The following is a 121,896-nucleotide window of genomic DNA, read 5'->3' as shown; positions in this document are numbered from 1 at the left end:
TTCTCAACCAGTTGTATGCTATTCTGCCTGAATTTCATGTGGCTTCTTGGAGGGGAGGGCTAGAGATGTAGATGGAGAACGAGCAGGAAAGAGAGTGCCACCTAAGCTGGGAAGGCCATCATTCCTGCCGCACTAAGGCTTTCCAGTGCGCCCTTTTTCAGAGGGGAATGTCTACATTCCTGTAACTAACCACTCACCCAAGTTCGGGAAGTCAGTCAGTAAACTTACTGTTTCCCCAGGGTGAACTTTGGAATCATACCTCAGTTTGTCATTGGGACTTTAGGAGAAAGGGTAGACATTATGTCTCCCCCAGAAAGGAATCTTAGCAACACAAGCATCTTACATAGTGTTTCCTCTGTGTGTGTGTGTGTGTGTGTGTGTGTGTGTGTGTGTGTGTGTGTGTGTGTGTACACGTACCAGGGAGCCTAGGTTCCCTGTTGGTGGAAGTTTCTGTCCTGCAAGCCACTCCCAAGTAATCACACAGAGGCTTAATATTAATCATGGATGTTCAGCCGATAGCTCAGACTTGTTACTAGCTAACTCTTATATTTTAAATTAACCTGTTGTTTTTTGTTTTGTTTTGTTTTAGTTTTTCGAGACAGGTTTTCTCTGTGTAGCTTTGCGCCTTTCCTGGAACTCACTCTGTAGACCAGGCTGGCCTCGAACTCACAAAGATGTATTTTTAATCCATGCTCTGCCACGTTGCTTGGCACCTTTTCTCAGTACAGCTGGCGACTCCCGACTCCATCCTTCTTCTGCCCAGCATTCTCAGATTGGCTCTCCTGCCCAGCTATAGGCCAGTCGGCTCTTTACTAACCAATGAGAGGAGTACATTTTCACAGTGTGCAGAAGGATTATTCCACAGCAGTTCCCCTTAAACTTGATGTGCTTATAGCTGCGGTTATATACACAGAACCTTGAACTTCTGCTCCTCCTTCCTCTACCCCAAGAGTGCGGGGGGGGGGGGGGGTGGGGGGGGGCCCGGGATTACAGGCATCAACCACCATGTCTGTTTATGCAGTGCTCAGGATTAAACTCAGTACTTTGTGCATTTTACTTAATCTTTCTGGAGGGTCAGAGTTATTATTATTGCCATTTTACAAACAAGAGAATTCAGTGAGGAGAAGATTTGCCTGTCACACTGCTGCTGTCATGGAACTGAGTTTTTATGGGACCCAACCACTGTACTGCCAACCCTCAACTAACTGGAAGTTGTGGTGGTTTTCTTTCTAGTCCACCGGGCTGTGACTGGCTCTGGGAGTGAGGAATGCGTTTATATTTACTTAATCCTTTCCAAGTATAAAAGGGTTGTAAAGGAGGAGCTCTGGCAGCTGCCTCCTCAGTGCCTTTTCTTCCCTCCCCCATCCTGGGGCTGTCTCTAAAACAGCGCACCATGTGTCATGGCGGAAGGCAGGTGGTGGCATCCTTTCATTTGGCTCTTCTGCTCACTTTCCTTAGATTGTACTGCAGACTGTGATGTTTCTTCCCAACCTTCCTTTTGCTCACTGGCTCGGAGCCACACTTGCCTTGTCATCTCAAGGCTGAGATTCTAGAGTTGGGGGGATAATGAACCTTATCCTCATGACAAGCAATTCTCTTGATTAAGTCCGATGCTCCCAGATGAGTATATCTCAAATGTCAGAGGCTGCCTCTAGTGATGTAGCGGAGGGTCAGTCGATGATACCTTCTCACAGAAGCTGGGTTAGCAGAAGGGGCTGCCCAGTCAGAGCTTCTGGGTATCAGGAACCACTGGATACTGGAGACACAGAAATAAAGGCAAGAGAACCCTTACTCTAAATAAGCAATGGGCAGTCGGATATGAATAGCCGAGAATAGCCGATTTTTTGAGCCTCTAGATGCTAACCTTAATTGCTTTAGGACACTAGAACTCATGCCAAAGTCTCAAAATCACCCACTATATATAATAGGAGTGGCTGTGAAATTAGCATAATTCACAGAGCCTTTAGGGGATGAGGTAGAGACAATCAAAGGAAAAGATGAGGATAATTCACAATGAAAAAATTTTTTTAGCTAGTGATGGTAGTGTACACCTTTAATCATGGCACTTTGGAGGCAGAGGCAGATGGATCTCTGTGGAAAGAATGAAAGATGTCTCAATCTACTACCGTGGCTCCTGTCTTAGGATGTTTTACATGGTTGGAAAGGGCTAGGGAAAAGAAAGAGTATTTCCTGTAGTCAGGCCTGATGGCACACGTCTCAAATGCTAGCATTCAAGAGGCTGAGGTAGGAAGAGAGCCACAACTTCAGGGCAGCCCGTGATTTAGAGTGAGACTTTTTTCTTTTTTAACAGTCTTATATCATGCTACATTTTAGCTTAAATGTAAAACAAAATCTGTATCCAAAAATGGAGAGAATTACTAAGCTAAAACATTTTGGTTGAGATGAGGAAGACCATCTTCAGGAGTGTTAGGATTGGTATACTAACAGGCAAGGCAAGCTGGAATTGTTTGTGAGTCAAGGGCTCCTGGAATCCATACCCCTGTCTATATATCTGCCATTCCCGCTAGGTATACCTAGTATACCACAATTGTGAAAATACAAACACCGAACACCATTCCCAGGTAGAAATTCAAGCAGCAATGGACCAGAGAGGAAAAGGTCGGGTCATTACTGAAACCAAAGCAGTCATTTTACTGGAAGCCATTGAGTGGGTAGAGACACAGAGACAGGCGAAAAACTACAGGAAGCCAAAAGAAAGGTACAGTCATTTTGTGGGATGAAGGTGTGTCTGGTGTTGGAAGGAAGGGAACTAAAGCCACGAGGAAAAGCAAGTTGAAAGGCGTGTTCTTCATGAAGGCTAAGGGTACCTAGCGGGTCTGAATGACATCTGTAGGAGATGCCTCAAGCAAAGGACTGAACTGGCAAACAGAATAGGCAGGCACCCGGTAACCCGAGGGGCTAGTGCACACAGGGCAGAATTGTGCTACGGGGCAGAATTGTGCTACATGGCCACGGAGCTGGGTGGGAAGTGGCAGGAGGTAGGGCTGAGCAGGAGACTGGGGAAGGAGAAGCTAAGTGGTAGGAAGACAGGAAGTGGTTGGGGAAGGAAAGAGCAGGCTAGACGCTTAGTGGGAGGGGTCAGGGCTGCAAGCTCATTGGCACCAGGAGGACGAGAACCTCCTACCAGGCAACCAGACAAAGCCTAAAATTCTCTACATGGAAGCACTGTGAAAGAGAACTAAAATCTATTAAAGAGGAACAAAAAGCAGAAGGAAGTTCTGAGGGAGAGGAGACGCGTTAACCAGGAAGTCATGGGCAAGCTTTGTGATCGCGTTTGGAACCGGGTGCCTGGAAGTGGACTAAGAGAACCCTAGGAGGAGCAGGAACCTGCTAGAGTGGGTTGAGTCTCAGGTTCTCCAGTGCCTGTGAATGTGGCCTCATTAGGAAAGAAGATGTAAGTAATTAGTGTAAAGACCCTCATTTTTGTGTTGTTTTTGAGATGGGTCCTCATACTGAAGTCTAGGCAAGTATGGAACTCTCTATAGCCCAAGCTGGTCTTGAAGTCATGGCAATCACCCTATCTCAGCCTCGAGAGTGCTGGGACACAGGTGTGTCCCACCATAACCTGCAGATAAAAGGGAGGGTGACATGGTTCATTGGGTAAAGGAGCTTGTTGTCAAGCCAGATGACCTGAGTTCCCACATGGTAGAAGGAGAGAACACATACACACACACACACACACACACACACACACACACACACACACACACACACAGAGGTTTTTGTTTTGTTTTGTTTTGTTTTAAGGATATTTAGATGAGGTCATCCTGGGTTCAGGATGGGTCCTAAATTCAATAATTGGTATCCAAGAAAAAGGGGAGAGAAATCATGGATACTGAAACACAGGAAGAAGTCTGTTAAGATGGAGGTGGAGATTGGTGTTGTGTTACCAAAAACAAGTGGCATTCGAGCTGTCAGACGCTAGAAGCAGCAAGCAAGAGTCCCCTGGACCTTTGGCAGGAGCTCCTCTCGAAGACACCTTGATTTCCAACTTCCACCCTCCAGCACTGCCTTGGGGCGCATTTCTGTTCCCTCACACTGGTTTTCTGCTGGTCTGTTTTGGCAGCCCTAAGAAACTCCAACACCTGCTGTGATTTAAGTGACTACCACCAATTGTGAGCAAAGGTGAGACAGTCGGAGGGAGCAATCCCAAAGAAGGGTGGGGCCTCTCCATGCTGGTCTAGATGGAAAGCCATGGGACTTAGAGGAGCCAGAATGCTAGGGTTAGAAGAGTGTAACCCACCCCACCCCCTTTCTTAGTGTGTGTGGGTGCCAGCGGAGGCCAGAAGAGGCTGTTGGGTGCCCCTGGATCAGAGTCTCAGGTCGTTTATGAGTTAACTGCCTGAGATGGGTCCTCTGGAAGATCAGCAAGTGCTCTTAACTGCTGAGCCATCTCTCCAGTCTGGAGTTTAAACACTTTTACTGAGAGGGCTAAAGAGCGACTGTGAGTGGATTGACCCGAGTCAGCATGAGGGGTGAAGAAAGGGATCAGGAAAGGGTGGTGGAGGGAACCCCCAGGGGCCAGGGCCTGGGCATGGTGTCCTGAGTGGCTAGGGTGTGGGTGCAGACCTGGAGCAGAGTTGAAAGCCCTTCACATTAAGCCTGGGAAATTCGCAGGCCAGGGAGGCAGAGGCTCAGAGTGTCTGAAAACTGGTGGGAGATCCAGAAGGAAAAGCCAGCCTGATGAGGGGGATCTCAGAGAGGAGGGTGTGCCATGGAGGTCAGAGGAATGCTGAAAGGGTGTTATCAACACGTGACAAAAACTCTGGATAGCAGATTGACAAGAATGGAAGAATGTTCTAGACTTGACTTTGGGAAAGGGGGGAAGACCAGTTCTCATTTTCCCTGGGAGCCCAAAAAGCCAGAAAAGGTGAGGTTTTTCTCAGGATAGCTCGGAAAATGTATGTGGTCTGTATAAAGCCAGGCTCTGGGTTTTAGTAATAATTTAGGGGAATTTAAGCCAGAGCTTTGTTGTTGTTGTTTGTTTGTTTGTTTTGTTTTTGGTTTTTCAAGACAAGGTTTTTCTGTGTAGCCCTGACTGTCCTGGAACTCATATTGTAGACCAGGGATGGCCTTGAACTCAGAGCTCTACCTGCCTCTGCCTCCCCAGTGTTGGGATTAAAGACGTGCACCACCACGGGTAAACCAGAGCTTCTGAGGCCCAATCTCCGCAGTCAAGAAAACACAGCTCAGCAAGAATTCAAAATACTTCTCTTTCTCTTCACTTAAAAAACAAACACCGCCACCCCAACACCCAGGAGAGAGGTGCATTATTAATACACGACAAAAATCTTAAAAATGTTCTCTCTGTGCGAGGACAGCCGCTCTCTATAATTAACCCTCTCACACACACCCTTGCTCCTAGGCGCCAGAGGCTCTGCTGGTGAGAACACCTGGACCCCTTCGAGCACCACCGACAGGAGTCCAGCTGCTGCGCTGGAATGTACTGGGAATTTCTGTGAAGCCACACCTTCCTCCCGCTGCTCCCAGCTGAACCCCGGCAGGAATGCTCAGGCTCCCAAACTCCCCCACAACCTTGCTAGACTCCCCTTAAAACTGCGAGGGACTGGAGCGGGTGGGTGCCATTGTTTTCCCCTCGTAGCCTGCAGTTCTAGCTGGCACTGCAACCCCAGGGCAGCTCTCCTCTCTTACTGCCTCTGTGTCCTCTCGGCCTTAGTTGCCCTACTTGACTGCCCCGCGTGTGTGTGTGTGTGTGTGTGTGTGTGTGTGTGTGTGTGTGTGTGTGTGCGCGCGTGCCTAATTCTCCTCTTGACACCGGTCTCTCCGAAGAAAAGAAACCTGGACATGCATCTTCCACTTAACTGCTTCTTGCCATTGTACTCGGCCTTGCTCAAAGTAGCCGCCAACACAAGCAGGAAAGGCCAGACAATGTTGATAGATCATCCTTTATTATTCCAGAAGTTGGGGCAGAAACAAAATATGAAGGTTCTGATGCAGGGTAGATTGGGGTTCCCTTTTGGGGTTCTCAGCCTCTTTCATAAACTAATTTAGGAATGGGCTCAAATGGCAGCTCCAGGACAGTTTTACTAGTGCAAAAGACCCCACCCACCCCAGAGAGACCAGCTGTAAGTCTCAGCAGCTGCCTAAAGGCGGGGAAGGAAGAAAGGAAAGAGCCGGCGGCAGGGAGGTCAGGAACTCGGTGGAGAAGCAGCCATGTGGCGGAGAGGTGCTTCAGAGAAAGACCGGGGAGCTCCAAATTGCCAGGGAAGCCCAAAGAGTAAGGGGAAACACAGTTAGAGAAAAGACAGCAGGAAGAACGGAGAAAGCTATGCTTTCCTGAACACGACTTGCAAAGCTACAATGGCTTCTTCAGTCTGGTAAGCCACTGTGGTAGTGGTGGGACTAACTGTCCTGCCTATCTTTTTTTTTTTTTTTAACGGAACCCACCTCCCTTAGGGTGGTTGACTCCACCAACTGGAATGTCAGGACCCCACCCTGGCCAGAAGGAGTTCTCTCCTAATGGGCCTTCACTGTTGCTATGACAGTTCCTGTTCACCCCTTGTGGTAGGGAGTCAGCAAATGCCACTGGGTTACTCTCCTTCCTCCCTGAGGAGTTCTCAGGAAAATTCTGACTAGATAAGACGGAGCCACATCATTCTGTGACACAAAACTAGCCCCACTATGTCTTTACCAGGAAATCAGAGCAGGAGCCAGGTCTACAGCTGGACATCCTCTGGGTTTTTATCTGTCTCAAAAAAAAAAAAAAAACAAAACAAACAAACAAAAAAAAAAACCAAGAAACTAACCACAGAGCTGGGTGACCCCTGCCTTTTGATGGAGAAATCACTCAATCCCATGAAGGAGACTAAAGACAGAAAAGCCTAGAGCATGCTGGTGTTCACAAGGAAAACCTTTGCTAGTTCAACCCTCTTCCCGGTCCCACCCCCTGCAAGATGGGACTTGCAGCAAGATGGGTATCAGAATAGTACAGATTTGTAGGACAGAGAGGAAGAGGAGGAGCTTATGGGGCTGAGACTAGACAATCTGTCTCTCCCAAGCTCATGTTTAGTCCCCAGAGTCCCATGTTAAAAGTATCAAGAGGGTAGAAACACGATCTGACCACAGCAGTAGGGACAGAGTCTTTTGAAAGTCGTTAAGTTATTGAGGTGGAGCCCCATGATTGGATTTTGGTGGCTTTCTAGAGAGGAGACCATACTCATACCGATCCAGGGCATAGTGAGTAGACAGGAGTTAGGCTGGCTTGAGGAACACTGGACCCTGGTAGCTGTGTTTCCTCTCAGTTAGAGTGTCCCTTTGTGGTTTAACCACTGAAGCCACACTTGTGTTCTGGCTGTATCAGAAATCAAGGCTCCAGGGCAATAACGCACAGATGTTGCGTTGGTGGAGACATGGAGCCACTAGTTCATCACTTGATTTGGGGTTTGATTTCCAGCACTGCCACAGGGTAGGGGTGTGTGGGGGGACACATGACACCAATCTCCCCTGTCCCCGCTCCCCCCACCCCCACACCAAACCAGACTACTAAAACCACGTGGAGAAGGGCAGGGAGAAAGGACTAGCTGGAAGGATCGACAGTAAGACCCCTGTGTTTGACTTTCAACTAAGCACTGATGATTTGAAGTTAAGAAAAACTTTCCCGGGCAGTGGTGGTGCACACCTGTGATCCCAGCCCTTGGGAGGCAGGTGGATCTCTGTGAGTTCGAGGCAGGCCTGGTCTACAGAGTGAGTTCTAGGACAGCCAGGGCTGTTACACAGAAAAACCCTGTCTCAAAGACAAACAAACAAACAAAAACCCAAAGCAAAACAAGAAAAGAAAGAAAGAAAAGAAAAGAAAAACATTCCTTGCTTCCCTGACTACCCAGGCCAGTCAGAAGGAGGAACTAAGTAGACTGCCTGGAAGAGCCCAGGCTGGAGCAGAGCTGGGAGCAGGTACAGGAATTGAAAAGCGTGACTCCTGCTGTTGTTGCCTGTTTGTTAGATCAACTCAGCTTCACAAATTCACTCTGAAAGCTTCCTAGCTGTTAGGGATAGTTCCAGGTTTAGGGCAGAGTGTGAGCCAGCCAGCTGTAGTCCTGGTTTCTAAGAGCAGAGAGAGTTAAAGAATCATAACATAGTGTGGCATGTGCTTCAGGAGTCAAACCTCCAAGAAACTCTAAACCGCCACTGCCCTCACCTCCGGATGGGAAAGTGAAATAAGGGGAGGGGGACACGGCTACTCCTAAAGTAGGGAGATTTGTGCTGTAGATACGAGGGAGAAAGCAGGCAGAGGGGAGAGTCCGGGCTGAACACGGCCAGCGGACTAAACCAGACCATGAGAGAGAGAGGGGGAGGTAGAGCAAGAGAGGAGCCAAAGACCAAGAGGGAGCCTAGGCCAAGAGGCCAAGAGACTAGTGTAGCCAAAATGGTTGAGTTCTATAGGATCAGGCTGGGGAAGGGAGGCAGAAGCCCAGACCCTAGGAGAGGAAGGTTTAGGGTAAGAGGCGGGGTGAGAAGTGCTGGGAGGAGCCACAGGTACTGAGTGATGCTGGGAGAGCTGGGGGAGCCACCAGAGTGATGCTGGGAGGAGAGCTGGCCATCGTCCACTTGGATATGTTAATAGGCACCTTAGTCAGCCATTTGTTCTGGCTTTCTGAGACCTAACAACCTCCAAAGTCCCAACTGTGGACATGCTCAGTCTTCATAATCGTATTCAATTATTGGTTTCCAGTCTCATTTGCCACCATTTCTCCAAAGTTGGAGACTTAGCCAAGTTTAAGTGCATATGTGTGAATATAAATATAAATAAGCCAGGAGATTATATCTGTATCTATATCTAGGCAGGGTGTCTTAGTGTTTCTATTGCTGTGAAGAGACACCATGGCTACAGCAAATTATAATTGAGGTGGCTCACTTACAGTTTCAGAGGTTCAGTCTATTATCATCATCTTGGGGAACATGGTGGCTTGCAGGCAAACAATAGCATAGAATCCTACATCTTGCAGGCAACAGGAAGTTGACTGAGACCCTGGTCTGTATCCTGAGCATAGGAAACCTTAAAGCCCGCCCCCACAGTGACACACTTCCCTTCTTCCAACAAAGCCATACCCACTCCAACAAAACCACACCTCCTAATAGTGCCATTCCCTATGAGATTATGGGGGCCAATTGCATTCACACTACCCCTGGCTGGTCTAGAACTTGCTATGTAGACAGGCTGGCTTCGAACACATATATATCCTCCTGCCTCTGCCTCCTGGGTGCTGGGATTAAAGGTGTGTACTATCATGCCAGGCCTCTCTTCTTACGATACTGCTTGTTACCTCCTCATGTATACTTAAACACAAAGCAAATCCTCCCAAAGCTTTAGCCCCTTGTCTACCTCTCTAGGTTGTCAAGGTCCTTAAAACAGAGTTCTAAGTGCAGGGTTAAGAGCTCTCTCCCCTGGTGCCAGACAGATGTAGGTGATCTTTGCTCCGTCAGGAGACTTCAGGCCTTGGACATTTCAGCTTCTGTGCATGTTAAGGAAAACAATCCTTGATCTGAGAAACACAACTTGTGCTCATAGTTCAATTCTTGGCACACAGAGGGCTCAAAAATGATTATTCAGCCATGTGGGGTGGTGCATACCTTTAATCCCAGTAGTTGAAAGGCTGAGTAAGGTGGCTCTCTGTGAGTTTCAGGCCAACCTGGACAACATCATGGGTTCCAAGTCAGCCAAGGAGGGCTACATGAAGTCAGACCATGCCTCAAAAAGTAAATGAAAAAAAAAAAATGACATTAACATTAAAGTGTCAGGCCAGAATTTCAACTTTATGAAAGTCCTGGCTGTGAGGTGGATCTAGGAAGGGTTAATAATCAACTTTAGCAGGTTTTTTTTGTGTGTGTGGCTAAGAATGAGAAATATGCACCTTGTACTTTGCCTTAAAGACCTGCCAGTTACCTGGGTAAACAAATGGAAAAGCATTAATAGTTCAGGTTCAAAAGCACTGGAGCAGTGAGTCTTGGATTTTAGCATCTGAACTAACCGAAGGTCATTTTCTAAGGAAGGCAGCTGCCCTGCCCCCATTTTCTGATTCAGTAGGTCTGGGGCAGAGTCTGAGCATTTGCAGTTTACTTTCCTACTAGCTCCGAAGCCATAGTTGCTGTGTTGACAAGGTTCTCTCCCTGACCAAGCTTTGGTCAGGCTCTACTGAGCTCCCCTTGAATAGAACTGACCTCTGTCTCAGGTCCTATCTTACAGAGTGTAGCTTTACCAAGAATCCTAAGTCGGCCAAGCCAGAATCCTCCACCCTTGATAAGTGATCACCCTCAGTATTTGAAGGTTCCTCCTCCACTGTCGCCCAAGTGACATCTGAGCACCCTGGCTTGCCTTTAGCAAAGCACACCTTAAGTGTGTCCGATTGTCCCTTACCCTTGCTGTTTCCTCTTAATTTTCCATCCATTGAACCCCCAACTCAATAAATCTTGTTCTTGTCGTATTGAGAGTCGAGGCCAACCTCTCTCCCCTATTGACCAGTGGTCCTCACACCTAAAGCAATGGTCCCTGAAAAGGTTTACATCTCCATCCTGTGTCAAGTGTCATGAACTTAAAAGATACCAAAAAACTTTGTGTGTGTGTGTGTGTGTGTGTGTGTGTGTGTCAGAGTTTGGGTGTGCATATGTGGAGGTCACAGGACAACCTGGGGCGTAGAGGGTCACTTTCTTTGTGTGAGGATTGGGTTTCGTTTGCTGCTGCATACGCCAGGCTGGCTGGTCTGTGAGCTTTCTGTGATTCTCTTATCTCTATCTCTGTCTCTCATCTCACCTAAGCAACCTCTTACAGACACTCATTTCTCTGGCTGTACAGAGTTTGGGGACCCCATCTCTGGTCCTCATACTCGTATTGGCAAGGACTTTAACCGCTGAGCTGAACAGCTCTCCAGCTCCCCTCCCTTTTAAGAGATTCTCATAAGACTCTGGAGCCCAATATCTAGTTCACAAAACATTTCAGTCTTGGCTCCATATCAAACCTACTTCTGTGCGTGTGAAATCTGGATATAAATTATTGCATGAGTAAGTTGTAAAAGCAAAATCTGGCACAGCATTTGGTAAAAGTTGGTTAAAGCTTATTACGTATTCATTCTAGGGGGGAGTGGGTCGACAAAGCCTGGAGTCTGGATGGCTAATGCAGAGCAAGGGATTAAGTCCTTGTCCTGTGCAGCCACACGGGCACAGATCTGAGAGGCAGGTATTTCCTGGTACAGCCCGGCCAGACCTCCTTGGGCCCGGAAGACAACGCCAGAGGCTGCCAGGAGCATTGGTCTCAGCGACAACGCGCAGGCGCAGACCCGCTTTGGCCACGGTTTCCGCGCATGCGCCCTCGGGTGCGCTGGGCCGTGTGGCACGCTGGCAGAGTAAAAATGGCGGCGGCGATTCGGGCGGTGGCGGTTGGAGCGAGGCTCAGGGGTCTCCATTGCGGCCTCCGCCCCAGGATCCGCGGCCTCTGCAGCCAGCCTGTTTCAGTAAACGAGCGCATCGACAACAAGCGCCGTACCGCGTTGCTGGGCGGAGGCCAGCGCCGCATAGACGCGCAGCACAAGAAAGTGAGTCCAGGACGCCAGCGCGTCCCGCCCCTCCGCCCGCGACCTATCACGGTGCGCCGGGCTCGCGGCGCCCATGGCCTCCCAGCCAATAGGTGCGGCGCCTGGGAGGGGCGCGGCGAGAACTTTCACCTGGAGAACCCAGGGCTCCCGCGGGCGTCAGTGGAGGAGGAGGAGCATCTGTGTGCTTAGCAACGTCCCCAAGTGGTGGTGGGCATGGATTGGCTGGCTGGCTGGATCTGACTGGTCTCCAGGAGCGCTCCACCCGAGCAGCTATGAACTTTTGGGAAAGTTAGTCTCTAGAAATCATCTTAAACAGAATAATGCCTTGTTAGAATAAAATTGCTTCATGAATCGGCAATAGGCTCTCAATTTTAGACCCGATTATTCTCGTGCTGTCGATAGAGTTGTGGCTTTTTTTTCCTTCAACGATGGAAAGAAATAAAACCGAGGCGCGTAGTATTAGAAATAGCTTGGTTACATTCACATTAACCTGGAGTGGTGGTGGTGGTGGTCGTGTTGGTGGTCATGATCTCCGTGCGTGCAAGGACCTGGTGACACCTGTGCCTGAGGAAGTCAGGTCGGCCTCTTAAGAGTTTCGGCTTGTGTTGATCTACTGGGTAGGAGGCAGATGGACTTTTATAAACTCACAAACTGCTCTGCAGTTTGGCTAGAGTGGGCAGCCGAGGCACTGACACACTGCCTGGATTTTCAGGCGAGAATCACAGCTTCAGAGATAAACTGGGGAGGGCGTTTAGCAGCAGAAGAATCAAGCTGGGAGAGGTGACTCTCGACTTGAAGCCAGACTTGCTCACTCAGTGTGGCCTTGACTCATGCGTGATTCTAGACCTGAGAGCCCCATGTGAAGAGCACACAAGTCCTACTCAAGTGTGGCAAAAGATTTTTTTTTTTTTTTAGGGGCACAGGGGATTGGTTTTGGTTTTTCAAGACAGGGTTTCGCTGTGTAACAACAGCTCTGGCTGTCCTGGAACTTGCTTTGTAAACCAGGCTGGCCTCCATAGATCCACCTGCCTCTGCCTCCTGAGTCAACGGGGGTCGTAAATCTTGGTCAAATGTTGATTCAGATGTCCTGAGTTACCATTTGAAAAAGGCCTAAGGATTTGACACTTAGGAATGTAAATGTAGTTGAAAGGTTCCTGGTGAGCAATACTCTCCCTCACTCCCTTGGGGTCCTGGTGAAGGACCAGTAAGTTTCCTGGGAAAGCCTGTGACCTCTCTCAGGGCTTGTTGCTCAATCCCTCCCAAGAGCATTGGCCCAGCCCCTCCCTCCTGATTCTCTTAGAGAGAGGTCTGGAGAGCCGTTTTTTGGCTGTCAGAGCTAATTTAGTTGGGAGGCCAATTTGTGCTCTTAATTAAGCAAGTTTTTCATTAGTTCCATAAGACAGATTTCCTAGAAGTGGACCAGGAAGTATGAATATTTTAAAATCGATCACTATATGTATCCACAGTTTTAAGTTGCTTTCCCCCAAAGTAAATTTGTTTTCCACAAACTTACTGGCTTTCACTGCTTTCCTAAAATAACTAATTTTAAGGGTTTTGTTTGTTTGTTTACTGTGTATATGTGTATACACAGTAAATGTATACATTCTTGGCACAATGGGCTAAGGACTTTATCGAGAGTTGAGGTTTTGGGTGCCTAAGGAGTGGAGCCTCTTGGTAGATTGAGGGCTTCAACTTCATCTGTAAGAAGTATTAAATTCCGAGATAGGATCTCATACAGCCCCAGTTGGCCTTGAATTTTCTATGCAGCCAACAATGACCTTGAACTTCTGATCCTTCTGCTACCTCCCCAAGCTCTGGGATTATAGGCATTCAGTACTGTATGCAGTCTGTGTGGTACTGGGAATCGAACCTAGGACTTTTGCACATGCTAAGCAAGCTCTCTAATAGCTGAACGGTCTCTCCAGCCATTTTATTTTCTTTCTGTCTTTAAAACAAATGCCCTTCAACCCGAGAAACTCTCCCTTCAAACAAACTCCCCAGCACTCTTTGCCCCCTCCCCCTTTACTCAGCCGCTCCCTGCTATGGCGTCTTTAAGCTGGGATTCCCATTTAGGCTAGAGGAAGAGAAAGCCCTTGTGAAGGTAGAGGAGAACCCAATGGTGCCTTGGTGCAGAGGCTGAGAGCTGGAGGGAGGGGTTGTGTCTGGTTGAAGTGTGCCTGTTTCCTCCCTCCTCCTCCTCCTCCTCCTCCTCCTCCTCCTCCTCCTCCTCCTCCTCCTCCTCCTCCTCCAGATTCCACTGCAATCCAGGGGCAGGCTTTCTTTACCCCCACTTATCCCCACCTGTCCCCCTCCTTTTGATTTACCTTCCACAGGCAGGCAACTCCCGAGTACCCTGTCTACCTTGCTTTCCTGGCCGGAACAAAGTCTATTACTCTCACCCGTCCACTTCGGGCAGGACGGACAGAATGGAGCCTTTCACATTGGGGTAAAGAGGCATTGTGACCCCGGCCTTCCTGCTAACACACCTGCCTTAACTTGGTCTGTGATGACATCACCAACTGCTCTTTTGTTGTAGGGAAAGCTAACTGCCAGGGAGCGGATCAGTCTCCTGCTGGACCCTGGCAGCTTCTTGGAGAGTGACATGTTTGTGGAACACAGATGTGCCGACTTTGGAATGGATGCTGATAAGAATAAGGTATCTTTATTTGTTCCAGTGGTGGTGTGAACACTTTCTGTGGCTTGCTGGCCTTTCCACCAGAGCAAAGAGTCCATATAGCTTTTTTCTCCAGGCATGTGCCACTCTGTCCAACTCTGCTATGTTTCCTTATGTGTTCCTCTCAGAGGAAGTGGCAGTGGTGGCCCTGGGAACCTCATAGTTATATTACCTTTCTTTTAAAATTTTTGTTTATTCATTTTGGTGTGCTGGGGATTAAATCCTGCTTTGGTTTTTAGTTTGAACTTTCCTCAATCCAAACCTTAGAAAATTTGGTGTTTTGTTTGTTTTCCATTAAGGCATGATGCCAACTTCACTATAAAGAAGCACTCAGGCTGGGTGGCGATGGCGTTCACCTTTTAATCCCAGCACTTGAGAGGCAGACGCAGGCAGATCTCTGTGAGGCCAGCCTGGTCTACAGAGCAAGTTCCTGGACAGCCAGAGCTACACAGAGAAACCCTGTCTCAAAAAAATAAACAAAACAACAACAAAGAAGTATTTGGGTTTTTTGACCTTTATTTTTTCATTTCCCTGGTAGTTTCCTGGAGATAGTGTGGTCACTGGACGGGGCCGAATCAATGGAAGATTGGTTTATGTCTTCAGTCAGGTATGTCCTAACTCCAGTACATGAGGCTTTCCTGAAGGTAGAACCAGGAACAAAATATGCGATAGAAAACAATTTGGGGGAATGAAATCTTGCTTATAGTTTGGGGCTGTATGGAGGATCCAGGTGCAACCTGAATGGAAAAAATTGATTCTTAAAAGCACAAGTTGGGGCTGGAGAGATGGTTCAGTGGTTAAGAGCAGTGGCTGCTCTTCAGAGGATCTGAGTTCAATTCCCAGCACCCACATGGTGGCTCACAACCATCTGTAATGAGATCTGGTGCCCTCTTCTGGCCTGCAGGCATACATGTAGGCAGAACACTGTATACATAATAAATCTTAAAAAAAAAAAAAAAGCAGGAGTCCCTGAGCTCTGGGATTTTTTTTTTAAAGTATCCAAATTTGTGAAGTTCCATCAAGAGAGATGTAGTTGGTGTACACTGAGACCCAAGGTGGACCTTGTGGGCAGAATAAACCTATGTTATATCCAAATTGCTTGTTAAAAGATTGCTATTTTATGTGTATGGTTGTTTTGCCTGCAAATATGTCTCTGCACCATGTGTATCCCTGGTGTCTAAGGAGGCCAGAAGAGGGCATCAGAACTCCATGGAACTGGAGTTACAGATGGTTATAAGTACCAGGTTGGTGCTAGGAATCAAACCTGGGTCCTCTGGAAGAGTAGCCAGTTTTCTTAACTGCTGTGCCATCTTTCCAGCCCTGAATGTCCAAATCTTAATCTCCAGAAGCTATGTATTACCTGATAAGGTAGAGAAGAATCAAGGTTCTGATCAAGTGACCTTAGGATAGTATGGCCTGGGTTACCCAGGTGGCCTAATGTAATCACAAGGGTCCTTAGAAAGTGGAATGGAAAAGCTGGGTGGTGGTGGCACACACCTTTAATCCCAGCACTTGGGAGGCAGATACTGAAGGATCTCTGTGAGTTCAAGACCAGCCTGGTCTACAAAATGAGTTCTAGGACAGCCAGAGCTGTTATACAGAGAAACCCTGTCTCAAAAACAGACAAACAAAAAATAAAACAAAACAAAAACCAGAAGAAAGGTGAGAATAATGCAGTGTGAGGAGGACTCCACCTGCTGTGCCAGGCTTTGAAAACAGAGATGAATTCTATGAGAAGAGGAATGGGAGCCATCTCTAGAAGCTTAGGGAAGGCAAACAGGCTGCCCTTGAAGCCTGAGAGGTCACAGACCTGTTGACCTTGGCTGTAGTCCAGTGAGGCCCCTGAGAGGGAACTTCTGCACCACAGAATGTGAGATAATAAAAGTGTGCTGTCTTAAGCCCATGATTTGAGTTAGTGTGTTAGAGCAGCAATAGACACAGGACATTTTGTGTGCTATTTCATAACAGATTTTTCTACTATTGGGTCTGCCAAATGTGGAAGATCACTTTTTCCCCCAATTTTTATGAACTAGCAGGACAAAAATTAATAAAGAAGGTAACATAGAAATGATAGAACAAAGAATGCTACTGTGTTTTCTGGCCATGATGTCTGACTACTTAAAGCCAGTGCAGAAATTCTAATTCGTCGTATTTTTGAGTACCTTCTCTGCTCATGGAGTAAGTGGGGGTGAGGAAGAGATGGCGATGATGAAGACTGGGCTCTCATTCTGAAGATGCCAATTTATAGGTAGCATGGGGCAGAACAGGTGGCCACAGCCAGGTAAGAAAGGCTCCAGGTAATGCTCTGGACTCACAAAGAGGAGTCTTTCCAGTTTGTGGAAATGAGCAGGGAAGATGAGCGTTTGAAAGAGGCTGACGCTGGACTTTGGGTGTAGTGAGCCAGGGTTTTCTTTCTGCTCTCCAGGATCCTAACACAGGCAGTTTTTCTGGGGTGTTTCAGTTTTTCCAGAAAAGTATCCTTCCCTTGGTCATTTGCTGACAGCAAGCTCCATGGAGAGGGGAGGAGCTGGCAGGGCTCGTTCAGTACTCAGGCTTCTAATCTCTGGGTTTCATCCTCACCTTTGCCTTCTTTCAGGCCAGTGGCCTGAGTCTGGATATTCCAGTTTCTTTAGGGGAATAGCCTTTCTCCTCTAAAGGTGCAGACGGCGCTGTTTGCGTTCCTGTAATGCAAGCTTACTCCTGTTTTAATGCCCCCACTTTTTCCTTGGTTCCTCCTTGGTTGCTCCCTCTGCAGGTGTGTGTTTCCAGTTCCTTCCTCCCCTCATGTGGTACCTTGCACTTCCAGTTCCCCTCAGCTAGCCGGCTGCTGTTGTCTTCGTGCTTACAGGATACCCCTAGTGTGACGCTCTCAGACACAGGGATGGGGTGGGCAGGGACTCGGACTGCAGTGTCTGACTGGGGGAATCTGATAACAGGGTTAATCCTGCTTGAGTTATTGCCTCAGAGCTGGGAGTCATTTTTGTAGAGCAAAGACTAAGTCTTTTGCCCCTGATCTTACATAAACTCTAAGATATTAGCTATCCTAGGGAATAATCTATGAATTAGAGTTTTTTTCTGTTTTTCTCAATGCCTGAAATGCCTTTAACAATGGTGAGTTTCCCATTTCTTCCTCCTGGGTCTTCAGCTCTGCCTAGTCATTATATTTTACTTGCTGATTTAATTGTTTTTCTTTTCAGGATTTTACGGTTTTTGGAGGCAGTTTGTCAGGAGCACATGCTCGAAAGATCTGCAAAGTAAGTGTTTGATATTGAAAATACAGCCAGTGCTTCTGTCAGTTTATGTGGCACACACTGAGTGTTCTAGGGGTACAATGAATTGGGCTGGGTTTGAGGAATTGTACATTTGTACAAGGTGCGGTACTGACTAGACAGGAGTCTTAGTTCATTTCTTAAATACTTCTGTACTATCTCCTTGGCCCTGGTCAAGTCTCTACCCACACTTGTTCTGTTTTCTTCTTCTCTCCTTGCCCATCTTTCCTTAGCTCCTGGTCCCCCACCTTCCCCGACCAAGTGCTGGGATTATATGTGTGAACCCATCCTATTGGCAACCCTCACATTTCTCCATGAGAAAATAGCATCTGCAATTACAAGGCTTGAGGGCTGGAGAGATGGCTCAGTGGGTATAAGTACCTGGTGAGAAAACAAAAGGACCTCAGTTCAAATCCCCAGCACTCGCATAAAAGCCGAGCATGATCACATATGCCTGTAATCCCAGCTTTGGGGGAATAGGCAGATTCTTGGCAGCTTGCTGACCAGTGGGCCTAATCAGAACAGCAAGCTTTGGGTTCATGGAGAGATCCTGTCTCAAAAAATAAGATTGAGGGTGATAGGGAAGGACACTTGACATTCTCCTCTGGTCTCTGACTGTGAGGATTGAAAGCATTCAAAAGAATATTGTAATATATGTACTTACTACTATTATTATTTTTTGAGACAGGGTTTCTCTATGAAGTCATGGCTGTCCTGGAACTCGTTCTGTAGACCAGGCTGGCCTCAAACTCAGAGATCCACCTGCCACTCAGAAATTCACCTGCCTCTGCATCCCAAGTTCTGGGATTAGAGGTGTGTGCCACTATGCCTGGCTCATTAATATATGTTCTTATTAATGCATTAAATAATAAGATTTATTAGTGAGTCTCATAACTGGTGTAATTTAAAGGAGGCTTGAGTAAACATATTCCTGGATCTCAGCAACTTTAATGTGACAGAAGCTTCTGGTTTCTATTAACGGCAGAGGCACATGTGTGTGTTCATAAGTGAAGAAAAGTTGGACATTGTCTAGAGCTAATACAAGTGAAAATGTAAACTTTTTCCAACTCAAGTTCAGAGACCACTGTCTTAGGGTTTTTATTGCTGTGAAGAGACACCATGACCACAGCAACTTTTATAAAGGAATGGCAGCTTACCATTTCAGAGGTTCAGTCCACTGTCATCGTGGCAGGGAGCATGGTGGTGTGCAGGCAGACATGGCGCTGGAGGAGTAGCTGAGAGTCCTACATCTTGCAGGCAACAGGAAGTTGACTGACTTAGTGGGCAGTATTCCAAGCATAGGAAACCTCAAAGCCCACCCCCAAAAGTGGCATACTTCCTCCAACAAGGCCATACCCACTCCAACAATGACACACCTCCTAATAGTGTGTCTATAAGATTCCCCTTCCTATAAGATTATGGGGGCCAGTTACATTCAAACTGCCACAACCACCTATCTGTTCACAGCCACCTTGAGATTCTGTGAATCCCAAGAATAGAATTTCAGATCTAGGCAGAGTCCAGGTGTTAAAATGTAAAGAGTAGGACAAAGCTTGTATGATAGTATCTTTTTAAAAAATATTAATTTTAGCCGGGTGGTGGTGGCGCACGCCTTTAATCCCAGCACTCGGGAGGCAGAGCCAGGAGGATCTCTGTGAGTTCGAGGACAGCCTGGGCTACCAAGTGAGTCCCAGGAAAGGCACAAAGCTACGCAGAGAAACCCTGTCTCGAAAAACAAACAAACAAACAAAAAATATATATATATTAATTTTATTTCATGTGCATAAATGTTTGCCTGTATGTGTGCCTGTGTACTGTATGTGCCTGGTTCCTGCAGAGGCCAGAAGAAGGTGTTTCATCCTTTAGAACTGGAGTTAGAGATGGTTGTGAGCCACCATGTGGATGCTAGGAACTGAATCAGGGTCTTTTGCAAGCGTGAATGCTCTTAAGCACTGAGCTATCTTTTAAGCCCCTGCATGAAGGTATTTTAAAAACACTCTAGGGGACTGAGTTTAGAGGTCTGTGATAGATTGCTTGCCTCATGTGAGCAGGCTTTGGAGTCAATTCCTAGTTCTGCTGATGAAGAAACATGGACACAAACAGAACCCCAAATGCCAATCAAATGAGAAAAGCTCACCTGACACAACCTTGATAGATTGAGATGATCTGAGGAGTAATACCAGTGTAGTTGGTGTTTGGAAAATTCTAGATGGTGGAAGCAAACGTGCTATGAAGCTGTCAGGCCCAGGAGGAAAATCTGCCGCAGCGTACTGGCCTCAGGTTATGATGGGGCCAATGTGCACTTGCATAAACAAACCTCCTTCCATTCTGTCTGCCACCGTTGTTTCGGAGGAATCACTGAGAATAAAAGTGAAGAGAGTCGTAGCCCAGGCATGGTGCTCTGAGCCCTAACAATGCACAGTCTGTGGCTTTTGTTAGGTGCCTGGTCCTTCGTCTCCCACAAGGTATCCACAGGTTTTCCAGAAGACACACACAGACACACGCACACACACAGAATGAGTGTGAGGTGTGTTGGCCTGTGTGTGTGGGTACAGCACAACTTTTAGGAGCTGGTTCTTGGGGATCTAACATGGGTCTCACCATATTACTTTGTGTGCTAAGTGATTTTGTGACTGGCCTGCCTGACTGGGGTGAATGTTCTAAAACAGCAGTTCTCAACCTGTGGGTCACGACTCCTTTGGGGGTCACATATCAGATATCCTGCATATCAGATATTTACATTATGATTCATAACAGTAGCAAAATGAAGTAGCAAGAAATGATTTTATGGTTAGGAGTCAGCACAACCTGAAGAACCATATTAAAGGGTCACAGCATTTGGAAGGTTGAGAACCACTGCTCTAAAGAGACACCTATGCTTCCCTCTTCAGCTATGGGACTCCAAGAAGTGAAAACTTCTCCAGGGATCTCCTGCCCTAGACATCCAGAAGAGCAACTTGTCCCCTGGAGAAAGAGTCACAACCTGTCAGATGACCTTGTAGGAGGGACCAGGAGCTAAATTGGGTCAGGGACCTCACCTTATGGGGCTGTTGAGTTATGTATACCTTTAAGTATTTAAACCCTCCTCATACCAGGACCCCTGAAGATGGCCTTGGTGGGGCATGGATTCTGGATCCCTTTGTCCCTTTTCCTGTGTGGTCACATTGATAAACCCCCTTTTCTGCTTTTCACTATTCATTTGGTCCCGTTAACGGGCTTACTGAGGATGGGTGCTGGGCCTGGCTTGTTGGGGCACAGGCTGTGGCCTCTTAGTGGGGTGACACCGTCACCGACCACGCCATTTCCTTGGCACAACAAAGTGTTTTGTCATTGCTGTTTTGGTAGCCAGAGCAGATGTCCCAGGAGATTTTCTATGCCATTTTAGATCATGGACCAGGCCATGACAGTGGGGGCTCCAGTGATCGGGCTGAATGACTCCGGAGGCGCCCGAATCCAGGAGGGGGTGGAGTCCTTGGCCGGCTACGCGGACATCTTCCTGGTGAGAAACCTATTAATAGGGTGACTTCTGTAAGTGTGTTCTGGTTCCTGTCCCCCCATCGTCCTCTGCCCCATCCGGCCTCTGCAGTGTCACTGCGGGTGGGATGAGGGGCGGATGACAGGCCAGACGGCTACAGAGCCTGTCTTTTTGTTTGATAGAGGGCCAATTGTTGGATAAATAATTAGTTCAAGGTCGTTCATGAGGAGAGAGCACTTGGAAATGTTTTCTTTTTTCTTCCTTTCATTCTCTCTGTCTCTTTTTTTGAAGCAAGAAAGACACGGTAAGGGATGTTAAAGTAAACTGGTTTGCTAGAATTACAATTTTTAAAAAAGTGCTCTTTTTATGTTTTAACATTATTATCCAAAGTTTAAACAATAATACAAAGAAGAAGAAATCTCTTCAAATCAGAGACCCTTGGGAGAACATCGTTCAGATGCCTGCATTATTTGACTGTGAACTGTATTATGAGATGGGAACAGCAGTCTGATAGAGACAAGAGATGGGCAGTTTCCAGTCAGCCCAGGGCTCTCCTCCCCGCTTTAGAATGACAGATGTCCTGTCCTTGGCCACTGTCCTTCATGATCCAGCAGAACATCTGGGTGAAATACTCTGAAGTTGTAAGTGTACATATGTTTCTTGAGAATCTACCCGACTTTTGTATGTCTTAAACATGCTTTTTAATCTTTCCCCTCGAGTCCTGAGGTTAACCCTCTGTGGGGGAACAATAATTCTGTGGTCCTTTGGCCAGTACAGGTGAGGCCTGGAAGGTCTTCCGAGGCCACGTTTTAGAGTTTGGCTGGGTTTTAGGATATCAGCTGGGACATGTTTATGCTTTGGGGCTTGGTTGCCGCTGTTTCAAGAGCCCAGCCTTAGTGAATTTGATATCTGTGGTGCTGAGTGAGTTGCTCAGGACCCCTGTGAGTTCTCACAGGACCTTGCCATTTACTCCTGCTGTGTTGTTAATGTCTGGTAACTCTTTACTGTGATGCAATTTCAGACTTCATGAGGACTTGAAACAGTTTTCTGTCCTGTGTCTTTAACCAGATGTGCTGTCCCCATTCACCGGCTCATTCTCTCCAGCAATGCATATTTACATATTACATTATTTTGAAACATTGGAGGGCAAATTGGTGATATTTTTTCCCTTTAGCTCCGAGTCCTCCATTGTGTATTTCCGGGGAACATTAACCAGAATATAATCGTAAAGGGAGATTTCACCTTGACCTATTATTATCTGTAGTCCTTACCTGGTGGCCGCAGCAAAGCCCTTAGTAGCCCCCTTTTCTTCTCTTTCCCCTTTCTCCCCCTTGCCTTCTCTCCTTTCCTCTCCCCTCCTGCCCTCCCCTGTCCTCCCCTACCTTTTCCTCCCCTCCCTTCTCTTCTCTCCCCTCTCTACCCTTCCCCTCCCCCCTTTCTTCTCCTTTTGTTCCTGACTAGGAACGAATCCAATTGTTATACCTCTTTAACCTTCTTTCTTTAAAGGTGCTGGGATGGAAGTTGGGTCATCAGGCTGGACAGTGAATGCCTTTATCCGCCCCCAGACATCTTTCTAGATCTCCCCACTCCCCTCTGCCCTCCTTTTTAAAAGACAGATCTTTCTATGTAGTTCATACTTGCCTGGCTGTAGACCCCCCTGTGTCTGCTGAGGTTCCAGGCATAGCCGCCATGCCCAGCTGTAGGCTGCCCCCCACTTTGCGTTTAGTTGAGTTGGGCCATTTCAGTTCACTTTAATTTTCACCATATTTTATTTTTCTAAAAAACTTGACCTTCATTATTTGTTTGTTTGTTTGTTTATGTATTTATTTGAGAAAGGCCTCTTTCTGTGTAGCCCTCACTGTCCTGGAACTCACTCTGTAGACCAGGCTGGCCTCAGAGATCCATCTGCCTCTGCCTCCCAAATGCTGGGATTAAAGGCGTGTGCTGCCACCAATACCCGGCCTTAACTTTTAATTTTTATTTTAGACATATGGGTGTTTTGCCTGCATGTATGTTTGTGTACCATGTGTGCACCCGGTGCCTGTGGAGGCCAGAAGAGGATGTTGGATCTCCTGGGTCTAGAATTACAGATGGTTGTAAATTGTCATGTGGGTGCTGGGGATCAAACTTGGGTCCTTTGGAGGAGCAACCGATTCTCTTAAGCACTGAACCATCTCTTCAGCCTCTTTCTAATTTTAAAGTGTCTTTTTCTTAGTGGTTATCTTGGGGCAGGGGGATTATAATCAACATCTTGACTGGTTGGGATGAAAGGAAGTTAGCTTCACCACTGTGAGGACACGCTGCTTCTGTATGTCTCCATCATGGCAGATCACATCTTTGTGTGTGTTGTCTATGTTGAGAGATTGAAAAGACAAATGCACAGAACAATTACAGACTGCAGGAATGCTAGGTCACATGAAGCATGGCATTGCCGTCTCGTCTCTACCTAGGAAGTTATGTTTACCAGTGCGTGTTTTCCCATAGCTTCATGTAGCTGTCTAGTGTTGTTTTAGTTCAGACTGAAGAACTATGTCATGTGTTTCTCGTATGATGTCTCAGCTGCCAGTGAGCTCCTCAGCCTTTGTTATCTGGAAATGTCTTACTCTTCCTTGAGGTTTGGCTTTGCTGGATGTTGACTTCTTGGCTGACAGGTTTTTCTTCAGACACTTGAACTGTGTCCCGCTGCCTTCTGGGCTTGACTGTTTACCTTACTGGTGTACCTCGTCAAAGGGAGCTGTGCTGTCCTGCTGCTTTCTGCTTCCTTCCTGCTCTGGATCTTTATAGTTTGACTATGATGGGTTTCAGTAGGATGTCTTTGAGTTCATCCTTCTTTGGAGTTTGTTGAGCTTGGATGTGAACATTTGTGTCCTCCATCCAATCTCGGAAGTTTTGGTTCATATTTCTTCAGATATTTGACTGAATCCTTTCTGTTTCTCCTGGGTTCCCGTGGTATGTATGTTGATGCTTGAAGATTTCCCACAGTTCCCTGAGGCTTTGTTCATGTTTTCATTTTCTCAACATGGGTGACTTTTAGTGGTTTTATATTCAGGTTCCCTGATCCATTGATTTCTGTGATTAAATCTGCTACAGAACCAACTAATGAGTGTTTCATTTTTTCTTTAGAATTTCTACTTATTTGTTTTAAAATTTCTGTTCATGCTATTCTTATTTTTTCCAGTGTTTTCCTGATTCCTTACATTCTTTTTCCATGTTTTTTATTATTATTTAGTTCATCGAACATTTTAGGACAGCTGCTGTAGCATCTATGACTAATTCCATGTGTGGGTTTCCTCATCTTTGTTTTCTGTCAGATTCTTTACTTTTTCCTAAGAATGGCTGCCCCTGTTTACTTGTTTTATGATGTGTAATTTGTTGTTGAATAGTAGAAATCAGAGTATTCTGTCTGGCAACATGCTTTTGTTTTTCTCCTTTGAGGCAGGGTCTCATGTAGTTCAGGCTAGCATTGAACTTACTATGTAGCTGAGGATGGCTTTGAACCTTCTGCCTCCCAAGTGCTGGATGATAGGCATGCATGGTCTTAGTTAGGGTTTCAATTGCTGTGAAGAGACACCATGACCACAGCGACTCTTATAAAGGTAAACCATTTAATTAGGGTGGCTCACTTACAGTTCAGAGGTTTATTAGTCCATTATCATCATGATAATGGTGCTAGAGACATGGGGCTGAGCTGAGAGTCCTTACATTCTCCCCCCCCCCCCCCCCCCGGAGTTGAGGACCAAACCCAGGGCCTTGCACTTGCTAGGCAAGCACTCTACCACTGAGCTAAATCCCCAACCCCAAGAATCCTTACATTCTTGACCCAGAGGCAACAGGAAATGGTCTATCTTACTGGGTATGGCTTTAGCATATATGAGACCTCAAAGCCCACCTCCACAGTGACTCACTTCCTCCAACAAGACCATACCCACTCCAACAAGGCTATACATCCTAATAGTGCCACTCCCTTTGGGGCCCATTTTCTTTCTAACCATCACAACCACCATGCCTAGTTTTCTGGTAACTTACAAATTGGGTTCTTTCAGTCTTCAGGGACTACTGATCTTTACTAGTTGAGTGTGGGATCTGTCTGTGACTTTCCTAAGCTATTTTTGTAAAATGCACATTGCTCTGTGGTTGTGGTGTTAACTTTTCTCAGTGCCGTAACAGATTACCTGACAAAGGCACCTTGGAAGGGAGGGTTTGTTGGCTCAAAGTTTCAGGGTGTGGTCTGTCGTGAGGAGGACGAGCTGGCTGGACACTTGCTGTCTGCAGTCAAGAAGCAGAAAGAATGAAAGCTGCTGCTCACACCCTTCTGCTGTGTTGTTTAATTCAGCCCAGGATGCCAGCCCATCTGAGGGTGCCTGTATTTAAAGTGGGTTCCCACTTCAACCCAGCCAGGAACTCCCTCTCATGCATGTCCACAGTTTGCCTCCTACAAGATTCTGGTGGCGCACGCCTTTAATCTCAACACTGGGGAGGCAGAGGCAGGCCGATTGCTGTGAGTTCAGGGCCAACCTGGTCTACAAAGCGAGTTCCAGGATTACCAGGGCTGTTACAGAGAAAAACTGTGTCTTGAAAAAACAAAACAGAAAAGATATTCTTAGGTCTCAAAATGGGCAAGGGTGGGGAACAAACTGCCATTTTCACTTGTCCTGGGCAAACTGAGTCCATCAGAATTTAAAGAGAGGCCACCTCTGGACTGGCCCTGCAGCCTTCAGAAGCAGCAGTCTGAAGTGAAATACAGGTCCTGGCTGGAGATGTGGCACAGTGGTAGAGTGCTTGCTTAGGATGGACTCCAGCACCTCAGAACAGAAACACAGCCCTGGCTTGAGGATGTGGTCTTTGTCGCCCGTCCTTTAGTGCCAGCCAACCACAGTAGGTATATGGGTTGTCGTATCATGGTTATTTGTTATGGCTGGGGGAAGGTAGCAGCTCATCACGTGAAATTTACCTGCTTCTTCCTTCTTGATCCTTCGAGTGTTGGACTAGACTCCAGAGTTCCAAAATAGTCGCTTCCAACAGTCCTGTGACTGAAGTCGTTTTGTTCAGTTTCCTAAAGCTTTCTCTTCTGTTGTCTATACTTGCTGTGTCCTGTTGGTGTGTGACCTGTGGTCTGTGTCTTGTGTCCTGTTGGTCTGTGACCTGTTGGTTAGTCTGTGTCATTTCTGGCTAGTTGGATCACTTGAGCCATGAGTTTGAGGCTAGTCTAGGGCACATAGTGAGATCTATCTAAAAAGCAAACCATTTCATACCAAGAGAACCATATCCCAAGCTCCTATTTTGAATATTTTTTAGTGTACTTTTAAAATTTCTTCATGTTTCTTTCTTTTCGTCTTGGGGTGGAGGGTGGGGAGCAAGGCCTTGTTAAATTGTCGAGGTTGGCTTCAAACTCCTAATCTTCCTGTCTCAGCTTCCAGAATTCTGGGATTACAGGCATGCTCTACTATGCCTGCCTATTTTTTTTAAACTGTATTTTAAAAAAAAAAAACTTTTTTTTTTTTTTTTATTTATTTTATTTTGTATACAGAGTTCTGCCTGTGTGTCAGATCTCATTACAGATGGTTGTAAGCCACCATGTGGGTGCTGGGAATTGAACTCGGGACCTCTGGAAGAGCAGCTGGTGCTCTTAACCGCTGAGCCATCTCTCCAGCCCCAAAAAACTTTATTAAAAGATAAGAGCCGGGCAGTGGTGGCTCACATTGTAGATGAATTACTAACCAGTCTTATTAAATAAAAAAACACAGAGCCAGATGTAGCTAGAGTTTTCCTGCCTTGCCCACAGTCAGGACAAATCTCTGTCACCCGCCAGCCCCACAGCCTCTCAGACCCAACCAAGTAAACACAGAGACTTATATTGCATACAAACTGTATGGCTGTGGCAGGCTTCTTGCTAACTGTTCTTATATCTTAAATTAATCCATTTCTATAAATCTATACCTTGCCACGTGGCTTACTGGCATCTTCACATGCTGCTTGTCATGGTGGCGGCTGGCAGTGACTCCTTCCGCCTTCCTGTTCTTTTTTTTTCCTCCTCTCTGTTAGTCCCGCCTATACTTCCTGCCTAGCCACTGGCTAATCAGTGTTTTATTTATTGACCAATCAGAGTAATTTGACATACAGACCATCCCACAGCAGCCAGAAATTGGAGTTAAAGCCTGAGAGAGATCAGAGGAATAGGAAAAGCCACAAGCTAACCTCACCTCACTGACTCCTCAGTCTCCAAAGAGACCTACTTCCTGTATACATTACCTATATGCCTTTCTGTTCTGCTATCTCATTTGCTGTCTCTCCAGCTACATCACTTTCTCTTCCTGCCCAGCTCTGTCACTTCCTGTCTGTCTGTACAGACCTCCAGACCTCTGTGGTTAGTGCTGGGATTAAAGGCATGTGTCACCACACTTGGCTCTGTTCCCCGAAGTGGCCTTGAACTCACAGAGATCCAGATAGATCCCTGCTTCCCAAGTGATAGGATTAAAGGTGTATGCTACCATTGCCTGACTTCTATGTTTACTTATTGTGGCTGGCTTTTTCCTCTGATCCTCAGTTAAATTTTATTGGGGGATGCAGTATATTGGGGGACACAATACATCACCACAGCACACTTTTAATCCCAACACTCAGAGGCAGGTGGATCTCTTATGAGTTTGAGGCCAGCCTGCTCTACATAGTGAGTTCCAGGACAGCCAGGACTACACTGAGAAACCCTGTCTCAAAAAAAAAAAAAAAAAAAAAAAACCAAAAACAAAAAAAATATAAGTAAGCATACAAAATAATAGTTGTTTCTCCTCCTTCCCCCTACCTCAGGCTTGACATGGCCTTATGTAGCTTAGGCTAGCTTAGAACTCCTGAACCTCTTGCTTTTATCTCCCAAGTACCACACTAGCTTAAAATATTTTCCTACATGTAGATCATTTTATTTTGCTTACATTAATCTCCACTACATTGTAACTGCTTTTTTTTTTTTTTGGTTTTTTTTTTTTTTTGAGTGTTCAATGATTCCTTCTAGGTTGTACTAAGTATCTCAACACAATCTCTTTAAAAAATCATTACATTTATTTATATGTGTGTGTGTGAGAGTGTGCGCACATGAAGGTCAGAGGACAGCCTATGGGAGTGACTTCTGCATGTTCTGTATGTCCATCGTGGGGTCCTGAGGATGGAGTTCAAATAGACAACTTCATGGCTAGTGCCTTTACTCACTGAGCCATCTCGCCAGCCCTCATCAGAATCCGTTTCAAATTAATAGTGGGAAGACAGTGACTTTGCTTCAATATACCTCTCTTTGCTCCTGTGTGTGTGTGTGTGTGTGTGTGTGTGTGTGTGTGTATGTGTGTGTGTGAAGTTATGAGCCCAAATGCAGTGTTATAATTATTACTTTATTTGTTCTTTATTTTTCAAACAATTATTTTTAAGGCTATGTGTGTCTAAGTCTGCCATATGTATACAGGTGCCTGTGGAGGCCAGAAGATGGTGTAGTGTAGCAGGCTTTCTTTGGATCGCCAGCCCACAAACAACGACACAGACTTCTTATTAACTATGAAAGCTTGGCCATTAGCTTAGGCTTGTTCCTGTAGCGCTTTTTTTTTTTTTTTTTTTTTTTTTTTTGGTTTTTTTGAGACAGGGTTTCTCTGTATAGCTTTGCGCCTTTTTCCTGGAACTCACTTGGTAGCCCAGGCTGGCCTCAAACTCACAGAGATCCGCCTGCCTCTGCCTCCCGAGTGCTGGGATTAAAGGCGTGCACCACCACCGCCCGGCTCTTAACCTTCTTTTATTAATCTATGGTCTGCAGAGAGGCTCGGTTACCTCTACTCTGTAGTGTATGTCTGACCTCTTCAGTGTCTCCCTGGTATCTTCTGCATTTCTAGATTTCTTCTCTTCCTTTCTCTCCCCAGAAATCCTGCCTATCCTCTCCTGCCTAGCTATTGGCAGTTCAGCTTTTTATTACACCAATCACAGCAGCATATCTCCACATAGTGTACAAATATCCCACAACAGTGGAGGATCCCCAGGAGCTGGAGTTATAGGCTGTTGAAAGTCTCCTTATGTAGGTACCATGATCTGAATTCAGCAAATGCTCTTAACTGCTGAGCCATTGCTCCAGTCCCAAATTAAGAAAATAATTTTATTCAATATTTTATTTATTTTTGTGTATGTCTGTACAGTTGTACATCTCCATGGCAACCTGTGGAGGTCAGAATACAGCCCCATCTTGTTTTGAGACAGGGTGTCTTGTTCCTCCCTCCTGTGTATTTCAAGGTAGCTGGCCCATGAGCTTGTGGGAATCCCCCTGCCTCTGCCTCCCATCTTGCTGTAGAAGTGCTGGGACCACAGACGTTGAAGCAGTTCCATCTGGCTTTGGGTCCTGGAAATCTGAGCTCTGGTTCTCATGTTTGCAGTTACCCACTGGGCAATCTCCCCAGCCACCAGCATTTGGTTTCTAATCACAGGCTAACTGTTTCTGGTTTTTTATGATCTCAATTGCTTCTTGACGATTTGGGTTGCTGTCTCTTGTTACTTCCTTTCCCCTCAAGCATCATCCTGTGCTGGTATGGTGCTAGGGGAAGCCTTAATTAAAAATGCTAGACTCTCAGCTGTCTTAATTTTGTTTAGTGTTTAGCTTTTTCTCCTCCCTTATTTCTCTTGGATAGATAGGAAACAGGGTCTTTCAATGTAACTCAGACGAGCCTTGGACTCACTATGTAGCTCAGGCTGTTCATGACCTAGAACTTGTAACATAATCCTCCTGCCTCAGCTTCCCAAGTGCTGGGGTTAAAAGCATGAGCCACCATTCCTGGTTTGCTCAGCAGTTTCTTTTATGCATAAACATTTTGTTCACAGGTAGTTCATGTTTTGGATACTTGTTTTTGATAACTTCTTCTAGTTTTATAGTTATTTTTAAGGGATTTTCCAAACTGGGTTCTGTTGTAGCTAGAAGTCCATCTACTTACCTGTTATTTTTGCTGAGTAGAGATGACTTCTGTGTTGTGACAAGCTGTATTGTAGCTCATGGTTTAGGACTTGAGGCTTTTATCTCTTCATAACACCTTTGTCCTCGTCACCACCAACAAGCCTTGTCTGAGGAGGAGAGATACTGAAGATCACTTAAGAGACACCTGCCTTTGTAGCTTTGTTTCTACAGACCCAACATGACTTCTGGGTGCTCAGCATAGAGGCCAGGGCTACTCACAGGGCGAGTGCTGGCTGCTTCTCCCTGGTGACTCTGTGCACACTGGGTGCTGGGCCTGAGGAGAAGTGGGGCCTATAGCACACATCCTGGTGGACACTTTGAATCACCCTTTGTTTCAGAAAGTGACACATTAACCATCCATGATGGGGACAAATTGCACACATAATTTTGGAAGCACTTTCCTGATTAGATCTTTTGCCTCCTGCATGGAGATATCTGTGGAAGCAAATCAAAACTCGGCTTTATTGTTGGCGCTCTCTTCCTGCAGATAACTTGATGAGTACTTCTGTAACCAAGTGCTTTGCCTTTCTGTGTTGGCAGAGGAATGTCACCGCATCCGGAGTCATCCCTCAGATTTCTCTGATCATGGGCCCATGTGCTGGTGGGGCCGTCTACTCCCCTGCCCTAACAGACTTCACATTCATGGTTAAGGTAAGAAAGCTGTGCCTGTTTCTGGTGCTCCGAGAGTCCTGCAGCTCCCATCTGCAATAAACCTAATGCCTGACCCAGATCTAGGTCCTTATCTGCATTCTCATTGGTGTTTGGTGGAGCGGAGATAAGCTCTGAGTGGAGGGAAGGCTTGGCACAGGATCTGTAGTGTTTGAGGAAGGTGCTTGTGGACTCTGTGGTTTTACTTGTGATCTGAATTGCAAATGGGTTCACATAATCAGAAGATCCCTGTCCTTTGCCCAGACCGATGGCTGTTTACTACGACTAGGGATCCCTTGGGAGGGTCTGCTGTGGTCCGCTTCATTGGCAAGTGGCTCCCTATGGCCCTGTGTTTCTTTCTCACTTCTTGGCCTGTTTGTAATGGTAATGGAAAAATTTGATCTCCAGCTTCAGTCTGAGAGGTGTATGTCAACATGTCTCCTGGCTTTATTATAAGGGGATTTTAAATGATTTTTATTATTTATTTATTTGGGTTTTTTGAGGTAAGGCTTCACTGTGTAGCCCTGACTGTCCTGGAATATTGCTGGGATCAAAGGTGTGTGTTATTACACGCGGCATGATTTTTACTTTATTTTACTTTTTGAGGTTAATTTTTGAGACAGGGTCTTACTGTGCCATCTTGGCTGGTCTGGAACTCACCATGTAGACCAAGCTGGCCTGGAACTCACAGAGATCAGCCTGCCTCTGCCTCCTGAGTGCTGGGACTAAAGGTATGTACCACCATGCCCAGATAAAAAAAAATTTTTTTTTTTTTTTTTTTTGAGACAGGGTTTCTCTGTGTAGCCCTGGCTATCCTGGAACTCAATTTGTAGACCAGGCTGGCCTCAAACTCAGAGATCCACCTGCCTCTGTTGGGATTAAAGGTGTGTGCCACTACCACTTGGCTGTGATAAATTGTTTTTAGATGAAATCCTCTTGAAATTATATGTGGGTAACTATCCTAAATCTGATTGTTAAGATAGAACTGTTAAGATTATTAAGATAGGTTGATTTTTTTTTTTTTCCCGAGACAGGGTTTCTCTGTGTAGCTTTGTGCCTTTCCTGGAACTCACTTGGTAGTCCAGGCTGGCCTCGAACTCAAATGATCCACCTGGCTCTGCCTCCCGAGTGCTGGGATGAAAGGCATGCGCCACCACCGCCCGGCTTGATTTTGTTTTTTAATGTTCAAAAGATGAGCAATAAATACCATGGCAGAGAAAGGCTGAGGGGAAAAGTAATGGTAGTTATTTGGTGTGAGGGGACAATTCCAGAGGGAATGTGACTGGGTACATTGTTCTCAAGGGCAGTGTAGCAGTTGGAATCCAAAGTTCCAAATGCGCTCCTCTTGCCCTGCGGTTCTGTTCCTAGTGACAATTGAAAGCATCCTTTTTTTTTTTTCTTTTATTGAAAATAGATTTTAAAAAATACAGTCTACTCTGCTCTGATTTCCCATCCCTCTCCTCCTCCCAGCTCTTCCCTTCATCCCCTCCTGTAGAAGTAACCAACCGTCTTATTAAATAAGAAACACAGAGCCAATACAGAGACGAAAGCCAAGAGGTCAGAGCAATAGCTAAGAGCTAAAAACCTTACCCTTCACTATCACGGTGGTCCTACATCTCCGAAAGAGACCTACTTCCTGTGCCAGTGAATGATTGAAAGCATCTTAATGGGGCTTGGATGTCCGTTGTTCCTCATACAGAAAGCCCTAGGTTGAACTCCTAGCCCTGCATAAATGGGGCTCAGGAGCACATGTATGCCACCCACAGGAGGTAGAGGCAGGAGGATTGAAGTCCAAGGGCATCCTTGGCTACCTAGTGAGTTTGAGGTTAGCCTGGGATCCATAAGACTCTGCTTGAACAACAGCAACAATAAAAAAACACACGATGAAAGGCATAGAAATGCCCAAGAGAAGGGTGAGTTTAGAGGTTTAAGCGCTGACTTTGGCAGTGATGGAGCGATTAGCATGGCTCCTGGGCAAGGGTGGTACGCAAAATTTGTGAAGAATTCTACATTTAAAAACCAGTGACAAAGGACTGAGATGGTTTAGTGGGTAAGAGTACGTGCTGCACAAGAATAAGGGCCTGAGTTCGGATCTCTAACACCCCTATAAATGCTAGGTGGGCCTGTAACTTCAGTGCTGGGTCAAGGGAGGCAGGATCGCTAGCTAGGGGATGGATGGAGGCAGCCTCACTGGAAAAACAGTGAGCTACAGGTTTATGGAAGAAACCCTGTCCCAGCGATAAGGTAGAGAATGATAGAGCTGGGTACCAATGACCTTACTGGCTTCCTCACGTACATATGCATGTATACATGCGTACACCACACACACATGCAATGCATGCATGCACAAATGCACACACACTACTAAGATCACCAAATCTCATGGTTCTTGGAGAAAGTAGAATTCCCTGCCCTTCTCCCACTGAATCTGTGGATACCCATCTGGTGCCTCCTGAGTTTTCTCCTCTTCTTTGCCTTTGTGGGTGGGAGTTTTGAACGAATCCCTCTGGCTAAGACTGTGCTCATCCTCTCCTTATGTGTTGTGCATACTCGTCACAGCCAATGGCTGTCCCTTCTTCTTCCTTTACTATCCCAGCCTCTCTCTTGGTACCAGGTCTTCCCCCCCGAACTTATCTCCAGAATCCTTGTTGTTTCTCCCTCTGGCTGGTGCTCGGATTCTGTCCTCTTCCCAGCCTCCTCTTTCCATAGCAGTTTACCGGTCCCCCATCCACTAAGCCTGATTTTCTCATGGTTTCACTAATTTGTGTCACTGTAAATGCTGCCCCACCCCTTGAGACAGGGTTTCTCTGTGTAGCCCTGGCTGTCCTGGAACTTGCTCTATAGACTAGACTGGCCTCGAACTCACAGAGATCTACCTGCCTCTGCCTGCTGAGTGCTGGAATTAAAGGCATCTACCATCTCGAGGCTTAGGGGATAAGAAGTCTTAAGAAAAAATAAACATTCTATGAATGAAGTATAATGAGGAAAGTCCACAAGTGCTGAGCTATATTACAAGAACCATTTAATTCATAAGTAAGTAGAGCAAAGACCATCAGACAGGAAAAGAATTGAGTTACATGTCTAGATATTCTGAACACTTATGATAAAGAGACAGTTCTAGGGACTGACTCAGTTGGTAAAGTACTTGTTGTGCAGACACAAGGACCTGAGTTTGGATATTCATCACTCATGAAAAGCTGGGCACAGTGCTGATCACTTGTAACCTAGCACTGGGGTGGTAGAGCAAGGTTCCATGGAGTTTGCTGGCCAACCAGACTAGCCAGATCTGCAAACTCCAGTCCAGTTTCAGTGAGATACCCTGTCTAAAAATACAAGGTGCAGAAGCAATCGAGGAAGAAATTCAATGTCAACTTCTGGCTTACAAACCTATGGACTCACGTGTGTGTGTGTGTGTGTGTGTGTGTGTGTGTGTGTGTGTGTGTGTATGTGTGTGTGTGTGTGTGTGTGTGTATGTGTGTGTGTGTGTGTGTGTGTGTGTAGGGTGGGTGCACACACACACACACACACCACACATGTGTGCACACACATATACTACAAGCACATATATAAACATATATACACAGATGATGTTCTATTCAGGGTCACTTCTAATATCAACACAGTACCTGCATGTTAGCTCCAGTCAGTATCCCTCCGCAGTTGGTCTCGGTACTCGCTCTGACCCATGGGACACCATGGTCCTGGTTTTCCTCTGCTGTCCCTTGCCTTATTCCTTTAGTGACTTTATCGGGTCTTTTGACTTCAGATGCTGTCCTCAAATCCTGTGTTCCCCAGGATTCACTCACTTTCATAACAGCTTTCCCTTTTGGACCTTAGTGGATGTCTCACACTTAGCAGGCTTTGATATCTCCTCCCCCATCTGCCCACCCTCCAGGGCTCAGGTCAAACACTGGAACAATAGGGAGGGCTGATGTTTTTCCTTCACATCCTAGCATCCTACTGATGTGACCTGGGGATATGACCCAGAGTATAATCATATTGCATTAGTACTACTTTGCTTTGACCAAAGGTATCATTTCCCACTGGATTATTGTAGAATCCTGGCTGCCTTAAACAAAAGGAATGTCTGCTGGTCAGCCAGTCAAACCACCCTCATCCCCACAACGGCTGTTGGAGCATCCCAGAGATGCTGACCGCTGCCTCCTCGAGGTGCAGCCTCAGCTAGGACTGTTTCAAGTAGTTTGTATGAGGCTTCTTGCTACCATCAACCTTGTTGAACTCTAGATGACCCTGGCCTAACTTAAGTGGGACTGCTGTGATGTGTGCAGATGTCCCTTCTCTGGTTCAGTGGAAACAGGTTGTTGCCTGGGTGACAGGTACCCTCCCAAGCTGTCTCCTCTGATGCTGCAGCCTGAGGTCCAATAAACAGCTTCTCTTAAGTTGTTTCTCCTTACCTTTTAGTGCTGTGGGGAGAGCTGAAAACCCAGTGGTTAAGAGCACTTGCTTCTCTTCCAGAAGACCCTGGTTTGGTTTCTGGCATTCATGTCAGGCAGCTCACAACTGCTTGTGACTCCAGCTCCAGGGAATCCAACACCCTCTTCAGGCTTCTGTGGGTACCTGCACACATGTGGCCTACACACACACACACACAAATGGCAGTTGAATAATTTTTGTAGTCGGTGGTAAAGTAAGGAAGACAGAGCTGTGGGTGCTGAGTGTCAAAGGCTATCGAGTCAGTGGGCAGGCTCTGCTTACTGGAAGAGTTCCAGAGCCTTTAAGGTCAAGGGTCTTAGGCCGGAGGCCCTGAGCTATGACACTGACCAGTGTCAGAGGCTGAGGAATCCCTATTCCTAGGTCTGCTCAAAGGCTGCGATGCCAGCTGCCAAATGCTAAGGAATCCCAACTTCCTCAGCCCACAGGGCTGTTGAACTAAGAGCCCTGTTACTGGAGACCTGCATCAGAGCTGTAAAGGTAGGGTACCACCTGTTGCTGATCCCCCCCCCCACTTCCTTCTTCTGCAGCTTGCTACCGTCACATGCTGAGGGACACTGCAGCAGCAAATGAACAGCCCTTGGGGAGCTTCTCCTTGCCTGCCATGATTTCTATCTGGGCAGAGCAAAAGAACCCAGCCAGCTGATTGGTGACATAATCATCCTTGTCAGAGATCATTTGACTGTAGAGGTGGGGGTTTAGTTCTGGGCTGTTTTCCTTCATTGGCATATACTGTTTTGATTACCATTAAGACAGAATAAGTTTTGAAATCAAGAAGTGTGGGTTGAATGTTGTGACACACACTTAAATTCCAGCACTTGGGAGGCAGGTGGATCTCTGAGTTCGAGGCCAGCCTGTCTACAGAGCGAGTTCTAGGAAAACCAGAGATACACATGAAAAACCCTGTTTTGGAAACGTAAAAAAAAAAAAAAAAAAAAAAAAAAGTGTGGGACCTTAAACTTTGTTCTTGGTCAGGATTGTTTTGTCTATCTGAAGAACTGTGAAGGTTCCATGTCAGTTTTACGATGGGTTTTCTCTTTCCACTTAGCCTCACTGGGGCTTAGTTTGGGGACACATTGACTTTGCATGCTGCTTTTGACAGCATTTACAACTGACCAGAGTGTAGCTTCTAGTGTTGGCTCACACCTGTAATCTTAGAACTCAGGATGCTGAGACAGGAGGATTACTATAACTTCAAGGCCAGCCTGGTCTATATGGTAAGTATTGGACTAGTCAAGGCAAGGTAATGTAACATGAGCCTGTCTCAAAAAAACAAAACAAAACAAAAAGCATGTATAGCTGGAGTTTTCTCCAGTCCTGCTTGGCCTATGGTCAGGACAAATCTCTCTCACCCGCCAGTCCTGCAGCTGCTCAGACCCAACCAAGTAAACACACAGAGACTTCAATTGCTTACAAACTGTATGGCCATGGCAGGCTTCTTGCTAACTGTTCTTATATCTTAAATCAACCCATTTCTATTACCTTATAAGTTGCCACATGACTCATGGCTTACCGGTATCTTAACATCTTCTCATGGTGGCAGCTGGCATCATCTCTCTGCCTCAGCCTTCCTGTTCCCAGAATTCTCTTTTCTGCTTGTCCCGACTATACTTCCTGCCTAGCTACTGGCCAATTAGCATTTTATTTATACAGAGTGGTATCCACAGCACTTCCCCTTTTCTTTTTTTTCAAAAAGGAAGGTTTTAACTTTCACATAGTAAAATTACATATAACAACAATTTTCAAGCAAGAATTACAGTTACAATATCTAGTCTATTTATAATAACTAGTCTATTTGTATTTGGTAAAACTAAAGAAGATATCCTATCTATCCTTTATTTTGAGTCTAAGGTTTCATATCTAACTTATCTCTTATTATAACTAAGGAAATTATTATAACTATGTAGTCTTCAACTACACCAAAGACCCCAGAAGGATATACTATTACTTGAGAAATGGGAAAAGGATGCAAACAACTTTTGGGAGTCTTGTAAGAGTAGACAGAGACAGCTGGCAGCCTGGACAGTTATCCAAAGTTCCTTTGTAAAGTTGGGGCATCTGTCTTTAGCCCACAAGCCTAGAGTCTCTCAGTCACTTCTCTCTATATCCTGTAGAATGTCTGGCAGTTTTCTCTGCGAAGCAGGAACCTGAAGAACCATTTTGCCAAGCAAAGTTCAGTGGTCACCTTCCTATGGGTCCTGCATGTCCAGTTGATCAAGCAGTCCAGGCAAGAACAGTTTCTTGCCCAAATGGCTATTTTTGCCAAGAAGAAGATAAACTCCATATGGAGTATTTTTGATGCCCATCCTCCTCTTTAAAGTAAATCGGTGCTGCCAGGAGCAGACATGTCTCATTCTCCAGAAAGTCTAAATTTTTAAAAATATTTTAAATGCCATATTCTGTAGGTCTTTGAAGTGTTTGAAGATTACCTGTCTATCTGAAATATATCTATGTATACCTAGAAAACTTAACTAACATGCTACAAGTTTGACTATCATAGAAGACTAATTGTTCCATTACAATTTAAATGAGTTACATAAACATAATACCTCAAATGAGAATATATATATATATATATATATATACACACATATATATATATATATACAGTATAACAAAATTAAGTTTAAACTTGTATCAATAAACTAAAATCCATAGCAATGTAAAACATTTTAAACAAGTTGTTACTCTTTAAAAGTAGGTTTATTAATCTACCCTTTCATCCTATCATATCTAAACTATCCCCTTTTCTTCTTAGAAAGAGAGTGCATTTATAATCAACCTGCTTTAAATAAAAATATTGGTTTTTCTCTCTCCCACACGAGAGGGTTCTTCTGATATGGGACACAAGAATCTCTTAACCTTTTTTTTTTTTTTTTCTTAGCATTATGTTTGGGTTTAGAGAAGGAGTGAGCCAATTCCATCTCCAAAGCCAGTTTGGTATATTTGGGAATTTGGGCATAGCTTCTCTTACTACTTCCTGCTGGAGGGGGGCAATGTATCTTATGGAGACACAAAGAAAATTTTAGGATTATGGAGTAGTCTGTAAGGGTGTATTGTCTGAGCCAGTTGCCTTGAAACTGTTATGGATGTTGGATCATATGCGCCATGGTGTCATCGGAGACCTCTCAGGGGGTCTTGGCTGGTCAAACCTGATGTATCCTAGTCTGGAACAAATCCATAGCCTCTGGCTTTCTGGGGAAACAAAAGCAGAGCCTCCTTACCAAAGCAACACATCCTTAGATCCAAATTTTGAAATCAAGGTATCTTTAAAATATACATATTTGCTTAACCCACAGCTTTTATGATCAAATGTTTTCCTGCAGTTAAGAATCCCAAAGACATCACAATGCAGATTCTCTGTGATATCCATCTTTACGTGGCTTATTTTTTATACTACCTTTACTGTCTCTTTAAAGACTTTATTTTTAAAAACTATTTATTTATATAACTGATATATTTCTTTTTTTCTCTCTTTCAAGCCTATGTACATTTTTACATACATTGTAAAGCATTTAAAGTCTTGTTCCATCTGAATCTGCCTTATTGTGAACCTATTGTTTTAAACTGCAGCATTCTAAGACTGAAATGGTAGCTTTGGCTGGTGGCTCTGCCCACCTCAGCTTCCCAACAAAACTGCCAGCTCTGGGAGCCATCATCTCTTAGAAACAGTGGTTCTATGCTTTTATCAAAGCAGCGAGTAGCCCAGAAACCTCTTTTTTAAAAATTTTTTTATTTTTTAACTAGCAAAAACTATATTCAACACACAGCATAGTGTGCAGCTTGGAGACACCTCTGTGTAACATAGCATAGGTCAAGCCTGCACACATGCCATGAACCTGCCATAGAGTAGCTCAAACCCGCAGGCTGCAGCTAACTTGAGAGAGACAACTAGAAAGCTCTTTTTAGCTCCATTTTAGAATCTTTTTTCTCAGATTTTAAGTGGAAACTCTTGCCAACCTGTTGGGCGCCATTTTTAGCTGGAGTTTTCTCCAGTCCTGCCTGGCCAGGACAAATCTCTCTCACCCGCCAGTCCCGCAGCTGCTCAGACCCAACCAAGTAAACACACAGACTTATATTATTTATAAACTGTATGGCCTTGGCAGGCTTCTTGCTAACTGTTCTTATATCTTAAATCAACCCATTTCTATTAATCTATAAGTTGCCACGTGGCTCATGGCTTACCTGTATCTTAATATCTTGTCATGGTGGTGGCTGGCAGCGCCTCTCTGCCTAAGCCTTCCTGGTGTTTTTTTTTTTTTTCTTTTTTTCTTTTTTTTTTCTTTCTTTCTTTTTTTTTTGTTTGTTTTTCGAGACAGGGTTTCTCTGTGTAGCTTTGCACCTTTCCTGGATCTCTCTCTGTAGACCAGGCTGGCCTCGAATTCATAAAGATCCACCTGCCTCTGCCTCCCAAGTGCTGGGATTAAAGGTGTGCACCACCATCACCCTGCTCCTCCTGCCTCCACTTCCTTCAGCAAATTCTACACTGCAGAGAAACCTCAGGTGACTGTCCAGGCAGCTGGCTGTTTCTATCAACTCACATTTTTTTTTTGGAAGCTACTTGCATGCACTTCTGTTTTTATTTTTGTTAGGTAATATTATTTCCTTCTTGGGTCTCTGAGGGACCCAAGATTAGATAGTTATAGTTGAAGATTAGATAGTTATAGTTACAGTTTTTCTTGTTAAGAATTTCAGAAAAGAAACTCACTAAAGAGATGTAAGTGTATACATTTGGAAGACATAAGATAGTTCTGTTAGTAATATAAGTTAGGATAGAAAGTGAATCAGGTCCATTTTGGACTTACCAAAATAGGATAGATAATGGAATTATTTTCTCTGAATATGTCAAATGCAAATGGACTAGACATTGTTTAGGTATTTATTGCTTATATATATTGTATATTGTTATTGTACTTTTGTATATAGTTTTTCTTATATTATAACTTTTTTTCTTTTTTTCTTTTTATTAAAATAGAAAGGGGGAAATATGGTGATATTTTATTTGTGCTGAAATGTGATTTTATTTGTATGTTAATAAATAAAGTTGCCTGGGGGTCAGAGCTAATAGCAAGCCACAGCAGAAGCCAGGCGGTGGTGGCGCACACCTTTAATCCAGATCACATGGCAGACAGATCTCTGTGTATTCAAGGATACAGCCAGCATGGAGATACATGCCTTTAATCTCAATACCAACCATAGAAGACCTGGAGGTCTGTATAGACAAGCAGTTACAAGGAGGTCATGTGGTTGGGTTTACAACCAATGAGAAGGCAGAACAGAAAGTCAATAAAAAGACAGATACACAGGAAGTAGGTCTCTTTCTCAGGGGAAGGATGGCAGTGGCAGGAAGGGTAAGAAAGGATTTTTAGCCTCAGCTCTCAGCTACTGCTCTGACCTCTTGGGCTTTTAACTCTGCATTTGGCTCTGTGTTTCTTATTTAATAAGACTATTATATCTACAAACGTGTTAATTTTATTGATCTTTTCAAAGACCTGTTTTTGGTTCTGGTGTGTGTGTGTGTGTGTGTGTGTGTGTGTGTGTGTGTTTTGTTTCTATTCTTCTATTTTCTTTCTTCAGATAGTTTTAGGTTTAGGTACCCCCCTACCCCCCCACCCCCCCACCCCCGTTCTATGAATGTAAATTTGTCTTGAGGCCTTTTTCAGTGTGGTTCCTCTTGACTATACCTGCACTGTGTTCTATGAATTTTGGTATAGTTTGTTTTCCACTGTTTCAACACAGAGAAACCCTGTCTTGAACCCTCCCAAAATTACATATGTATATAAATATATAAATCCATAAATATATAAACACAAAGCTGCTGAGCCCATTTAGTGTGGTCTCTTTATTGCCTATATTTTTTATTAGAATTATTTTATGTGTATGGGTGTTTTGCCTTCATGGATGTGTACGTACCACCTTTGTGCCTGGTGCCCATGGAGGCCAGAAGGAGTCAGATTCCTGAGACTGGAATTATAGATGGTTGTGGGCTGCCATGTGGATTTTGGGAATCTAATCTAGGTCCTCTGGAAGAGCAGCCAGTGTTTGTAACCACTGAGCCATCTCTACCCCCTGCCCAAATGTTTTCTTTTCTGGAATATGATGTAGTTGGGATCATCTCATCGCTAGTTGGTATGAAGTTTTTTCAGACTGGCTTCCTTAACTTCTTACACACTTAAGGTTTCTTACTTTCCTGGTCTGGTAGTTGTGTCTTAGCTCCAAATACTATTTCATCATCTATGTGTTTCAGGGATTATTTTGTCTATTCACCTGCCGAAGAGCATTCTGTTTTCTTCAAGTTTCAGCATTACTATTTCAAACATCTGGTTTTTGTGTGGATGAAAGTCATCAGATGGCTTGGGTAAATGCCAAAGATTGCATTGTAGAACCAGGTGCTAAATGTGGACTTAGTTTTATAAGAAGCTGCCAGATTGTTTTTCCCAGTGGTCACAGCACCGTGCATTCCCACCTACCACCAGTGAAAGAATCCAGTTGTCCCATTTATTGCCAGGATTTGATGCTGTTAGTGTCCTGTAATTTGGCCATTGTTTTAGTATTCTATTGCTGTGAAGAGGTGCCATGACCACGACAAATGTTAAAAAAGAAAACATTTAATCAGGGACATGCTTACAGTTTCAGAGGCTTAGTCTATTGTCATCATGGCAGGATGGGCATGGGGGCGTGCAGGCGGACAGGCAGAGTACCACTGGAGAAATAGTTGAGAGCTGCATCCTGATCAATAGGCAACAGGCAGAAAGCTCCTAGGCCTGGCATTCATTTTTGAAACCTCAAAACCACATCCTTCAATAAGGCCACACCTTCTAATCCTTCTCAAACAGTTCACCAACTGGGGACTAAACATGCAGATATGTGAGCCTATGGGGGCCATTCTCACTCGAACCACCACAGCTGTTCTAATGAGTGTTAGTGGTTTCATCTTAATGGACACTTCCCTGATGGCATGTGTAGCATCTTCTCATATGTTATTTCCTTCCTTCCCTCCTTCCCTCCTTCCCTCCTTCCCTCCTTCCTCCCTTCCTCCCTTTCTTTCTCTTTGTTTGTTTTTCAAGACAGGGTTTCTCTGTGTAGTTTTGGTGCCTGTCCTGGATCTCACTCTGTAGACCAGGCTGGCCTCGAACTCACAGAGATCCGCCTGGCTCTGCCTCCCGAGTGCTGGGATTAAAGACGTGCGCCACCACTGCCCGGCTATATGTTTATTTCCTATTTGTATATTTTCTTTGGTGAGTTATCTGTTCAGGTTTTTTTTTTTTTCATGAATTTTGTTACTATTTTTGAATTTTCGAAGTTCTTGGTATAGTTTGGTTTTTGGTGTATGTGTTGAGATAAGATATCATTCTGTAGCCCAGACTGGAACTTACCATGCAGCCCAAGGTGGCGTCTAGTATGGGTCTTCTCCTGCCTCAGCTGCTAAGTGCTGGTATTACAGGTATAGGTAGCTAAAATATATATATTTGTGGGGTTTTTTTTTGTTTTGGTTTGGGTTTTGTTTTTTGTTTGTTTGTTTGTTTTTTGAGACTGTGTAACAGCCCTGGCTGTCCTGGAACTTGCTCTGTAGACCCGGCTGGCCTTGAACTCAGAGATCCTACTGTCCTCTGCCTCCCAAGTGCTGGGATGTGCCACCACCTCCAGGCTTATACTTGTTCTTTTGTTTGTTGGTTGGTTGGTCATGTTTGGGATTGAACTGAGGGTCTAGCCCAGGCAAGTACTCACACAGTCCCTAGCCTTAGGCTGAACAAACACTCCCACTGAGCCTCCGTTCCCTTTGTGAGCCCGTTTCTGGACGCTGTGCTCTGTTCCACTGGTGCTTATCTTTTGGGCAGATGCATCACTGTCTTGATGACTATATCTTTAGATTTTTTTAAGATTTATTTATTTGTTTATTTTTGTTTTTTCGAGGCAGGGTTTCTTTGTGTAGCTTTGCACCTTTCCTAGATCTCGCTCTGTAGACCAGGCTGGCCTCGAACTCACAGAGATCTGCCTGGCTCTGCCTCCCAAGTGCTGGGATTAAAGTCGTGTGCCACCACCGCCCGGCTGAAGATTTATTTTTATTTTATTATGTAAGAGTGTTTTGTCTCTGACATAGTGTAAGAGTGTGTACACCCCATGAGTGCAGTGCCCCTTGATGCTAAAAGAAAGTATCATACCCCCTGGGACTGGACATAAAATACATAAATCTAATTTAAAAATATTTTTAAAAGAAAACACATATTTCACGAGATAGTTACAAGTTACATATGAATCCAAAAATTTTAGAAAAGTATTCTGAAGTTTATTTCATTGGTAACAGATTCTGGCGAACAAAGCTTAATGTGGATTCCCAAAGGGGAGCATGTAGGTGGGGATCTACTCCCTGAGCAGAGGTCATAGTCTCGTGATGGTGGTCCAGCTTCAGGCTGCCACGATACAAATGTGCAACTTCCTTAAATAAAAGTCTCCAGTAACTTAAAACACGGGTCTTAAGTCTGATAAATGAGCATAAAAGACATGAAGCACATTAACCATGGAAGGCACATTTGTTAAATTTGCCTATTAAGAAAGAATATATAACTGTAATACATAACTGCTTGATCTGATTGTTATCAAAGTCAGGGTCACAACCTGTTACCCAAGTCAGGTCCTGCCTTCCACCCTCAGTAAGCTAATTAAAAGAGCCGAATTAGTGGAAAGCAGAAAAAGATTGCTTCACTGTGGCCACATTGGGAAGAAGGACAAAGAGAGCAAGGAAGCCCCCCAAGTCAGTCTTCAGGTCCTGAAGTGAGATTATCCAGAGCGCAAGGGGATGTGCCGCTGAGCAGTCCTGGTCACCGTGTGGTCCCGCCCACCACAGACAGGTCCTTGTGTGGCCTGGCAGCTTGTTTGAGCTCTGTGAAGTCTCTTTCAGACAGACACCCCTCTCTAGCCACCCCTCCCAGCCCCAGCTGGTGCCCTTCCTTTCTGCAGGTGCGATTCCTGGGGAAATTCCCATTTCTTTGGGGTCCATGTCTATAGACTGCTGATTGAGGACTCACGTACCTACTTAGATTATCTTCATTTCTGCCAGGTCTGTAGGTGGTTTTGTTATCTTAGAATTTCAGTTGCAGCCAGAGAAATGGATGGCACAAGGCTTTTGACAGGGTTTTCCAAATGTTTTGAACTTTATAAAATAAACTTCTTAGGGCACATGTGCTTTTGGCGTTTGTTATATAGGCCAGGCTGGCCATCCACTGAAGTGTAAATTTCAGCCCAGAAGGAAATCCTGTGACCCAGATGTTCCTCTGTGGGAATTATTTTAGGAGTAGTGGTGGTTTAAAACTTGAGAAGAATTTTCCACGATGGCTGGGTTCTGACAGGAACTTGTGGTCTAACAGCCTTCCTCACAGGCAGACGTAGCTGCCAGGCCTCTATTTTTATTACATCATGTATTGTAGGAATGACTTCAGATCTAGTCCTGATTTGGTGCCTAAGGACCAATTCAGTGTGGTCTTTGAAGCAGTGGGTCCTCTCGGGCAGCAGTGACGCTGGGCCACTGTTTGCTCTGCTCCCCACCTGGTTCTGTCTGGTCATTTGGTGGTCTGACCGGACCGCAAAGCTGCAGGAACTGAAGTGTGCTTCCAGGAGCTTGGCAGCTGTGTCTCAGCTTGGATTTCCTTCCCCTTCTCTGCTTTAAGATGAAGTGGGCCTCCTGGCCTGCTGCTGCTTCTAACCGGACTGCAAAGCATGCTCGAAGGGCTGCTGTTCTTGCTGTATCTGGAAGCAAAGTCTCCTCCCTTTTCTCACCCCACATTCTTGGAAGTATTCACGTAGCTCCTCAGGTGTCTTTCTCAGCTGCCTTCTTCCCCTCAGATCTTTTGTTTGCAGCCTGCATAGTAACTCTTCCTCCTGTAGCCGCCTTCTGTTGTCTTTCCCGATGGATGCTGGCTTCTCCATGCTTTCTTAGAGCAGTGTCTTCCTGTTACTGCATCCTGCCACTTTCTTAGCCCATGTAGCTCCAAGCACTTACCTTAGAACACTGCTGTATAGCTACCATGATGGGGTGGGGGGGGGGTGGGGAACACTTTGGGACCCGTCAGCAAATGTGTGCCGTGAGTCCAAGCATTCACTAGGGCAACTTTGGGGATCATGAGTGACTGCTGAGGAGCCAGCGCTAGTGTGGGAACCCCCCCCCCCCCCCGATATGCACATGTAGCGTCCAAATTGGGGAAGTTTTCACAGCTTCTGCCTTGGGTGGTTAAGGGGTCCCCACTCTGTGCAGCTATCGGGGAGGTTGTACATTGTGTTAATCACCACTGGGGCAGCTCAGTTTAAGACTTAGCAACTAGCCGGGCGGTGGTGGCGCACGCCTTTAATCCCAGCACTCGGGAGGCAGAGTCAGGCGGATCTCTGTGAGTTTGAGGCCAGCCTGGGCTACCAAGTGAGTTCCAGGAGAGGCACAAAGCTACACAGAGAAACCCTGTCTTGAAAAACCAAAAAAAAAAAAAAAAAAGACTTAGCAACTAGCTGCCCAATAGCTTGTCCCTGACCTTTGGGGTGCAGGGGGAGCCCTCCTGGGAATCAGAGTTTGTTGTCTCCAGGTACTTACCCCATCAACAGTCAGCACCCTCGTCCTGGATGACTAGTTTCCGCCTGGACCATTGTTAGGTCTCAAGGTCTCAGGCTGCCCATACATCTAGAAATGATCCCAGCCTGGCTATAGGAGGATTTCTGGTGGTTAGGGGGGAGGGGAAGCCAGCATTCCTCAGGAACTTGTGAAACTGGTTTCCAACTGCCAAAAGGAGTCATTCCCCTGCCTCTGACCGAAGGGACATAGGGCTCCACTGACATACACCACTGGTGGGTACATGTCCACGCCCATGCTGGCCTCCCGCCTCCTGCAGTCCCTACTCAGTGCTTGCTATACATTTCAAAGACCTGCCCTGGCCCTTCAACCTCAGCTCTCTCCTCTCCTTATGCTCCCCTCCTGCTGTTCTTACTATTCTCTCTCTGTCTGTCTCTCTGAATGTCAGTGTGCACCCTTCTCTTGCCGACAGCCTTGGCCATGTCCGGTCTGCTGCTTTCTCTCCTCTCTGCTCTGGACTCTTGTAGATGCCATTGTATGGTTTCTCTTTACCTAAAATACCCTTCACCATAACTGTACCATGGAGCTCTCATGTCAGCAGTTGCTTCTCTTCTTTTTTTTTACAAAAGTAAATTTTTGTTAAAAACAGTAAAGTCTGAGCAAGCAGACAGTACAAAGAATGTAGACAATGTAAACATCACTGCATTCAGCTCAGCCCGATTGAATGCTGAAAACCAAGTCTAAATGTCGGCAGTTTCTTCACTCATCTCTTGCATGTATCTGACGCCGAACCCTCGCATGCACGCGTCACCTGCGTTTCTCAGCCACCATCCCTGGCTGCAGCAGCTCTGGCTGGCCTCTGTGACCTGGCTTGGTTCAAGGCTGAAGGAATCTGCAGAGTGGAGCCTCACTCACACCAGGGAAAGCTCTCCAGCCTCAGGATGGCCCTATGGTATGGCGGTGTAACTCGCTTGGCAGAAACGACCATGGTCTAAAGAGACTCTTGTGTCTCTCGGTCTATCAGACTGTTGAAACAGTGGACCCCAAAGAAATGGGAATCTTCTCAGGAGTTCCATGCTGGGAGAAGGAAAAGGCTCCAGCCAGACTTAACCCTGCCTCCCTGAAACTTCAGCCATGGGGAGAGGTTGAGAGACTGATTGCACTTTGTCTTGGGTGATGTGTAACTTATTAAATAGCCACTCCTTGCCCCCTGTCTGTGTAGGACCAAGCTAACATCCTGACAAACAGACATAAACCCTTTGGAATGTGTCGAGTGCCGTCAGCCAGCATCCAAGGCCTACGGCAGAGTTTTATGTCTCACTTGGACTCTCCTACCTAATGCGCCCACCAATGGATTTGAAACTGTCTTGATTTGTGACTTTTTAAATTTTGTTACGATAAAAGTTTCATGAAATTACTACCTCATTGGAACATGGCGTTTGGGGAGACCTTGATCTCTGTTCCCAGTTTGCAACCCCCAAATTCTGTATCAGTGGTTAACACTGGGCCACACTGGCCATTCTACTTTCCTGAGCTGCAAGCTTGAGCCATTTTTGATTCCTTGGTTGCTTGCTGGTGTGCATCAGGTCAGTGAGAAAGAGGGAGGTCTCTGGGGACTTGTGGAGGGTCCCAGAGCATGACTTTCAGGGGTCTTGCTATCAAGTCTACACTTCCTTCCCCCAGGAAGTCTGGGACACATGCTTAGGTCACTTAAGACAGTCTCAGTGTGTGCTCGGTACAACTGACAACCTGTTCTGAACTTGTTCTGCTGCTTAAGGGTAACCCTGAAAGCCAGGACAGGTGCACTGGGCTTTGCTGAGGGGTTGCCAAAGTCGTCGTCTTCTTCTTCTTCTTCGTCTTCGTCTTCGTCTTCCTTCTTCCTTCCTCCTCCTCCTCCTCCTCCTCCTCCTCCTCCTCCTTCTTTTTGAATGGCCCAGCACTTCGGATACTGTGAAAAATGAAGCTGTCAGGGTTCCCACTTACATGGAGTTAATATTTAAGTGAAAGAGAGAGAGGAGAACTCATCCATGGGAACACAAAGTGAGTTAAAGAAGCAAGTTCCCACGCAGCATAGCTAACAGGAGCAGTCCGGGGAGGAAGGATTTGTTTGGGCACAGGGCTCCAGTGAATCGTGCTGAGGGGGATGGGACCAGGGCAGAGAGGTAGGAAGGAGGCAGTGGGTGGAGGAAGGAGAGTGTGAAGGAATGCCTGGGATGCTCTTTGCTGGTTCTCTGCAGCTGACCTGGCCTCCGTGGTGAGGTTCTGTGTTCACCTCCCATCATGCTTTGCTTTGATGTTGAATACACAAGGTCTGTTCTGTCCTCCTGGCCAGCCCCCCTTCATCACTGCAGTTTCTTCCTGATCCCTGACGGTTTCCTATAATTTGAAGTATATTTTGACTAAAATCAGCATATGCATTCTTTTAATTCTCTTGGTAATTTTTAGCAAGATAAATCTTTCTTCATACCTTCAATGTGGGAATTTTGCAAACAACATACATATATAGTTGAATCTTGTTTTTGTCTTTTAGGGCTCACACAGATTAGCAAAAGTAGTAAAGTACCATTATTCAAAGTAAAGCGATGCTACAGGTCAGAAATATAATGTTAAGATTGATAGTGGAGCCGGGCGCACACCCTTGATCCCAGTACTCGGGAGGCAGAGCCAGGCAGATCTCTGTGAGTTCGAGGCCAGCCTGGTCTACAGAGTGAGATTCAGGACAGGCACCAAAACTGCACAGAGAAACCCTGTCTCAAAAAACCAAAAGAAAAAAAAAAGATTGATAGCGGATTGTGTGAGTGAAGGTACTGGAGGCCCCAATAATTATTTGGACTTTTATGGGGTTCAAGAGAAGGAATAATTTGATTGCTAAGGGGTGTAGTTTGGATGGTTCTTTATATTAAAAACTTTTAAAAAGATTTATTTTTATTTGTGTAGATATTTTGCTTTCATGTATGTATATCTGTGTACCACATGCATGTAGTACTTGGGGAGGCCAGAAGAGGGCATCAGATACCCTAGAACTGTGCTCTTAACCACTCAGCCATATCTCCATCCACTGGTTTTCTGTTTTAATTAACAGATAAAGTTACATTTTCTCCTGGGCATGTATCTTCCCATAATGCATTTGATTTTAATCATATGCATGCCCAATCATGCATAGGCATAAGATGGTAAATGGGAGATTCTCCCCCAAAGTTTGCTTTGCATACACATTTGCCTTATTGTGCATGTATCCACCGTTCTCCACCTCCAGCCATGAAACACTACTGCAGGGTTAATCACCATCTACTGCAAAAGAAGGGTTGAGATGCACTGAGCTACATGGGTATACTGATAAGTCATTAGGAATTGGTTTAGTAGTGTGTCCATCAGCAGAATAATAGTGGTAGGTTTTCCCTTAGTGCCTATGTCCTGTCTGGCCATTGGTTCTTGGCCTTGATAATGGTGCCAGGTATGAGTTCCATTTTATAGAGCAAGAGAAGGTGGTCATGAAGTCCTACCCTTGGCGGAGAAACTGTTGGCAATTGACGGCTGCTGGGAGAGGGAGAGTCAGTTCTCTTTAAGGGTGTAGCTTCTGGTAGATTGACCATGCTCTAGAGCAGTGGTTCTCAACCTTCCTAATGCTGGGACCCTTTAATACAGCTCCTCATGCTGTGCTGACCCCTGACCACAAAATTATTTTCATTGCTACATGTAATTGTAATTTTGCAACTCTTATGAGTCATAATGTAAATATCTGATATGCAGATGGTCTTAGGTAACTCCTGTGAAAGGGTCATTTGACCCCCAGGTTGGGAACCTGTGTTCTAGTGGATGGGCACACTTCCAAGAGTATATGGATAGCACAAACTGTGCTCCCCCAACCCCTTATAAAAAAGACAAAGTTGGCCGGGCGGTGGTGGCGCACGCCTTTAATCTCAGCACTCTGGAGGCAGAGGCAGGTGGATCTCTGTGAGTTCAAGGCCAGCTTGGTCTACAGAGCTAGTTCCAGGAAAGGCGCAAAGCTACACAGAGAAATCCTGTCTCAAAAAAACCAAAAAAAAAAAAAAAGAAAAAAGAAAAAAAAAAAGACGTTGGGTGGATGATAGGGAAGGGGTGTGGATCTGGGAATAGTTGGGTAAGGTAGTGAATGTAATCAAAGTACAATGTATGAAATTCTCAAAGAACTAAAAAAAAAAAGGAAATAGGAAAAAAGATGACTATAGGGTATGGAATTCTCACTTTTTTTTTTTTTTTAATCTTGTCACCATTTCAGCTATTTTACTTTGTCTTTTGTGTGTTTGGTTTCTGAGGAGAAAGTGCTCAGGGTTCTTACCATTAGTCTTCTCTAGTGGAATGCTTTCTCCCTTGGCTTCTTCTGGGGCTTCTCATTCCTCTCTGTAGCTGGGGAACCATGTGCTGTGTGCTCGTATTGTGGATGGCTCAGCTCTCTGAGCTGTAGTATCTGTGGCTCAGGAAGATTCTTTTGTTTGTTTGTTTGTTTGTTTGTTTGTTTTTTGTGGCAGGGTTTCTTTCTCTGTGTAGCTTTTGGAGTCTGTGCCACCCCCGCCCGGCCTCAGGCAGATTCTGAATTCTTGTTTCTGCCTTCTTCTGGAATTCACAGACACGCTTGCTGCCCTGCGGCTCTTCCTGGGTTCCCTGATTTTCTTCTGGACCCTCCTTCCTCATTGCTGTATCGTAGCTTTTTGGTGTGGGTGGTTTCTATTGAAGGGCCAGTCTGCCAGTAAGTGCACCAAAAGTATTTGTTTGAATTGGTCTTTGTGATTTTTGGTGTTTAGGGGTTTGTGGAATTTCCATTCCTCTGCTTGTTTGGTTTGTTCCTGGGTTCTGGACACTTAACAAGTTGGAAGCTTAGCTGGGTAGGGTCTTTCCTTGAGAGTACCCCTCCCTAAATTTCCTAGTGTTCTTTTTAACTTCAAAGTGTACATTTTGGATTTCTTTTTATTGTAGACCTGTATAAGAGTGATTACTAATAACCATGGGGCAGAGTCAGAATTAGGCTGTCATGAAATGTCCTCTGCTAAGGATTAGTCCAGTACTTTTAAATTTAGCCTCAAGCAGATTCTTATGACGGGCAGAAAGTAGTCATATTTTTTGCCAAAGTAGCACAAAAAACTTGTCTTTTAGCCCAGTTGCTAGTATTGAAACCTTTTGATCAAGGCTTCCATAGCACACATTGCTCTCAAAACCACTGTCTTTCAAGTTCCTGCTAGGATGGCCTATTAAACACTGCCTATAGAATTCAACCACTTTCCTTGTCCAAAGCCCCAACGTCTTCCACATTCTCCTCTCAAAAAGAATGGTCAGGTCTGTCACAGCAGTTCCCCACTCCTGGTTGCATCTTCTGTTTTAGTTAGTTTTCAGTTGCTGTCATGAAACACCATGGTCAAAGAAAGTATAAAGGAAAGCATCTGATTGGGGCTTCCAGTTTGAGAGGGTCCGAGTCCATGCTGGCAGAGCCCAGGCATGGCAGCAGGAACGGCTGAGAAGTCACATCTTATCTGCAAGTCGGAGGTAGATGAGAGACACTGGCAACGGCGTTTGTCTTGAAACTTCAAAGCCCCCCCCCCCCCAGTGACACACCTCTGTGGTGGGATATTTGTACCCTGTGTGAAGGTGTTTTGCTGTGATTGGTGTAATGAGAAGCTGTATAGCCAATAGCTAGGCAGGGGGCATAGGCGGGACTTCTGGGCAGAGAGAAAACATAGGAGGAGGAATCTAGGCACGTGAAAGCGACATGAGGAGACATAGAGGAAGCAGGATGGTCAGTGCGTGACAGAATGTAGATTAATAGAAATGGGTTAATTTAAATTAAAAGAGCTAGTAAAAACAAGCCTAAGCTAATGCCGAGCTTTCATAATTAATAATAAATCTCTGTGTCATTATGTGGGAGCTGACTGGTGGGACAAAGATTTGGTCCAACAGGTCCACCCCTCCTAATCCTTCCCAAACATTTCCACAAACTGGGGACCAAGTATTCAAACCTATGAGACTCTGGGGCCACTCTCATTCACACCACCGTACATGTGGTGTATATAACATTAGGTGTTGCTGTATAAGTCGCTACATGGGTGTGTGGGTGTAGCAGGAATCTTTAAAGTTCTTATCAATAAAATCAAACCTGAGGCAAGTTATTGGGGTCCATGCTGGTAGATCAGAGAGACAGAACAAGCCACAGCTATCTCACCTCCCTGGATCCTCATCTGGTCTTGTCTCCTCAGACTGGAGGCCTCTGAGTCCTCATCCAGAATGGGTCTCAGCTGAATTACTGCTCAAAAGCCTGAATGCTTAACCAGCCAAAATCTTAACCAGCCAAATGCCTCTAGTTTCTGGTCCTCACGCCTTATATATCTTTCTACTTTCTACCACCACTCCCTGGGATTAAAGGCTGGCTTTCTGGGATTAAAGGTGTGTGTCACCATGCTTGGCTATTTCCAATGTGGCCTTGAACTCACAGAGATCCAGAGGGATTTCTGTCTCTGGAATGCTAGGATTAAAGGTGTGAGTGCCACCATTTTCTAGCCTTTGTATCTAGTGGCTGTCTGTTCTCTGACCCCAGATAAATTTATTAGAGTACACAATATTTTGGGGAACACAATACCACCACATGTGGGTTCACATGGGTCCGTGGAATGAAGACACAGAGGCATCTTAAGAATAAATCTAGCCTTTCATGGCTGCAGGGGGGTTCAGCCTGGAAGGACTGAAGCCCCTTTTCCCTTCACCTAGGGCATATTTATTTACTCTTTTTTACAGTTTAGATAGTTAATTTCCATACCTTCAAAGCAACCCAAAAGGAGATCCCAGAGACCAATGCCAGGTGCAAATTACTTGAATTATCAGGTACCTCGGTTTTCCGGGTTTCCTGGACCAAGTTTTGCATAGGCCTTTGATCCTTGGGGGACTCTGACCCTTGACTCTCAGACAAGAGATAAGAGACACAGAAGGTAAGAGAAACAAAAGGTGTTGGTGAACAGAGGAAGGGGTAGGGCTGGGTGCTGCTCTCTGGAGCCTGGCCAGGAGCTCAGCAGGGATGCGGCCACAATTAGGTACGCACACAACAATGATTCTTTGAGGCTTTGTCAGACATCCTGGGTGGTGGTTGTCTCTCCTCCCTAGAAAGAGCCCCTCCCTATTTTCCCTGTGTGTCCCCTGTGTCCTCTTGTCCAGTTTACCCTTCCCTATGGTCCCTTTTTACTTTCCTGGTTTCCATAATTTCTCCAGGTTATAGACTCACATATGAAGATTTGGAACTGGGAACCAAAGATTAGAGAGAATATACAGCATTTGTGTTTCTGGGTCTGGATTACCTCACTTAATAGAATTTTTTCTGTTTTCATCTATTTACCTGCAAATTTCAATTTTTTTAGACAAGGTCTCTCTATGTAGTCCAGGCTGGCCTTGAACCCATAGGCATCTGCTTGCTTCTGCTCAAGTGTTGAGGTCTTGGTCTTTTAGTGACTCTGTGGCTCTGGACTGAGACACATATCTTGGTTTCCTCCCCTCTCATCTCAATGTCTAGAATGCTAGAATTGGGGTGTCCCTCATCCCACTTGGAAGGATCGGCCTGGCTGGAGTTTGATGTTTCCCTTCTGCCCTTTAAAAGAAGAAATGCCCTGGTCTCTCTCCCTCCCCATGCCTGAAGCAAAAGGAGATTTTTCTCTACAAGTCATTGATTTCCTGGGGAAAAGTTTTATTTATTTGAAAGATTTAGTTTTTAAATCGTCAGTGTATGTGTGTCTGGGGGGCAGGAACACATGAGTGTTGGTATCTGCAGAGGCCAGAAGAAGGCATCTGATCCCCTGGAGCTGGAGTTTCAGGAAGTTCCGAATTGCTTGACCTAGGTGCTGGGAGCTGAGCTTGAGTCTTGTGTGAGAGCAGTGCCCACTTTTAACCACAGAGCCAGCTCTCTGTCCTCCTGGGTGGTGGTGTCATGTTCAAGGAAGTTCTTCTCTCCTGTCTGGACACTCCTCACACGCACTCATCTCTCAGGTGCCTTGCATATTCATAATCATGAATTTATTTACATTTTGGGCTGGTTGTTCCAGTTCTTTTTAAAATTTTTATCAATAATATTCTATGAATATTTACTTAAAAATTTCTGTGTACAATGGGAAAGATGTTACTGGTATTATTCTAAACAAGGGCACAAAATAAAAGTCACACATACAGATACAGACACCCAGACACACACACAGACTCAGAGATACACATTCACAGGCACAGATACACACACACAGAGGCACAGATACATAGACACACACACACACACACACACACACACACACAGATACATAGGCACACACACACAGGCACAGATGTATAGACATACACACATACACAGGCACAGATATATAGACACACACACTCACAGATACATACATACAGACACAGATACACACACAGGCACAGATAGACACACACTCACATAAACACATACACACACACACCCTCTCTCTCACGGATACATACACACAGGTACACACACACTAGAAATTAGAAAATTGGCATTAGAAAAACAGATGAAAGAATACAGACAGAAGATTTCAACAGGAGATTTATTACACAGTTATTTTGTGAGACTAGAAAATTTTAGTAGTCACTAAAATTATACTAAACTATGGCAATTAATTACGGAAAAACTACAGTTCTCACAGAATGCTTTCCAAGCAATAATATATATATATTTTTAAAAAGCAAATTTGGGCCGGGTGGTGGTGGCGGCGGCGGCGGCGGCGGCGGCGGCGGCGGCAGCATAGCAGCAGCAGCAGCAGCAGCAGCAGCGGCGCACGCCTCTAATCCCAGCACTCGGGAGGCAGAGCCAGGCGGATCTCTGTGAGTTCGAGGCCAGCCTGGGCTACCAAGTGAGTCCCAGGAAAAGCGCAAAGCTACACAGAGAAACCCTGTCTCGAAAAATCAAATAAATAAATAAATAAATAAATAAATAAATAAATAAATAAATAAATAAATAAATATAAAAAGCAAATTTGGAAATAATATGCACAGGGCACTGTTACAAAGAATTGTGTCAAAAGAGAAATGTTTTTATTAGGAAATAAGAGAAAATATATGTCTGCACATGTTGACCATCTCTGGAAAGACAGATGCGAGACTGGAGGAGACTGGAGGTTTGGAAATCAGGGCTGGACATAGATCTATTTTCCATTACCCCTCCCCCACCTTCTGTCTAATGTTTTACATAAAGTAGAAGCTACAAATTAAAGCCAGGTGTGGTGGACACCTGTAACCCCAGGTCAGCATCTCAGGCTCAGTTAGTTGTCTGTCTGTCTGTCTGTCTCCCCCTCCCTTCCCTTTCCCTGCCTTCTTCTCATTAACACCAAGTACTGACGAATGGGTTCCTAAAAAACAGCCTCACTTAAAGTAGTCACTGTTTACCAACTTGGTGCCTCAGTTTCTCCTTGGAAGTGGGAGGTGACAGATTTTTAAAGTTTTAAAGACAGAATCCTGGGAAGGGCTACATTAAGCACATGATATATGAGCTCTGAGTCAGGGCCACCTGTGACTGACCCTAGGTTTAAGTTAACCACACTGCGGGTTGGCCGCACTGCGGGTTAACTTACTGAGATGGAAGCAGACAGCAGCGAGTTCTTCTGAGGATAGTGTTCTATTGCAGTGCAGAGACACCATGATCACCGCAGCTCTTATAAAAGAAAACATTTAATAGTGGCTGGCTCACAGTTTCGGAGGTTGGTCCATTGTCATCATGGTGGGAAACATGGTGGCACACAGGCAGACATGGTGCTGGAGAAGCAGCTGAGAGTTCTACATCTGGATCTGCAGGCAGCAGGAAGAGAGAGACTCTGGGCTTGGCATGAGCTTTTTGAGACCTCAGAGCTCACTCTTGGTGACACACTTCCTCCACCAAGGCCACGGCTCCTAATCCTTTCAAATGGTGCCTCCCCCTGCTTTTCAAATCTGTCAGTCTCCGGGGGCCATTCTCATTTAAACCACTGCAGTGTGGCTCGGACAGCAAGTCTTCAGCCTCCTCCTGCCACCTGGCCTCTGTCACCTCCCCTGTGTCTGTGGTCTCAGTTGAGTGAACCTCCCCAGTAGCTCTGGTGACCTGAGTCTGATGTTGTGGAAATCTGATTTCAGGACACATCCTACTTGTTTATCACTGGCCCTGATGTTGTGAAGTCTGTTACCAATGAAGACGTCACTCAGGAGCAGCTGGGTGGTGCTAAGACCCACACCACTATGTCAGGTGAGAGGTGTGACATGACCTTGCTGCCATGCAGGGTGGTGAAAAGTTGTTTGACATCACTTCACCAACAGCACTTGCCACAGAAGTGACAGGCAGACCGGAGTCTCGACTTAGGTAGTAGCTTATTACTAATGCCTCCCCCCCCCCACACCCCTGTGCTGCACACGTGCCAGGCTGGGATTATAGTCTTGTGCCATTGCACCCAGTTTACCATGTAGTTTTAAAGGCTTGTCTGTGTGGTATCCCATCTCAGTACTTCATTCCTCTTAATGGAGTAATTGTCCAATGTATAACTGTATAACTACTAATTACATTATTTATTTTAGAGATAGGATCTCACTAAGTTGCCCAGGCTGGCCTTGAGTTCTTAATCCTCCTTCCTCAGCCTCTTGAGAGCTGGGACTACAGGTGTGGGCTACCATTTACCCCCACCCGCACCCCTCCACCCCCAGGATGGAGATTACACCAGGGCATCCAGCGTGCTGGACTGCTGCTGTACCACTGAGCCACAGGTCCAGCCCTACCATGTCTTGTTTATCTACTGATGGACATTTGGGTTTTCTAACATATATATGTGTTTATAACATAATATCCTGTTATAAACATTTGTATGACATTTTTATATCTTGCTGGCACATGCCCACGTATGGGTGGAATAGCTGTTGATCTTTCTGAGGTTCTGCAGACTGCCTTCCAGAATGTTGTGCCAGTTTATAAATACTTTTTGACTAGTAGAATTCAGTCTTGTTGAGAATGCTTTCTCATTCAGCAGATATTCATCGAGTGCCTGTGTGTGAAGCATTGTGCTCAGTGTTAGGAACATGTCTGTGGGAACGACACAACCCCTGTCCACGTGGCAGTTACTAGAAAGGGAGATGAACAATACAAAACACAAATAAAAACATCATGGAAGCTGGGCGGTGGTGGCACGTGACTTTAATCCCAGCACTGAGGAGGCAGAGCCAAGTGGATCTCCGTGCATTCGAGGCCAGCCTGGTCTACAGAGCGAGATCCAGGACAGGCACCAAAACTACACAGAGAATCCCTGTCTCAGGAAAAAAAAAAAAAGAACATCATGGAGTGCATTCAAGGTGCTAAGTTCTGTGGATAAAGAACAGGCCACCAGACACTGGATTGTTGAGGTTCCACTCATGGACAAGGGTAGGGCTCACAATGATGGTGCTAGATGAATATACTTGAAGAGATTCCCTGTGGGCGTTGAGGAAGCACCCCAGACATGGGCAATGGCTTAACCAAAGGTTAAGGGGCAGAGGAGTGATGGACTGCATGATGAGCAGCCAGGAGCGTGACTTGATATCCTGTTTTGACATGAAAGTCTCCCCCTGGCTTCTTTGAGTCATAGATATTATGGAGCAGTGGTAGACGCAGATGGTCGGGTGAGGCGGGCCTGGAGGGTGCTTGGCTCTGCCAGGGCCTTGTTTGGCTAGTTTTTATTTCCAAACACTTCTAGAATGATGACTTGACCGTTCAACAGAGCCAGGGTGTGCCACCTTTCCTTCTATTGTTTATAAGCCCGTTGTGTGCTTGCTAGGAGGCAGTGAACAACTGTGGGGAGCTGGTGTAGTGTCCCATTGCTTACAAAGCAGCGAAGTGTAGAGGTCCCACAGTGCAGGGAACGTGGCGGCGTGGGCCGGCAGAGGAGCATGGGGCGTCCACCCAGGACAAGACCAAGGACAGAGCTGCCAGCTGGGTTGGCGTCTGCCAAGCTGGAGAAGCCTGCAAGCATCTTCATATGTCATCTGTAGGTGACCGTCGGCCCCCGGGCCTCCCATCCCCTCTGTGTTCTCAGGTGTGGCCCACAGAGCTTTCGACAATGATGTGGATGCCCTGTGTAACCTGCGTGAGTTCTTCAACTATCTACCTCTCAGCAGCCAGGACCAAGCTCCAGTCCGCGAGTGCCATGACCCCAGGTGGGTGGCAGCGGGCTTGTCCTTCTCTGGCCTTCTCTGGTCCCGATGGGACCTCAGGTCAGCTTGGAGCAGGCTGCGGAATATGTCAACAAGGTCCCAGCTGTGGTGACGTTGGGGGCATCTGGGTGAGAGGAGCAATCATTGGTGATTTCCTCACTTCTCTGGTTTTGGCTTTGAGGGTAGAAGGGACTACAGAAGTTTGTTAAGCCTTTTGAGTTGTCCAAAAATGGAGATGGAAGATTTTGTTTAGGTCTTGATAAGGAACAACCCAAGTGATGTCAGCAGCATGGCCTCAGGAGATGTGTTTGTGTGAACTGTTTCTGGCCCTAGGGTGGAGCTTTGCTGAGCACCTAGTAAAGACCTCAGATCCAAGATCCAAGCCAGGTTGTCCTTGCATATGCCTTTAGTCCCAGCACTCAGGAGGCAGAGGCAGGCAGATCTGAGTTCGAGGCCAGTCTACAGAGAGTTTCAAGACAGCCATGACTACCAGAGAAACCCTTTCTCAGAAAACAAAAATACCCCAGATCTCCTTGACATGCCAGAGAAAGAGCCACAGGCCAGGGTGTGACTGTTTGTGTCCTGTGGGCTCGCAGCTTTGCTGCTTAAAGGGGCTGTAGCTGGTTAACCTGTGTGTGTGTGTGTGTGTGTGTGTGTGTGTGTGTGTGTGTGTGTGTGTGTGAGAGAGAGAGAGAGACAGAGACAGAGACAGAGACAGACAGAGACAGACACACACACACACACACACACAGAGAGAGAGAGAGAGAGAGAGAGAGAGAGAGAGAGAGAGAGAGAGAGAGAGAGAGAGAGAGAGAGAGACCGACCCACTGTGGCTCCTTGCTCTTCTGTCTTAGAAGCTGCAGGAAGGTAGAGTGGGGTCCCTGGCCTTTGTCCTGTTACCCACAGTGCCCTTTCCAGTCCAGGCTGTGTCTCCAGCGTAGGAAACATTCTGGAAGGACAAACGAAAGAACTCCAATCTGTAGGAGTAATCTTTCTTTTCTTTTTTTAGTCACATGAGTTGGAACTGCACTCAGGTTCTGTTCAGTGATGATGACAAAGGTGGCTTCCAGTGAGGACACGTCACCCAGTCCCTGTGCTGTGTTTGCTTCATTTCCTTCTCGGCTCCCTCGTGACAGTGGTTTCTACACTGACTCCATTTGTGTCTTTTCTAGTGACCGTCCGGTTCCTGAGCTGGACACAGTCGTCCCTTTGGAGTCAAGCAAAGCCTACGACATGCTGAACATCATACACTCAGTAAGTGCCCTGTCCTGTCTTGTCTGTCCTCGCTCAGCCTGAGCCGTGGTCACTGTGCTTTGGCTTAGCAGGATGTTTTTGACTTGGTCTTAATGTCCGCACAGGCGGGAAATGCAGTGGCCAGTGGCTAGGGACCACCAGGCAGGATGTTCTGGTATGAGCTAGTGGCTATAACATCTTGAAGGCTCAGGTAGATTTGAGGGTTGGGCCAGCAGAGCTCAGGGGATTTAGAAGGCACTGAGGTGCACAGAATTCATGCCATATCCTGGCTTGGAGTGAGGCAGGGTTGATCCTTGTTGGGTGTTACTGTCAGGTGCTTCTGGTCAGGATACCTTGTCTTCCTAGAGAGCAGGGAGTAAGTGTGAGGCTCAGGATGCATGGTGCCTCTTCCTTTGTGGAACCATGTCCTGGTTTGATTAGCGAAGGCAGCTGTTGGGCTCTGGGTGCATGTGCAGATTGCAGATTTCTGGTGCATTTGCAGGTTGCTGATTTCTGGTGCATTTGCAGGTTGCTGATTTCTGGTGCATTTGCAGGTTGCAGATTTCTGGTGCATTTGCAGGTTGCAGATTTCTGGGCCCAGTTCCCAGCAGCTCTTGCTCGGTGGGATATTGATGGTTCTGTGGGCTTAGCCTGTCCTGTAGCCTGTGACCTGTTTCTTTTCCCTTATTCTGGGAGCCTGCAGGAATCAGTAGGCATGGCCAGGCTGCCCCTCCTCATGACTGTGTTCTGTATTGTTGGGCAATAAATCTTACTATAAACTACAGGGGAGCATTCACAGAAGATTTTGAATGAGGGCAGAAAGAAAACATTAAGTTTGATAAAAGAAAAATTACAAGTGGTACAGCAGGTGTAAAAGTGCCTGCCATCAAGCTGAGTTGAGGATGATCCCTGGGACCTCCTGGTGAAAAGAGAGCTGACTTCCACAAGTTGTTATCTGATCTTCATATGCACGCTGTGGCACATACGTGTGCATGTGCACACATACACATTTTATAAAATAGTTTGGAGATGGCTGATCTTGGTTGTCAGCTGGACTGCATCTGGATCAGTTAAAACCCAAGCTGCTGGGAACTCCTATGAGCGATTTTCTTAATCATATTGTTGAAGCAGAAAGACTGACCCTAAATCTCACCCACACCTCCGGGGCAGCCCAGATGAAGGACATGGAAGAAGGGGATTTGCCTTTGCCTGCCTCTCTCACTCTCACTGGCAAGTTCATCTGTCCTGTTTCTGCGGACAGTATTAAATCCAACTTCTTCAGGATCTCAACACAGGCTGAAGACCAGCAGCTCTCCAGGAATTCAGATGGGACAGCTGAGACATCTAGACCTGTGAACTGAACATCTACCAGATTATTAGCCTTTCTGTCACGAGACAGCCATTATTGGAATACCCAGACCACATCCTGTGAGGCAAACGAATACCTTCCCTTTTCCTCTCTAGCTGTCTATATATGTGTGCTGTCAGTTCTGTTCCTTAAAGAACGTTGATGAATACTGTTGGCTCAGTGGTTAAGATACTCACTGCTCTTATAGAGGAGCCAGGTTTTGGTCACAGCATCCACATGACAGCTCACAACCATCTGTAACTCCAACTCCAAGGGATCCGATGATGCCCTCTTCTGGCCTCTGCAGGCACTGCACACACATGGTATATATACATACGCACACCAAACACTCATACACATAAAAATAAATAGAAAATATTTTAAAATTATAAACAATACTTCTCCAGACTATGGATGCTTAACTACTAAAGTAAAAGTACCCCAAATACCTGGAGAGAAATCTGTTAAACAGTTCCTGGATGAAAGAGAAAAATATGGACCAAATGACAGAATTCTTTTTGTTGTTGTTTTGAGACAGGGTAACCTGTCTGTGAAATTGCTCTGGCTGTCTTGGATCTCACTCTGTAGGTCAGACTAGCTTCAAACTCACAGAGATCTGCCTGTCTCTGCCTCCCAAGTGCTGGGATTAAAGGCATGCACCACCACCACCCCGCTGAATGATAGAATTCTAGCATTGAATGAAAACACTGTGTATCAAAACTTCTGGACTCTGCTTCAAACAGCGGCAGAAGAATATGTGTCTTGAAACAGTGAAAATGACAAATGACCAGGCAAATTTAGTTCCCATCTTAAAAATATAGGGACCCTTCCCCAGAAAACATCCCAGATATCACAACTACAGACAAATGAAGAAACTGGTGATGTAGGAGATGAGTCAGGGGCAGACTTAAACAAATGGAGATATGCCCTTGTTCCTTGACATGGGTTAGTATAAAATGCTAGTTCTTCCTAAGTTTATATTTGCAGATTGTCTGAATAAACACTTTACAGAACTAGACAAGTTTATACATAAGTACACAAATCCCTGGGAATGTGCTGCAAAAGCTACAAATAGGACTAGCCATGTCTGTATTAAAGCTTTTACAGCTAAAACAGTGAGAGACTGGCATGTAAATAGACCACCGGCGTGGAACTGAAGAGCTAGAAATAGACCCAGGAGAGTTTTAGTGGATGATTAAAATAGATCCAAGCCCAGGAGCAAGGTTGCTTTTTTTAATCAAAGATGCTGTGACAGCTGGAGAGTTACATGGGAGGATGAGGACTGTCCATCATGTGACTAGAGAGGGTCAGCTGGATGTAGTGCTGGAGGCTGTGATCTCAGCACTTCGGAGGATGAGGCAGGAGAAGCCTAAGTTCCAGGCCAGCTTGGGCCATGGAGTCCAGGCCAGCTTGGGCCATGGAGTGAGATCTTGTCTATACGAAAACAACAACATAAAAAACAAATGGGTCAGAATTCCATCTGAACAGTAAATCTATGGGAACATTACCTAAAAGACAGGTGAATCTCTCTATGATCTTAGAAGGTAGAGAAATGCTTTTGAATTGTTGCTTAAATCTACTTCAGTTAAAAAAAATATTCCACTGTTCATGGGAACAAATGTAAAAGCCAAAGGATGGTAAGCTGGTAGAAAACATTTTCCATATCTGAAAGTATTGATATCCATAGCACCAATCAAGGGAAGAAAGACCAAAAATGATAGAGAAGTCACCTAAAAACAAACAGAAACATTGAAAAGACGAACATGGCCCTTAAGCATGTGAGAAAATATTCAAGTCCAGTCATCATGATGGATGAATGGGTAAAATGGCTCTCTGGCCATTCGAGTGTGAGGGCCTGAACTCAAACCCCAGAACCGTCATAGTCTGGATACATAGCAGGTGTCTGTCATTCCATCTAGTGCTCCAGATGGGGGGTAGATTTAGGAGTCCCTGGAAGCTCAGGGACTGCCTACCTGTGTACACAGTGGCCAGCGATGAGACCCTGCAGGGACTGCCTACCTGTGTACACAGTGGGCAACAGAGAGACCCTGCAGGGACTGCCTACCTGTGTACACAGTGGCCAGCGATGAGACCCTGCAGGGACTGCCTACCTGTGTACACAGTGGGCAACAGAGAGACCCTGCAGGGACTGCCTACCTGTGTACACAGTGGCCAGCGATGAGACCCTGCAGGGACTGCCTACCTGTGTATACAGTGGGTAACAGAGAGACCCTGCAGGGACTGCCTACCTGTGTACACAGTGGCCAGCGATGAGAGACCCTGCAGGGACTGCCTACCTGTGTACACAGTGGCCAGCGATGAGAGACCCTGCAGGGACTGCCTACCTGTGTACACAGTGGCCAGCGATGAGAGACCCTGCAGGGACTGCCTACCTGTGTACACAGTGGCCAGCGATGAGAGACCCTGCAGGGACTGCCTACCTGTGTACACAGTGGGCAACAGAGAGACCCTGCAGGGACTGCCTACCTGTGTACACAGTGGGCAACAGAGAGACCCTGCAGGGACTGCCTACCTGTGTACACAGTGGGCAACAGAGAGACCCTGCAGGGACTGCCTACCTGTGTACACAGTGGGCAACAGAGAGACGCTGCAGGGACTGCCTACCTGTGTACACAGTGGGCAACAGAGAGACCCTGCAGGGACTGCCTACCTGTGTACACAGTGGGCAACAGAGAGACCCTGCAGGGACTGCCTACCTGTGTACACAGTGGGCAACAGAGAGACCCTGCAGGGACTGCCTACCTGTGTACACAGTGGCCAGCGATGAGACCCTGCAGGGACTGCCTACCTGTGTACACAGTGGGCAACAGAGAGACCCTGCAGAAACAAGAAGTTTCCTGAGTTGGGGAGCCATGTTTTGAAAAATAAATTGCATTGAGTTATTTCTTGTATGTCAGATTGACTAGAAGTAAAGTTTGAATGCTATCCTTTGCAAGCCTGTGGGAAGCAGTCCTTCTCATACTCTGCTGGTAGGGCAAGCTGGCATTATATAGGACTAAGATAATAGTCCAGAAATTGCCTTTCTGGAAATTTATCCAGCATGTATGGTAGCCACTGTATGAATGCACAGACACCACAGTTTGTAATCACAAGATACAGGAGTTGGGAGGATGAGAAGGTGACTGAGAAGTGATTCCCAGGAGTTAAGTGATGCAATTCCCTTAAAAAACATCAATACTGGCTTGCCGTCCACAAAAAAGACAGGAAATTGTCACAAATGCAAACACAGACCAGAAATACACTAAAAGCAGATGGTGGATGGGTGAGTTAGTGACTCTCTGGAACTGTGAGCAGAGTCCTAAGAGTAACCAGATGTGAGGAAATGTACTTAACCTCACAGCTTCAGGGTCTTTGGCCCACTACACAGAGGATGCACTGAAGGTTGAAACACACGCGCGTGCGTGTGTGTGTGTGTGTGTGTGTGTGTGTGTGTGTGTGTGTGTGTGTGTTTGGGGGGCGGTTGGGGGTTGGTGCTGGGATGAGACAGGACATAGGGGGTTCGAGACAAGACATATCTCCAGTGACCACAAGCTTCACCTCCCACCTTTACACGCCCACCCAACTCCATACTAAGGCTGTCATACTATGAAGGGATAAATCTGCTCTTGGACTCAGAGTACGAAGATGTATATATAGCTCTACAGACATCTTCACAAACACCCACAGTGGTGGGTTTTGCTAATCTCATAGGTGTTTATTAGTTCAATTGTAGGGTCCAAGAAAATGCTGAAGGAAGACCCCACACTCAAATAGTATGTAAGAGCAACGAGTGTTTATTAATATTCTAGAATGTATGCAGGGTCGTTCACCTGTACAAAATGTTAATGACCCTGAGAGGAGCATGCGGGCTCTTTTTTAAGCACAGCTAAAGGAATATCAGGGATGGTTAGGTCATCTCAAACATCATTGGTTAAGCAAGCAGCAGTTACATTAGTATACTTTTAATTGGTTGAGGTTCTATCTTTGGACATACTTGGGTAAGTTTCAGGAGGGTTGCAGGAACTGTCCTTGAGACATTGTGGGGCTGACTCAGGCCTTGTTTGTGCTCTCTCCCTCATCCCTGAATGTAATTTTTGATAAATGGCCCTTTGTTGGGAGAGATACCTGTTTGCCCCATCAGAGAACTGAAACCTAAATTCAGTTGTAGAAGTGGGAAGGTTTAACCCCTTAATTCACCCCTTGAGTTTGGCTCTATCTCGAATCCTTAAGATGGGTCTAGGGGCTGATATTGGGATCTAATAACCATCAGCTTAATGGTACCCAGACAGGAATTATCATTTAGTTAAGGCATCAATGATGTAAGAGCCAGCAGCAATCAGTAGAAGCAGAAGGGCCAAAGGCCCTGTGATAGCTGGCAGAGTTCCTATCTAGAAGGAACCTGGAAATGAGAATGGGGACCGTTTATTTATTTTATCTCAGGTCCCCCATGACAGGGAGTTTTCTTTTGATCTAACATTTCATCCTGGTGGGGAACAAGAAGCAAAGTACTCTCTTGTGTAATTACTTCCTGCTGACGCTGTTGTCAGGGCTCAGGAAGTCTGCAATGTTAGTCAAAGGCACGGAGGGAATTCGGGCAATGGGGCATCCATCAGAAATGTCTAATTCACTGACCCAGCTGCAGAGACGGGGAACATTCTCATTGGCTGTACTGGTCCACACCAGCTTTTGAAAGTCCAGCACATGTAGTCATTTGGAGCAGGTTGTAGTCAGCAGCTGATGCTTGGATGTGTCTGTCAGCCAAGTGGAAATCTGCTGAGACAGATATAGACTAGGGACAGAAGTTAAAATTTAGGAACTTAAAGGAAAATATGTTACATTTGGAACTTTCAGGCCCATAGTCCTAGGAATTGGGAGAGGAGTCCCAAGACCAGGATAGAGAGAAATACCATCCTCAGGAATAGACAGGTGGGGAAACTTAGGCTGTACTTATCTGGAGTCCTTTTGATCTGTGAGAGGTGGATTCAAGTTTTATGTCTCTCTCAATTTTTTGAAGCTTATATGAATTTTAGTTTACAAAAAGACAAAAATTTTAGATACATTAGCATTATCAATCTGTACTGAAATCCACATTGTAGAAAAAGCAAGTAATAGGTGTCTGTAAAACAGCTGGAGTAGATTCACACCCTCAGGTCAGGTTTTTCCTATCTCCACTCAGCCAGACATTTTTACTTTAGACAAACTCCTCTTTTCCTCCCATTTCCTTTACTGTTTCAGTCTCCTGCCTTTTTTTCCTCAAAGTAAAAACTTTTATTAAAGTCCTTCTTGTAGTTTCTTTTAGTCTAACATATTTTATGTTTTTTGTTTTAAATTCAGTATTTGCAGGTATGAGAAACCAAAGCAAATACAGTTCACATCTCATCTGACCTTGTATAACTTCCCTCAAAACTTGTATTTTAAGATATTCTTTGACATTTAAAACTTGTGTGGATTTTAACCCTTTTTTTCCCATCTAATCATTTACCAGAGACACGAGCAGTTATTATTGCTAATAGTCAATTTAAAATCATGTTCCTTTGGTGGAAAATTATATTTGAAGCCTATTTATTTATTTATTTATTTATTTTGAAACCTAGTAGCTTTAGAAAAAGCAGGGCAGTGGTGGTACACACCTTTAATCTCAGCACTCGGGAGGCAGAGGCAAGTGGATGTCTGTGAGTTTGAGGCCAGCCTGGTCTACAGAGTGAGTTCTAGGACAGGCTCCAAAGCTACACAGAGAAACACTGTCTTGAAAAACCAAAATCAAACAAAAAAGTCTTGATTTTTACATATAAAATGAGCTAACCAACTGGCTACAGCCTTGTGGAAGAATCTGGTTGTCTGTTGCTGCTAGGCTGACAAAGTTATAATTAGCCTAGCCATCAATACCATCAGAGATCTGAGAAGGATAAACTATAACATGAAGTATAATCTAAATGGCCTGTATATCAGTTAAAAGGACAGAGACTAGTCTATTATTTAGACAGTCATCCCAGTCTCCTGTGGTTTCCATAGAATTGGGGCAGAGTTACCAGAACAGCATCAGTCTTTGGCTGCTGGGCCTATAAGGTGAGTTTCCTGTAGAGGAGGAACATGGGGAAGACTGACTTTTTTTTGTCTAGGCAAACTGGGGCAGTCAACTCTCCAGTGTCCTGCTTGTCCACAGTCTAGGCCAGGTCCTGGTGGCAGGTGTTGCATTGGGGCATTTTATCCAGTGGCCAATGTTACCAATAATCCAAGTGGAGTCGTCATGGTGTTCCATATCTTCTTTGGAGACCTCAGAGTTACTGCCAGGAGCTGTATTAGTAAGCTTTTTAATGAAATAATTTAAATGTCATATTTGTCAGATCTTAGATAGTTTTGAGGACCGTTATCTATTAAATATATCTGAGCTAAACAAACTATCCATAAACATAAGTATATTCTTAGACATTATCGGAGCAGTTAGTCTGCAATTTTCATTTACAGACCAGATATGTGATGTTAACAATTTTTAAGAAACAGGTTTGGACTTTTCTATGAAACTCTGAATAGCTAAGTGCTTTAGTCCTGCCATTTCATAGAAGGACAGACTGACATCATTACCACTTGATGTGAGCTACTTAGAAGTTACCATGGTATTCCAAATATGAAGAAATCACAAACAAATTAACAAGAAGTCACTCTACACGTCATGACTTGTTTTTGTCTTCAGAGATGTTATGATGGACATTGAATACTGATGTATGAAAAAGTTAAAGGGACCAGAGATTGGATCCTCGAAAGTGCCAGCTGCTCAAGTCCGTGTGAGGTGGTGTAGTAAAAATTAGTGCTGCATTCACTGACATTATCTGCTTTACAGGCCGTTGCACTTATGTCAGGAAGTTTCCTTGTTCTTAGTAAGCAACTCAGATAAAAGCATGTCTGTAACTTAGTCTTAAATGAGTCAGAGAACTCGATGTACATATATCAAGAAAAAGAGACCGTCATGGGAGAGATAATGGTAGGAAAATATTGTGAGGCATCTGGGTAAGGATCCATGAATATTTTTTTGTACTGTTCTTTTTAAAAAAGATTTTGGTGTGTGTGTGTGTGTGTGTGTGTGTGTGTGTGTGTGTGTGTGTGTGTGTGTGTGTGTGTGTAAAGTGAGTGCAGTATTTGTAGAGGCCAGAAGAGGGTGTTAGAGCCTCTGGAGCTGGAGTTACAGGTGTGAGCTGCCCAACATGGGTGCTGGGACCCAAACTCAGGTCCTCTGCAAGAGCAGCAAATGCTGTTAACCTCTGAGCCGTCATCCAGCTCTTTTGTACTATTCTTGATGGGTTTTGGTTGGTTGGTTGGTTGGTTGGTTGTTTGGTTGTTTGGTTGGTTTTTGAGACAAGGTTTCTGTGTGTAGCCTTGGCTGTCCTGGAACACGCTCTGTAGACCAGGCTGGCCTCAAACTCAGAGATCTGCCTGACTCCTGAGTGCTGGGATTAAAAAGGTGCATACCACCACTTCTTGGCTATTCTTGGTGTTTTTATGTAAGCTTGAAATTGTTTCATATAAATTGCCACAATTAATTCCAGATTCATATTTTAGAATTTTTACAGTGAGCTGTGTGCTCTGTGCGAGGGTCCCACTCCACCCATGCAACAAGGGAGAGATAGCTGGGCTGAGCTGGGCTGAGCTGGGCTGAGCTGGGCTGAGCTGGGCTGTCTGTTGCCCTTGGTAAAGCTGTCTGTGCTTATGCATCATAGCGTTTTTGTCTCCATCTTCTTGATCTCAGGAGGAAATTTATCCCTACAGGTGATTGATGAAAGAGAGTTTTTTGAGATCATGCCCAATTACGCAAAGAACATTATTGTTGGCTTTGCAAGAATGAATGGGAGGACCGTTGGAATCGTCGGCAACCAGCCCAAGGTAGCCTCAGGTAGGACATGGGCCCCCAAAACCTCTGGCTGGGTGTAGATACCAGGACTGCTTGCACTCTTGGTGTCCATCTGCCTTCTGCCCTTCCATGACCAGGGGAGAAACTCAAAGGCATGTGGTGAAGGCATCTTTCTCTCTTAGCATTAAATATTTCAAAAGTTTCTTTCACAGCTCTGCTCTCAAGTTTTAAAGATACTGTTCCTTCTCAGCTTCGAAGGTCTGGGATTTTAAGGGTTGGCTTTCTGTTCTCCCTTGCTGAGGGGATTGGTGTCTTCCTTGTGTCTCCAGCGGCTCTGTCAGAGGCTGCAGACACAGTAGTCAGCACCTGAGACATGAACAGCATCTCTCACATTGGGTGACATGGCCAGATCTGAGTCCTGGATGGCTGAGGGGACCTCCTCATAGCTGTGCCATGTAGGTGGGGACTGTGGGCACTGCCTCTCTTCACTGTTGTCCCTTAATTTGGAAAACAGAAGTTAGTGTTACTGTCAGCTGGGTAGTATATGCCTGTAGACATGACACTAGGTAGGGTGAAGCAGGAGAACCCCAAGTTCAAGGTCAGTCTGGCTTGCAAAGCAAGACCCTGCCTTCACAAAACAGCAGCAGCAACAGAAATCATACCACATGGCTGTTTTCCTCATTAGCATCTATTACATTCACTGTGGGCCGCATCACTGACGCCTCTGAAACTTTTCAAGACCTTAGGCCCATACTTGTGCCTCATTAACAGCAATTCCCAGCTACTCCTAACTACTGAATCTATCTATCTATCTATCTATCTATCTATCTATCTATCTATCTATCTATCGATCTATCGATCTATCGATCTATCGATCTATCGATCTATCGATCTATCCATCTATCTCCTCCCTCTTTTCTCTCTCTGTCTGTTAGGGTCTCCCTGTATATTCCTGGCTGGCCTCAAACTCATAGAACTCCAGCTGCCTTTGCTTCCCCAGTGCTCAGTCCTGGGGTTAAGGGTATGTGCCACTGTGCTTGGCTTGTTCCTGTGTCTTCTCTAAGCAGTGTATAATTTTTGCCCTTGTATTTAGGTTTGGTTGAATGTGAGTTAGTTTTGTGAGTTAGCTTCGTTCTTCTGCATGTGGAAATCCAAGTTATCTCTGTTTCTAGATTTGGGGTATTTTCATCATGAAAGGATTTGCTGATTGTGGTGTATTTTGATTTGGGTTCTGGTTTTTTTTTGGTTTTTCGAGACAGGGTTTCTCTGTGTTGCTTTGCACCTTTTCTGGAACTCCCTCTGTAGACCAGGCTGGCCTTGAACTCACAGAGATCCACTTGGCTCTGCCTCCCAAATGCTGGGATTAAAGGCGTGCGCCACCACAGCCCAGCTGGGTTCTGTTTTTTAACTAGACTTTGTAGCTAGAGTTTTCCTGCCTTGCACACAGTGAGGACAAATCTTTGTCACCTGCCAGTCCCACAGCCACTCAGACCCAACCAAGTAAACACAGAGACTTATATTGCTTACAAACTGGATGGCCGTGGCAGGCTTCTTGCTAACTGTTCTTATAGCTTAAATTAACCCATTTCTTTTCTTTTTTTTTTTTTGGTTTTTTTTTCGAGACAGGCTTTCTCTGTGTAGCTTTGTGCCTTTCCTGGAACTCACTTGGTAGCCCAGGCTGGCCTCGAACTCACAGAGATCTGCCTGCCTCTGCCTCCCGAGTGCTGGGATTAAAGGCGGGCACCACCACCGCCCAGCAAATTAATCCATTTCTATAAATCTATACCTTGCCACGTGGCTCGTGGCTTACCGGCATCTTCACATGCTGCTTGTTCTGGTGGGCGGCTGTAGGCATTCTCCTTCTGCCTTCCTGTTCTTTTATTTCTCCTCTCTGTTAGTCCTGCCCATTACCTCCTACCTAGCCACGGCCAATCAGGTTTTATTTATTGACCAATTAGAGCAACTTGACGTACAGACCATCCCACAGCACAGCCAAGTGCAGACCATCTCAGACACCTGCACTCAGGCCCGTGGTCCTAATCATCCTCTATGTGGACCTGCTGGGTAAAGCCACGAGGAACCCAAGAACAGGCTCCCACAGGACATACAGCACATCCCACAGCAAGACTTTATATAAGTAAACTGAAAAAATCGTGTGTGTGAGTGTGTGTGTGTGTGTGTGTGTGTGTGTGTGTGTGTGTGTGTGTGTATTTGGTGGGGGGTCTAAGTTTATTTGTACTTTCTATGTACATTATTCTGAACTCCAGCCATCATTATTCAAGATGGTGTACTTTCTGTGTGCCTTTATATAATTGTTGTTGTTTGATACACAGTCTTTCTATGTAGCCCTTGCTGTCCTGGAACGCACTCTGTAGACCAGGCTGGCCTCCAACTCACAGAGATCCACCTACCTCTGCCTCCCAATTACTGGGATTAAAAATGTGTGTCACTACACCCAGAATTATATAATTTTCTTACTGGATTAGCTAGTAGAATATTGAAAATCAGTTGGCTGACCCTTGAATTCAGAATGTAGACTAGGCTAGCTTCCAACCTGCTCTGTCTGCTGCCCCTGTCTGTCTATGTGGGGTCTGATTTCCTGGGAAAGCCACTTCTCTCGCTATAGATGTGATGATGGCTGTAAGATTTTGGTAGATGTTCTTTTTTTTTTTTTTTTTTTTTTTTTTTAAGATTTATTTATTTACTTACTTACTTATTATGTATACAGTGTTCTGCCTGCCTGCCAGAAGAGGGCACCAGATCTTATTACAGATGGTTGTGAGCCACCATGTAGTTGCTGGGAATTGAACTCAGGGCCTCTGGAAGAACAGCCAGTGCTCTTAACCTCTGAGCCATCTCTCCAGCCCCTTGGTAGATGTTCTTTATAAAATCTGTAAAATTTCTAATGGGCTGGGGGCTTTTTCCCCTTTTATTCATCTTAAATGGCCATTGGATTCTGTCAAATGCTTTCCCTGCATTTATTTATATGGTCAGTGACTTTTTCTTTAGCCTGTTAAATTGATAGATTATTACATTAACTGCTTCTCAGTGGTTGAACCAAATTTGCTTACCTGAGTTAAATCTTATTTGGTTGTGATATACAGTTCTTTTCATTCATTGTTGTTTTTCACAGTGTTTTGTTGACTTTCCTGTGTGTTGGTGAAAGATGCTGAGCTATAGTAGTCTTTTTCTGTTCTTTGGTCTGGTGTTAGGATAATGCTGCTATTATGGAACCAAGCTTCAGGCACCTTCCCTATGATCTGTCTGGATGGCCCCTAGCTACTGCCTTTGGGCTGTTTGAAAACTCTCTCTCTTTCTCTCTCTCTCTCTCTCTCTCTCTCTCAAAGATTTATTTATTTATTATGTATACAGCATGTATCACTGCACACCAGAAGAGGGCACCAGATCTCATTACAGATGGTTGTGAGCCACCATGTGGTTGCTGGGAATTGAACTCAGGACCTCTGGAAGAGCAGTCAGTGCTCTTAACCTCTGAGCCATCTCCCCAGCCCCGAAAACTCTTTCTCTTGCCGTGGTTTTGAGCAGTGCTCACCTTCACGCTTCAGACTGGCTGAGTTCTGGACCAGGCAAAGCAGATGAGTGTCTTCTGGTCTTCCAGCAGCCATGCCAGCTGAGAGCAGATTTACACAGTAACTTGTGAATGAAGTCAGCTCTGTATTCTCCAGAACCAGGGAGGAGAGGTTTGTGCTTCAAGCTGGAGACTTACACATTGAAAACATGTAGCTGTAATGTAAACAGCGACATGCACAGCTCTCAGGGCCGAGATTGCAGCTTAGTGGTAGAGGCCTGCCCAGCCTACACAGGCTCTGGGTGTGAGTTCCGGCACCTACTCTCCACCCCCACCCAGGGAAGCCCAGCTCTCAGGTTCTCCTTGAGACGGTCCTGACAGTGCGAAGACAGTTCCACACTCTGTGATCACCAAGAACAGGCATTGCCCATTGTTGCAGAGTGCTTTCTGAGGAAGCCTTGCTTCTGGGTGTTAGGTCTCTGTGTACTCTGGATATGAATCCTTGGTACTACTGGGAACCTTGTGTTATTCTTGATTTGTGACTGTTAATTTTTTTTTCTTTTTTCCCCCCAACAGGGAGTTGAGAGGAGGGAAGGGACGACAGGGTTTTGCTGTGTAGCCCTAGCTGACCAGGAACCTGACAGTTAGTTACTCCAGATGGGCTTTAAACATGTCATGATCCTTCTGCCTTGGCCTTCCAGTTGCAAGACTGAGGCATGCATGACTACACCTGGCCTTACTCATTTAAGAACATTTCACACGGGTGGGTGTTTTGCCTGCATGTATGTGCACCACATGTGTGCCTGGTGCCAGTGAAGCCAGGAGAGGGCATCAGATCCCCTGGATGCTGGCTGTGAGCTGCCATGTGAGTGCTGGGAACCCAACCTGGGTCCTCCCGAAGAGCAGCCAGTGCTCTTAACTGCTGAACCATCCCTCCCTCCCTCCCTCCCTCCCTCCCTCCCTCCCTCCCTCCCTCCCTCCCTCCCTCCCTCCCTTTCTTTTTTTTTTTGGTTTTTCAAGACTGAGTTTCTCTGTGTAGCTTTGGAGCCTGTCCTGGATCTCGCTTTGTAGAGATCTGCCTACCTCTGCCCCTGAGTGCTGGGATTAAAGGTGTGCGCCACCACCGCCAGCTACTTTATAGTTTTTAGTCTTGGGTCTTTTTGATGTCTTAGGGACATTTGGCTATGTTGACTATGGTTTTAGTTGTCACAAATGGGGTAGTAGGCTTTTCTCATGGATAGAAGCCAGAGATAACTGCTCAACATCCCTATGCACAGGAAGCCCCACAGCAAAGATTCTCCAGATTGCTACCCCAGCCTCCAAACTGGGAAGCCCCAGTCCTCAGCAGGTTTGCACACACATGCATGTGTGCAGCTAGCAATGAGACCTAGGGTCCCACTGCTCAGGCCAAGTGCTCTGCCTCAGAAATACGCCTGTAGCCCAATCGGTGAATTTTTAAGTTAGCTTGTACCAGTCTTTGACTCCATATCTTTTTCTTTTAAAAAAATCATTTTATTTTCATTGTACTTATTACTAGTGTGGGTGCACATATGTGTAGATATGTTACAGTTTTGGCTGAGTGGTGGCGGCACATACTCTTAATTCCAGAACTCAGGAGGCAGAGGTAGGTGGATGTCTGAGTTTCAGGCCAGCCTGGTCTACAGAGTGAGATCCAGGACAGCCAGGGCTGTTACACAGAGAAATCTTCTCTCAAAAACTCAAAAAAAAAAGTATGTTACAGTTTTGATTAATAAACTCCAACATTATTTAAATGATATAAGCAAATAATTTAAATAAAATGGAATTAAAAATTGAGATCCTCAGTCACACTAGGCATATCAATCACACATGGTAGGTAGCCACCCATGTCCAGAGGCCCTGCCTAGAAGACCACAGTCAGATCATTGTGGCCCTTCAGCAAGTCTTCAGGCACTGAGCAGTGGGGAGATGGTGTCTGACCAGCTTTATTCTTTTGTCCCATGAGTGTAAAAGGCTGTTGATAAATTGCTTGATCAAATTGTAGGAGTTTAATCAATCCTCATTTAGGGATTTTTAATGTCTATTCTGTGTGTATGAGTGTTTTGCCTGCACGTGTGTCTGTGCACCATGTGTGTGCACTGTCTGTGGAGGCTCCGAATCTCTCTTCTATGTGCATTTCTTCTGTCTGCTCTGCCACATTCTTTCACATACATTACTACATCATTTGTTCACTCTTTACTCACTCATTCTCTCATTCATTCACTCTCTCACTTTACTCTGATGCTGCTGCTTTTAAATCTCACACTTCTCCATCCTCTCCTTCTTTTACACTTTTCTCTCTGCCCATTTAGCTACATCCCTCACTAACGCACATCCGCACACACTCACTTTTACCTTCTCCACAGCTCTTTGCACAGCGATTCTCTCCATAACTTTTCACTTTTCTCTCTGCCCATTCTGCTGCATCTCTCAGCACATACCCACACACTCTCACTCACATACATTTACTCTACTCCCTCCTGGCCAAACTCTGCACAATTATATGTTACATTTTCAGGGTCCGACCCATTCTCATAACACATGATAAGTCACAAAGTTTCTCTCAGGCTAAGAAGGTCACGCTGACCAGACGGTGTAACGCTTGGCTAAGCACATAGCTCTAAGTTGGTGAGGGTTCCCAGACAGAAAGTAAACAGTGGCTGAACCTTGAGCCTAGGAGTACATACAGTCAATTACTGTAGAGGGTTATGTGTACCAAAGTTGCTTCAGTTCTGACTTTGATTCAGCAATACTGGGATCTTGTCTTTGTGTATTTTCTGCAAGGGCAGCTTAGTTTGTTTTGGATTTGTTCTGAAGTCTAAAATTAGCTGTCTTTGTGACTGAGAATACTGTTCCTTTCCTGTGTCAATAAAGAAAAATATTCTGGTATTATTTTTATTCATTAGAATTATACAGCTTAAACAGAAATCATCTTCCTGACCATCCACACCTAAAAGTGTGCCCAAAGATGGAATATTTTCTTGAGATAAACACACAAACAGTGGGAAACACCCATAGCAGTTCTTAGGGAAGAAATGTAGTGGCCCATGAGAGAAATTGCAGACAGAAAACAACCGGTTTCCACAGCCAGTCACCCCATGGCCTTGCCAGGTGGGGCTCCCCATCAGGTGGGTCTGTGGGCCGACCTGTTTAACACCAGTTGTCACTGCTGTACATTCCCACGGCCCTCAGCAAGTCCCCTATTTTGTTTAATTATAAAAGAAGCATGTAAGTCTCTCTTAGGGCAGCAAGTAACGTGGATAAATTTAAAGTCAGGATGATTGGAAGCCCCTTGAGTGTGTGGGGGACAAGCTCAAGCTGACATTACAGAGCCATGTCCTTTAGGCCTCCTACAATGCTGTAGGAGGTGGTGACTTCCCTTCTTTGCAGGTGAAGAACCTCAGGCTGGAAAGGGAACTTCCCAAGGGTGATAGCTTGATGGAGCATAGAGCCAGAGTCCAGCTTTGCATTCTCTAGAACCCTTCTGAGTGACAGTTTCCTAACTGAGGGTCTCCTTGGGACAAACCAGGCTGGACTTGAGCTGACTGCCCTTCATTCTCTGGGAAAGAGCTTGGCTAGCTGTCCCAGGCTGTGTTCTGCCACTGGTGCCAGCCCAGCCTTGTTTGCCTGGCATGAGTGCCCCTGAGGGCAGTCAGATGAACCTGCACAGCCTTGGAAGCCAGGACTGGATGGGGGAGTATTCCCACTGTGGATGGAGCTGGCGTTGTCTAGAAGTTTCCCATGGATAATCTTTCTCCTTGTAGGGTGCTTGGACATTAATTCATCTGTGAAGGGGGCTCGCTTTGTCAGATTCTGTGACGCATTCAACATTCCACTCATCACTTTTGTTGATGTCCCTGGCTTCCTGCCTGGTGAGTCCTGGCACAGGTGGGTGGAAGAGGCAGTTGTGTTCAGTGTATGTGGAGGTCTCTCATGGTCCCCAGAGCTCTGACTTCTCTGTCTTCTGTTGTCCAGAAGATAGGGCCTTGTGAGGATTGACTCTCTCTGAGGTTGTCACAGCCATGAGACCTTGCAAGGGCTTTAATGTTAACTCTGGTAACTCTTCCTCATGACCTAGGCACGGCACAGGAATATGGTGGCATCATCCGACATGGTGCCAAGCTGCTCTATGCGTTTGCTGAGGCAACTGTGCCCAAAATCACAGTCATCACCAGGAAGGTAAGTACCTCCTCTCAGAGACTGTCCCCTGGGTGCATGTCCCCTCAGGCTTCCAGCAACATGGCTGAGGTGGTCTGCCATGAAGTGTCTTGGTCTGGAAGGAGGCATGCCTCTTGCTCACTACTGTGAAATGTCTAGGGGGCTCTTTCTGGTCCATATTGTGTTGCAGGGGTGTCCATGGTATCCCAGCATCAGGGGAAGCCATCAGTAGCAGGTGGTGTAGACTATGAAGGGTTTCTGTACCTTGGCCTTGTGGCCAATAGGGCATGGCCCATCTCCCTTGGCTTTCTGGAGTGTTTGGGGATCTGATTCGCTTGTCCCTGGTACTAACACTCAGCATTTGGTTTGTTTTAGGCCTATGGAGGTGCCTATGATGTCATGAGCTCCAAACACCTTCTTGGCGACACCAACTATGCCTGGCCCACAGCTGAGATTGCAGTCATGGGTGCAAAGGTAAAGGCATCTAGCAGCATGTTAGGAGAGTCCTAAGAGGCCAGGTTAGGGCTGAAGGGAGCAGGGCCTAACCCCGGAAAGCCCCCTTCCTAGCCAGCCTGCCCTGTGTCTTCCCAGCAGCAGGGACATGGATCAGTGTCTTCATGGCAGAGGAAAAGATGGCTTTGGAAGGGTCCCAGGGAGAGAGAGGAGAGTCAGCTGAATTTACCTTTGGGACAGAGTTTCTCACCACCTCATCTCACCTCTAAAGCCACCCCTTCCCACCCACTAGAAGCTAAAGTTCTATCTTTGGTGGTTTTCCCCAGCTTAGAAAGCTCTATCAGGGTCGAGCCAGTTGACTCCCCAGGGTTCCAGAGTGTTCCCACTTGAAGGCCAAGCCCTCCACATGTGCTCCCTGGGTCAGTGTCTTAGTTTGAGTTTTATGGCTGTGAAGAGACGCCATGACCATGGCAACTCGTTATAAAAGAGAACATTTAATTGGACTGCTTTACAGAGGTCTAGTCCATTATCGTCATGGCAGCATGCAGGCAGACATGGTGCTGGAGAAGGAGCTGAGAGTCCTGCATATTGATCACAGGCAGCAGGAGGAGACTGTGAGCCACCCTTGGTGTAGCTCAGTGTGTGTAGCTCAAGCATGAGACCTCAAATCCACCCCACCCCCAGTGCCACACTTCCTCCAACAAGGCCACACCTCCTAATAGTGCCACTCCCTATGACCAGTCCTTCCTACGCATGAGTCTGTGGATGCCGTACCTGTTCAAACTACCACAGGAAACACAGTGCTTAGTGGAAAACAGGCTGAACATCCTGGCTTCAGAGAACCCTGAGGAGTGCAGAGGGAGAGTGGGGTAGAATCGGAGCCCCAGCCCAGCATTCTGTCCTCAGCCCCAGAGCATGAGAGGTAACCCTGCGCATGGCCTCTCTCTTTGCTCTGATCGGCTGTGAGGTTCACAGCCGCAGAGTGACAAGGAACTAATGGCCGTCTGGGTTGAGACCCCACCCTGGGGAAACCTTAACTCCTCTCACAGGGTGCTGTGGAGATCATCTTCAAAGGACGCCAAGATGTGGAAGCCGCCCAGGCAGAGTATGTGGAGAAGTTCGCCAATCCTTTCCCTGCAGCCGTGAGAGGTGGGGCCCAGTGGGGGCAGGTGTTGTCCATCTGCCCAGTCACTTGCTTCTTCTTTCTAGAAAGTCTTACAGAGTCGTCCGTTGTGTCTGTCGCCTGGGGAGTGATGGGCTGCCCCGGGCAGGATCTGTGGCTGCGTGGTGGACCTGAGCAGGCTGCTGGTGGCAGGGTTCTGTTCCTAGGTGATGGGCCAGGCATCCAGTCCACTCCAGACCTGTGGCTAAAAGCCTCTCCTCCCCTCGCTGTGTTCTGGGCTTAGCTGGGTGGTTCTTGGGGTTTTGCTGGGACTGTTTTCACTGAAGTCAGCTGCTAGCTTGACAGTCCAAGATGGCCTCTCCTTCAAGGTAACGTTGGCTGCTCGCTGGTCCTTCACCACTTCTCCAGACTAGCCCGGGCTTTTCTTCTAGGTGTCCCAAGAGCGGCTGAAAAGGAAGGGAGCTTAGGCCCTGTGGCCTAGGTTTGGGAGGCTCCATTGTCATTTTGTCACATTGTATTGATAAAGCAAGTCACGGGGCAGGGAAGAAAACTGACTGTCTCTCCATGGAGGAAACAAAGTTTTACTTTCTGAGGACCCATGGACAGGGATGAAGAAGTTGTTGTGTGTGTTTTTTCTTTTTAAAAATTTTGTTTTATTATTTATTTGTCTATGTGTATGTATGATGTGTATGTGTGCATGCGCACCTACAGAGTCCAGAAGAGGGCATCAGATCCCTTTGAGCTGGAGGTCCAGGCAGTTCCGAACTCCCTGAAGTAGGTTTAGTGATCCCAACTCAGGTCCTCTGGAAGGAAGGGCAGCCGTGCTCTTAACTGATGAGCCATCTCCCCAGCCCCATATACTTCCTTAATTGTGTTTCCTGTTGAGTCCATCCTGGCAGGGTGGAGGCCCTGGATCGAGGAAGGAAGGGAAAGGCCACATTTTCCTTATCTTGCCTAGTGCTCCTATGCCAAAGATTGGGAGCCTGGCAGAGCAGGGAGGCCTCAAGGGTCCGAAGAGCGTTTGTAGGCCTGGCATCTCTCTGCCAAGTCAAGCGCTGCCCACACTGTTGGCCTGTGGGGCTGAGAGCGTGGCTAGGGTAGATGACTTCAGCCGCCCACACAATGATCCCGCTTTCTTTGATTCACCAGGGTTCGTGGATGACATCATCCAGCCGTCCACTACTCGAGCTCGGATATGCTATGACCTGGAAGTCTTGGCCAGCAAGAAGGTCCATCGTCCTTGGAGGAAACATGCAAATATCCCATTGTGAACTGCTCAGAGGAAATAGACCAACAGTTGAACAACCGGCCTTTTGTAGCCCATCCCTGCCTTTTATAATCATGAAAAATGGGATCTACTGGCCTTGGAAATTGATTAAATTTTAGAAAGAGTTATTGTGCCTAGTGTAAAATTATTTGCTGTATTAAAATCTTAGTTGGTATTTTTTGAGTAAATACTCCATATTTATGGTAAAAATCTCAATCAATACAAGAAAACCAGAAAGGGGAAAAAAAAAAAGAATTATAGTATTAGAGCTGGCCCTGTTGACACTAAATGTGGTTCACGTGGCCCTCAGGCAGTTGTCATGTTGGAGCTTGATCTCCTCCCATGTGGTGATGGTGAGAGGTGAGACACAGTGGGGGTGTCGAGGTCAGCTTGGCCATGCTTTGTGCTCTGGAAGGTTCTGAGTTCTCAGTCTTTCCCTAGCTGCTTGTTGGCTGTGTGACCTCTACATGCACACAGGCATGCACTCACATGTGTACGACACATCCTGTGATGCAGCCAGGATGGTTCTCACCAGAACTTCACCAACAGTTCACCACCTTGCCATTGGGTCTCCGAACTGTGAGCTAACTAAACCACTTGATAAAGTTAGCCTGCCTTCAGTATTTCATTATAGTAATGAAAACATACTAATACAACATACCTTTGTATCCCCCTCAAGGAATTAATTTTTATCCCTAGGTAAGATAATATGGTTTTAGGGCAGTTTATTTAATATGCCTCAGTTTCTTTACTGTTGAGTAGGAATGTTAGAGTAAGCCCTGATCCTCTATGACTTGTTGATGGTTACATTCATTCCAGTCTGTCTAGCAGAATAGATTCTCAGTAAGATGTAGTATCCAATATTGCCTTGTGTGATTTCCCGATCATGAAGGTGTTCCTATGTTACGAAAATGGTTGAGCCTATAAAGTGTTACTAGGACTATATCATGTGCTTGGCACCAGTCTCCAGCTGTTAACATTGTGCACACGTACGAGTGTGTGGTGTGTGTGTGTCTTAAGTGACTGTCCTGGCTCTTGTGTGGTCAGAGGACAGACTTGGCAGGAATTGGTTCTCTCCTCCATGATGCAGTCTGAGGATCAAACTCAGATCATGTGCTTAGTGGCAGGTCCCTTTACCCAAGCTGTCCCTCGATTTGGATTTGTCTGGTCGTCTCCTTATGTTTAGTTGAGGGAAGAGTCATAACTGTCCCTTTGTTGTTACATCAGAACATGACGCAGGTTTCCCATTGTGATTGTTCTAGCGTGTGGGGCGTTCAGCCCTGCCTGTCTGCAGCTTTCTGTTCGTTGCTGGAGCGTGCTCAGTCACTGAGCTGCTTGTCGGATGTGGAGACTCCAGTGCTACCTTCATTCTGTGGTGTTAGTTGGAGGCAGCGCTTTGCCTGCTCTCCTGGTGTCAGTTTAGACCTGTCTTCGCTGTGATTTCACTGGTACCATTTTGAAGCTCACAGGGGAAGCGCCTTCAAGCCAGCCTCTTGGGCTTTGATCTTTTGGTAATTAGTGGAGAACTTCCTTATGGTCTGACACCAGGGAATAGGCTAGGTTCTAGGTTCTTCCTGCATCTATTGTCCGGCCCCAGAGCCTGCGTTTTCTCTAAGGAGCAAAAGTTAGGATGTTATAGCCAGCACCAGAAAGTATCCACACAAATAAACATGTGTCGGAGGCCTCTCCATTGCTTGTGGTGACAATACCTAAGCCAAACAATTTAAAAGGAAATACTGACTTTAGCTCATGGCTTTGGAGGTATCAGTTGCTTGTTCTGAGGTAAAGCAGAACTTCGTGATAACAGGATTGTGTTGTAGAGCTCGCTGCCAGCTATCAGCTCCACTTCCTCCTTCGCTCCCTTCTCTGTGGCAGTGTACTGTGAATCCACAAAGGGATTAGCCCACTGATGAGGACAGAACTCTTGGGATTACTCTCCACTGCCCATCAACTGGTAACCACGCCCCCAGTAATGTGCAAGTGGGGTACCATTTCAATGTTATATGTAGGGGTGGGTACATGGAAATAACTATGTTTTAAAATGATAAATTATAGAATTTCTAATTCCTAATCCTATGAATCATTGCCATTCTCACTCCATCTTTGTGTCTTGGCACAAGAGATGATAAACCTGGTTCCCGTTATCTTAAGCATGGCCCACTCACTTGCTCAGTGTGTAAGTGTACACTGTCTTGTGACTTCGCAACGGTAAATCTGAAGTGAAGTGTCCAACTTTTGTCTTGTTCTGTGTCTTTTACTGAAGATGTGGTCCAGTCACCTGGGTCTGTAGTGGGATGGGCAGGGTCTCAGTGGTTCAGACACCTTCGTTTGTTATGTGCTCTTTAAGGCTTTCCTCCCATTCCTTGGTGACCTTAATCTGCTGATTGTGCAGTGTACCTGTGGTTGCCCTGGCTACCCCTGAGCTGGAGACTTTAGCTGTGGGCTAAGCCATGATCTAGTGTTCTTCACAGTGGAGGACTTGCATGTGTTACAGGCCCAAGGCTCCTCAGGTGTGTGAGCATCTTTTAGCTGATGCATCATTATTTCAACGTCACCTTAACATATGATTGTGTGTTCCCCACTTTCATACCTACTAGCAGTGTGACCTAGATGACTGTCCTCAAAGGCCTGTGTGTTAGAGACTTGGTGCTGTTGGAGGTGGTGGTGCCTCACAGGTGAAGGGACATCATGAGTGATGTCGGGGTCCCAGGCCTTTCCACTCCCTTTGTGGACAGGTCTCCACTTCTGCCATGTCGTACTGTGCCACAGGACCACGGGCTGAGACCAGAAGCTCAGATAATTTCTTAAAATCATTTTAGCCTGTTTTTTGTGTTTGTGTGTGTTTGGGAACTCTGGCACATGTGTGTCGGACAGAGGGCAAGTGGTGGAATCCTGGGGATTGAATTTGGGTCCTCAGGTTTGGAAGCAAGCGCCTTTCCCTGCAGAGACACCTTACCACCCCCAGGATAAACTTTGAAAAAGTTGACTATTGGGAGGCTGGGGAAGTGACTCAGTGGTTAAGAGCAAGTACCACTCTTGTGCAGGACCCACGCCTGGCAGCCCACAGTCAGATAAGACGACTTTGTGTATGGTAGGGTTGAAATCCTGTCAGGAATGCCTAAGAGTGAGGTGGGAAGCCAGAGCAGCAGTGGAGACCCAGCACGTCAGATGCCAGGGACACGGACTGCCGACTGTAGCGAGGGCTGTGCCAGGCAGAACGCACAGACAGCCCCAAGATTGGCTGTGTGGCTGGACTGCAGCCAGGAGGCTACTAGGTGAGGGATACACGTGCCCTTGGCAGCATACATCACCGTGTGCCTTGGCTGTTAGATACAGACTTGCAGGATCTACTCTGTCAGCTGGTTGGTTGTTGTTTTGGGGTTCTTTGGTTGGTTTGGTTTGGTGTGGTGGTGGTGGGTTTTTCAAGACAGGGTCTCTCTGTGTAGCTCTGGCTGTCCTGGATCTCACTCTGTAGACCAGGCTGGCCTCAAACTCACAGAGATCCACCTCCCTCTGCCCCCGAGTACTGGGATTAAAGGCGTGGACCACCACCTCCTGGCACCACTGTAGTTTTAAAATGTGTAATTTGCTTTTGATTTGAACCAGAGCTCACAAATGAATTTGCCTTGTGTGTCAGAGAAAATGTTGCATTTTTGAGCTACGTTGGACCAGTTAAAACTTTGGATGATCTAAAAATGCATTTTGCATTATGAAATGAACATGAGTCTTTGGGGGCCAGAGTGGAATGTTATGGGGTGCTATTGGTTAGAACTTGTGAGAGATGGAACCTAGCAGGAAGAACTCAGGCCATGAGGAGTGTGCCCTTGAAGGAGTATTGGGATCCAGCACCTCACTGTGCTTCTGCCTACACTGAGTCATCTGCCTCCCTCCATCATACACTTCCGCCATGATGTGATATGCTGCCACAGGCTCAGGGCAAGAAGGCCGTGTTCCCATGGAACAGAGCCTCTGAAACTATGAGCCCTTCTTCCTCCCAAATTGTCCTTTGAAGTTGGTTCTCTGAGGTATTTTATCACAGTAATGGAAAGCTAGCACAGTGGTTCTGTCCCCAACATGAACCACATAGCTTTGGGACCTAGAATCCTGGCTGGGGCAATGAAGAAAGGAATAAAGGACAGTCAACACAGACTCATGTCCAGTGAAGCTTGGATCAAGTGGGGTTCTCCCACACTGCCAGTGCAACCTGAGCTCTGTGTGCTTGCTAGATCCAGCTCGGGAGGAGCTAGCTGCTCTCTGTAATCTTTGTAGGTGAGCAGCCTCAGGTTTAAACAGCTGGGAGAAGGAAACCACAGTTGTTAGTCTTTGCGCACTGATCAAGCATTCACAAACACATACTTGGGACTCTTGAAAAAAAAAAAAAGCCTCACTGTTTCCCTGGAGCCCTGCCCATTTCCTGTGGGCCAGTTAGAACTGGAGTCCTGGAAAGACCATGCCTGTGTCAAAATGCACATTCACTCAGGACTTTATTCACTCAGAGCTTCCTCTACTTTTTACAAGGATTTGTTTTCTTTTGATGTAAGATTATTTGCAGGAGGCCATGCGAGTATACAGCAAGTGACAACTAGTATTTAACAGGTCAACCCGCCAGATGAATAACTCTCGGTTTGGGGGCCCCACTAGGCAAAGTCCATGGGGTCACTGGCTGTGGAAACTGGTTATTTTTGTCTGTAGCCTTCTCATGTGCCACCACAATACCTTCCTAAAAATAACAGCCATGGGGTTCCTTCCACAGCCCATTGGTAGTGTGTTTTACATCTTTGGGCACACTTACAGCTGTGGGTGGTCAGGAAGATGATTTCTGTTTAATCTGTATAATTCTGATTAATAGAAAATATACTAGAACATTTTTCTTAATTGACACAAGAAAGTAACAGTATTCTCAGTCTCAATGACAGCTAATTTTAGACTTCAGAACTAATTCAAAATAGACTAAGCTGCCCCTGCAGAAAATACACTAAGACAAGATCCCAGGTGTTTATTGCTAAATCAAGGTCAGGCTGTTTACATTGAGACATAACCCCCTACAGTAATTGATTGTATGTACTCCTTGGCTCAAGGTTCAGCCACTGTTTACTTTCTGTCTGGGGACCCTCACCAACATAGAGCTATGTGCACGGCCAAGCGTTTCTAACTGGGCTGGTCAGTGCAACCTTCCTAGCCTGAGAAAAACTATGTGACTTATGTGTTATGAGAGTGGATTGGACCCTGAAAATGTAACATATAATTGTCCAGAGTTTGACTGTGAGAGAGTAGTGAGTGAGTGTGTGAGTGTGTGTAAGTGTGCGTGCTGAGTGAAGGATGTAGCTGAATGGGCAGAAAGAAAATTGTAATACATAATTGCCTAAAGTTGGGTGGAGAAGTATTAGAGTAAGGTGAGAGAGTGAATGTTTAAAGAGTGAATGAATGATGCACTAGTGTGTGAAGGAATGCAACAGAGTAGAAAAATATAACACTAGGTAAAGAGATGTGAGGGGGTGTAGTTAGAGTTTTCCTACCTTGCCCACAGTCAGGACAAATCTCCATCACCTGCCAGTCCCACAGCCACTCAGACCCAACCAAGTAAACACAGAGACTTAAATTGCTTACAAACTGTATGGCCGTGGCAGGCTTCTTGCTAACGGTTCTTATAGCGTAAATTAATCCATATCCATAAATCTATACCTTGCCACGTAGCTCGTGGCTTACTGGCATCTTCACATGCTGCTTGTCCTGTCGGCGGCTGGCAGTGAGTACTTCTGCCTTCCTGTTCTCTCTTTTCTCCTCTCTGTTAGTCCTGCATATACTTCCTGCCTAGCCACTGGCCAATCAGTGTTTTATTTATTGACCAATCAGAGCAACACATTTGCCATACAGACCGTCCCCCAGGAAGGGGGGCTGTGTAGAGCTATGCAGAAGAGCTGTGGAAAGGAGCTGCTGCTCTGTAGAACTGTGTAAAGAGCTAGCTGTCAGCGAGAGTTTCAGTGTGGGTGTGCAGAGGGAACTAAGGAAAGAACGTGAGTAGCTAGGCAGGAGAGAGAGCAAGAGAGATTTTCAGAGAGGAGTTTTTCAAGATGAAGTAAAAGAGAAAGTTACCATAAGAAAGCATGAATGTTTATTTACCTGTCAGATAGATAGAAACTTATTTCTAAATACCCTCAGATAAACAAGTTCCCTAAGCCCTCACTGCTCCGAGGTCTTCTATTTACAACCTTGGAGCAGTTTTGTGGAGTGGCCTCTCCCGGACTGCGATAATTATTTTTTTATACTCTTTAGGTCATTTTTCTCTTTGGTTATCATCCTAGTTGGGCTGTTCTTCTGTAACAGCTTATTGGTATTCATGACATTAAAAACATACTTTTGTATATATATATATATATATGTATATATATATATACACACATATATATATACATATACATATATATGTGTGTGTGTATATGTATATATGTGTGTTCATGTGAACACAGATGTACATGTGTGACAGTTTGCATATTGTGGTCAGAAGACAATCTTGGGTGTCAGTCCTCATCTTCACATCTTTTTATTTGGGGTGTGTGCCTGTGCATACATGTTTGCATTCGGTGTTCAGAAGACAATCTTGGGTGTCAGTCCTCATCTTCTTCATATCTATTTATGTGGTGCATGTGCCTGTGCATATATATATGCATATATATATGGAGATCAGAGGATGACCTGAAGGAGTTTATTCTCTTCAACTATGTGGTCCTAGGGATTGTACTCGGATTGTCTGTATTTGCATCAAGTACTTTTATCCACTGGGCTATCTTTCCAATCCCAATATCATTATTTTTTATAGAGGAATGCAGAAATTCTGCTGTGTATATGTATGTATTTTGTTTCTCTATTTGTGTGGATGATGGGTGTCTAACCTTTTATCCCTTAGCTATTGTGAATAGTGTAGTAGTGAGTATGCAGATTGTCTCTCTGGTGTGTGGAGAGTCTGTCATGCATAAACCCAGGAGTGATATGGCTGGCTTATTCTGTAGTTGTGTGTTTAGTTTTGTGAAGAGCCTCCATACTATAAGAAGCAATCAAATGTGAATCTTTTCTAGCAAATACTATGAATCTTGTGTTTAGGAATTCAAATAATTTTATTTCTCCCACCTGGTAAGACTTCTATGCAAATGTTTTAACCTCCCCCACCCAGTAAAACCTTTGTTTACACAAGGTCCACTACTGTATTCTAGGAATTTGATGGCTGGAACAGTGACCTCTTCCTCCTTTATTTCCTGTGTGCGAATTCTTTCCAGACTAGCCAGTTGAATTAAGACTATGAATTTGGACTCCAACCAATGGGGAAAAGACAGTCACTATCTGAGTTAGAATAGAAATCAAATGCACTTCCTATCTCAGAGTGTCTGCTCTTCTAAGCACACCCTCTTGGTCAAGAGTAAAATTTGCCTTGCCCAGATACTTTAGTCGGAATGGTGGTGTCTTCTCTTGTAACCTGAACTTATTCTAACAATTTGGGGGCTTGTTTGGGATCCTAGCTCATCAGAGGGAAGGCTTCAGATTCCCACCCTGGGGAGACATACCTCATTATCTCTTATTTTGATTGTTCTTGAATTCTGGGCCTCTGTCACTTATCAGGTCAGCAAAAGAACCCAGGGATTAGAAGTCTCTGGACAAAGCAGGAAGAACTGGCCCAAGGAAATTACCATGGCAATAGGATTTCTCTGTGCGTAGACTAAAGGTAAGAAATGCTATGGGCAACAGCAAAGTATTTCTTTGGTGGTCAGGTCATCGTGGGTATGAAGACTTGTCTTTGACAAGAAATTCAGTGCAAGAAATTTCCACAAAGGGGCATTGAGCACAAAATAAACCAAGATGGAAAAATAATGTGGGTACAAAGAACTCTAAAGAAAAAAGGGGGAAAAATGGAAAAAAGAACAAAAAAAGGAAGCATTTCCCTCATACAGAGGAAAACCAATTCCCCTGGCTGGCTCATGGGTCCCTTACTCTGTTCAATCTAACTATCCTTGCTGTACCAAAGGAGACATTGAACAAAGAAAGGCCCACACGCTTAGGTTAAGCCTCTATCTTCTCTGTGTGGTCACAAGATTCTTCTTTCCCTATCCACCCAGGCCCCTCAGATCCTAGAAAACATTGGATCAGGTCTAGTAGAAGAGATGAAGACAGTCTCTTGGTGTGGTTAAGTATGACTGGCTTAGAATTTGCCACTTGGCAGCTGCTTTTCTATCTGGGTAATAGTGCCACACGGGCCTGGTGGTAGTGGCATGCACCTTTAATTCCAGCACTCCAGATACAGAGGCAAGGCAGATCTCTGAGTTTGAGACTAGCCTGGTCTAAAGAGCAAGTTCTAGGACAGCTAGAGCTACACAGAGAAACCCTACCTGAAACCCTCTGCCCCAAATGCCACACAGGGCTACTAAGGTTGTAGGTTAGGATTAACTATTTTAACAAATAGGTTTCCAAAGGTCTTACGTTCCAGCCAATAATGAAAGTCACACATTGTCTGATCTTGGTCCATACAATGATCAAGATAAAAGGGCGCCAAGCAATATTTTGTTCCTGGGAGTTAATGGTGTTAGTTAATTGCACGTTTTGCAACTCTGTGGGTTTGGTGTCCTGGGTTTTGGTACTAAAATGTTAGTAAATTGATGGCTGAACTGCAAGGAGACAGTTCAACCCTGGAGGGCAAGGTATCCTGGACACCTTGAGCTACTCAGAACAACAGCTCTGCCCTGAAGGTGTCCCGGACACCTGGAGCTGTTTAGCACAGCTCTGACAGCTGGGACTGCAAGAAGCAGCCCAACCCTGGAAGGGAAATTTTTCTGACTTCTCAGGAGAGTCAGGCCTGGAACTGCTTCAGCAGGGAAGGGTATCCTGACTCTTCAGGAAAGTTAGGATATACTTGGTATGATGGGGGATGGTCTCCCCACAGGACACAGTAATCCTACTCCTCTCCTGGAGAACCACAATCTCCAGCTCAGTGTTACCAGCTCTCTCTTGCTCAGTCCACTATGGGACGTCTTAGCAAGTTCTTCTGTTCAGCTTCTCCCTTGCTCAATCCACTATGGGATGTCCCAGCAAGGTTCTTCTGTGCACCAGTGAATGAAGGTCTTCACCCAAAACTCTTTTGAGAAAGAGATTTATTTGGGAAGGAGTAGTCCAGGAGAGTGGCTGCCTTTACCAGGGTGGAGAGAACAACCCACAACTGACGGGGCAGGACGGTTTATATAGGATGTCTGGGGGCAGAGTCAACTGTGATTGGTTAGTTTTTTCTGCCCAGAGATTGGCCAGTTTTGTGGGCAAGGGGCAGAGATGGCCCTGATTTCAGGGCCAAACTGTGGTGGTAATCTAATTGTACTGAAATATTATTTTGATTGTATGTTAATAAATAAAGTTGTCCGGGGGTCAGAGCTATTAGAGCCATAGCAAGAGTGTGGCGGTGGTGGCACACGCCTTTAATCCCATAGATATCTGTGTGTTCAGGGATATAGCCAGCATTGGAGACATATGCCTTTAAGACCTAGGGGGCTGTACATTCAGACAGTGACGAGGCAGTCATGTGTTTGGGTTTACAACCAATGAGAAGGCAGAACAACATACTATAAAAAAAAGAACAGACAGGAAGTAGGTCTCTTTCGCGAAGCTGGGACAGCAGGAGGAAGGGTGAGATTTTAGCTCTGAGCTCTGACCTCTCGGCTTTCTCTTTTAAAAAAAAAAAAATTGGCGAGGTGAGATAGCTGTGGCTCGTTCTGTCTCTCTGATCTACCAGCATTGACCCAATAACTGGCCTCGGGTTTGACTTTATTAATAAGAACTTTTAAGATTCATACAACATCAAACTCTGTTTCTTTCACTGGCCTTTCTTGGCTTTTTGACACTACCTCTAAGGCCAGGGCACATTTCTTTCACTGACTCTGATTCTAGGGGCCAACAGTATTTCTTTGGTACTGGTTTCAGAGTCAGGGCATATTTCTTGGGTTCTGGGTTTGGGAATAAAGTGTTCATTTTTCTGGCTCAGGTCCCAAACACAGGCTGTGTTTCTTTCCCTGGTCCTGGGCCCTAGGACCAGGATTCTGCTGTCCTACTCTGTGATTAGTTGGTTTCACAAGTCAGTTGGACAGGGGCAGAGATGGCTCTGATCTGAGCTAAACTGTGTTCTTTCACTGGCCTTATCTGAGCCATCCTTCCCCAATTCTGGGCTCCAGGGTCAGGGTGGGTTTTTTTAGCCAGCCTCTTTTCTCTACAAATGGGAGGTTAAAACAAGATCCAGATGACAGCGTTTGGCATTTAAACTTACAGTTTGTGTGGTAAGATATGTGGACTCAGTTCTCTTGTGAGGAGACCATGCATCTTTCCTGTTCCTTTGCTAATTTGGGCTACTTACAAATTATAGGTACCATTTCTTCCTTTATCCATGCTAACCTAACTTTGGTTATATATGTCCACATTTAGCCTGTTGTATGTGGCTCTCTCAGGGACTTGTGCCCTGATGGAGAATTACCATGGAAGCTGAGCAAATTAAGTAACCACATGGTCTGTCCCCATCTTAGCTAGTGACATCGTAGTGACAGTGAATGTTCTGTGACTTTGCTGCCATCCTAGTTTTATTCCACATGAGATAAAACAAAGTGGTGGGACTCATGAACTTCTGGTGCCACTGAGCCTCCAGGGAGTTGCCCATGTTATACTAAGGAGGTAACACCAGACCTCTATGGTATTTTTTGTTTGTTTGTTTGTTTGCTTGTTTTGTTAGGGTTTGTTTTGCTTTGCTTTAGTTTTAGCACATTGTTTTCCATGACGTATTTATTGGCTTCTAGAGGTAACTTAAAGAGATTTCTTAGCAGTGTGCCTCCAACACTAGCCAGTTATCAAAGGCAGCTGATACTTTGAAATGGTTAGCCTTGGAAGGCTCCTGTGAATTTGTGTCAGTCCAGAGTCAAGTCTTGGGAAAGCACAGATCCCAAAGAGATCACAGGGAGTAGATTTTTAAAGTGCTAGACATGCTGCTATCAGTGGGCAGTGTAAGCAAGCGAGGGCAGGGCACGATGAAACCACTGAGCTAGACCGCTCCCTGGGTAGAAAGAAAGGCTTACTGGAGATCGAACTGCCAAGGCTACCTGTTGGGGCAGAGAGAAGTGCAACATGGCGGGAAAGCCAGCAGGTCTTACGTGACGTCCGCAGGTTGGGAGGATTTGAGCTAGCGGCCCTGCCTGAGGTAGCTGACATTTGGTGGGGATTAAGGGAGGTTCCTGGTAAACAGAAACCTGTATTTAGACCTCCGTTTACCTAGTAACAATCCTGTTTTCCTGGCCAATGACCTCTTGTTTAGGACAATGTCACTAGCACTGTCATTTTGGGGTGCCGCCTTGGACCTTACAGGCAGCTACAGCGGCTGGAGGCAAAGAGCAATCAGTCTGCTTAGGCGAGAGGCTCGAGATGCAGCCTATGCTGGGTCTTAATGTCTGCTTTTCATACTGTGGTTTTTCTAACCCAGGCAGACCGACTGAGAGTTGTTACCCCCCCCCCCCCATATACATACAGTAAAACCTTTGTTCATACAAAGGTCCACTGCTGTATTATTGGAATTTGATAACCCTTCTCTGAGGAGCAGTGACTCCTTTCCCCTCTTTCCTCCCTCCTTCCCTTCCTGTGGGCCGGTTCCTTTCAGACTGGTCAGTTGAAACTGTGAGGCTGGACCTCAGCCAATGGAGAAAACACACAGTCACCACCTGAGATAGAATAAAGAGCAATGGACTTCTTACCTCAGCGTGTTCGTGCCTCCGCTCCCTCGAGCACGCCCTCGTTATCCAAGAATCAAGTTTGCTTGATTGTCTAGACACTTTGTTGGAGTCGTCGTTTCTTTCTCTGTGACCCTGAAATTATTCCTAACAGTACTGACCACTTGTTTTGGCTGCACTGGTTTATATTGTTATTTTGTAAGGTTCACAATCTTTCTTTTTCTTTTCTTTTCTTTTTTCTCTTCTCCCCCCCACCTTTTATTTTTATTTTTTGAGACAGGCTTTCTCTGCATAGCCCTGGCTATACTGGAACTTGCTCTGTAGTCCATCCAGGCTGGTCTTGAACTCACAGAGATCTGCCTCCCGAGTGCTGGGATTAAAAGTGTGAGCCACCACCACCCGCCTAAACTTCACAATCTTTTTTTTTTTTTTTTTTTTTTTTAAAATATTTATTTATTATGTATACAGTGTTCTGTCTGCACATATCCCCACAGGGCAGAAGAGGACACCAGATCTCATTACAGATGGTTGTGAGCCACCATGTGGTTGCTGGGAATTGAACTCAGGACCTTTGGAAGAGCAAGCAGTGATCTTAACCTCTGAGCCATCTCTCCAGCCCATAAACTTCACAATCTTGATGAAGAATTTTTAGTTTTTTATGAATTTTTAAAACAAAGGTAATTAAGATGAGTTAATAAATATGTTTAATATACTTAGAACTGTGTTTGTAATTATGCCAAATATAAATGCTAATTTATCTGTAGAGACAAGATTTCTCTCTCTTTTTAAAATTTTTTTTTTCAAGACAGGGTTTCTCTGTGTAGCTTTAGATGTCCTGGAACTCGCTCTATAGACCAGAATGTGCCACCACTGCCTGGTATTAATGTATGTTTCCAAAAACTTTCTTAATGATCATCTGGATTTCATTAGTATTTGTTGTAATGTTTTCTTTTTCATCTAGTTTTGTTAATTTGTGTCTTCTTTACTTTGATTAGTATGCCCAAGGGCTAGTGAATTTGATATCTATAAAACGAACTCATTTGAAAACCTTGCACCACTTCAGTCTCCACTGCTAAATTCTGCCACAATCTTTAATCCTCACTCACTTGGATTTTACTGCCTCCCCTGAGACCATGGGGTACATCATTAGGTTATTTGGGATCTTCAAAATTTTTTATTTTGTAGTACTGAGAAATGTTTCATGCGTAATAGGCAAATGCTCTGCCCTGGTGTTGGCATTCAGATTGGCCCCTTGGGGACCTACCTAGCATCCTGACATCATCTTATGTAAAGTTCCTTTAAGAAAAAACCCCTCCCTCTTCTTCCTCCTCTCTTGCTATGAGGTAGTGCTCACTTCCTCTCTTCCTTTCTTCCTTTTTCTCTTTCCCTTCTATCCTATCCTTCCTTCCTCCTTCTCCCCAGTAAAACTTTCCACATGGATGCCATGTCTGTATGGTGTGAATAACTTTCCATCACACCACACTGCCTCCTGCCTGCCACATCTGCATGACATGTCTCCCTCACCTGCCATCCCTGCGGGGTGGGGTGGGGGGCATTTGATGAATCATTGAGCAGTTTGTGTGCCATTTAAATGGATCCTTAATCTCTGGGACGACAGAGATCAAAAGCGATTGGATCTCACATATCTTCTCTACCTCACTCATGGAAAATGCACCTACCATCACATTCAGACTTGGTTCCACAATTGGTCTTCTGCTTCTTAGAAATGCCTACCCCCACCTCATTCTTCTGAATGAATCCCAGATATTAACTTTAGATTGTTTGCACTATTGTAGCTAAATTGTGGTGATGCGATGTTTTCTCCCTCTTAAAATAAAAGAAGGTACTTTATTTTGGATATTACAGGAAGACATTTGAGAGATTTTAAACATTTCCTTAGGAACAGTTTTCAAAATATTTAAATTTAGAAGGCTATGGCCAACTTGTCAGCTCATTTTATAGAAAAAAATCAAGCCTTACTTTTTCTAAAGCCTACTAGGTCTCTTGATTTTAAAAAAAAGTGTTCTAAGATATAAAAGTCTATACAAATTTTGAGGGTCTAAAAATGTTTTAAGATATATAAAGGTTTGAGGACATAAAAATATATGCAAGTGAGCCAGGCAGTGGTAGCATACGCCTTTAATCCTAGCACTGGGGAGGCAGAGCCAGGTGGATCTCTGTGAATTCGAGGCCAGCCTGGGCTACAGAGTGAGTTCTAAGAAAGGCACAAAGCTACACAGAGGAACCCTATTTTGAAAAAAACATATATGTGTGTGTGTGTGTGTGTGTGTGTGTGTGTGTGTGTGTGTGTACAAGCTTTGAGGGTCTCATAAAATAATTCAAGATATAAATATCAGCTACAAAGATATAAATAGATGACTTAAATGCTTCAGATTACTATAATATATTAAGATTTCAAAAATTCAATTTTTAACATTAATTCTGGTGCTGTTTGGGTCACAAGCTCAGGATGTTAGATTTTCTTTGGTTGTCTTCTAAATATAAACTTAAACTTCTCATCAGGCCAAAGACATTTCTGTCAAATATGTACCTGGCTCTCTAAACAAAAAAATGTACATACTTTTAACCCAAATCTGTAACTTTGCTAGGACTCAAAAGTATGAGTCTAGATACCCATTACCTGCTTTTCTACAATTTTAATTTCAATACTGATTGGTACTACTAATATATCTAAAACTTTTTTGTCCTTTTATAAAATAAGAATTTATATAAGCTTCAGAGGATCAAAAGAAGTCATGAAAACTTGGATCCACTTCATAGCTGTCAAAATAACTCTAGATAAGTACAGCAATACAGCTTGAGTTCCCACCTGTCTATTCCTGAGGATGGTATTTTTCTCTCTGGAACTCCTCCCCTTCCCAATTATTAAATCTATGGGTTTAAAAGTTCCAAATAAGTTCATAAATTTTAACTTCTATTCCTAGTTTGAACTTGTCTCAACAGGTTTCCACTTGGCTGGCAGACAGATCCAGGCAACCTGCTCCAAATGACCATGAGCTCTGGACTCACTAAAGGTTGATGTGGATCAGCCCAGTCAATGTAATTATTCCCTGTCTCTACAACTGAGTCGGATAACCACATGCTTCTAATAAATGCCCCATTGCCTAAATTCCCTCCTAACCTTTGATTAACCTTTCAGCCTTTTGGGCACTGACCATCTACACCTCATTTCAGCTTGAAGCAGCTATAGAAGAGAGTACATCATCCCTGCCCCTGAAACAGGCTAAAAAGGCTAAGTCAAAGAGAAACTCCCTGGCCTCGGGGACAAAATGTCTACCTATAATGCCCATTGATATACTCTGAAACTGGGCCCAGAGCTGTCAATTGATAGATTTAATAACTGAAATGGTTCTGCAATAAGACACTTGTCCTTCTTTATGCAGAACCAAAGAGATAGTATATGACCTTAAAATTATTATTTCTAGATAAATCATTGAGGATTATAATCTGTTTATACTCAAAAGTCAGAACTACAGGAATTTAAAAATGACAGTAGATGCAGATGTCACTACCCTAGAAAAATCTGTTACACATTTAGAGAAATCACTCTCCTCTCTAGCTAAAATAGTTCTCCAGGATAGAAGGAGCCTTAACATAAAATTTGTTCAATTGGTTCCCCTGGTTATCATTCCTTCAACAAGGGGGCCTATGCAAGGCCTTAGAGGAGAGCAATGTTGTTTTTGTGTTAACCACTCAGGGATCATTAGAAACTCCATGTCCCTGCTAAAAAAGCGGATCCATGACAAAGGAAGGCAGTGGCAACAAGGAAACCACCCTGGTATCTGCCTTAGCCAGCCCCTTAATGATTTTGCTTCTTTTGAACCTTTTTACAGGGCTAGCCTAGGGCCACCTGCCTATCAGATGTTTGCACTGATATTCACAATAATGACAAAACTACAGTTATGAAATAGCAACAAGCCTCAAATATTTTGGATTGGTATGGACTTTTTATATGGTGGTAGAAATGTAAAGCTATATTTGATTCAACTCTGGTTTATCATATAGTCTATATGATAATAGGAATTAAAAGTAATAAAGATCTATTCAGATTAACAGAAGCTAATTTAGAGATTTACACCTATGTCTTTGCCAAATGTTCAACACCAAGCTTCTAGAGAATTTAAATGAATGATGGCATAGGGTTGATATATAAGATATTTGATAAATAAGACATATATTCCATAATGGAGTTTCTAGTCCCCCGAGAGGGTCATTTTCACAGAGTTGGGCCACACCCCAACTCACAAGCCCTTTTTTTTTTCTTGTTCACACTTGGCCCTAGGACCTTTCTCCCGTTACTCTTCTTTGCCTTCTCAGGAGACAGTAAGTCCTAGTCTAATGAAAGCTGCTAGCATATTGGAGAATGCTAGGGAACGTAAGCTGATAGTCAGCCATTCATACCTAAAGGGCAGACAGTCCTCAAATGCTCAGAGATCTGCAGAATATGGCATTTAAAATGTTTAATTAAAAAGCTTTTTGTGATAGACATGCTGACTCCTGGCAGCACTTTTATTTCCTCCAAAGAAGATGGATGTGCACAGAAGAACTTGCACCAAAGTGGCAGCACCAGCCACTGAGCATAAACTGCCTTTCACTTCAACTACTGCCTTTTGCCTCAACTGCTGCCAGGGCCGTCTTCAGACCATGGATATCAGGACTCTGGGAATCCATTGCCTCACTTTTGCCTAGACAAGGTAGACTGGTCCTTCCCACAAGTCCCTACCCCACAACTGTCAGATCTTCTGAGGCCTGGTAGCCAAAGACTGATGTTGCTCTGAGACTTTGGCCTTCAATGACCCTGGAGGACCCTGGGGTGGCTGTCTTGATAGCCAGCAAATAATTCTCTGTCCCTTTCAATTGCTAACTCAGGTAAAATTTATCCTTCTCAGATCTCTGATGTTGTTTGACAAGCAGGCTCTGACAGTTCAACAGCAGTAACTAAGGCTTCAGCTGCCTTCTCAGTTCTCTGTATGTGTAAAATCCTAGAGCTACAACTAGGTCTAGACACAATTTACCTTGTTACCAGCTCAGATAAATCCACAGAACAGATTTCAACGTAACCAATTTCAGATATAACTTAGGAGGTTCAAAGTTTTAACACTGATAAATGTAGCTTTGCTAAACTGATAGAGCATTGGTTACAGTTTTTAGAAGTCCTTAAATTTCTGTGGATTTTTACCAGGCCCAGCTTTTAGAGAAAGGTTAGCATTGGAGGGGGTAGGGAAGCCTCCCTCCTCCTTCACTCATTCAACCACTTCCATTCAGTAAATTTCCTCTGGCTATAGATTTAAAGATATGCTTCATTGGGCTGAAACCAGGCCCTAGAAAATGTTCATACCTTTAACCCAAAGCCATAGCTTTTGCTATGACACCAAGATTAAATCTGTCCCAGTTGTTTTACAAACACTTATAGGTTCCTGCACAGATCCACCCCTTCTGCCAGACTTGTGCCAAGGCCAGACCCTCAAAGACCCTCCAGATACACCACCAGCCACTGCACCAACCGAGGACACCAACCGGACGAATACTGGCACATTAACTTCACCCACATGCCCACTCATAAAAACTCTGTTATCTCCCAATTTGTTGACACTTTTATAGGTTGGATAGAGGCATTTCCCATCTCCAGAGAATAGCAGATGTGATGGCTCCAGTACTCCTGATTTGGCATGCCATTCCTCCAGGTTCCTGGAAAATCACTTCATTACAGAACATTACTTTATTACCACCATTCCATACTCAATGGCATACCTGCTCTTTTGTCTGGCTCATCCACCCTTGCCTCTTCTGTACAACCAGGGCACTTCTCTGTCCCATTCTTTTTGGCAGTTATCACTCTTTCCATGGCTAGACCTGTTCATGGTAACAATCCATTTTCCCCCCAACCACCTGCCTTCTCGGCTCCCTCAAGGGGTCTCCAGGATGACAGCTAACTGAATGCTTCTTCACTCATACCTCCCATTGTGTGTGTGTTTCCCAACTTCCCCCTCACCACTTTGCCCCCAAATCATCAGGAAGCAGTCTCGAGAATTCAGTACCCTCTTCCCCTCTCCACTTGCTATTCAAAACTTACCTTTTTATAATAATGAAAAATGGAGGAATGTTGGCATTCAGACCTGCCCCTTGGGGACCTGCCCAGCGTCCTGACATCATCTTATGTAAAGTCCCCTTTAAGAAAAAAAACCCTCTCTCTTCTTCCTTCCTCTCTCTTGCTATGAGGTAGTGCGCACTTCCTCTCTTCCTTTCTTTCTTGTTCTCATTCTCTTCTTCCCTATCCTCCCTTCCCTTTGCCCCAATAAAACTTTGCATGTGGATGCTGTGTCTGTATGGTGTAACTTTCCACCATGCCATGCTGCTGCCTAATACATCTGCATAGCATGTCTCCCCAACCTGCAGTGCCCCTTGGCTCCACCTGCCAAGGCCTCTCACATGTCATTTTACAACACCTGGGCTATCCTCAGCTCTGAAGTTTTATTTTCAGGCAGCCTCATTAAGTTGGCCAGGATTACCTTGCATTTATGATCCTCCTACAGCAGGGTCCTAACTTGCTGGAATGAATTACCAGGCCTGGTTTGAATTCTGATGTTTTTAAAAAAATGTAAATAGTCATAGCTCTAAACTTTCTTCTTAGAAATGCTATTGTTGGGGCCAGCAAGATGGGTTAGTGGGTAAGGTGCTTTATGCTAAGTCTGACAACTTGATTTAGATCACTTGGTGAAAGGAGACTCTCACATTATTACCTGGGTTCCACAGGCATGCTACATAGTACACACACCTGAAACAAAAACAACACAATGGATTTTTTTTCCTCCCAAAGAAATACCTTTATTCAAATGTTTCTGTTAGACTGTATTTCCATTTTCTTATAGTTGTAAAATTCCTTCAATGATTTTTTTCAAAGATACACTGATCATGCAAGTACACAGTTTAATCTCTATGTATTTCTATAGTCACTACTGCTGATTTCTATTTTTATTCCACCATGATCTAATAAATTATTTTACTTTTTTGTATTTGGTAATTTCTGGATGGGATATTATGTAGATGTTAAGTACATTAAGATCCAATTTAACTCTGGTTTCTTTCTTTCCTACATCTATTCATTAATCTAATATCACTCTTTTATAGCCATCTGTTTGTTCAGCAGTATCTATGAAAATGGGTGCATAAACATTCAGTGAGTGTATATTGCAATTGTTAGATCTTGATAGATATTAGAATATATTTTTTTTATTTTTTACCTTTATTTTTTTTCTAGTTTGGCTTAAAGTCTTCTTTATCAGATAAAAGTATAACTACTCCAGCTTGTTTTCAATTTCCATTTGTTTGACATTGACTTTCATTCTTTCGATTTCAGTCTGTGTCTTTGTTTTTTTTTTTTTTTTTTTTTTTTTTTTTTTTTGGTAGACAACCTACTTGTACATGTTCATCTTACATTTAAATCATCTTTTTTTCCCCAATGTCTTAGCGGTTAAAACACCATGACTAAGAGCAGCTTGTGAAGGAAAAGGTATATTTTACCTTATAGTTTATAAGTCTATCACTGAAGGAAGCAATGACAGGAGCTGTGCTTACTGGCTTACTCCCCATGGCTTGTTCAGCCTGCATTCATTCTTATAGTACTCAGGACTGTAAGATACCAGGGATGGCACTTTTCACAATAAACTGGGTCCTCTCACATCAATCACTAATGACAAAAATACCCTACAGACTTGCCTACAGACAAATCTCATTGAGGCACTTTCTCAATTGAGTTTCTTCCCAAGTGACTTTAACCAAGACAAGGGGCTAAGAAAATTTCCATTTAAAGCTACTGAAAGAGATTTGTTGTTTTCCTCAATGGTTGGAATCTTTGTTGCTTTCTCTCTTCATACTAGGGGTTTGCTGGTGTTTGAATTTGCATGAGGGTTATTTTAAGGGGTGTTTGTGTGCACACACATGAAGCCAGAAGTGTGTTAGATTTCCTAGACTTAGAGTTGTAGTTGGTAGTGGGCCACCAAACATGGGTGCTAGGAAATTATTGAGAGTTGCTGGTAACAAGAGGCTGTGGGAGTATACAGCAAGTGACAACTAGTGTTCAGCAGGTCATCCCACCAGACTCCTCGATGGGGAGCCCCATCTGGAAAGACCATGGAGTTACTGTTAATGGCCAACATGCTTCTGTCTGTACTTTCTCTCATATGCCATTTCATTTCTTCCTTAAGAACAGCTATGGGTGTTTTCCCACTGCTTGTATGTTTATCTCATGTATATATTCTATCTATTGGACACACATATCTGTAGACAGTCAGAAAGATGACTTCTCTGTGGTTATATATTGTGTACCTCAATAAAATTTATCTGGGATCAGAGGACAAAGCCAGCTATTAAATTAGACATAGAGGTCAGGCAGTGGTGGCACATGCCTTTAATCCTATCACTTGGAAGGCAGAGATCCATCTGGGTCTCTGTGAGTTCAAGGCCAAACCGGGAACAGAGCCAGACATGGTGGCACATGCCTTTAATCCCAGCACTAAAAAGTAAGTGAGATGGCAGGGCACAGAAAAGTATATAAGGTGTGAGTAAACATTAAGTCTCTCGAGGCTGAGAATTTTGTAGAGGTTAAGAACATGGCTCGTTTGTTTTGTTTCTTTGATCTTTCAGCTTTCACCCCCCATATCTGGCTCTGGGTTTTCTATTAATAAGACTGTTTAGCAATTCATGTTACACTTCTCATTTAGCTGTATAACATTGATATATAGAAAATAGCCGGGCGGTGGTGGTGCACACCTTTAATCCCAGCACTTGGGAGGCAGAGCCAGGCGGATCTTTGTGAGTTTGAGGCCAGCCTGGTCTACAGAGTGAGATCCAGGAAAGGCACCAAAACTACACAGAGAAACCCTGTCTTGAAAAACAACAAAAAAACAACAACAAAAAAAAAAAAAAAAAAGAAAGAGAAAAAGAAAATATACTAGGATATGCTTCTATGCTTCATAACCATGAGGACTGAAGACTCTTAAAAAAGCCTGCCTTGCTCCTTTTGCTTAGACTAACTGCACACAATTAGCTCATTTTTACTTCAGAGCAAGTTCAAACTAAAGGCTTTCATATATAGATTATAAATTTAAAACTTTACAATTATGCCCAAGGCCAGAGTTGAAGGTATCCAAACAAGGTTATCCACATAAGACACCCTAAGAAAAACATGCCAGTTCTTTGCTTGCCAAGTCTGCTGGTAAAGAGCCACATCTAGAGTTTGTGGCACTGGGCACTGGGCCCCTCCCTCTGGTCCTGTGACCTTGGAACCTTGTATTGCCTTGGTAAATGGCTCTGTCCTTATCGATTACCCTAGGAATGTGCTTTTGGCCAAAGAGGTAACTCATGTAATTTTTATTATTGCTTCAAGTCTCCTAAAAAGTTTTAGGCTAGAGAAGCAGCAGGAGTATTAGAAAAGAGAATTGGTGTGAGTTGACTTGTTAGCTCTCAGATTCTTATGTTTCCCTCACTTGCTGTAGCATCTTTTCTGGTCCCTAAAGGGGCCGGAACCTGAAGGACCCTGTAAGGAAACAAAGGCCGGTCCTCTGCAAAGAACAGTAACCATTCTTAACTGCTAAAGTATGTCAACTCCCTAGACATTATTTTTCAGTTCTCCTTTTTTCATCAGTCTTATGAAATTCATTCCTTGCTGTGTTTTTTTCCCTCCTGTGTAGGATTTAGATATCTTCTGCATTGTTGGCTTAGTGGTCATGAATTGCTTTAGTTTGTGCTTGTCTTGAAATGTCTATTTCTTCACCAATCTTATGAGATTATGACTGGATATAGAAATCTTGATTGACAACTACTTTCAAGTTTTGGAATGTATCAGTCCATGCTTTCTTCGTTTTTTAGGATTTCTGTTGAGATCTAATGTTCTTTTGATGGGTTTGCCTTTGCAAGCAAATTTGCATTTTTTCTTGCTGGTTAGATATTGTTTCTTTTGTAGACATGACATTTTAATTTTATGTTGTGGAAATATTCTTCTGCATCATGTTTACTTGGGGTTCTAAATGCTGCTTGTGCTTCAAGACACGTTAGATCCAGAAAATTTTTTGCTATAGTTTCACTGAATATTATTTATGCTTTTCACCTCTGTCTTGTGTTCCATGGATCTTCAGTTTTAGACCCAGCTTCAGTGATGAGTCTGACAGTCCATACAATGATACATATACTGTTGCCTTAATGATGGACTCTTACCTGGGTGCCAAAACAAAGAGTGGCAAATTACTCAGGTCACAGCTCAGATTTATAATAAGCCTGTGTGTCCCAGATGAAAATTACAGTAGGGGAAACTGTCTAAACTTAGATTCCCTTCTTGCTTGTCCAGTTGATTGGTCTATGTCCCATGTCCTTACCTTTTCTACATTGTCAATTTTGGCTATTTAATGATCTCCGAACAAAGGACATGGCCAAGCCATAAATAGTGTAGGTTGTGACTTTGCTTCAGAGTGAGGTCTGGCACCAATGGTAAAAGAAACTTTCACTTCTGTGGGAATGCAGAGTCTTGCAAATTGCCAAAGAGCTACTGCTAGGAGCAACCACACAGAATCTTAGGAGGAAAGAGGACTTAGCCTCATCGTTCTTTATAGGGAAATCTGAGCAATTAAAAACTTGTGATCAGTTCTTAATTTTTTTTTTCTTAAAAAACAAAACATCTTAGCCAGGCATGGTGGTAAATGTTTACTCCCAGCACTTGGGAGGCAGAGGCATGCAGATCTGTGTATTTGAGACCAGCCTGGTCTGAGGTAAGACACTGTCTCAAAACAAAACCTACCAAAAACACTGAAACAACTGTCTTGCTATCAAGTGACAAATTATCTGAAAGAACAAACTCTCAAGGGCAGCAGGCAAGGAAACAGTCTTTTTAAACCTCGCCCAGGAGCAACAACAGGAGGACTACTACAAGCCTGATTTTGAATAGTTTATTAAAGGAAAGGTGAAGCATCAGTTTCAAATTGTACAAAAGGAAAAAAAAACTTCATATTGCAAATGTACAATTTACAGAATTACTAGCAAAATCAAGGAGACACTGAAAATACAAAAATTTGATTGACTTCAAACTGAACTTGGAAACCCATTGGAGTAGAGATTAAGCCTTCTTGGTTGTTGCATGGTAGTCTGTAACTCTAAGTCAGCATGTGTTGTTCACAGGAGACGTCAAGCAAAGGATTACTCTGTGCTTATTCCAGGGCCCCTCAAAGATAGGTCCCTGGCCAGAACCATAGTCAGACAGGGCTGAGGTGGACAGTCCATTCATTCCTGCCCCTTGAGTTCCAGTGAGCCCACATTTCTAGGAGAGAGCAAGGCCCCAGATCTCTCAACTGGAGCCTAGGACTTGCTGAGTTAGTAGGGAAAACAATTTTGGTAACCAAGTTGTTTTTTTTCCCTCCAAACTGTACAAATGTTGAGAAAAATCTTGTCTACTAAAAGGATGAGTAAAATCATGTTTTGCTTTCCCCCACAAAAGATAATCATAGAGTTCGCATACTTTTAAAAAATGCTCTTCATTTTTGGTAAAAAGGGAAAGCCTCTAGATTCTGTTGTAGCTATTTTAAAAACCATCCCAGAAACAGCTGTAGATGGACTGGTTTGGAAATTTGAAGGCCTACATTCAAATCAGGAAAAAGTTAAGTGGGCTTTTAAAAACAACAGCAAGTCATAAAAGTAAGCAGATTGTAACTCTAAACCACTGAAGAATGTCCTGAAGAGTCAGAATTTCTTTCTCCCAAAGACTTTTTCTTAATATGCACACTTAACACTGAAATGTAGCTGTATTTCAAGGTAAGCTTAGGAACGTCACCCTCTAAGCACAGACTTCTATGCAGCACATACTTCTATGATTGGTAAACAAATTCACAAAGTTAGCAGGTTTGGGGTATATTAAGTGCATGGGAAAAAGACAGTTACATGTCTTAAAATTACTTTTGAATGGCAAAGAAACTTCAGGAAAATGGAAGTCTGTGTAACTTGACTTTGGCAGGGCATGAAAACAAGTGGTTAGAAACAGCAAGACCGATGACTTGAGAACCATTTTTGTTTTACTGAGAATACTTTATTTGCTGGTAGAAGTTGCTAAAAATGCACAGAACAAAGACCAATAGAAAATGCACTGTATTTGAATCTCCCTATTCTATATAAAATGAACGGTGTACAGCATCTGTTGGAAAAATGGCTGCATGGACATTTATTTTATGCCCACTTATAAATAAAAATAAACCTTTTTATTCAAGAGTATATAAAATCTGGGAATTCACATCCATCCACAGAGGGTGTGTGGTTTTTGGCAGAGACGCACGATGTTAGAACTCTATTTTAGCTTGTCCATGCTCTGTTCCTTCAATGTTTCTGTTTTGTAAGGTCAACCAAATCCAGTGAGCTCCAAAAACACTCTTCGGCGATTAGAACGAGCTGCTTACTCATATTTAATAAAAATGGTTAGCTTTTAAAACATAAAAAGGCAAAATGTTAAAACGGTTTTTAAATTGTACAACAGGAAAATAAAGTTAAAAATATTTTTTTACTCAATGCTGAATTTTCATAAAACAGGTGTATAACAGTGTTTATTTTGACAGCTGTTTTAAAAATTTAAAATATCTTCCTCCTTTCAGAAAAACACACACACATCTGTACTGAGATAAGTCCAACATTAGAGTACAAATGATTTTTTTGGTCAGTCTTTCCGAGGTGACATTACCAACATTTCTGTGGGTAACTGACATGCTGCTCTGTCACTGCAAAGGGGACCAACCTTTAATCATTTGATTACAAAACAAATCAGGTCACATCAAAAGTGTTTCTTCCCCCATACAAGCTATCACAGTATATAGGCCTCTAGCTCTAAATAATAGAGTTCCAGATTTGTAAATTTTCTTCAGACTTCAGAACATCGGCATTCCAAATCCCTAGAAAAAAAATGAGAAATACAATTATATTATGTATCCCCAGGGCCAAGGAACACATAAAACACAGTAATGATTTGATATTTACTGAATCATCTTCTATGATAGCTGCAGAATCAAAGAAGTCTGGCCTCAGCTCAGCTCTTTCTCGACGATTTCTTGATGGGGGCTGAAAAGAGAATCATTTATTTTTCCGGTGAAATAAACTGTAATAAAAGCTATTTTTTTTTTTTACAGTACATAAACATAGGAATAATTAAGAGTCAAATTTAAACGGAGAATGAGAATCTGGCTTGTATAGAAAGTATAGATTTTAAAAATGCAGCAGTATTTGAATTATTAAAAGAGAAAAAGACTTTCAACTAATATGTTTTTTGTTTGTGGCCCTGGCTAGCCTGAAATTTGCTGTGTAGACTAAGCTGGCTTCATATTAACAGAGCTCTTCCTGCCTCTTCCTATCAAGTGCTGAGATTAAAGGTATATGCCACTACTCTTGGCTTCTTCTTTTTTAAACTTTGTATCTCTGTGTGCGTTTGTGCCCAGGAAGCTATAAGAGGTTGTCAGATCTTTTCGTACTATAATCACTGGCAGGTATTAGTCCTCCAATTTGGGTTACGGGAACTGAACACAGGTCCTCTGGAAGGTGAGAAACAATGCCTCTTACTTAGCCATCTCACCAGCCCCAAGACTTAAAATTTTAATGAATAAACTGTGTATGTAAAAAATGTAATTTGGACTTATAATATAGAAAATACCTTCCCTTTGAAGACACAGAGTAATAACAAAAATGATGAATATCAGTGAATTCTCCAAAGCAGGTAGATGGAATGAATGCTTTTGGGGAGGGAGTAGGGCAGGAAAGTTCTATCAAAGGTTATACCAAAACTTTTTATGATGGAAAATTCAAAACATGTAAGGCAGACTAGTATGTGCTGCATTATGCCATCTTTGATTTACATGTTGAAGTGCTCACTCCTAGAACTTGAGAATGGGAGTCTATTTAGATACAAGGTCTTTTTAAAGGGTTTAATGTAGTAAAAAACTGCAGCAAGACAAGTGAGGGCTTCGAGTCAAATGACTTGGTGTCCTTTCAGGAAAGACCATGAAAGACAGTCGGGAGTCCTTTTCTCTTTCTACCTTGGGGTAGAAGTCTTGGGGATCAAGCTTAGCAGGAAGCAGCTTTATGGGCTGAGCCATCTTGCCAGCCCATAAAGACACTGGAAGAAGCCAGCCACCTAAAGCCGAAGAGTACTCAAAATCAACTCTGCTTCACTTGACTTCTGGCAATTTAAGTCACTCAAGACTGGTATTTGTTATGGCAGATGTAGCCAACACTGGGAAAACAGTATAACGAACATTAACATTAATCGACCAGTCACCTAGGGTTAACAATTGTCAAGTATCTAGTTAGTCTTATTTTACCGAATCTATTAGCTCTTTTTCCTTCATGTCATTTCAGCTATAACTACATTTTAATATTACCTATAGCCAATGACAATTTTTTTTTTTTTTTTTTTTTTTACTCATTTTTGGTATTAAAGATTAAACCTGGGGCCCTTGGGCATGCTATACACATACAGCACTGACCACTGGCCCAGTGCTTTCTATTTTGATACAGGCTCTCAGTATGTAGCTCAGGCTGGCCTTGGACTTATAATCCTCTTGTCTCAAACTCTCATCCCTTACTGGGTGTCACAGGTGTGTACCAACATGCTGGGCCATGTAATGAAACTGTTAAAAACCATACATGAAAAACTGTCATTGTATTGCTTTTAGTTAGTCTATATTAATCTTACCTCAAAGATGTTCTCTGTAAACTGTATATACAAGTTCCACATTCTATATTTGATTGTCACATGTTGGAACACAGAATATATTGTAAGGTTCCAATTTAAAGTACAAAATGCCAAATATACATGCTGTGCCAAAACATTTTTTTGGAAGAAGAAAAAAACCTAGCTTTTTTCTTTTTTGGCTAGGACCCAAAATGATTGCTTAAAAGCAGCCCTGAGAACCACAAAAGCTCATCTTGATGCCCAGTAATGGTGCTTACTCCTCACCTAGGCCCGCTCCCACAGCAAGAATATCATTTTAAACTCCAATGCTCTTAAATACTGTAAAAGAAAAAAACAAAAACAAACAAACAAAAAAATCCCAGTAAATTCCTTACCAAATCAATAACCATGGTGTCTTCAAATTCTTCATTCATGTCTTCTAACTGGCTCCGTGATGACATCATCACATCTTCAAAGATGGGCTCAGCGTCTTCCTCCATTAGACCCCGACTGGTGAAAAAAGAGGTGGTCAGCAAGCTGTTGAGACTGTCCAGCATGGAGTCCTGACTCTTTCTTAGATCGCACACTTTCTAATTATGAACTATAGACTATACTATGATACTAACTCAAAGAAAATTAGGGTTATTCCCAACAAAAGAATTATTTCTTTGGTTCAAATTTTCACTTCAATGAAACAGAAAGTAGAGTTAACTTTAATAAGAAAATATTTAAATATAATAATGAAGTATCTAAGCTGTGTATCAATTCCCTCCAGGTTCTGTTCAATCACATCTCAATTTTACCAGTAAGGACCCCAGGAGACAGGTGTTTTAGAGTAGCTGTGTGTAAATCTGGAGAGTGGCAGCACTAGGACTTGAGTGCAGAAAGCTTCAAGTGCCCATGCCCTCTACTGTCACCCTGTGCTGTAGGACACGTATCCAGAACTCATCTGAACTACTAACAAGCAGAGACACCCAAATGACCAGCACCGTGCAGCGGCTATGTCCTCGTGATGCTCAAGTTGACACTTACACAGCGTGCCTTACTCCAGCTCTCACTTTCATGTAGTTCATTCCTGTTCTGTCCTTCCGATTCAAGTCTTCTAACTTCGGCTGGCCTAACCAAGAGATCTGCATCTGGGGACTGAGAGAATACTATTATTCATTTTGTGTAACAGATAGTGTACACAGGGAATTAGCTTCATACTAATTAAGTATGGTTGGCTGGCTAAATCTTCATGTAAGGGACTTAGATTTATTCCATTGCTTTGCAAATAACAAGTCAAGTGCTTCCAAATATCTAAGTGTCCGCAAGAAACAGGCTGGGGTGCTATTAATCCTTATGCTATGTATTAGCTTCATGCCCCGAATCTCTGCTAAATAAGGGCATTCCCAGACTTGTGTTTCAAGCTACTGTATCATTCACTTGTCTACATAGCTAGGCAGCAAGCCCCTAAGGAACACCCACAGCATTAAGAAAAGGATATAACACATCTTTTCCTAGTACTTAGAAGTCTTCATGACACATAGTTTCTTAATGCTATGGAGTGAAATCTTCACCTGTATTCTATACTTAAAAGAGCATGAGAAATGGTATTTACCCACCTCCCCCCATTTTATAGATGGTAAATTTTAGTGGCTCTATAGATAAAAACTTGCCACATGAAATTCTAAGTAGCTGTTTTTTTATCCTTTGGGGGTCACCACTGTGATAAGACCTAGGAACACAGGGCAGGGAACAGAAGACAACCCATGGCTAATGGGACTGATAACCGGTAACATCAGGAGAGCAAGGCAGGTTGATTAAGAAAGGAGAGCTCATCCTGAAGGAAGAACCTTTGATGCCCAACAGTACAAATAGTCCCATCTATTCAATGCCTGAGAGAGACTATCCTTTGAGGTTGGAAAGAAAGATTCTTTGGTATAAAGTTGACCTTTGAAAACCCAGGGTCTAAAATACTTCTAAAATTGTCTATTTTTAACATATTAATTTGTTCAGATAGGAATTTTCTCATATCCATCAGTGCAATTCAAATCTGTATTCATATATACAGAAATACAAGTAAAGAACAAAGAAAGTTTTTAAGTTGGGAGCAGAAACAACACTAGAAGTTTCCATATAGCCCAAACTGGTTTCAAACTCACTGTGTACTAAAGTTAGCTCTGAGCTCCTGCCTCTACCTACCACATACCAGAATTACAAGTGTGTGCCACCATGACTAGCTTTAAATTTAAATCATCAAATAGATGCTGAAGGTGGTACAATCTATTTGAGGCTTCGTTACAGCCAGCCTAAGTAAGCTCTCACAGGTTCCTGTCAAGGAGATAACAGGCAGTAAACAAACAGATGTACCCAATACAGATACAAAATGAGTGCACTCAGTGAGCCACTGTTCATTCAAAGGTCTATGAACCTTTTATTTGAGGAAAAATATAATTATTAAAGAACTAAGGGCAAAAAGATACTTTTAGTAGCAACATATGGGACAGGGAGAGGAGGTGGTATTGTTTCTAGCATATACACGCAAAATGTTATTTAGTATTAACATTAACTGATATTTATTTAATATTTAAGTTTTTTCCAAAGCTCTCCTAGGTTTAAAAATTCATTTACTCTAACACATTACTGGAGTTTTGGAATTGTAGGTGGGGAAATTATCATTGAATCTTGAAAGATAAAAAAATGGAGGCTATTTAAACAACATGAAGCTTGTCCCACTAGATCAAGAAAAGTCTGAACTTTGTTGTAGAATATTATTTCAAAATGTGTTACTTTTGTTTATACTCTGGAATGTTTGTTTAATGATGCAAAAATGTGTTTGATTAAATAAAATTCACCTACGGTCAGGAGGCTGAGTCAGCAACAGGCTGACAGGAAGTGGTAGGGAGGAGCCAGGTGAGAAAGGGTTTAGAAGGAGGGCAAGGGGAAGCCTTTTTGCTTCTTGGAGGACTCAAGCAAGGAGAGGAGGTGAGCTACTTGCTGTTCAACCTCTCTGAAGAGTAGAATTCCACCTTAACCTCTGAATCTTGAGTTCTTTAGAGGGAGAGAGGTTTAGTTAAGTTTCCTTCATAGCTTTGCGGGAGTTGGAGCCGGAGGAACAGATTTCCCTCCGGCTACGGCCCTTGTGGCCTGACTGCTGCTAGGAGCCGTGGAGCTGCTAGTTGCTGATTCACACAGCTGTGGCTTAAAAGGCAGCAACCATTTAAAAAAGGACAACAGAACTTTGAGGAAAAGATGTCCAAAATAGTGTTGGCAGACTTTGATATACTATTCACTCTCCATTTATGGCTTCATTTTTGCAAGATCTCACCATGTGTTCAGTTTTTCTTAGCTTTACTTTAACAGTTAGAGATTTTATGACAAGATAATGAACTTTTGGTACTTACTTGTGTAAAAAGTCTGGTTCAGAACCATGTTCAGACTCAGGCTCCTGGATCTGTTCTCCCATGGGGCGGCTGTTCTCTCTAAGCACAGTGGAGGTGAGCTGTGGGGTTGGCAGGGGTCCAGGAGTCTGAATCATAGTGTCAGTCCTGTTTAGCCATGTGTTATCCAGACTTTCATCTGCAAAATTTCATTTAAAGTCTCAAAATATCAGAAATGGGGCAAACTCTGGTGGCAGTTATAACATTTGAAAAGCATGACTCTAGTTAGACTACCTAGGTTATTTACTTTATTTTATTGTTTTGTTTTTTAGTCTCATGTAGCCCAGGCTGGTTTCAAACTCACCATGAAACAAGGCCCTTGAACTCCTCTTTGTCCTGTACCTACTTCCAAGTACTGGGACATGCCCAGCTTATGTTTAGTTTTTGTGGTATCTTCTTTATGAAACAGGTCTCATGTAGCTTAGGCTGGCTTTGAACTCCTGATCTTCCTACCTTAAGCCTCCTATATGCTGGAATTACAGACATGAGCTATCATGCCCAATGCCTGGCTAGAGCAAAGAGTTTAAATCCCAGTTTCACAACTCTCTTGTTTGACTTTGTATTATCTTAATGACTTCTTACATTTTAGATGGGTATTTTCCCATCTAAAATGAGGATATTAGTACTTAGAAACTACAGGAATTAAATGAGGTTATTAGCTCGTTATAGGCACCAAATATCATACTGTCTCTTGTCTTCTTATCTCTGAGGATTTATTTGCCCTAGAGGGAAGAAGAATGTTAATCAGAGCCCTCAGCAACCTTCTTTTGCTTTTCTACTGACTGCCTGAGCCCACAAGGTGTCCCAGGTGGCAGCACTTAGGACTGGTTGGCTTTTACAGAGGAATCAGCAAATGCTGTTAATACAAGCAGACAATGAGCACCAGAGAAACTGCTCTACCTGCCAGGTTGTATGTGTGGAGACAGAGAAGCTCATAGTTTTCATGCCTTTAAGTCCCTCTGGGGAACCTGACTGTCCTATCCAGCATTTAATTACAATTTCATTTAACTCGGAGGAAATATAATCAATTCTGCTTACTTAGAACTAAATGTTTTTTTCTCTCCTGAGGCTGCTTTGTAAAGACTGGAGCAGACAAACATTATTTGCATATCTAAGACATCCTGATAAAATAATGCATAATGAACTAGTCCAGTTTTTGTGAAGGTGCCCAGTGGAGACCTAATTACCTCAAGAGCTTACTTTCTTTGGATACATGTTGTAACCTTTTAAAGATTCTTCTGTGAAAACAGCTCTTACAGTGAATAGCCTTTCATCTTCAACTCAAACAGATGAAACTGCCATTGAAGGGCTCCAGCTCACAACCTATCTTGAACCTTCAAATCCACATAGCTAAGCTCTCTTTTACCATTTAACAATTACCAAAGTGGCTACCCAGTCCACACATATGTCCTATAATCTTAAAAACAATAGTTTTGACTATTTATAAATGAGTTACATGTAGTAATTTAAATTCTTAAAATTCTCTAAGGCTTAGTTCCTCCTTTATAAAATATGGGTACTAAGTTGATTAATACAACATTTACAAATGATAAAATGCATGAAAAACATGAAAGAATTTAGTACATGTTGCCTAATAAGATTATAATTGAGCCATGTAGTGGTGGTGCCCGCCTTCAATCTCAGCACTTAGGAGGCAGAGGCAGGTGGATCTCTGTGGGTCAAGGGCAGCCTGGTCTACAAAGGGAATTCCAAAACCCTGTCTCGAAAAACCCATTATAGTTGAGAAGTATGAATGGGGAAAAACATGTTGTAGACATGGAGCACCTTGATAGAGGTTGTCATAAAAGATACTTTCAAAGGAAAACAACTAGAATCATTCTTTGGAGGAAAGTCCAGGATCTTCAAAATCTTCAAATACAAAGACAAGATTTTATATATATATATTTAACTAAAAGTATAAAAGCTGAAATGTGAAAGGACATTTCAAAGCATGTAGAGACTTTGTTAAACTTTAACATTAAAAATGTTAGTCTTCTGGCTGGTACTAAAGAAGTATTATTGTGAGCTCTTGGGAATATCCTGAAAATAGCTAACATTTACTGGATGCTATTTATAGGTGAGCACTGTGCTCAGTAACGTGTATACTATGTTTTTTGAGAGTACCTCATTTACTATTCATAGTAACTGAGAGACTAAGTACTCTAGATAATCTGGTATCTTTCATTCAATGCATTATTAAAACTCAGGGTTAAGTAACATGTTCAAAATGAGAAAGCTGGGTTTGAAATATAAGTTTATTTTAAAGTTTGTTCTTTATTAATAGTCAACACTTCTCCAGTAAGGAAAGGCACATTAGGTTTACATTAAAATTAAGTGTGCCAAGGAGTTTGGCAAACCTCTGGTGAGTCATTGTTCCTTTAGGCAGCAGGGTGTGGTGCTGGTAACTGAACAGAAGTTATGAAAACTCATAAGAAGCAAAGGAAAGGCAGAGGCTATTGATTTTCATGATAATTCAAGTCCCTATTCCCTAAAGTCTAAGCAGGTATATTATAAATCAGGTTTGGCCACCACTGTCTTGTGACATAAAAATAAATTACTCAAGCAATGACAGAATTGTAAAGGGAATCTAGTATGTTTAATTTGTTGCAGAGGTCTACTCAAATTACCAACAGCCCTCTTCTAGTAAGGTGAATTTGTGTGTGTGTTTGGAGGGGGAGAAACTAATTCATGTAGCTCAGGCTGGCCTCAAGCTTATTACAGAGCTGAAAAATGGCCCTGAACTCTATCTCCTCTCAAATGCTGGGGTTGCAATCATACATTACCACATCCAGCTTAAGATGGATTTTATTTTTTGTTTCTTAAACTTTAGTTTGCATATTTTAAGATGTATTTTAATACAATACTTGCTCTTTTTTAAAAATGTAATGTATTAGAGCCACAGAGGTCAACTTTATAGTCTGTAAAACTGCTTTGTCCTTTTTTGTGTCTTCTATGTTCTCTGTTTCATCACGTTTCTTTTCTGCCTTACTCTGTATATCCAACCTTTGTCCTTGAATTTTTCAGTTGGTAGCAAATATTTAATGACATCATGTGTCTTACAGCATCTTGTTTCAAGAAATCACCTGCTGCTTATTCTCTGTAAGCCAGGCAATGTAACTTGCCTCAGAGTGTAAAAGAGGACTTACCTTCGACTCGTTTTCTGTGCAGTGGGGGTCTTCCTTTCTTACTCCTCACTGAGGAAGTTTTACTGCTGCTACTTCCACTGTTCACAGACATTCTATCATCTTCACCCCCAGTGACTAATGAATTTCTATAGGAAATGAGTGGAAGCCATACATCCTCCCTCCTTTCCATCATCTGCTCAGTGAGGAATTTCTCTAGATATGAATGACTGCAAACACACAAAGAACAGCAGTGACTTTCATGTCAGCACTTATGCATCACTTACAGTTTTGTTTCACATTCCTGCAGTCCTTTGAAAAGGGAGTATATGCTTAGTAAGAGTGTGTACATGCCTTTTTCCTTTGCTTTTAAATATTAATTTTACTCTCTCTCTCAAGCTAAGTTTGCCTCACTCTTGAGTTTCTTTAAAAGAATTCAAATGAGGACAGGATTTCAGTAAAGTTAGAGTGAGGAATCTGGCATATCCTTTCCCCAGCATTAACAACCTTTCAACTGGGAAAAATTTCAAGACATAATTTAACATCTACAAATTGTCCTAAGGTGATATGACAAACAGAAAAATATTTATCTAAGTAAGTCTATTAAATCTTGGTAAGAAGGAGAGTTGGTCAGTCTTTGAACCACACCTTGCTTTCTTTCCTTTGCTTTTACCTACTGGTATGGCCTTTGCATTGTGGAAACTACTCTAGGAAGGTGGGCTATTGAATTTGGACCAGGCAAAGATGGACCCAAACCATCTTTGGGTCTGGAGGTAGGCCTGTGAGCATAGAGATGGCAGCAGGTGGAGAAAAGCATGGGAGAGGAAGGAAGTGCCTCACCAGTCAAAAATGGCCGAGGAAGAGGGGGTTCAAAGGTCTACCCACCACCAACTTTACTCTGCCTACCTCTGGTCATGCAGCAGCTGCAATGCACCAATACAGGGTACAACAGATTCTCACACCAGATATACAACCAAAGAGAGAAGGCCAGATGCCCAAGTCAAGTCATAATAACAAAAACAACATAAACAGCCAAGACAGCATGGTTCCTATCAAACACACCAGTCTTACATAAATGTTCTTGAAATAGAATGCCCAGAACATGGAATTTAAGAGAAAATCATAAACCTTATCAAATAATTCAAGGAACTTAAAGGACACACACGAAGATTTTGTTAAACTCCAAGAAGATAACAGATTGAGGTCCAAGAAAATACATATACACAGTTGAATGAAATGATAAAGATAATCAGGATTTGAAAACTGAATTCAATAAAAAGATAAAAACTGATGAAAACACAAGCTGAAATGAAAACACAAGCTGAAATGAGGATGGTATTGAAAGATTCGATATCCCAATTAGAAAATGCAGGGAGAGCAAAAGATAGACTAGAAGGATCCAAATTGATAAAGCAGAGACTCTAGACCAAATAAAGAATATGAAGAAATTGAAAAAAATAAAGGAAAGGAACATGTGGGATACCATCAGAAGACCAAAATCATTGAATTATGGGGATAGATGAGGGAGAAGAATCCTAGGATAATGGCATAGACCAGATCTTTAACAAGATCTGTGGAATATTCCTTTACATTGTCACTGTGATTAGTTTAATAGAAGCTGACTGGTCTACAGCGAGGCAGGATAAGGTTAGGTGGGTAAACCAGACTAAGAGAAGCTGGAAAGAAGGAGGGCGGAGTCAGAGGAGTCACAAGACCAAAAAAAAAGCAGTACATACAGGAGAGGTAAAAGCCATGAGCCTCGGGGCAGCACATAGATTAATAGAAATGAATTAATTTAAGTTATAAGCTAGTTAGTAATAAGCCTGAGCTGTCAGCTAAGCATTTATAATTAATAAGTCTCTGAGTGGTTATTTGTGAAGTGGCTGTTGAGACACAGAAACTCTGCCAACAAAGATCATAGAAGAAAACTTCCCCAAACTAAAGACATACCTATACAACACACAAAGAAGAACATAGGAACCCAACTAGACAAGACTATAAAAACAACTCTCTAAGACATATCATAGTTTAAATACTAAATAAACAGAACAAAGAAAGAAATGCTTAATGCTGTAAGAGAAAACAATGCCACCCCCCAAAAAAAATCCCCCCCAAGAGACATAAAAAAGAAACCCCACCAGAATAATACAGGTTCTCAATGGAAATTCTAAAAGTCACAAGAGGATGGAGAAACACAGTCCAAGGTCTAAAAGACTGCCAACCTAGACGACTATATGCACGCAGCAAAACTGTCATAGTTGGAGAAAGAAAAACACTCTCTGATTAATATCCAATAAAGCAACATTAAGTGGTATACTGGAAGCAATACTTTGAACTAAAGAGAGGAATAAGCAATGAAGAGACTAGAGAGAAAATAAATAAAGCTGTCATTAATGAAATACAAAAGACACAAACAGCAAATACTAAGAACACAAACAGCAAAAAACAAACAAAAAAACCCCAATTACAGTGGCACTTACATATTGATGGTAACCAACACCTGTCTGAGGAATGTAAGGCATTTTCAGCAGGAGCGAAATCATGCTGGTACTAGAACCTCAGCCAACTACCCAGGGTTAGTGAAGTCATGGATTTAAAAGACAATCAATCTACTACTGCCACTTTGCTAGACCAGCATAATTCCTTAACTACCTTCTAAATCTCATCCTTATACTCACAGATAAGTATAGCTATTACCTCTCACCAAAGAAGCTTCTCTTTACAGCAAATGGAGACCATTACAGAAAACCACAATTCGACACAACATAAAGATAATGGATTATGGGGAACCCAACCCCAGTGGAGAGATCTGCAGCACAGCTTTTGCTTCTATGGCTCAGGGAACCTATCAGACAAGGGAGTAGAAAGATTGTAAGAATCAGAATAGCAAGAAGTTTGCTGTGAGTCTATCTCTCTTAGAAATGGCTGCATATATAAGATCTGAACAGTGACAAACCAATGGACATGCTAAGCAGAAGGGAAAGCATTTCATGATGTCCTACTCATAGACAAAGAACTAAATGCAACTAAAGAGTGCCTTGAGAGGGAGAATTATCCTTTTTCAGGGATGAGCCCTTTAATTGGTTATCCAGTACAAAGTAGTCAGTCCTGAAATCATATACATAGCAACAACAAGGGACTCAGCACACACACATGTAATATTAATAAAGAAAAAAGCTACCATTTTGAAGGGGAGGTAGGGAGAGGTTAGAGGGAAGGACATGAGAAGGGATAGAGGGAAGAAAGGGAAGTGATGTAATTATATTTTATTTAAAAATGTAAAAAATGAAGAAAATTATGTACTAATACTGTAAACAGGGTTGAAGCAATGGCTCAGTGGTTAAGGGTACTGGCTGCTCTTCCAGAGGATCCAGGTTTGATTCCCAGCACACACATAGTGGATCACAACCACTTGTAACTACGGTTCCTAGGGATCTGATGCCCTCTTATGGCCTCTACAGGCACCAAGCACATATATGATATGCACAGACATACATGCTGGCAAAACATGCATATAATATGTATGTATGTGTGTGTGTGTGTGTGTGTGTGTGTGTGTGTGTGTATGTATGTATGTATGTATGTATGTATTGTTTTTTGAGACAGGGAGACAGGGTTTCTCTGTGTAGCTTTGGTGCCTGTTCTGGATCTTGCTCTGAGATCAGGCTAGCCTTGAACTCACAGAGATCTGCCTGGCTCTGCCTCCCGAGTGCTGGGATTAAAGGTGTGTACCACCACAGCCCAGGTACAAAATACTTGAAAAAATTAAAAAACCCAAAACAATGAAAACTCATAACTACATTACTATGGGGTGGGGGAAGGAAATACAGGGAAAGATGAAAGAGGGACATCAAGGGAAGTAGGAAGATGAAGGATGAACAGCAGTGGCGGTGAGACAAGGAATTCAGATGATAGAAAGTAAATGGGACCTACCATAAAAGAAGTCTGAGAAAGCTACAGAAAGTTGAAACAAGGCGCAGGGTTCAAATGGTAAATGAGGTGTGTGCCTAAGCATGCATGAAGCTCTGGACTTGACCCCCAACACTGAATAAATGGCATGATAGCACAGGCCTGTGGTACTGACACTCAAGAGGTAAAAGACATGAGGATCAGAAGGGTCAAGGCAATCCTAAGGAATTTGAGGCTAGTTTGGAATAAAGGAGATCCAAAAAAAAAAGAGGTGGGTGTTGATGTAACCAACAATCTTATTAAATAAGAAATACAGAAACAATGTAAAAGAGAAAGCTGAGAGGTCAGAGCTCAGAGCTCAGAGCTCAAATCTCACCCTTCCTCCTGCGGTGTCCCAGCTTCCCGAAAGAGAGCTATATTCTGTCTGTTTGTCTTTTTATAGTATGTTGTTCTGCCTTCTCATTGGTTGTAAACCCAAACACGTGACTGCCTCATTACTGTCTGAATGTACAGCCCCTTAGGTCTTAAAGGTATATGTCTCCAATGCTGGCTGTATCCCTGAACACACAGAGATCTATGGGATTAAAGGCGTGTGCCACCACCGCCACACTCTTGCTATGGCTCTAATAGCTCTGACCCCCGGGCAACTTTATTTATTAACATACAATCAAAATCACATTTCAGTACAATTAGATTACCACCACAGGTGGGACTTCTCTGCCTAAGAAGCCAACAAGTACCTCCTAGGAAGTGTGCCCTAGGACTCTTAGGTACTAGACAGCTGATGGAGTTGGGGACAGGCAGTTTCTGTTTTCAGAAACTAAAAATTAAGACACTGAACTCAGAATCAGAAATGGAGTACAGGAGTCTAAAATAAAGCTGGGAGAGTAGCTGGGCAAAGAATTGGGAGCATGGTGGAACACAGAATACCCTGTTGGGAGCAACAAACTCAAAGCAGCACAGACTGTGGAGAAGACAGCACAAGTGGAGGAAGGGAGTCTGAAACTGAGGGAATTCCTAGACACCCCCATCCTGGCCATAGCATCAAGAAGCCACACAGTTTACAGGGCTTTGTCAGAACTCACTGCAGCTGATTGATAGAACTAAGGTAAACAAAGTAAGTGGGACCTCACCATTCAGAAAGAAACACTGAAACTACAATACCTTCTACTTCATTTATTGCTTGTTTTGCCTAAACAGAAATTCAGGTAAGAAAGAATCACAGAAGAGAGCAAAAACCATCACCAAGGACAAGCCTGCACTAGAAGACTACATCTCAGAGATGGAGGACAAGGTCATAGCAGTAATACATGCAGACACATATGAGGAAAACACCTAATGAACATGACCAAATTTATCCAAGAAATGTGAAACAAACACATTCAAGAAACCAACCACAGGAACTCATGAGGTAGAAGGACGGGCTGAGATATAAAAACTTATGTAATCTACTTATTGGAACTTGAACAAAAATTACCAACATCCTAAGAAAGAAAGGCATCCAAATGCAAGAAACATTTAGAATTCTGAATAGTTATGACAGACTAGAATCATGACATACCATAAAAAATATATAAAAAGCAAAGCAACAATGTTAAAATTGGAAGTGAAAAAAAGTGATTGACAAACACAGAAACACCAGAATACCACCAGATCTTTCATCAGTAACCATAAAAGCCAGGAACACACAAAATGATACATTTCAAGCCCTAAAAGCAGTAACTATAAACCAAGATCACCAAACCTAGCAAAATTATCACTTAAAATTTATGGATAGAGTAGGTGGGATGATTCAGTGGGTTAAAAAATGCACAATAATCTGAGTTCAATCCCTAGGACTTATTTTTTGAAAGAAGAGTACCAACTATTTATTTCAGGTTGCTCTCTAACCTCCATATTCACTTTGGCATGTGTGTATGTGTATACATACATGTGCATGTGTAGACACATACAAAATAAAGTATGGAGAAATACTATTTCTTGAGAAGCCCAAGCTAAGGTAATTCATAACTTACCAGAGCCAGAACTCCAGAACAGTTTTAGAGGAACATTATACACAGAGAAAGAAGAACATTTTATCTAAGAGAACACAGGAAAGAATACATTTCATAAAGAGGATCAGATGAAAATAGGAAAGCAGACACAGCAAACCTTATGCATGCAAAGGACCAACAACAAAAACAAAAAGCTGAGAGAATATGCTATATCTTAGCATACCAAAGGGCTATTCTGACAAAGACAGCATAGTACTGGCCTAAAAATGTAGACCAATAGGGCACAGTAGAGGACCCAGAAACAACATACAAGTAAGGCTCTTTAATTTTTGGCAGAGGAGCAAAACACACATGGAAAAGGCAGCCTGTTCAACTGGTATTTGCAAAACTGAGTACCTACCTCCTCAAGAATGAAACTAGTTCTGTATCTCTAGCCCTGAACAAAACCTAATTTTATCTGGATCCAAGACCTCTATTTCTGAATGACAAAGTAGACACCCAGCCCAGTCAAAGAAAATAACAATTAACTTTCACTCACCTAATCTTGAGTGCCCAAATACATACAATAAATGCCAAACTGAATTGAAGGGAAAGATATACTCCACATATAACCCAATCATGGAGAATTAAATTGTACTCTAGACAAATGAACCTAACAGATATTTATAGATCTTTTTTACTTCACAGTGTAGTATATAAGTTGGTACAGGTGTACACACCTTTAATACCAGTACTCAGGAGGTAGAGGTATGCAAGGTAGATTTTTATGAGTTTGATGCCAGCTGTGAAAAACCAAACAAACACCACCCTTAATAGAATATATTCTTTCTTAACAGTAAGTAGAATACTCTTCAGTATAAATCTCATAATAGGGTACAGCACAAGCAGTAGTAAACTAAAAGTAAGCTTCTGTAATGATATTATCGTGACCACAATAACAGAAAATAATTTAAAAAAAACTACAGAAACAAATATATAGAAATTTAATAACCCAGTCTTGAACAAACATAGCAAAAACACAAAAAAGGAAACTCAAGAGTCTTAAAATCTTTTTTTGAAATTTATGGGTGTTTTGACTGCCTATATATCTATGCACCACATACATACAGTGCTGGGGGATGTCAGAGAGGGTGCTAGATCCCTGGTACTGGAATTACAGAAGGCTGTCAGCACCATGTGGGTGTCAGGAATCAAATCTGGGTCTTATGAAAAAGCAGCTTCAGCTACATCTCCAGCTCAAAAGAGTTGTTGAAGTAATGAAATGGGAAACCCAACTCAATTAAAACTAAGGGATCCAATAGGCACAGCACTTAGTTTATAGCAATCAACATTTACATCACAAAAGCAGCTAGAGCTCAAGCTATTATGGCATCTCAGCAAGCTGGAAAGAAAGAACCCAACTAAACTTAAATTAGGGCAGGAAAAAAATAATAAAGATTAGAGTAGAAGACAGATGTGGTAGTACACATCTGTAATCCTAACACTCAGGAGGCTGAGGCAGGATGATTATCACCAGATTAACCTGGGCTAGTGAGTTCAGAACCACCTGGGTAGCAATATATAAGACCCTGTCTCAAAAAACCAAATCCTAAAATCGATAAAGCAAGTGAACAAAAAGCCAAAATAGAAATAGACTGAAAATCTTACAAAAGATCAATGAAATTGTGAGCTGGTTGTGTTTGGAAAAATAAAACTGACAAATTTTTAATAATGAAGAAGGGAGGGAGGGAGAAAGGGAGGGAGAGAGGGGGAGAGAACACATACTCAAATCAGAGACCATGAGGAAATATTACTATAGAAATAAAGAACAAATGACTATACAATGACAGATTTGAAAGCCTAGGGGAAAAATGGACAAATTCACATTAGCTTACTCAAATTTGTTATTACAACTAATTCATCTTCCTATTGATTTAAAAATTTTGGCATTTATTATAGTAGCATTCCCATTAGAAGTTTAGTACTTTGTTCTACCTACAACATCTCATCATCAGTATTCTGAAAAAGATAAACTTCTTTACTGTTTTTAAACAAAACCACAAGAAAAGCCACTTATTTCCGGCATGACAGTGGAGCAAAGGGTTCGAGACACAGCCCAGGTGGTCTGGGGACTTTCCTGCCTCACGCTCTTCAATGATGGACTGCAGCACACACAGACAAGGTTAATCTTGACGTAAAACCAAATTAATGTAAAAGTACAGATGGGGTCGATAAAGTAACCAGTCAATGTTCACACATCTTGAACTATAGAATAAGAAAATAATTTTCATCTACTTTAATTTCACATTACAGCTTCCAGGTCAAACTGGGTCTTTATTACTACCACAGCCTAAATTATCAATAGTAATGATTAAAAAAAAATAAAGTTTCAACGGTGCCATTTTAAAATCACTTCTGTTGGTGTGTTCAACTTACACAGTCTTCTTGTCCTGTCGAAGAAGTTTAGAAGAAAATTCACTTAGTACTTCAAGAAAAGCCAGATTAGGAGGTGGATATTCTTGTCCTTTCTGATTCTGGTATTTAAAGGCAAACTCTATTCCATCCCTGAATTTAAAGAAAATAACATTTTAATTTTTTTTCAGATAATGTAGTCTCAAAGGGCAAAAATTATAAAAATATTTGGAAACATAGTGAAATCATTACTCAAGTTTGAACAAAGTATGGTAAATTCATATGGCAAAATAATGCTAATTTAATGAGATATTTGTATATACTTTATTGTTTACAGTACAAGTCTCTAAGTTGTAAGAAAAAAAGCTACAAAGAAACAATGCTATATCCCAATGTATTTTTTTAAAGGTAATACAAAACCTTGTAAAGAAACTGGAATGGCAGGAAATCTGTTTCTGGGAGTTACTCATGATACCAACCAGCTCTCTGAAACTAAGGTTTCCTGTTAATTTGTGTGTGTGGGATAGTGTGTGTCTGTAGTGTTTTGGGTGAGAATATTCTCCAAATGCTCAGCTATTTGGACACTTGGTCCCTAGTTGGTTTAGAAGGTACAATGCTCACCAGGGGGCTTTTAAAAAAGTATTGCATCTTTTGAAATACACAGACCAAAGAATAGGTTGTTAAACTTTGCTCTTTATACTATAGAAGATGGTGTAAAACTCCCACAGGTGGTTTAAGAAATCTTTTTTAAAGTAAAATATTGCTACCCAGTTACATTAATAGTTTAAGGAGTTTGAAAATTCTGTATTCGTCACTTTAAAAATGGGTCAAATAACAGCTGTGTATTTATATTCCAGTAAACCTTCTGAATAACAGGAGGTGTTTCGCTCACTTGTGAAGGGTGGCGACTGCCTCTCGGGTCTTGATCTGGTCCAGTCCAAATGTAAGGGCAAACCGACGTGCCAGTTCTTTAATGCCACTGACGTGGGCAGAGGTCCTATCCAGATTAGGACCTTGTTCTTGAACAAGTTCATTGAATAACTGGTGAAAATAAAAAAAAAAAAGAGAAAAATTTACAGCAAAGAAATATTTGAAATTTTATTTACTTTTAGAATAGGTAATATAATTTAAAAATATACAAAGTACAAAGGGCATAAGGTGCTTTAAAATAGTAGAGAAAGAAGATATATTTTCAGAAGTACAGTATAAACCTACAAACACATGATATAAAAGGTTCAGAACATTTTTTTCATTTATATTGCAGTTCAGGGTATCAGTTAAATATTCATGTATAGTTGGATATGAGAGGATATAATAATTTCAACTTAGCAACAAAATACAGTCAAAAGTTGGTGATTTTACAAATTACCTATGTGGCATACATTCTATCAAAGTGAAAGCAAAACTTCAGAGCAGTAATAATATTAAAGCACTTATCATCCCATTACCAAATCTAGACACTAAACTGGGCTTGTATAATCTACCTCCTGGATTATGGGGTACTAAACGTCCAGACGTGTAAAGCCATCCCTCCTGACATAGTTGATAGAGGAATAATATAAGGCTTTATCTACCGCATCTTAAAAAAACAAGCCTGATGCCGGGCGGTGGCAGTGCACGCCTTTAATCCCAGTACTCGGGAGGCAGAGCCAGGTGGATCTCTGTGAGTTCAATGCTAGCCTGGTCTACAAAGTGAGATCCAGGACAGGCATGAAAAGTACATGGAGAAACCCTGTCTCAAAAAAAACCAAAACCAAAATAAGTGAATAAATAAAAACAAGCCTGAGTTCTTTATACTCTTTCCTCTGCTAGCCACCAAGTCATTTGTCTGGTTTCTCAATGGTGTAGGTCCTGAAATGTGTTTCCATTTGTTTTCTTCACTTTGA

General features: G+C 43.8%; 2 protein-coding genes and 1 long non-coding RNA gene across 5 annotated transcripts in view; 1 reads left to right on the top strand and 2 right to left on the bottom strand.

Annotated features, from left to right (window-relative positions):
• Positions 1 to 1,032: 1,032 nt before the first annotated feature.
• On the bottom strand, positions 1,033 to 11,227 carry LOC121830962 (uncharacterized). The gene is made up of 3 exons (XR_006074318.2): positions 11,095 to 11,227; positions 9,610 to 9,727; positions 1,033 to 1,756 (listed from the first exon to the last, which is right to left on the bottom strand). It is a non-coding gene; the product is annotated as an uncharacterized LOC121830962 (long non-coding RNA).
• Positions 11,228 to 11,294: 67 nt separating this feature from the next.
• Pccb (propionyl-CoA carboxylase subunit beta) lies at positions 11,295 to 78,858 on the top strand. Its single transcript, XM_042281498.2, has 15 exons — positions 11,295 to 11,564; positions 14,101 to 14,220; positions 14,777 to 14,845; positions 17,436 to 17,492; positions 20,893 to 21,006; positions 30,491 to 30,601; positions 55,722 to 55,830; positions 57,641 to 57,761; positions 58,931 to 59,012; positions 68,101 to 68,224; positions 75,494 to 75,601; positions 75,808 to 75,908; positions 76,263 to 76,361; positions 77,390 to 77,489; positions 78,613 to 78,858. The coding sequence occupies exons 1-15, from the start codon at positions 11,334 to 11,336 to the stop codon at positions 78,732 to 78,734; spliced, it is 1,668 nt and encodes a 555-aa protein (XP_042137432.2). The 5' UTR covers positions 11,295 to 11,333; the 3' UTR covers positions 78,735 to 78,858.
• Positions 78,859 to 101,406: 22,548 nt separating this feature from the next.
• Positions 101,407 to 121,896, bottom strand: part of Stag1 (STAG1 cohesin complex component) — a 322,127-nt gene continuing 301,637 nt past the window's right edge. For all 3 annotated transcript variants that reach the window (XM_076576916.1, XM_076576918.1, XM_076576917.1), the window contains 8 exons: positions 120,903 to 121,051; positions 120,035 to 120,163; positions 111,741 to 111,946; positions 108,559 to 108,733; positions 106,205 to 106,315; positions 105,568 to 105,682; positions 103,486 to 103,566; positions 101,407 to 103,400 (listed from right to left, as the gene is read on the bottom strand). In XM_076576916.1, the coding sequence (XP_076433031.1) occupies positions 103,377 to 103,400; positions 103,486 to 103,566; positions 105,568 to 105,682; positions 106,205 to 106,315; positions 108,559 to 108,733; positions 111,741 to 111,946; positions 120,035 to 120,163; positions 120,903 to 121,051 (990 nt within the window). In that variant the 3' untranslated portion in view covers positions 101,407 to 103,376. The remainder of the gene's footprint in view (positions 103,401 to 103,485; positions 103,567 to 105,567; positions 105,683 to 106,204; positions 106,316 to 108,558; positions 108,734 to 111,740; positions 111,947 to 120,034; positions 120,164 to 120,902; positions 121,052 to 121,896) is intronic.

Source organism: Peromyscus maniculatus, chromosome 7 (genome assembly GCF_049852395.1).
Source record: "Peromyscus maniculatus bairdii isolate BWxNUB_F1_BW_parent chromosome 7, HU_Pman_BW_mat_3.1, whole genome shotgun sequence".
Lineage (NCBI taxonomy): Eukaryota > Metazoa > Chordata > Mammalia > Rodentia > Cricetidae > Peromyscus > Peromyscus maniculatus.
Note: the sequence above shows the minus strand (reverse complement) of the source record. Positions and strands in the feature narration are given on the sequence as shown.

Coding starts and splice junctions, on each gene's coding strand:
- Pccb (XM_042281498.2), top strand. CDS start 11,334: ATGCGCCCTCGGGTGCGCTGGGCCGTGTGGCACGCTGGCAGAGTAAAA. Junction 75,909..76,262: donor TCACAGTCATCACCAGGAAG/GTAAGTACCTCC, acceptor GGTTTGTTTTAG/GCCTATGGAGGTGCCTATGA. Junction 77,490..78,612: donor TTTCCCTGCAGCCGTGAGAG/GTGGGGCCCAGT, acceptor TTGATTCACCAG/GGTTCGTGGATGACATCATC.